Source organism: Amblyomma maculatum, chromosome 8 (genome assembly GCF_055883805.1).
Source record: "Amblyomma maculatum isolate TAMU_Amacu chromosome 8, ASM5588380v1, whole genome shotgun sequence".
In the NCBI taxonomy this organism is placed as follows: Eukaryota; Metazoa; Arthropoda; class Arachnida; order Ixodida; family Ixodidae; genus Amblyomma; species Amblyomma maculatum.
Window position 1 is genome coordinate 30,057,279 of NC_139351.1, and position 134,904 is coordinate 30,192,182.

Here is a 134,904-nt window from a genome sequence, read left to right on the forward strand (position 1 = left end):
GGCAAGGCTAGTGTTGGGGGAAGTGTTGGCGCCGCGAGCGCTGTAAAACGGGGGTGGAATTTCAATAGTCTCGGACCTCTGAAGTGCGGGCAGAGTGCAGGGGTTCTATTTATACCGGCCTTCAGAGTATTAAATTTGAACTTACATATTAAACAACAACCGAGAAAGAGTTTCTGATCAATATGTACTGTGATAGTCATCGCCATCGACATGCACCTGTGCGTTGTGCGACGAAGAAGAAGTACGCTGCAAGGTCCTGTTCTCACAGCTCTCCATCTGAACGTCAATAAACGCCCTATTACAAATATATATGTAAAGAGGTAGGGGCGCGCGCCCAAAAACTATGATTTATTTTCGACGTTTCGGCTGGGGCCCGGCCTTCGTCAAGGAATGCGAAAAGCAGCCAATGCTTTCCGCTTAAATACATGCGCTATCCAAGGCCATGTGACAAGTACTTACCCTGTAATGATAATCGAGCAAAATGCGCGAACAATCGCAGATAATGCATCGTCAAAGAGGTTACACCATTTCGTCATGGCGCGTGTGGCGCTCATGCAGTGCATTTTCGGCATGATATGCGGATACAAATAAATTGCACAAACAATGATCGTTAACATACACACAAGGTAATAATTAACGCGTATTTTGTCTTTTAAAATATTACCCAGAGAAATGTCACAAGTTATGTAGTCATATTACAAAAAACAAATATGCAATACACGTGCCGTAGTAGGTGTACAACGTACAGAAAAAATCATATTTGTAGGCTGACATGTTGAAAGCTCAAGTCACGTGTCCTGGAGCACTCTTTTGAATTAAAAGCGAAAACATGTAAAGACGTAAACACAGTCATCCACAATATTTTCCCTGGGTTTTCATTACGACCGGAAGTAACTGCATTGAATTTGTAGATTAAAAAGGATTCTCGAACCTCTCTTTCATGGTGAGATTTAAAACCAGATTCCAGTATTGTGGCTGTAATGTTATCAAAACATTGGCCCGGAATCTCGACATCTTTAGAAAGCGGTAGGTTAGGCAAGCTTCTAGCATGTGATCTTCGGTTATTGAATCGTAACCTGAAAGGCAGTTCAGTCTGTCCAACGTACTGGAGTTTGCACACAGAACACTGGAGCAAATAGATGACATACGTACTGTCGCAAGTGAAATTACCTTTTATTTTACACTGAAAGTCTGATGCAGTGCTTTTCACTACTGTAGTAGTGGCCATATGATCGCACACCTTACAACGTGGCTTTTGGCAGTGTTAGTCATTTTAGTGGAAGTTAGCAAGTCGCGCAAATTTCGCCACCTTCGGTATGGGACACGAGGTGCCTATGGGAAGATTTGGGTCAGGCGACTGCTCTCCATAAGAATATTGTGATCTTTCCGGAGAATGCCGTTAACATTTGGTGCTGACACACAGTGGGTTAGCACTGAAGTGGGGTTTGGTGATTGTCGAGCATGTTCATGTGAGCCAAGGACATCCTTGCGGTCCATTATATCGGCGCGTTTTAGTGCGTCGTCAATAATTTGCTTTGGATATCCTTGTCTTGTTGGGGCATCACGCAGTTTCCAGCAGTTGTCAACAAAGTTGGAATCTTTTGAACAAATTCTTTTAAAATGAAGTGCTTGGCTGTATGGGATACTGGTCCTACAGTGCCTTGCATGGCTTCTTTCGAAACGGAGGTATTGATTCCTGATGAGTTTAGTGACAGACAGTGTGGCGTCAATATATATATATATATATATATATATATATATATAAAATGAATCACCAAGAGTTTAAAAACATAACGGTGGATTTATTTCGACGTTTCGACCGGGATCCGGCCTTTTTCAAGACCGGACCTCAGTCGAAACGTGGAAATTAATCCCATATATATATATATATATATATATATATATATATATATATATATATATATATATATATATATATATATATATATATATATATATATATATAGACTTAAAGTAGTTGACACACGGTAGAAAAAACAACACTTTATTCCGACGTTTCGGCCGGGGTCCGGCCTTTGTCAAGGAATGTCTACATTCCTTGACAAAGGCCGGACCCCGGCCGAAACGTCGGAATAAAGTGTTGTTTTTTCTACCGTGTGTCAACTACTTTAAGTCTATACCCTACCGGACCCATTCGAGCTTCAACCCCCTCCCTATATATATATATATATATATATATATGTGGGTGTGTTCATATCAGAATGGTGATAGAGGCACCATTGGCCATTTTTTGTTTTCAATGAAAATTTTGTATTAGATGGGCAATTGTCTATACACATCTACACAAAGGAATGAACCTTAGTTTTTCAAGATAAGACGTTGTGTTCTCGTAGGTCTCTAAACTTGAAACTTTTTGAAATGGCAACAACGGCTTTTTCCACCTGTAGTGATATACAGTTTTTTTTTTCCAAGGCGTTCATGGTAAACGAGAGCGAGAAGACAGACACAGCAGAGAAGACACCACGATACAACTGCTCACTTCGCAACACAATTTTTCCCTCAGGAGTGGGTGTTTTCCTCCGCTTGGGCAGGGTGGGTCTCAGGTCTACGAGTCTTCCGTGTCTGGGAGACGTTACAGCAGATGACGGAGTTTCTTTTGAACACCGTGAGACCCACCATGCCGAAATTCGTCCCCAGAGTAGGACGAATTTTTCTCTATCTACGACGTTTCTGAGAAAGCTGCATAGCTTTTTCTTTGTAACCGTATGACTGAGCTTGGGTGGATGCCAATGAGCAATTACAGCCTTAGTACAATTGTGAAGTATGCAGGATTCATTTGTGATCCCTGATAACTGTATCGTCAGGTCAGCCGCACACAACGAGCGTGCAGGGTGAAAAGCGCGGTGTATTTGGTGCTCTTCGTATACATGTCTGTGGTGGCGCTCGTGTTACGCCCTGGTTGCCGGCTGAACTACTACGAGTACGAAGCAAACAAACTAACCGTTACAAAACTTGTTGATATGTTATAGATTGAACGTATTCAGGACGATCCGTTAATATGAGATTAAGGGTATTGGCGCAGTCATTGGTTACACGAGTTGGCTCCGATATATTTGTACGAATAAATAGAAGGCAATACCTAGAAATTCGTTAGCACCCTTGTTACACATAGCTGTCACATTGAAAAACTGATGGTAGGAAAATTGAAATCCGCAAAAGGGGAGAATGCTGGAATCAGGGGGCTGGTTTTTATTTCATTCAGCACATTGTTCAATTTGCTTAAAAAAGTCTGAATTGTTAGTAGGGGAGTTGTAGCAAGCACCAGTGAGAACTGACTGCAGCAAAGAGTAGAATAAGACCCATAATAGTTCTATGTTTGATGAAAGGTTAATGAATGTGCATGATAGTTCTTGTCTTGTTGCAATGAGTGCTCCCCTTGCCGCTACTGTCTTTGCGGAAAAGAAAATTTGGCAAGTCAGCGAGAACCTCACTGACAGATATGTTATATGTTCAGTCCCGTTTCGACCAAGATTGATAATTTGGTGGACGCTGAGAATACCACAGTTTATAAAGTGAAACTGCGGACGTTCGTGAAAATCGCTGATAGAGAGTGCGGTAATTGCGGTACATCTGTCGATCTGTTTGCTGAATGTCGCTGGTGGGATGATTGCTATCGAATCGTTTTTTACGGGTTGTGAAGCCCCGCCGAAACGGTAAAGTTTTGGGCCAAGGTTTTAAAAAGTAAGACGAATTTATCTGTGCTCTGGAGAACGATTGTTGCGTGATATACACGTTTCTCTAGAGCTTCACGATCTGCTGGTTAAGTTCAGCGGTTTATATTTTCAGGAAATATATTTCATAGTTAATGGCAGGAAGAGTTGCGCCGCGCGACTCGAGTGTTATCATGCGCTTCTTTAAATTTGATAAGGTTGTATCAGTTGTTTTGAGCGGAATCTTTATGTTCTGTAATTGTGAAGCAAGTTTAAATATCTCAGTTTTTAATTTCTGTAGTTCGAACAGTTGTCAACAGTGTCAGAATTGTTGAGCCCAGATCTCGGTAAACAAAAGAAATGAGCGGAAACAACCAGCAACAGTACTAGCGCAGTACTGCGGGCTCGGCAGCTCTATTATTACGTGCTAGAGCTTGTTACCAACCTGGACCCGTATTACGAGTTTGCGTCGTTATTGAAGTGTCGCTATCTCACGTGACCTTGAGTCATCTGACTGGTCGAAACGCCGCAACCGGGTGTTGCCACTATACTCCGTTTCATACATCAGGTGCAACGCAGCGAAAGCTGAGCAAGTAGTCCACAAGAAAAAAACAGGAGGCGTATCACTACGCGCTCGTTCTGTAGGCGAGTGGTTCCTGCCGAAACGGGCTCTATTCCGAGCATACACGTTTGCAATAACATGCTTCGCATGCTTAGACATCTTTACAGAGCGGATCTTATAGAAAAAATGCGGCACCAAAGAACCATTTTCTCAAAAAGAGATGCGCAGCGCGGATGGCACAGCCAGCGCCATCTGGTGGCACAGCTGGCAATGTTGCGGGGCAGCAAAACGCGGCACGAACAAAAACGACATAAAAAAACATACAAATTAGCCGAATCCGACCTTTTCTCCCTAAAAAAGGTGCTTTTTGTGAAGTTGATGGCAAATGTAAAATGTATTAAGCTTGCAGACAAAGCAACTATTATTTTCTCTCGTCAAGAGCAGGCACTATTTTTTATTGCGGATGCGGAGAGCGCAAACAAGAGCTGTAGCTTTGGTAGTGTTGCACTTGATGTATGAAACGGAGTATACGGAACCGGAAGAGATGGCAACATCATGTTCCACTGTTTCGACCAATCGGATGACTCGCTGTGGGGAGATAGCGACACTTTCGATAACGACGCAAACTCGGAATACGGGCCCTGGACAACGAAGACGAACGGATTAGATGACTGCGCTTTCGCACAGCTACCGAGGACACAAAACGGCGGCGCCAAATGCGACATTTATAGGTGACTCTGTCGTTGATGTTTGTTTCGATGAAGGTGGACATTCAAGCGCAGGTGGTCTGGTGACGAAGATATGATGTGTCGAAAAACTCTAAACACCATAAACACATCACAAGAACATGGTGGTTTGGCGATGTTTTATAGTGATTATATGGAGGGATTTCCGATAAGAGCATCTTGCAAGTTGGTTAGTCGACACAGTGTGGTGGATCCTATGTATTACCAATGACTGACAACGATCTCTTGTAGTGTTTTCACACTGATGAAATTTGGGTGCGGTTTAGCTTCGGTTAAACTTAATTTGAAGCGATAGCTCCGGCCGTGGCGCGCCTCTATATATACTCGACACTCTCTCACCACACTGCTGCTCACACGTTAAGCTACTGTCCACGTGAGAGAACCTTTGACCCTGACCTTTGGAGGCAACATCAGTTCAGTTCAGTCGTTCAGTCGTGTCCGACTCTTCGTGACCCTACGGACCATATCACGCCACGCTTCCCGGTCTCTTACTATCGTCCTAACATCACATAACTTCATCTTCAGCACCTCGCGGATGCCATCTAACCACCGCGTTCGCTGCCTACCCCTTCTCCAGTGACCCTCAACCTTTCCCAACATCAAATCTTTCTCCAGCGACTCCTCTCTTTTCATCAGATGACGAAGTAGCTGAGCTTTAACTTTAGAATTTGACCCTCCAATGAGCAGTCAGGGTTTATGGTCGACAATATCGACTGATTTGATCTTCTGGCAGTCCAAGGAACTCTCAGGAGTCTTCGCCAGCACCACAATTCAAACGCGTCAATTCTTCGGCGGTCAGCCGTTTTCACAGTCCAACTATCGCATCCATACACCACAACTGGAAAGACCATAGCACGAGTTATGTGGATCTTGTTTCTCAGTCTAATGTCTCTTCTCTTTACTAGGCGATCAAGGCTAGCCATGGCTCTCTTTCCTAGAAGCAGGCGTCTCCTAATTTCATGGCTGTAGTCTCCTTCCGAGGTAATCTTGGAGCCTAAGAAGAGAAAACCTGTCACAGCTTCCTCTTGTTGTCCCTTTGTAGGCAACATAGCTACCCAAAATAGTTGTGGCTTAAATTCCAACTTAACCTCGAAGCTGTTTGAAGAACATCGGAAGCACACGATGACCTTGGTTTTACCTCGCGTAGTGAAGCTATTGCTTCAAAAACCATACAAGTGGATTGGAAGCGGTCAGGTTTAGAATTTAACAGAGTATACTGTGGGTCCACTTGGTCGGAGAACGAAAAACGTAGCGTTAACACTGGACTTCTGTTATCAGTTTTTCAAGGTATGCGCATGCGTATTGTTGCTTGATGATGGGATGTTTTTTGGTCCCACGATTCAATTCACTTGTAAGTTGTAGCTTTGTCCTGTCCTATTCTCCATAGTCCTGTCTTAACGCTACGTTTTTCGTCAACTATATCGAATTTGATCTCGGGTCCTTTGGTTCATTCAGTAACCGGGCTTCTTAACCACTGAACCACAATTGCGGGCGCTTCCATCCTCTGTAACAAGGTATAACTAAGGGTAAACATCCGTAATGAATGGGGTGGCTCCCAGATGGCCGGAATCGCGACGCTGCGGGCATCCAAGCTGCCGCGGCCGCTCGAGACAGGTCTATGTCGCTGAGGCAAAACTCGCGAATTCTTTTGCTGCCATGTGAACTGTCGCCTCGAAAAAATTGTTGCAGGGGCTTCAGCGTTCACCCAAAGAGGTTTCAAGTCGGAACTCGTTGCGCCGTTTATCCGCAAAGTTCACTGAATCGATTGTATAAGAGCAACGAGCGCCGGACTGTCCAAGAGAACTCGACAGCTAAATCAATACTGCATCGTTACTAATGATTCTCGCATGTCACATAGAGACAGTATGGCACGCGCCTGAATACACGGAGGAAAGAATGCGTGTTTACGAATGGACTTGTCCTGTTTGCATGCGCGTCCCAGACATTGCACTGGCTGCAGAGAAGCACGCTGCAGAAAGCGGGCATAATAACTACTAAATCATGAAATGAAAACAACTATTGGGTCCACTGGCTGTGAAGAACGCGCGTGACGAATACGAGATGTATGCATGGTGATGCAAGAGGTTTATGCTAGCTCTACCCGCACTAAGGCATGGCGGACGTGAGCAGTTCAACAGTACGCTGTATTTGGCGAGTTGGAAGTAGTTCATTTTGTGGAATAGCGCGAGCGAGACAAAGGATAGAAGAAAGAGTAGACGACACGAAGGTTTATTTGAAAACACATATACTATATAAGTTGGAAATGCTCGAAACTAAAAAACAAAATAATCATCAAGCATTACGCTGCAAAGTCAGGCAGGCAAGGTTCATCTTTAAGATCATTGCAATCACGGCAGTGAAGCACGAGGTTAGAAGAAGGGGATTTTTTCACAAGGGAATTTTGTGCTCTTTCAGTCTGACAATGAGGCACCTGCCAGTTTGACCATAATATCTTTCCGCATGCCAAAGAAACCCTGTACACAACGCCCTTTTGCAGTCTGTGAGCTTATCTGCACGTGACACAGTGCAACGACGACCGTCTCTTCTGGATGAGGCTGGCTCTAGATTCTTAGGCACTGCAGCGCACACTTTTCCAACCATATGGTCGGCGGAAAACACAGTCTTCACACTGTGTCGCGCTGCGATCTTGTTTACACGATGCGAGACACCGTGTATATATGGTATGCATACGACCTTTTTTCGGGGCTCATCCTGATGCCCCCGAGGACCCAGTGCCGCCTTCAACTTCAGCTTGGCCTAGAGTCTTTCCACCAACCTTGCAAGGACGTTCCCAGGATATCCTGCTTCACGTAGCCTGGCCATCTGGCCGTGCGGACCCTCCTCCATCCGAAGGTGACATGACAATTCGAGGGATGTTGACAGGCAACTAATCGCTATCCTGTCCTTCACCAGCCTCGCATGTTGCAAACTGAAGGAGAGAAGGGTCTTCCCGGCCTTGGGTGCATGCATCCAATAGACGTGGCTGGAATCCAGCCTCAGCTCAAGGTATAAAATTCGTATGCCCCATTTATTGGCAACTCAAATGTGAAGTTAAGCCTTTGGGCACTTTGTCTAAATGTTTTAAGTACGTCAGGTGCCGTCCTAATGCTGCTCGGCTCTCTGATGAACACACGGTAGTCGTCGCCACACCTCAAAACAAAGTGAGCAGTTTACACGCACTGTACCAAGTAGCGCTGACTTTTCTACGGGTTTTTTCCTTTCGCACAGCCAACCAAATTTGTGCTCCTCATTGTCGGTTAACGGATGGGAAGCCAGCCTAAACCGACGTGGCATCCAAACCCGCTAACCGAAAGACGCTATCGTGTGTGACGTAAGCCTTCCTTATGATAACCTGGATCAAGTGAGTTGAGTTGTCAAACCAAGTTTTCTAATTAATTGTCACACACGGATACTTCGCTGATCGGCACCGCAGATGCATATGTTTAGAATCGGCAGTGTTTGCAAGCGAGTAACGCAACAACGTCCGCCCCGGAATTGGATCGTAATATCCGTTCCAGCACATGTGCCGGCGAGCTCGCCGTGGAACAGGCGCGCCGCTCACTGCTAGTGGCTCCCTGGTCGCCGCCGGAGTAAAATCACTGGAACTCCGAGAGTATTGCAAAGAGCGGGGTCGCGCGGAAACATTAAGGTGTTTCCAGAATTGCTGTGCCGCGGAAAGTGCATCGTTTGTAAGGCGGAAAAAACGCCGACAGCGCGGTTTGCGTTCATCGTGCTCGGCGTATCGATCGTTCTTGTACAGATCGTTCATATGCAGACAACTGCGCGGCGAAATGCCCCTTCAGTCCTGTAAATTCAGCTAACGGTGAACTGCAAAGAAGTAAGTCCAGAGTTGCATCCTCGAGGCGCTGCAGATGAAGTTATGTGATGTTAGGAAGATAGTGAGAGACCGGAAAGCGTGGCGTTACATGGTCCATAGGGTCTCGAAGAGTAGGACACGACTGAACGACTGAACTGAACTGAACTGAAGTCCAGAGTTGGCTGAACAGGATCCACTAGCAGTGAATGGAGCGTGTTAGCGTTTGAGAAAACAGAAGCGTTACAGACGATAGATTAAATTGGCAGAACAGGTGTTCATTCTATGCCTAACTGCTTAAAAACACCAATAGTAGCCTTATTCTGGCGTTTACGGGCAGTATACTTTTTGAGGTAAGAAAATATAAATAAATGAGAGTTTCGCTAGAAAATCACACTTTCCTTACATGTTTAAATGATACTTAAACGAAAATGCGTTTAGAAACTTCATCCCGCTTCTGCTTTCTCTTTGGTCACTGCGCAGACTTTACGATTTGTTCGATACGCAAGTGGTCCTGCTACCGTGAACATTACCAAGGGCTCTACCATACTTATACACGTGGAAATGTGTGTTGCACTCTGGCACATACAATACACAGAAAAGTATTGTGACTTGTAATATATAACGCTGAAAGTTACTAACATACAAAACAATGCATTTCCTAGAATGCACTGACACTCTGCGGACATACCGATTCAAAGAAAGCAAAGTTACAGTCTGGAGCCCACCAATGCCTGACCAGCACCGAATCAATCAATCAATCAATCAATCAATCAATCAATCAATCAATCAATCAATCAATCAATCAATCAATCAATCAATCAATCAATCAATCAATCAATCAATCAATCAATCAATCAATCAATCAATCAATCAATCAATCAATCAATCAATCAATCCAATAAATAAATAAATAAATAAATAAATAAATAAATAAATAAATAAATAAATAAATAAATCCATCAATCAATCAATCAAGAATTAATGTATCAGAAAACAGCTATTAAAAATATGAAGAGCAAGATAACTACGCGAGTTTTATAGACATTCGTTAGTGAAGCCCGACTGGCAAACGAGAATGTCACGAAAATACCAGCTTGTGCAACAGACGAAAACTTGGCCCGGCACTCAAGCCATACAGCGGGGTGCGTTTTAAAAGAAACTTTTCAAACCGACGTGATACGCCAAGAAATGTGTTCGTTTGCTCGCAATAAGCGCTCTGCCAGATTTTTTCGTACTTCTGCCCCGAATCGCGACACTTCGGCATCCTTTGCAGCTCTTATATACCATTTTAGGCATGTTTAAAGCCCATCGAGAGACATTAGTGTAAGCTGCTCGTGCGAGTGGACCATCTATGCTCCGGCACTATCAGAGGTCCAGTTGCAACACCGGAGTTCCAACTGCTACTACGGAGAGCTTGCCCGCAGGACTGTCTGATGTCTACGACACTTAATAGTACTTTCTTCACCTGCGTCGTATCATCACATTCTGTCACACAAACTCTGCTTACATTCATTTGCTTCTGCTGCGAACAAAAGGCTCTCTGCATTCAGGAGTTTACAGTGCTAGATTACTGTGCCGAGAAATGATACAGTTATATTGTAGCCACCTGTTTGCAAAATTATTAATGCACAGTGCGCTAGGGCAAACACTGTTTAGGGCATTTACTCGCTGCCCACCATAGTACAAGTGCGGCACCGAACAAGCCTGAGCTGTCCACTCGTCTGTGAACGTTCTACTCATTATTTCGGCTACCTTCTGTCGCAAACCATTGTTTACGAATTTGTGGGGCTATTTGCTGAAAGCCAACAAAATATTGCCCAGACGCCACGCATAACTAAGGCATACTATCGGTACGAATCTTTGCAGGTATGTAAAACCAGTGCCTTTGTGGCCTCTGGCATAACATTCATGCATCACACGAGTCATGCCAGCAGCTGCCCTCGTGTTCGCCTTGTAAAGTCGTTCCTGCATTACGCGCATTCTACTGCACACTGTTAAGCGGCAAATGCTTAAAAATGCATTTTGTTCCAAAAGTATACCGATTTCCAGGTATGTGGACGGTTATAAGATACCACCTCCCATAAGGATCCGGGGCAGAATAATGGCCTTGAAGTGTAAATAAAGAAGGTGGCCACCCATTATAGGCAACCAGCAATGGAGCTGGCTGAGACCTGTGGAGCCACCTGGCGGCTGACGGGAGCTAATACTGAGGCGGCGCAGAAGCTGACGCCGAGTATGTTGCGGCCACTACGTACCTTCTGCGATCGCGTTTTGTTATCCCAGTGAGTGTGATTTGCTCATTTAGTGACTTTAGTGGTCTCGGCGATGCTTCGACTACTACGGATGTGAACAAGAATAAAAATATACGTAGGGGCGGCGCGAAAGAGTGCCACAATTGCGAAGGAAACCTAAGCGTACCGCTTGCTGGGAGAACCTGGGGAGAATGATGAGAGAAGGGGATAGGGGCTGTGATAGAGTAATGTAACTGAAATTAGTTTTGTTATGGGGCCAATGGCGTACAGACGCCAAGGAGCTAAAATAAGGCGGTGCCCGGTTGAGCGCAGGAAACGATATAAACTTCTGACTCGGGGAGTCGGACGCTGGTTGGGACACTCTCCTCAGTACGCACTCCACGCTGTAAAATCTGGCGTGTACTGGTAAATGCTCTGCAAGATCGAGCGGCAATGTCCTGTATGTGCGTGGCGTGGACATTTGCCCAATGTAGTTTGTGAGCGCATACATGTGCGCGCGATGTTCGAGGGTATTGAGAATATTGTAGGACAATATTCTTAAAGGAAGGGGCAGTGTCACGAAATCAGCGCGCATTTTTACTAAGCCGCGTGGCGCGAAGCCGCGCGTTGCCGCATCTAAATTTCCACAAACTTCGAAAAAAACCTCCTTTCCCGCGTGAGAGAGCGCGTAGCTTTGAACGCGTCGCCGTCACCCTCTTTCTCATCCCCCGGCGATGAGGGCGATTCATCAGTCTGGAAAATTCCAGACGTCTCCAGAACATTCTATGGGACCTAGCCAATGACGACGCGCGGCTCGACGGGAGGAAAAGGGAGCGCTCTAACCAGCGAAGCTAAGTTTGTGTGCGCGCTAGCCTTAGCGCGCCTTAACAGACAGACGCGGCACGCCCTATTTATGGAGGCCGCGCCGCTTGTGCAGTCAGTCAGTCAGTCTGTCGGTCGGTCGGTCGGTCGGTCGGTCGGTCGGTCGGTCGGTCGGTCGGTCGGTCAGTCAGTCAGTCAGTCAGTGGTTGCGGCGTGTTTGCAAGTGCGACAGCTGGACTCCCGGGGATCACCCGCTGCTGGCAAGCCCACGGACCTGCGAAGGAGCGGCGCTCGTCTTGCATGGCGGCCACATCGTGACTCTCAAGGCGTCGGACTAGTGCCAGGTGAACAATTTGGTGCTTGTTTATGTGACCCTCTCGTGTTAGGTCTGTGTTGTAATGCCTTGGTGTTATTGAATACCTCTGTAGCTGCATGCTTAGCGCTTGCTTTTTTGCGAACCTCTCGTCTGTGCAATTTTAGTGTGTACTGTCTCCGACACTTACTCTGGCTTGAACCGGTGACAGCTGGGCACCAAACGGCCACCCCCTTCTGTCACTACAAGGTAGTTGAATTCCGGCTGAGTTTGCCACTCAAATCGAGGGCATCTCCTTTGCGACCGGAACAGCTACCCCCACTCACTCTAAGGGTTTCTGGGAGTGTGCGCACCATTAAGGGCGCATCGTTAATAAAATTTCTAATTATTAACGGGTGACAACCAGGCATTAAGAAATTCTGAGGCATCGAGAATATGCACCTCCACCAGAGCTGGCCTTTGATGTTTTTGGATGCTAAACATATAGACCTGGAAGAAAAGTGAAGTGATAGCGATGGTTAACGTCCAAGTGCATGTTGAGAAGGTGAGTCTAGGGAATTCTTTATGACTGGCCGCCTTTCAACTGATACAGCTGTACAGAACGTCCTACATATCAACATCCTTCCTTTCTGACAAGTGTAAATGTAAGACTACTGGATGGTATTTACGAGACAAAAATATTAATATCATTTATAATTTGCATAGAAGCAAAGCGTTCAGTCAGAGGGCATACAGTAACGACAGAAATGAATTTAAGAGGATTTTAATAGTTCCGAGTGCGAAATTCGAGAGCTTTACAGAAACTACACCATCATCGAACTTGAATTTGACCAAAGAACTAGATGACGTGGCCGCTGAAATGGTATCCCGCATATTTGTTCTATACTTGTACTTCGCAGTCCAGGAAGTGATGCAGCCAGGCACTTGAGCACAAGAAATAGCAAACTGGACGTACATGCTTATCGGTTATTACATCAGGGACTGAGGCCAGGCCTTACATCTGCTTTCATAGGGATCAGTGGGCGATTGCAGTTTCTTGATGGCTATAAAGGAATAAGCTACAAAAGCACGTCAAGGACTAAAGAGCAAATAATGCGAGTCAAGAAAATATTGTCGGCCAGTTGTTGAATCTTGCTTATTTCATTATGCAGGTTAGTAAACCGGTCAGTCTATTTGCTAAGAGGTGTAGTATTTATTTCCTGATACAAGTGCCGAGCCCAAAGTGTTTGACCGCTATTTGTACCGAATGATGTCATAGTGTACTGTCCTTATTACTCCTTGCCGGTGATATTGAAACCAATCCTGGACCTGACAAATTGGATGTCGTTCTGGCCGAATTGAAAAAGCTGTCTGATCGCCAGGCAGCACTAACCTCCGACATACAAGATATAAAAGGACGTATGCTTTCGATCGACCGAACGATATCCGATTTCAATACCCTCTTCACTGAACTCGAAGAACATTTCCAGGATCTGTCTTCAGTAAATCCGACGTTGAAATCATTCAGTGAACCGCTAACCAGACATCTCTTTTGGTTCATGACCTACAGCTTCGTCTTGACGATTCTGAAAATCGCTCACGCAGGAATAATTTAATTTTCTATGGTCTGCCTGACTCATCTCCCCGTGAAACATATGCCGAGTCTGAAAAGATTATCGCTGATCATTGCTTAGGATACCTAGGAATAGCCTGGGATCCTAAAGAAATAGAGCGCGCCTACCGGCTTGGCCGTCATAGCCCAAACCATCAATGCCCAAGCATTGTCAGATTCACATCATCAAAGACCAAAGAAACTATTCTATCTAAAGGGCCCAGATTTAAAGGAACGGACTTCAGTGCCGGCGAATATTATTGCCACCGCATCCAAAATATTCAAAAGCACTTGGTTGCATTCGCAAAAAAGAAAAAGAAAAAAAAAACCTGAAAAATTCTCGCTACACTATAAGATGCTTTATATCGTACCCAAGCGCTACTTCTTCGACGAAACAAAGAACACAGTGAAGGAAATACCATAGCAGATATCTTTTCGGCTCCGGCCTCCGCAATGTCCTCTATCAGCTTGTCATCCTAGACCCAACTCCTGAAGCAACCTTTGCCTTTCCGTGATTTTCACAAATATACGCAGCTTCTTTCCCAAACGAGTCCTTGTATCTAACCTTGTATCGCCATCTGGTAGCAATGTACTTGTATTAACAGAAACGTGCGCTCAAAGAGAATATCAGCGATTCTGAAGTACTGCATGATTTACCAAATTTTCGCATTTTCTGCAAAGACCGTGAGCGTTCTCGAAAAGGAGGTGTTTTAGTCGCCGTTAATCGATAACTATCTCTCTTGTCAACAGCACATCTCACCTTGAAATTATGTGGCTGATTTGCCACACTGCACAAATAACAACATTAATTGGCGTCTGCTATCGAACGCCACATAATAGCCCTAACTTCCCTATTGCGTTTAACCGTGTTTTGCTACAATTAACAGCTAAGTATCCCAGCGCATGAATCAGTCTTTCCGGTTACTTTAACTACCCATCGATAAACTGGCACCAACCTGATGTTACCGTTTCTCAACAGCCTCGATAATTTGTCAACGTATGTCTCAATTTTAATATTTCACAGCTAATAACTGAGCCAACACGTATCACAGAGGCTTCACAAAACATTCTTGATCTCATTCTATACTGGTCGACCCGACCCAGTAAACTTCACCTTTCATTCGCTTCAGGAGTGCGGTATTGTCAAACAATGTTCATTGCCTGGAAAACAAATGGCTATACTATGCAGCGCTCTAAAAGCCAATATTCTAGAGAACCACAGCTATACTCGATCTCTGTACTTCTTGGCAGCGCTACCACAGCTGCGATGAATATGATCAAACGTAGGAGGATAAAATCGGCATGCGGAAAACTGAGATACCGTACTTTAAATTTAGTGCGCTTGCGACAAAACGAAAATATTGATGCTGATGTTCCAGTGTGATTTTCGATCAGTGCTTTCGCCTGCGACGCTTATGCAGTGGGTACGATTTGACTGACACGCAAGGACAGCATGCAGGGTTGCTTGATAGGATAGGATAGGATAGGATAGGATGGAAAATACGTTAATTTCTCTAGGAAGGTCTTGTGCTAGTAGCAGAAAAGGTCCATCTTCCGTCTTCTCACAGGGTCGGTGCCCCTATTCCAGGGCTCCGCTGAGCTTCGCTGCTCGCTGGGCGTGCTGGATCAGACCTAGTTGGCAATCCAGATCGCCGCTGGAGAGCCGGCTGTCCCACTGTTCCGCACTCGGGTCTTTACGAAAGCTATCATTATTTCTACATTGCCACGTGATGTGGTATAACGAAGGTTTGCTACCACACCATGGGCAGGTGTCCCGATATTGCGACGGGTAAATCTTGCTTAGGATATGCAGGTTAGGGAATGTTCCTGTCTGTAGTCTTCGCCAGTACACTGCCTCTTGTTGTTTTAGATCTCGATGAGGCGGCGGATAGCGGATCTGAGTACGTAGGGCCGACTCGCTCGGGTAGATCGTCCGATTGGGAGGAAGCTCGGCTCGTGTACCCTCGAGCTACCTGGCCGGCGCGTTCGTTCCCCGCTATGTCGGTGTGTCCTGGTACCAAGTAGATGTTGCGTGTCACATTTGATGGGGTCGCGCTCTGGAGGAGCCTGAGCGCGGCGCAACCTATGCGGCCGTTCATATAGTTACGCCACGCTTCTCTCGAATATGTAAGAATGGTAAGGGACGTGTTTGCATATATATCCCACATTAAAAAAATCCCGTTGTTTTTAGCTGGTTTTAGTTGGTTTCAAATAGTCCCAGTTAGTAAGCAACTGGTCTTAGTTAGTTCCAGTTGGCTTCCAGCTGGAAGTTTGTTGATCCCAGTTGGTGATGAAATGGAACCAACTGGTCCCAATTAGCTCCCAAGTGGGAGTTAGCTGGTCCCAGCTGGCAATCAACTGGGAGTCAACGGGTCTCAGTAGGCAGTCAAGGAAAACAACGTGTTGCATTCGGCATTCAGCTGGATGGTTAGTTGCGTATTTTATTATTCGCTGCGCAAGCAGCGACCGTTATAATATTAGCAACAAATGAGTAGTTAAAATTATGTTAATTTTTTTCAGCTGCCGTAAGAAACCTAATGTGATATAAAGGGACAGAAGTGCGAGTGTCACGAAATCGGCGCACATTTTCATTAAGCCGCATCGTCGGTTCTACGACATTCGAGAAACGCCTCCCCCTCCGCAGGAGAGAGCGCGTAGCTTTGTACGCGTCGGCGGCACCCTCTTTCTCATCATCCAGCGATGACGGTGATTCATCAATCCGGAAGATTCCAGCCGTCTCCAGAATGTTCAACGGCATATGACCAATGACGACGCGCGGCTCGACGGGAGCAAAAGGGGACGCTTCAACAAGCGAAGCGAAGTGTGTGTGCGCGCTAGCTTTGGTGTGTCAACAGTCAGACGCGGCGCGCCTTATTTAAGGAGGGTGCGGCGCATTTGTGAGTCAGTTATTGCGGGGTGTTCGCAAGTGCTACACCTTGACTGCCGGGGACCACCCGCTGCTGGCAAGCCCCCAGACCTTCGAGGGAGAGGCGCTCGTCTTGCATGGCGGCCACATCGTGACTCTCGAGGCGTCGGACTGCTACAGGGCCCGGTGAACAATTTGGTGTTAGTTTATGTGACTCTCTTGCGTATTGGTTTGTATTGTAAGCCTCCGCGTTATTGAATACATCTTTAGTTGCATACTTGGCGTTGTTTTCTGTGAACCTCTTGTCTCTATATTTTAAGTGATCGCGTGTATTCTGTATCGTCTCTTGCTGTGTATAAAGTTTTTTTGTGTTTGTTATTCTGTCTCCGACCCTTACTCTGGCTTGAACCAGCGAAAGCTGGGCACCAAACGGCCACGCCCTTCTGTCACTACAAGGTAGTTGAATTTCGGCTGAGCTTGCCATGGCAAGTCGAGGGCATCTCCTTTGCGACCGGAACAGCTACCCCAAATCACTGTAAGGGTGTCTTGGAGTGTGCGCACCGCTAAGTGCGCATCGTTAATAATCCTTCTAATTATTAAAACGTGACAGCGAGACAGTTAGTTTTGTACGCAGTAAACCACACTGACAGCAACATGGCGGCGCGCAGTGCGTACGTGCACATGTACACATCGCGGCGAGTCGATTTGTTATTTGTGGTGCGTGAACGTTGTTTTTATTTGAAGAAACTCGAGTTAGCGCTTAATGTTCACAAACTATTGCTCTGAAGTCGAAATAGTTCATCAGGTGTTCTCTAGGCAAGAGGAAGACAACACTTCGAATGTCATCGCATGGCGAAGGATACCTATCAGCAAAGCGGCTCGAAGAGTGACCGGAATTGTGCGGCATATATTCAGGTACTTGTTTGTGTTCTTTATGTCTGTTGCATTCCGTAACCGGGAAAGGTTGTTTTATTTGTTAGTTAATTGTGTTCTGTAGTTAAACGGGAGCACACGGCCATATCAGCTACACAAGCGGAATCAAGATTTCTCTAAAAAGGTTGCAATCGCGTAGCTGTTTCCATGAGGTTTGAGACTCTTGTCCCTGCTTTCCGGAGCTCATCTCGAGAATAGTCTCCATGAAGATGAGCGCGGCCAAGAGCGGTGCGGTGATTCGTGCACCGTGGTATGCTTAACGCCGTTGCAGAGGCGTTATTCACTAATTTATTGGCTCGAGCTTGCCAAATCACGAATGCATTGGCTTGCGATTCATGTTTCCACGGCATCATCCCCAACTTTCGTCGCTCTACCGGGGCATTATTTTTGCTGCGCAGTTCAAATACCAATTCATTTGCTTTAGCCGGACATTAAATTTTCGTGCTATCCGTACGATGAGGTAAACGGCATGAACTGAAGCAAAATAATTCCCTGCCGAACTAGTCCTCGATCAAAAACTGCCCTAAATAAAGGTGAGTCAGTGATCAAACTGTTCACATGCTGTGCGTTGAACTTATAGGTGATGGTTAGGCTGCTCTAAAGTTCGGCTTTTTGTGCGTGTGATATGCTGGGAACTTGCATTTTCTAATTTAACTGTCCGCTTAACTAAATGATTGAGTTAAAGTTTTGGTGCGAATAACATATTTCTGCTCGTTTGATATTTCAACCGCGCACTACCGAAAGGCTGTTTGAAAGGTGTGGACAGAGTGGCGATGCTATTCATGATTCCAAAGCTTCGAATAAAATACAGGACTGAAGAAGTCACTGTTCTTGAAAGGTATACCCCGTCGATTCTGAAATAAATGCTTTTGTGTCTTCTATATTGCTGCCAGTGTGCATGCTATGTTCAATGTCACTGCCTGCATTTTTTGGCACCTTTTGACATGCGCCGCGCATTTGTCGTATACACACTGGCACAAGCCCAACTAGCAGGCCCTATAACTGGTCACAGCTGAGACCAGTTCAACTGGGTAACGGAATGATGCCCAGTTGGGACCAAGCTGGCAGATGGTCCCGACTTGAACCAGCTGCCACTGGTTTCAGTTAATCCCAAATGGGACCATCTGCCAAATGGTCCCAACTGGGAATTATTCCATAATCCAATTGAACTGGTCCCAGCTGGGACCAGCTAAGACCCGTTTTATGTTTTTTTTTTCATATGGGTAGGGAATCCAGGATTTCTCGCGATAGTGGTAACAACACCGAATGCGTTGATATTACAATCAGCGCGCTTTCAGATTCAGTGCAAGATTCAATTTAACTAGAACAAATAGTTTGACCTCTGCCACAGCAACTCCTCCTCGTGACTGCACATAAGAGGACGTACCGGGGTTCGTCAGTCTTCGCACGCAGAGCGGGCACAGTGACGCTGCTCAAACCGTTTGAGGCTAGACATACACTAGGTCCTGTCGCAGGCTGATGATGATCGCAATGTCAGCGGGCGAAACCGCTCTAGCATGCGCGATTCTTGTTCGTGTTTATCGTTTGGGAAGTGACGGCACACTTTGACGGCGGGCGCATCACTTAGAACAAATCTCGTGGCACTAATTTTGGTTTATTTTTTATACAGAGTGATGATTGTCCCGCAGAATCGGAGCCTAACAAGTGTTGGTTTTTTATATAAAAATGGCTGCTGTTCTAACAACAAGATGGCACCAGTAGATTGAATTCGCTGCTGAGCCAAAAGTGCAGAAGTGACAAATAGCTTAATATCCTGCATAGTGCTTTTTAGCGTGCGTAAACCTGTCTGCGCTATTGTAATACTTTCTTGCAGAAGTCGGCACACTCACCGTGAGTGCTCATATCGCCTCATTCACGCAGTGGTTGTGAGTGTGGGTGTGAGTGAGTGGCCGTGAGTGCGAATGAGTGGCTGGGAATGGGAGCGGTCATGAGGGTGAGTGTGAGTGAGTGGCCATGAATGGAACGGGCCATGAGTGTGACTGTGAGTGAGTGACCGTGAGCGGGACCGGGTGGGAGCGTGAGTGGCCGCGAATGGGAGCAGCCATGAGTGTGAGTGAGTGGATGCGAATGTGGATGGGCATGAGTGTCAGTGAGTGGACGCGAATGGGAGCAGCCATGAGTGCGAGTGAGTGGATGCGAATGTGTACGGGCATGAGTGTCAGTGTGAGTTACCATGAATGAGGGAGGGCATGAGTGGGAGTGTGAGTAAGTGGATCTTTACCAGAGTGACCGGGAGTGTGAGTGTGAGTGTGGATTAGTGGCGGTGAATGGCAGCGGGCATGAGTTCGAGTGCGAGCGAGTGGGGTTAAGAGTCACTGGTCGTGGGTGAGTGAGCCCCTCCTCATGGTGCCGACCTATGTAAATGAGAGGCCTGGTATTTTCTCCACTTCAAAGTTTAGTTACCCCCTAAATTCCTCCCTCAAACTCACCCAAACTGCCAAGTCAAGTTTAGTGCCAGTAGCCCGAAGGAATTTCAGCCTCCCCCACCATGCACACACAATGATGGCCGCACAACTCCTGCTTTCGTCGCGTGTGGTCATACCTATTACCCTGCTTCCTTCCATGTGCCGTATTTCATCTCTCTATTTTTTTTTCACTGCCCACCTGCACCTGCTTTTTACCCCAACCATCACCACAATACCATTGTACTTCCCTCCTGCTAAGCCCTCTTTCCCTCTTTGCCTCTGCGCCACCTGTTTCTTTTCCGCTCTTCGCCTTTAGAACCTGCACACATCGTTTACATTCGCACTCCTGATGACGGCTGGTCAAAACGTCGTGCCCAAAAAAATGTTTCTTTAAATGAAGCGTACACTTCGCTCTCTCTCTATATATAGATATATATACAACTTTTTCTCGATTTATTTTTTTTTTCTGGAGGTCGCCTGATATTAAAACAAAGTTGATTTGAGAATTCATTAACGTGACCTGTGTATTTCGATGGCTGACGCTTGAAGGGAGACCGCGAATCGATATCGCCAGCCAGAGTCGTCACTCACACTCCGCCTAGGTAAGTTATACCTAGGTCTCTGCGGATCACATACAATTAACATTAAAAGTGGCTGATACGGTCTAAAAGCATCTACGCGAAAAGGCTTGTCAGTGAAAAATAAGTTTAGTTGCATTTCCAGACAACTTCAGTTATTCTTCAAGAAGGTTGAGCGCATGACCTGCGCGCAAATATTTGCTGTCCGATTGATTTAAACCTTTATAAGAAAGCAGCCTTTAAATAGAGATGTTTCGAATTTTTCGTTTCCCCTTTGAAACTTTTGCTGCACACTTATAAATTTAGCACTTATGCCATTCTTTTCAGTGAAAAATAATCTTGATTAGAACGGTGGTTTAGAGAGGACATATACAGCCATGGGTTCAATATTATTTTTTCGTCAGTGGTGCAACAGCGGAGGAAAGAAATTTCAAAATAAAAATGAACTGTGTTTTAACGCAATGCCAGCATCCGCAAATCAAACCTTTCTTCTCCGAAGTAGCCACACTATTCCATGAAATTGTGTCCATGGTCACATCCATACACTGCACATAGCAACAACAGTAGCAACGGAATAATTCTTTACTAAAACTAATAATGATTTCCGCCAGTGCTTCCTAGCATTCGTAATCAAAATCATTTATTTCGTCCAAAACTAATTTTTCCAGAGGCCGAGTCAATAAAGACTCACTGCCCAACCTCCCGCGCGCTCAAAAAAGAGATCATCAAGGCACCTAGTCGACGTTCAGATACCTTTTCGTTTTCGAGCTCAAAATCGAGTTTGTTTTTTCGAAGCTGCATGCTCTAGCGATGTTTCCACCATAAAGAATGCAGAAAGCAACGAAGCGGTCATCATTCAAAGCACGCATTGAAAGGATTTTTAAGGGTACGGAAAAAAAAACGCAATTGAGACGGGCACTGGACAGACCGAATAACGTTTATCCCTCCTTCCCTCCCCCATCCTCGTAAACTGCCTCGCATTCACTGCAGCGTGCCACAAAAGAAGGTGGAAACCACGCCACGTTCCTAGGACTCAACAGGCGGGCCTGTTTTGCATTGATGGCCCTCGTTTTGTGGGTCTGCAAGCAAACACCCCTCACTTTGCTCATTTTTTCGTGAAGGACGAAATACAAGGGGGGGGGGGGGGGGCTCAAATGCAGGTCGGTGTCTACTTCATGCTGACGCCCTGTGCGACCGCACTGGTCGCCTACCTCTAAGGCCGGCACTGCCGATGGCCGCTACGGGTAACTAATTAGATTCCAAGAGGAGAAAGGTGTAGCAGGAGGAGGCAGAAAGAAAAGGTGGGGGGATTATTAGATTAAGTTCGCAGGTGGGAAGTGGATGCAGCCAGCACAGAACCGGGTAAATTGTATAAAATGTGGGCAAAGCTCGTCTGATGACGATGATGATGATTTATTGATTCCTGGCGTCTAATATTTTCAGCTTGGAAGCAAATAATTTTGTTCTTATTTCTTTATGTATCGTTGCTTCGTTTTGCTAGAATGTACCAAATGTGCATATTGCTTCTCTTACCTGTGGTGAGCGATATGTTAACGGACGCCTGCATTTTTTGTATATGTTTCCATATATAACCTACGATATATGACAGTATGATAGCAGAGGTATTTGTAGTCTTGTATTCGCACGTGAGCTGAGGAAAATATATCCGAAGGCCCTAATTTATTAGAAATTGCATATTTTCATCTTATCGTGGAGCTACTTTTCCTGGTTTTTAAATTACGCGCTTAATTCCTACTAACGCGAGATAGTGATGGGACGAAAGCGTAAAGAACTCGATACTGCCATTTGAATCTTTCTTTCTTTCTTTCTTTCTTTCTTTCTTTCTTTCTTTCTTTCTTTCTTTCTTTCTTTCTTTCTTTCTTTCTTTCTTTCTTTCTTTCTTTCTTTCTTTCTTTCTTTCTTTCTTTCTTTCTTTCTTTCTTTCTTTCTTTATTTGTTCCTTTCTATTACAGAAAGGAGTGAGCCCCTCCTCATGGAAATCATGGAATCTATCCTGCAGACTGCATAACAAGGTTTGTTTAAGTTCCTCCTGCACTAACTCAAGTTGCACAATAGTGCACTCCTATCCTGAATGCATCACATTGCAAAATAATTACGAAGGTAAATATCATGAATAGAAAAAAGGTTTGCTGCTAGCTCTACCGACTTTTCGCCTTTTACTCCTGGCATAATCAGATGTATATCGTCAATGCGACAGCAAAAACTTCATTGCTGCTGTCGGATGCACATTAGTATTGACTGCTGCTTCAAACGATAGTGCATGTCTCTTCTGAAGCTGCAATAAAAATGAGAAATAAAGCAACGTTTTCGCGGCCGAAAATTTATTGCAAGTGAATATTAGAACCTAATATAGAGCATTAAGTTCGTTTTGTGTTCCCGATTGCGCCAGAAAGCATAATCCAATGCATTAGTGCGCAAATTATTGGAAGCTAAATGCTCTAGAGGATTAGGTCAATTGAATTCATCTGTTTTCAACTCGATGCTGAAGGTCCCCAGGCGAACAAACTGTCTTATGGCAGCTTGAAGAGCTTGCACGGCTGGAGTGGGAAGAGTATAAATTGCACATTTTAGAGCAAACTTATAAACAAAGCGAGAATATAACATATCACAACAACGTCGTGCATCAATGTTGCAAGAAATAAGCATTCTGTCTATAAGTTCAAAATAAAGTAGAAAAACGGCAGCTCTGAGCACAAATTTTATTCATCTCAATTAGAATGTGACCACGGTTGTTCTATATAGGTTATTTATAGTGTTAAAAAATATTTCCGCAATTCTTTTTTATTCAGAGTCTGAAAATACATTGTATTCTTTTTATAACCATACAGAGGGATCGGGAGAGCGTATTGTAGTGATTGACAGAAACAATTGGTACATCGTCATGGCACAAGCCAGTTATAGCCGCAGGCGCTCGGGTCGCTTTTCTGTATGTTTACACTTGCAAAACTCTAAAAACGCATGAACTGAATTGTTTGTACAAAAGAAAGTATGCATTAGGCGAAATTCAAAATAAATGTTTGCTTTTATTATTTTAAACATGGAAACATTTTTTTGATGGTAGTAAGTCACATTAGCCGCGAAGAGTTTTTTTTTTTTCAACAACCAATGAATTTTGTCAACAGCTTTTGTAGCTTTCCTAATAACTCCCAGTGGCTACTAGACGTCACGATGAGCATTGCAATTTGGCCACTTGGACACAATTCTTAGAAATAATCATGAGATGTTTCTTTGCTAAAGTATAAATGACACTTTGTACACGGCACATAGGGCACCAAATGAGCTGGGCCAGTATATCCTGCCCACACTCTAAATCTTTTAATGAGATTGAACTGCGGCGACTGGGTTGGCTGCGTAAGAGGGCGCATTCAGCGCTCATGGCGGGAAGCTATGCGGCTGCCCAGCAACTGCCTACTCAGGTCCATCCGTCCGGGCGGCCACTCCCTGCGACTTGGTGAAGGCGAGAAAAATCTGCTCGAGTGTATTCTCGCCCACCAAGACATGCTCGACAGCGAACTCCTTGTCCAGTTCAGCCAGCTTGGTGAACAGTGTGCTCCACTGCATGCGTCGCTCGATGTGGTAGCAGAGCACGTTCTGCGGGGTGCAAGGCGTTGCAAAATACAAAGAAGCCATTCATCTTTTTACAATGACGAAGAAGAGTGGTGGAATGTAAGTTCACATGCTGGTATATTTTGGGGATGTAGCCTTTATCTAACGTGTCCTTAGAACTTTTTACGCAGCAGAAATACTTGAAGAAACCACCTTGTATGGACGCAAAAGTCACATATAAAGCTCGGGCTCTTTGCGAGAAAATAGATACCAAAATTCACAAAGAGTAGGTATCAAGGAGGGTTCATTTACGCAACTTATTAATAGACACCCAAGTACACTGTGGTGCATGCTTAGCTGGGCTACCGCGCACTATATGACCCATCCAAATGAGAATTAACCGCGCCACGAATCCAGAAGCCTCAAGGTATGAGATTAATATCAAGATACATCTCTTTAATTAGGGTTCCAGACGGTAGTACCGGCCATATTTGGAGCCCGTGTGTTTACTTCAATTAGGATACAGCATCAAAATATTACGTTCCGTGTAGCTGTATAGCGAGAGCGCATTCAATCCATTCAACGTTTGAATGTAATTTAACGCATAGTTTTCATATAATAGCGTGTTCTGCAGAGTGGCTTCTGACCTCTTGCGGCGAAAAGTCACTAGCTTCAGAAAGTGGGTTTTTGCTGACCTCTAGAACATATCATCATTATTAACAGCTGGACTATACCAAATGAAGGGAGAAGGTATTTCTCATAATTAAACCGGTCGTGTGCTAGCTGCTACATTGCCTTGCTAAGTAACTCAGGGGATGAACTGCAAAGAGTGATTGATGACCTTGACAGGCAAAGTAGAAAGGTAAGCTTGGAAGACAAAATGCAGAAGACTAAGGTAACGTTCAACAGCCTAGGGCAGGAACAGCAGTTTACGTTAGGTAGCGAAACACTGGAAGTAGTAGGCGATATTAACCGCAGATCCGAACCCTGAAATGGAAATAACAAGGAGAATAAGACTGGGATGGAACGCATTTGGCAAGCACTCCCAGATTATGACAAGCAGCTTACAGGCATCGCTCAAGAGGAAAGTACAGTTGCATCTTACTTGTACTTACCAGTGGGGCTAAAACGTGGAGGCTAAAAAAGAAGGTTCTACTTAAGTTGTGGGCAACGCAGAGGGCAATGGAAAAAAAAAATGGTAGGGTAACATTAAGAGATAGGAAGTGTGCAGAGTGGGTCAGAGAAATAACGCAAGTTACTGACATTCTAGTGGGAATCAAGAAGAAGAAATGGCCATGGCAGGACATGTAGTGCGAAGAGAGGATAACCGATGGTTGCTTAGGGTAACAAACTCGATTCCGAGGGAAGGAAAGCGTAGCAGGGGGCGGCAGAAAGTTACGTGGGCGGATGAGGTTAAGAAGGTAGCAAGGGCCAAGTGGATGCAGCTAGCACAGGACCGGGTTAATTGGCCGAATATGGGAGAGGCCTTCGCCCTGCAGTGGGTATAGTAAGGCTGATGATGTTGATGATGATGATGATGTGCTAGCTGCATCCACTATTACTCTTTGAACTTCTTAAAGGGACACTAAAGACACCCAAATATGCTATCAAAATCTAATAAACGGCATTTGGTGACACTGTCGCCGCATATCCAGCAACAAAAAATCGAATTATTGCTGAGATATTGCAATAAGAAGTTGAGGTTTTTTTTTTGTTCCCGCCGATCAAATCAAACTGTTTTCTCCTACTACTCAGTAGGGTAGGATGACGCACACTATGACGCAAGAGGAGACTCCGTGATTGCTGGCGCGCGGGGTGCGGAGAATACTTCGCAGGTGCGTGCCGAGTCATAATCTTCATTCGATACGCACTTAGGGTAGGCGCATCTGCTGCTCTGAGCTCGTATTTCACGCACCGCAGGCCCAAACCAAACTATCCGAGCACGCGCGAATTGCCTGAGCCGGGACATAGCTGAGAGACTAGCGGCATCTACCGACAAGCGAACGAAATGAGCATATTTTTATATTTGCCTTGCAAGATTTACGTTGTCTATTCATCTTTTCGCCGTCGTTTACGTGGGATAAAAGCATGTTATCATATTCGAGACAAAATCGACTACCGCATTCAAATGGTCAACGTAATTCGCATTTGTCAGCCTCCGGGATTCCTTGCGCGTCACGTGATTTGTAGTTGCGAGCCTCGGCCATTTCGGCTGTGGCGGCGATAACTGTATTCCTGTTCTTCCCCTTTACTACCTTATAACAGCTCTGTTTTCAGTAAAAGTGGCTTTTTTGTAACCAGGAACTGGCATTCTATCGATGCAAGCCCACTTCATTTTTCTCTTTAGTGTCCCTTTAACCTTATCCGCCAGCTATAGCTTTCTACCAGTCCCTGCTACATATTCTTTCACTTGGAATCCAATTTGTTACTCTTAGCGGCCATCGGTTATCCTCTCTTCGGATTACATGTTCTGCCCATGCCTATTTCGTCTTCTTGATTTGCACTAGGATGCCATTAACTTCAATTATATTTCTGACCAACTCTACACGCTTCCTATCTCTGAAGGTTGCACCTACGTTTTGCGTTCCATAGCTTCCTGCGTTGCCCCCAGCGTAAGTAGAACGCTTTTCGTTAGCCTCCATGTTTCAGCCCCATAGATGAGAACAGGTAAGATACAACTGTCATACAATTTCATCTTGAGCGATACAGGTAAGCTCACATTTTGTGGTTACTTTCGTACTGCACCCATCCTAATATTAATTTCCTACTTATTTGTCTTTAGTGGCCTGGATCTGCGGTTACTATCTGTCGTAAGTAGATACATTCACCTACCACCTCCCGTGCTTCGCTATACCTATTGTAAACTGCTGTTCCTTCCCGAGGCTGTTGTACATTACCTTAGACTACTACGCATTAATGTTTAGTCCTACCTTTTCCTGTCTAGTTTAGAACTTCTTTGCAATTCATCTCCTTATTCAGCAAAGTGATGCCATAAACGAATTCGCAGATGGTTCAGGTATTCTCCATTAGCTCTTAACCCTAACTGCTCCCATCCCAAGTCTGAATACTTCATCTGAGCAAGCTGTGACTTGTGACTTGTGAGCAGTAGTGATGAGGGCGTGTCTCATTGCCGAACATCTTAATTTACGGGAACTTTATTACGTTCTTTATGCAGGTGTATTGTTGCTGTGCAGTTACTATTATATCTTCCAGTGTTTTCGCCTGTTTTTCAACCTGATTTTGTAATGTTTGCATGAATGCCGAGGTAACGACTGAGTGAAATGCCTTTTTATAATCATTGAATGTTATCTACAGTGGCTGGTATATTCTGAGCATTTTTCTAACATTTGGTTGATAGTATGGATGTGATCGATAGTTGAGTATCATTTCTGAAAACCTGATTGATTCTTCGGTTGATGCAAATTTAGGTTGCCCCGAGTTTATTAGCGATGCTATTAGTAAATACCTTCTAACACAGCCTGCCAGAAAATTATTAGCGAGTCCTTCTCTGCTGAGGTCAGCGCCGTAGGCTGTAAACAGAAAGGTGTCGGAAAATTTTATAAGTGTTTAAAAACATCGAAGAGCAGTTTCCTCGACCGGCACAATGGGATGAGTTCCTGACTGGCAGTTCAGTGAATAGGCAATGTGTTTTGATCTCATGTGGCAATGACTATAGGGCACCCATTAAAAACAGCATGCCTGGTTAGAAGACGTCATGCGTGTTGGATTTCTTCGCTACCCGATTCGCGGAGGAGACAACATCGCCATCAGCATGGTCAAGTTTATTGGGACGAAAGAAGCGAATTTGTAAGTCATGACACCGCAGAAGAGGCAGTTCACACATGGCCTAAAAATCATTGCACGAAGTCGTCGGCAGTGTTGTACATTAGGATGCGGGATGGACACACAGAAAGAATAGCGCCGTAAAACGAAAAAGGAACAGAACATTCGCTTGATTGCCTTCCTTCACTGTGCAGATCTAACTCAACCTCACTTCAACGAACTCAGTAGTTACTTAGGGCATGACGTGTCTTTGTTCCGCCTTTGTTGTGCTGGTGGCGTACAAAATAATGCCGGATTCTACTTTATGGAAAGCAAATGCTCTGTCAACTAGCTCGTAAGAACCATTTTGCTGTTGCAGTACCGCGATAGTGCAGGTTAAGGCGGTCGACATCTGTACCCAAGAATGAGGGTCTGAATCCCGGCCGTGGCAGACACCTTTCGCCGAGAACGAAAAGCAAGGCGCCAGTGGGCGGTCGTGATGTCAGTGCATGTTAAAGAACCCTAGGTGGCCAAAATTTCCAGAGCCCTCTACTATGGCGTCCCTTATAGCCGGAGTCGCTTTAGGACGTGAAACCTCGTAAACCAAACCACTATTTATGTAAAGAGCTTTCTAGGCGTGCTGCGCATCAACTAAGAATCGCGACTTATGTTAATCGTCGTCCCTTTCCACTATGGCTGTTGTGTGCTGTGGAGTTATGCGACAGCGGAACCCTGAAGCTTGAGTGTGTCCAACAACGATGATACCCAAAGCATCTTCAATCTGTTCATATGAGTGGAATCCTTTATGCCAAAAGCAAAAAAAAATCTAAATTTAAGGCATCAAGCTTGACGAATTCCCCAGGCTTGTTGGAAACACTGCCTCAAATTTCATTATAATTACAATCTGCGAAGAACTATGCTGAACTATTGAAGTAATGAAGCGACGAAATAGTTTTTGCAGCCTGGTATGACTTCTATATTTCGACGTTGGCCGTAATAGCTTGCTGATGAACTAGATTGACGCTTTATGCGCCAGGAGGCGGTAAGGCAGTCGTCACCTATTCATTGCGTTAAGCGACATTCCCTTAACCTGGGTCAAACTCTTCAGAATCATTCACGGTCAAATATCACGAGCGGTTTCGCTTATCCGTCAGCAGCTACTGGAGCAGTTGCGCTCAAGTACGGTGACGTTGTCAGGAGCTCCTACACGACATTATAGTCCTGCTCCGCCATTAATGAAAAAAAAAAAAAACGTTTTATTTTGGATGACTGCTACGTTCTGGTGTGGACCTTTCGCGCACTCTTGAGAATCATCAGTTTTTTAGTTTTGTAATTCGTGTAGGGCTCCGGGCTACATGGCCCGGCACTATCATCGCACCGCTTTGCTTCCTGCTGATAAACGACAAGCCGACATGAACGCGACTCCTCAGCCACTCTTAGGACGTCGGCTGCCGAGCAAATTGAGACCTCTGCTCGCCGCTGTTCCCCAGCCTTGTGGCGCCACTCGTTTAATCGGCTTGTTAGCTCTGGTGTAATCTTTAATTGTGCGCTAGCGGTCGTGCTCAATCATGATAATGTGCCCCATGTAGAAGTGTTATCAGAGCATCGGGATGTAAGGAAGTCCCTCAACTGGCTTGTCAGTGTCTGCCCTTGAGCGACACCGATTTTATGACAGGTGGGATGGGGTTAAAAGGGATGCTGTCGCGGTACTGGACTGACAGCGGATTGTGCAATGAAACCAACACGTGAAGACCCGGCCGTCAGGTTGCCACGTTGGTAATTCTCCAGCCGGAAAACTTTAATTTTGACCGGACGTCGTAGGGTTCTGAATGGGTTGAGGAGTTCGACGACTAGTGTAAGCCACAGGTCTGAATGAAAAATCAGAACTTCAAGTTCGGATGCTGCTGTAGACTATGGGTAGGCAAGTCAGGAATGTTTCTGAAACGTTTGGTCTCTTGAAGTATCAAATAGATACCGAGCTGTCTACAGAAGGTTTCTTCCCCACTTCGCGGCAACAAAGAGCATCGTGTATAAAAGCGCTATGGTCTATATGAACAACCGCCACAACCACAAGGTAGGCTTTCCCGCTCTACAATCAGAGCAAGAAAGCTACTTTCTTAGGAATGCTTACTGGTTCAAAGACTAGGTTTGAGCAAGTAGCGACAAACTGAGTGCCGGGTTTGGCTAAGGTCGATTCGTGAGCGGAAGCTTATGTCCTTCTGCCGATTTCATTGAAGTGCCTTTGCAGTTAGAGTCGTCCTGCACGAAATTAACAGCGACAGAAAGTCAACTCGTTCCCTTAAAGGGGAATTTTAACGCAGAAGTGGTCTTGAAGTAGCACGTCCCAAAACACACTCTATGTGGCGGATTATGTGCATAGTATTCTCTTCCGGCTGCAGGTAAGTGAGGACCTTGATGTGAAATTTGTTGATGCTCTGTTTGAAAAAAAAAAAAAGAAACTGAAAACAATGTACCCTCAATTGTACTCTGGTCTTGGCACAATGTCCTGCGAATATATCCCTCGGCTGAAGGCTGGGCTTAACTTTCCGCCATAAGCACACCTTGTAGTGTTTCCATTTTATTAAGGGGACCTGTGAAAGCCGACCCGCTCAAAATGGAATGAGGAGTAATCAGAAAATTTGAAAAGCCAACCCAGTAGAGTGGGGCATCGTGTCAGTGTCAAGCCGTTAGGCACAGTGCGAAATGTCGTGGGGGGGGGGGACGAAAGCTCTCGAGGGTGCTGTGGCAGGCTAGTTGGTGTAACATTGGTAAAAATGAGGAACAGCGCAAAAACAGGACGAAGAGAGGGACGAACAACACAGGTCCTGTGGTACAGGCACTGTGTTGTTTGGTCCTCTCTTCATTTTGTTTTTGAGCTGTTCTCCCTTTTTATATGCAAAAACACTCTATCGCTAGGTCTATACAGGTCTATGAAGATGTGCGTTGCCATCAGGTAAACGAGTCGGCAGAAGGTGCGAACTCGGGCTACAGCCTTTCAGTCAGAAGTGATATTCCTAGGCCATGCAGGAACATTCGTGCGACTTGGTTATGAAGCGGGGCTTTGTATCTACCTCGTTTCAGCCAACTTGAACATCATATATTACAGTCCTCCTCGCAAGCATGCCTCTGTGAAGTGGTAGTTGGCAGGTGACATGACCGGGCTCTCAATGAGGCATAACTGACTTGGCCCACACTCGAAATTTCGGTGGCCCAACCCCAATATAAGGTTAGGAAATTTTAAATGTAGATGGATAGTCAAGATTTCGATGCGTTCGCACAATACTGTGTTGGGCTAGCAGAGTCAAACCGTGTCTCATTTTTGTTCCCCCCCCCCCCCCCCCGAATCCTCGCACGGATTTCTAAAGCACCGCCATATCGCTTTACAGCTATTTGCAGGTGTTCGCCAAGGCTTTGAAGCGATCGCTAATCGGGTTGAGAGCTCCCAGAAAAACAGCAGTACGTGTGTACAGTGCAGCTAACCGTGCAAAGAGAGAGACAGAGAGAGGGAGGGAAATGGTATTCTTGAAGGGAAATAACAAAGGACTGGGGATGCGAAAGAGAGCGATAATCTATGCTAAACAATAGCACATTATGTTCGCCTTTCTCATTATTTCATTGTCTTGAAATATCAAGCAACTGCTGCTGGAAAACCCTCACGTTACTTTTTACACTATACATGTTCCACAGTCCATCAATGAAAAATTGAAACTGTGAATCTCGCTATGTACGTAAGTACTCTTATGCATAGTACAGTAACTGTTATGTCTCAGTCCACCAGAAATCATCACTGCCGAAGCTTTTGCATTCTCCTTATTGACGGCGCTAGTGAGTGCCATGGTTCTATTTGCGTCATCGAAATAATTAAAATTTTTACAACTATCGCAGTTCACGATAACTCAAAACTGGATTTGTGAGGGCCTTTTAAATTCTCATAAAGTCACTGTGATGCTGGAGGGGTGGCACGAGCACTACGCTTTGCGAGGATAGGAGGAAGAAACTTCACATGCCTCATGGGAACTCGTTGCTTTGTTCGAGAAAGTCTCCATACGAAGGGGCTACAGGAACCGCGTGGGGCGGTTAATTCCTTAGGAATCCTGGAGTGCCCTTTCTACAAATTTTCTATACAATAATTTCAGATATCTGCAGCGTTATTTTAATTCATTCCGTTGTTGACATCGCTCGATCCCGGCCGCTGCCTCATTTTTTTGCGTTTATTTCTCTTTGTTTTGTTTTCTACTGCCTCAGTTCTGTTCCTCCATCCGGCCCTGCGGCACTTCTAAAAAGGAAAAGCTGAGACACCTCTTCCCTCCGCACAGCACATTCCCTCAGTCCACAGATGCAGTGTGGCCCTCTTCCCTTGCCTCGCTTTTCCTTTCATGCGGCTAATGTTGGCCTTGTTGTAATTAGTGCTCCTACTATAACTTCTCCCATCATTTTATGGCATACCCTTTATGCCGTCGGCACCATATCTCGCAGTCGGTTCACCTGGCCTGTTATGCCATTGACCACTGAGTCTTCCCAGATGTTTTCAAGCTGTCGGTAAGCGACCTTTATGCGCCACGTCTTGCTTGTGCTCCTTCTACGTGTTGCTTTCAATCATGTTTACATAATATATGCAAAAAACGTGCGGAAGCAGCATGCAGGGGTTATCGGAGAGGCAGCGCTTTTAGACGACAATGCGGAATGCTGCGATTGGCAACATCAGGCCAGCGACGAAAAGTGCATGCGGCGTCTGTGGAATGTCAACGCGAACGATTCAACAATGGTGAGCCGCGAATGCGAGACCAGCGCGGCGAAGGTGCACGGCGCTTTCTTTTTGTCTATGTCTATTAGCAGAGCAGTGTATTTTCCTCTATGAAAGCTAAACATTCTGAGAACCGGTCTTGTTGGATTACCGGAAAGAATAAAAGACTCCATCGAGCGCATCCCCGCATGTGCCGACACCGCGGCTCGAGGTAGGCTTTAAGCCCCTTGGCATACTCTTTTCGCACCCTTCTATACACACCTACTCTTCTCCTCCTCCCCCCCCCCCCCCCCCCCTCTGTCAGTAATAAATAAAGAAAGTTGACCTCGGTTGCCAGCTCCCATCCTCCGAAAAAAATCCTGGCTAGTTGCTTGTCATGACGCATTGTTATACCGTGTTATATATAGTGCGCGCCACCCTGATGTAGTCACCGATTTCACTGAAGCTCCTGCACGGTGTTTTAGATGCCAACAGTTTGGGCATGCGGCCAAAGTTTGCGCAAAGGATTGACGCTGTGCGCGGTGCGGTGGCGACCACGATTTTAAAGCCTGCAAGGCAGATTTCGCTTGTGCCAGCTGCGATGGTGATCATCCAGCGATCTTCGGTGGCTGCCACTTCCGTGTGAGTGCTTACACCATCGAATACCTTTCATTGCTGGTCTCAAAACACAACCGACTGAGAAGCCTGTGCCAGGCATTGAAGCGTTCCCAGTGATAGCGGCGGATGTTGCCGCGTAGACCAGCAGTGTCCCTAAGAGACACTGAGTCCAGCAACATGCCAAGGTCCACTGCGTGCGAGTCGGCTATTCGACCTCCAGTAAAAAGTGACTAAGTTGCTGAGCGACCGGATCATAGCCAGACTCGACCGCAGGGAGGAATTTCTTTCATGCCTCACAAGCGACAAGAAAACAAGCTACTGTGGCCAAGAGTGTGTCCCCGTCAGCTTCTTTTGTCAACGTTGGAAATGAGTACGTTGCGTTAAATAAGGAGCTCATAAATTAAAGTGTGTTCAACCTTCTCCATGTTTTTTGTTTGGGCCCTGCGTTCACATGTTCCAGAGATGCCGCCTAGTAACCTCAAGAACTTCCTACAGCTGGCGCATTCAATGCAGTCCATGATTGTTGCCTTCGCAGCCAACATTCTTTCGACCTATAAGGCTGGTGTTCAACAGCGTTGCCAGATTGGGCTATTTACAGCCAAATTGGGCTACTTAAAATATTTTCTGGCTGCTTTTTAGATGATTTGGCGTTGTGGCTATTTTTAGGCTATATGCTCCCTGAAAAAATTAATGGTAAAATAACGTGTTTTAGGAAGTGCGCTACGTTTGGTTAGTAGTTTTTTGAGCTTTTTCATGTTTTGCTTGCAATTTTTTTTTGTCGCGGCTGGCGTTGGCTAGAGATTCTGTGTAGGGCGCTTTTAGCCATAGCTGGTCTGCTGGCCTCCGTTACCTCCATGCTGACTTGCTTGAAAGCAGCGGGCAGCGTTCATAAGGTTGAACACTGTTCAACCTCATGGACCTAAAATCCAGCAAAAAGTGGAGTTCATATCGCAATGCAACTGCTCTGGGATTTTAGGCCGGGCAGCGGAACTGAAACCCTTCTAGAAAGAGACTTGTGTTCCAGTATTGGCCCTGTACGAAGATGGTCTGCCAAGCGGAAGATATTTGACTGGATATGTCGCCCAATAAAACTGCAGCATAACCGTACTGAAAAACTAAAAGTTCTACAGGGCAATAACCTCATAAAATCTCATTCAATCACATAGAGTCTCATAAGGTGCACATCATTATCATAAAATATCGTACATAATTTATGATAACGTACAAGACACTATGAGAGCTTATGCAATTATATGCGACTTGTACGTGATTTCTTATGTGAATTGAGTGAGATTGTGTGAGAAAATGTGAGGTTATTGCCCCTTACAGATTTTTCAGTAGGGAACTGCAATAAAACTGCAGCATAAGGTCATTTCCTGCAGGCAGTGCCGTGCTTTACATACGAAGGGAAATTTCACATGTTTCTTTAAACGTTATCGATCTTTGCACGGATGACATTGAGGTAGCGGTAGTGAGAATACCGCTGAGCTTTCGAACTCTTTCTGTTGCATCCGTGTACGTGTCCCCGTGAAAGAAGGCAGCAATTGATTTGTTTCTGCAGCAGCTCTGTGATCAATGCCTAGCTACTCGAATCATCTGCGGTGATTTGAACGCCCATCATTCTGTGTGGGGTGACAGGAGCACAGATTCCCGTGGACGCATGTCTCGTAGACTTTATTGACGGTTTGGACCAGTGTGTTGCAAATGACGGAAGCCCCACTTTCTCCCGCCCTCCAGCCTCAGAGAGAGCTATTTACCAGCGTGAAGTGGTCAACAGCACCTGACCGCATGGGAAGTGATAAGTACCCAATTTTTGTGTTTGCTGCTGACTTTCCTATGGGCGGTCATGAAATCAGCCATGTCGTCAACTGGGACAAGTACAAAGAGTACCAGAGCGTGTTTTTGGTGATGTTAATGATAAAATTATTTCTAAAAATGGTAGCAGTTACGGCGGTCAAGTTACCCTTTTATGTTCCGGCCCCGGGTTTAAAATTCAGGAACCTTAGCACAGCGATAAGGGCGGAGCGACAAGCCACGCGGAAGAAGGGCGACAGAGACTTGAAGTAGGCCAACAATAGGCTGAATTCTGCCATTCGGTGGCGCACGAACAAGCTCTACAGCTTGCAATAGGCCTCATTTTGTGCTAGGTTGACTGTATTCTCACCGATGATGAGAATATGGCCAGTAATTGCCAGCCTTGCTAGAGAGCCTCGCCCTGTGCAGCCTTTTGAAGCTCTTGCAATGCGGAAAGAAAAACCCATTCCGTGATTGGCAGAGAAGTTTGCAGATGCGATTGTATCTGCAAATGCTGGAAATTACCACCAGGTTTAGATGGTATCACCAACAAAATGCTACAGAACCTGCCCCTGGAACTCATTAAGGGGCTCCTAAACTTTATGAATCATGTTTAGGAGACTGGCGATATTCCTCCGTCATGGAAGGTGGCATGTGTAGTTCAAGTGCTGAAGCCTGGCGAGGGTATTGTCACGCGTTTTTGCAGAATATCGACGGAAGAATAATCTTCGGTGGATCGGTGGGGAAGGAACACGAGCAAGGGCAGAATGACGTTTGCACGCTTCGCCGTGGTTCTGCTTCGACCGACTACTGTAAATAACCCCCCGTGCGTACTAAGCACGTAAAATATTTGGTGAGAGGTGCGAGGTTGTGACCACACCTACAGACGAAGCGATAGACTAGCTGGCTTACCACCAATGCCATCGCACGTGGCTGAGGACGGCACAACCAAGCACCCAGGACCATCCACGGCGAACAACTGGCCCCACTATCGAGAACCCCAGACAATCTCTGGACAATCTGAGGAGGACGTTGACGATGTGGCTGAAACACTACGAAAGAGTGAGTAAGTACAATGGCTGGAACGCTGCTACTAAGCTGGCTAACGTGGTATTCCTCCTTGCCTCTACTGTCTTCGACTGGCTCGATAATCATCAGGATTCGTTAAGTACATGGGCTATCTTGACAAGCGAGACGAAGAAAACTTTTGGGGACTAACCTGCAAAAAGAAGCGAGCCGAACAGATATTGCTTCACCGGGCGCAAGTACAAAGAGAAACTTGCACTGCATACATCGAAGCCATGTTAAAGCTAGGCAAGCTGGTCAATCCCACTATGCTTGAAGAAGACAAAGTCGGCCACCTCCTGAAAGGAATAACGGAAGACGTTTATAATTTTTTTATTAGCAAACAAAACCTGAGCACCCCCGCTGATGTTATGAAGCATTGTAGAACATTTGAGGCTCTCAAGCTGCGCCCTCGAATTACACCTGAATTCGAAAGACTGGCCAATGTCACCTCTGTAGCCAGTTTTGAAGCCTGCCCTTCAGTTTCGAGGGCTGATATGATAAGAGAGATTGTGTGCGAGGAGTTCTCAACATCAAGGGACACCCTCTGTGGTGAAGAACATGGGCGGCACAGTTGTGCACCCAGGCAAATTTCGCCGCCCTGTCCACTCCTTGGATTCAACCTAGCGGTGCTTCTTATATGGACGATCGGAACAGCTCTACCCAACGTTATGACCACCAGCCGACGGAAAGGAGGCCCGCCTACTCTAGAAACGATGTTCGTCAGCAGCGAGAGCCTGGCTACAACCAACGTCGCGAATTTGTTAGTGAGGACTCTTATGCTTATCGCTCGCGCCCTCAACCTGTGTGCTATAGGTGTGGCATTGTGGGTCATATCGCTAGATATTGCCGCCTCCGTTTTCCAACTGTCCAAGACTACCGACCCCTAGCGAACAGTCACCGACGACTGCACACTGAAGAGCAGCTATCCCCAACTATGTCCGCTTGGGACACATACGATTTGACATATTTTCGGAATTCATCCCCTGCATCTGATCGTAGTGTGACGCCGCGCACTCCAGTGCCAGTGAAGGTCACCTTCCCCTCGACTTCCCCTCCGCCTCCGGGAAACTAGGGCGCGGTCGATGAAGATGAGGCCGCCGGCGAGTCGATGACGTCCATACCGTGTTTATGTTAAAGAACAAATTGGAAGTGTTTATTGATGGTGTGAAACCAATGGCTCTTGTGGACACTGGTGCTACAGTATGTGTTACGAGTTGGGAGTTTTAAGAACCGTTTAGGTAGGAAAGTAATGTTCAATGGTGACCGTGCAGTGTTATTCCGTGTTGTGGGTGGTGAACCTTTAGTTTCACTTGGCGTGTGTGCTTCAGATGCTGTTATCGGTGGCCTCAAGTTTAGAGCAGAATTTGCAGCGCTGCCTCGCTCAACGCATGATGTGACTCTTCGGACTGATTTTCTGTAAGAGTGTGGTGCAACTTTAGACTGTGGTACGGGACAGATTGCTTTGAATCCTTCACTACTTTCGGCTCTTGTGGATGACCCGACGCATGATATTGGAGCATTTGCGGTGGAAGACGACACAATTGTGCCAGTTTTATCTGCAGCACTCGTGCAGGATTGCTCTATTCGCAACCAGTGCGAATCCTTTGAAGCTATAGTAGAATCTACGAGACTCACCTTCTCAAAAAAGTGTATCCTTGCGGCTCGTTGCATTGTTCCCATGATTACTGGACGCTTTGAGTTGTGGACAGTAAACCACTCTGAAGAGCCAACTGTGTTGCCTCGGGGCCTAAAACTCGCCCGTTTCGAGGAAGGCGTGTCAGGTTCCGTCGCGGCGTTAAACAGCTCTGGTGTGGAGACCCAAGTTACGGCTATGATCAATAAGTCTCTTTCTACAACCGAGCGCCGCATTATAGTGGAACTACTTCTGAAACACGTGACAGTGTTCGACTTTGCCAAGAACGACACAACACCACTGCCTACCAGTTGCATTCATAACACGATGAAAACCGGGTCCGCACCTCCAATACCTCAAAAGCCCTATCGACTCTTAGCAACTGAACGCAAGGTAATTGATGAGTAAGTTTAAGACATGCTAAAGCGCGGCATTATTCGAGAGTCTTCTAGTCCTTGGGCAGATCCAGTTATCCTTGTTAGAAAGAAAGATGGCACATGGAGATTTTATGTTGGCTACCGCCACTTGACGCAACTGACAGTCTGCACTCAGCTTGCTTCCTACTGCTCTCGTATTAACTTGAGATCCGGCTACTGGCAAATCCCCATGCATACTGCTAATAAAGAAGAAAACGGTATTCGGAACACTAGACGGACTTTATGTATTTAACGTTATGCGTTTTGGATTATGTAATGCGGCTGCCACATTCGAGCAGTTTATGGATACAATCCTGCGGGGACTAAAGTGGAAAATTTGTTTAAGTTATTTGGACGACGTAGTAATGTTTGTCAAAACATTTAGTGAGCACCACAGCCGTCTCAATATAGTGTTTGATTGCATGGAACGAGCTGGTCTTCTACTGAATGCAAATAAATGTCATTTTGGGGATCGTGAAACAATTGTTCTCGGTCACTCAGTTGATAAAGAAGGTGTTCGACCACATCCCAAGAAAATTGAAGCTGTCAAAAGTTTTACAGTGCCCCAATCAGTGAAAGAGCTGCAGAGATTTTTAGGGCTATGCTCGTACTTTCGACGCTTTATACCAAGGTTTGCAGACATCACTTAACCACTCATGTGTCTACTGCATGAAGATGCCCCATACAATTGGACCAGCGAATGTGACTCAGCTTTCCGTCATCTGAAATTTCTTTTGACCTCGGGACCCATCCTCCGCCACTTTTGCCCCTCAGCACCAATTGAAGTACACACTAACGCAGGTTGTATCGGTATCGGCGCTGTACTTATACAGCGCAAAGGAAGCGATCAGCACGTGATAACGTATGCCAGCCGCTTGTTGAGTAAATGCGAAAGAAATCACATGGTTACAGAGCGAGAATGTCTCGCCGGTATTTTCGCAGTACAGCACTTTCGCTCCTAACTGTACATGAATGCTTTCACCGTCGTGACTGACCGCCATTCCCTTTGCTGGCTCGTGAGTCTTCGTGACCTCTGTTGACGGCTGGCTCAATGGGCTTTGCGCCTATAAGAGTTTAATTTTACTGTGGTGCATACAATCGGTCATAAATACTCAGACGCTGATTGCCTTTCGCGTTTGCCACTTCAAACGGCTGCTGACGATGCAGACAATTTCGATAAAATACTTGGCTTCACTTACACAGGCCTTCCCAGATCTTCGAGTTTTCCGAACTGAGAGACGCAAAGACCAGAAATTAATCTATTTGTTTGATGCGGCCCAAACGTTTACAAAGAACACTTTTTGCTTTCGCGAGGGATTGCTTTACAAGAAAAATGTCGCCTCTGAGGAGCACGCATGCTTCGTGTCGTGTCGGAAAGCTTACGCGTCACAGTTCTTGAAATGATGCACGAAGACGCCATGTCTGGACACTTGGGAGGGGTCCGAACACTTAATGCACACAGCCGCGATTTTACGGTCCGAAGATGCGTTAAAATATCTCGCGTTATGTACCGAGATGTGTGCAGTGGCAGTGCGTTAAGCTGCCGACTTTAATCCCACCGGGAAAAATGCGGCCAATCACATCTCCAACAGCACCATTCGAGCAAGTTGACATAGGCTTTCTTGGAAGTTTCCCACGGCTTTCTAAAGGAAGCCGGTGAATTCTTGTGTGCGTAAATTATTTGGCCCACTATTGTGAGACAGCCGCAATATCATCTGCTACTGCGCCTGTAATGTTTCATTTCCTACTTCGATTCGTCAGTCTTTGCCACGGCCCTCCTGCAGTCCTCATTAGTGAATGTGGATGCCAATTCACAGCTGACGTTGTCGAAGAACTCCGCCACAGCGCCAGCAGTTTTCGCTACTCGACACATTATCATCCGCAAACGAACGGTGTAGTAGAACGCACAAATCGGACGCTCACCACCATGCTATCTATGTACGTCGCTGCAGATAGCAAGGACAGGGATGGCGTCCTCCCGTTCATTACTTCATTACAAGGAACAATAATTTCAGAGATATCATTACTGAGTGCGCGGTAGAAGTAGGCGGTAGGATAGTTAGAGAGGATACCGGTAAGCTGTCTAAGGAGACGAAAGATTTGATTAAGAAACGGCAGAGTATGAAAGCTTCCAATCCAACAGACCAGATCGAATTGGCCGAGATATCAAAGCTAATCAATAAGCGCAAGGTGGCCGATATAAGGAAGTATAACATGGAGAAAATTGAGCATGCTGTAAAGAACGGGGGAAGCCTTAAAGCGGTAAAGAAGAAATTGGGCATAGGCAAAAACCAGATGTATGCGATAAGGGACAAGGCGGGCAACGTCATCACTAATATGGACAAGATAGTCAAAGTAGCCGAGGAGTTCTATACAGATCTCTACAGTAGCCAAAGTAGTCAGGACCGTAATGAGATTGGCGGTGGGGAAAAACAGTCAGATGTTCCACCAGTGACGAAGGACGAGGTCAAGAAAGCACTAGAAACTATGAAAAGGGGGAAATCAGCTGGAGAGGATCAGATAACTACAGATTTGCTGAAGGACGGGGGGTATATCGTGCTAGAAAAACTGGCCACCCTGTATACGCAGTGCCTGGTGTCATCGACGGTACCGGAAGCATGGAAGAATGCAAACATTATCCTCATTCACAAGAAAGGGGACTCTAAGGACCTTAAAAATTACAGACCAATCAGCTTACTGTCTGTTACGTATAAGGTATTTACTAAGGTAATCGCTAATAGAATCAGGACAACCTTAGACTGCAATCAAGCAAAGGATCAAGCAGGGTTTCGGAAACGGTACTCTACTATCGATCATATCCATACCATCAATCAGGTGATAGAAAAATGCGCGGAATATAACCAGCCCTTATACATAGCATTCATTGATTACGAAAAAGCATTTGACTCAGTTGAAACCTCGGCGGTGATGCACGCATTGCGAAATCAGGGGGTAGACGAGCCATACGTGAAAGTGCTGGAAGATATATATAGTGGCTGCACAGCAACCATAGTTCTGCATAAAGAAAGTAACAAAATTCCCATAAAGAAAGGTGTTAGGCAAGGAGACACAATCTCCCCAGTACTATTCACAGCTTGTTTAGAGGAAGTATTCAGAGACTTGGAATGGGAGCAGTTAGGGATAAGGCTAGATGGAGAATACCTCAGTAATCTGCGATTTGCTGATGACATTGCCTTGCTAAGCAACTCGGGAGATGAACTGCAAATAATGATTGATGACCTAGACAGGAAAAGTAGAAAGGTAGGCTTGAAAATCAATATGCAGAAGACTAAGGTAATGTTCAACAGCCTCGGGAAGGAACAGGAGTTTACATTAGGTAGCGAAATACTGGAAGTAGTAGGCGAATATATCTACTTAGGACAGGTAGTAACCGCAGATCCGGACCATGAAAAGGAAATAACAAGAAGAATAAGATTGGGATGGAGCGCATTTGGCAAGCACTCGCAGATTATGACTAGCAGCTTACCGGTATCGCTCAAGAGGAAAGCATACAACAGTTGCATCTTGCCTGCACTCACCTATGGGGCTGAAACGTGGAGGCTAACCAAGAGAGTTCTACTTAAGTTGAGGACAACCCAGAGGGCTATGGAACGAAAAATGGTAGGGGTAACATTAAGAGATAGAAAGCGTGCAGAGTGGGTCAGAGAAATAACTCAAGTTAACGACATTCTAGTGGAAATTAAGAAGAAGAAATGGACATGGGCAGGACATTTAGTGCGAAGAGAGGATAACCGATGGTCGCTGAGGGTAACAAACTGGATTCCAAGGGAAGGAAAGCGTAGCAGGGGGCGGCAGAAAGTTAGGTGGGCGGATGAGATTAAGAAGTTCGCAGGGGTCAAGTGGATGCAGCTAGCACAGAACCGGGTTAAGTGGAGAGATATGGGAGAGGCCTTCGCCCTGCAGTGGGTATAATCAGGCTGATGATGATGATGACAACACAGCGCAACATGAGACACGGCTACAGCCCCACCTGCTCTATGCTCGCTCACCTCGATGTGGCCTCGACAACCATACTGCCGTTTTGAAGCGAAAGCTTCACTACGAGGGTTGGAACCAAGCTTTGTGTGAGCCGTATGCTGCAAAAGCCATATTCTGCGTATGCGCAAAACCGAGTGACGTCACGCGCAGCACAGGTGGCCGCCGTCGCCACAGCCGTCGCCGCCGCCGACTGCGTCGCCTGATCTTTCGCCGCAGCCGCGCGCTACTGCGCATATGCGTCGCCGTGCCTTTTCGCCACCATTTGACCTTATGAAGCGGAAATATTCACCACGAGGGTCGGAGCCGAGCTTCGCGTATGCCGTAACCATACAGCCAAGGCCAGCTGCGCAGCCCCCTCGCTAGGCTCAGCCGGCGTTGCCTAGCAACGCTTAAGAAATGTGCGACTCCTCCTTCTCTTGGATTCTCAGCCGAGCGCTTTACTGCTGTGCCACACTGCGTTTTTTTTTCTTTATTGCATAGAAGTTCAAGCAATTTAACCAGGTCACATTCCACAACCTGTCAATGCACAGCTACACCAGCATCGAGCCCTCACTTTGGTCCCACATCAAAATTCCGGGAGTCATATACATGCATCTAGTAAATGTAACCAGGCAGGAGGTCGATCTGCAGCAGCATACACCCCCCGAACCATAGCACATTGTTCTCTGAAGAGAGACTTCGATGAACGTGGTAGCTCTGCGTGGTGATCTGTCATGCGGCTCTTCCACGGGCTAAAAAGTCCCATGAGCACAAAAAGGTGACATGGCGCTTTCTGAAGCTTCCATTCTAGGCAAAATCTGATAGTATAGGGCGTAATATCAATGTCCTTTTTGGGAGTCCATTGAAGAATGTCCCCCCCCCAAAAAAAAAAAAAATTAACACTGCATCACTGCAATGCACAAAGCAGTGATCTATAGTTTCTGGCTGCTGACACAGGCGACAGTCTACTGATCCCGGCACAAACTTCCCTTTTGCACGAAGACACCTTTTGACAAGTAACGTCAATGTATGAAGTTTAAAAAAGAAAGTTCTTTGTGGCTGATTGTATGCACATTCGTTGAACCCGCTGTAATACACGATTGTTGAAAGAGGGGAGCTAAGGCTGCCTATACATCGGTACGGGAAATAGTGTCTAAATAAAAACTTTTATCATCGGTCTTCTGGATAGACTGTATAGGTATTCCAAGGAAAACCATACAGTGACGAAATTGAATGTTTTGGCAACTTTCTTAAGAAATCCGCACAAAGGATCCTCACTCCTATGACTAGTGGGCGCAAACAAAGTAGGCAAATGGGTACTTAATCATCTAATAAACACAACTAAGAGAAAGTGATGGCTTGCTGTTTTTAAAAAAGAAAAACCTTGAAACAAGCTGATGAACAAACAAGTGCTGCAGGCCAGCTTCACCAGCCCCCAGTGGGAGAAAGAAATTATCTCGACGCATAGGCTCCCATTGAGAGCGCCACACAAAAGTAGCAAAATTTCTGTGCATGGACTGTACTTTGGTTCTTGCACAATGTAGCACCTGCAATGCATAGATAAGCTTCGAAATCAGGAACACATTGCAAACTTGTGCTCGTCCAAATAGAGATCACTCCCTACCAATCCATGCATGGGTTTGTCGCCTAACGGATGAGATTTGAGAATCCCAGTGAGGCCCACTATTGTGATATTGGTGCAAAGGAACCCCCAAATACTGTAAGTCTTCTGAGTCCCACCTGATGCCGGCAAAAAATTTAGGCTTTGTACCTCAGTGACCTAACCAGAACCCCTTTGATTTATTAGGTTAAGAGACGCCCCCGAACTATAACAAAAACCCTCAGTTTCACGCAAAACCTCGGTCACACACTTTTTATCAGTACAGAAAAGGGCAACGTCATCAGCATGAGCCAGAATCTTAATTTCACATTGCGATATAGTGAGAAGCCATGAACCGCTTTGTTTCTTATCATACTACGACATAGGGTCTCAGAATATAACGCGAATAACAAAGGCGATAGAGGACAAACCCTGTTGAACTGATTATTTAAGCGGAATAGGTTTGGTAAAGTTTTGATTAACAAGTAGTGGCCGCTTTATAACATAGTTCAATGACTTTAAGCAAGACATCGTCAATTTTTGCCCTCTCAGACACAGGAAACAAATAATCATGATGCAAATTATCAAAAGCTTTTTGCAGATCAATCTGAATTAGGGCCACTTGATTGACCTCATCTGACACGATTTCTATACAGAACGTACAATATGAATATGGTTTTGAATACTACGGCCTTTGATTCCACGCGCTTGGTATGGGCCTAATAAGTCTAATGCCACAAGCTGAAGACGAGAAGAACCTTCGCAAATATTTTATAATCCATTTTGCATAAAGGTATGGGACGGTACTCTTCAACAGTTTTCAACCGACATGCGTCTGTGGTTTGCGGGATTAGTATGGTGTGGCCAGTGTAGAATGTGGGAGGCAAAAAGCCGTTGTCATAAGCTGTACTGAAAACATCCAATAAGGCAGTTGCTAAGGTAGGCATAAACGTTTTATAGAATTCACTGCTTAGACTATCCGGGCCAGGATACTTCTGGACCTGCAGCGAACAAATGGCCGACTTGACCTCATGTAAAGTAATGGATCCTGCAATGGTTGTCCGGTGCTCATCCTCAAGACGAGAAAAATCTTCTTTTATATGACTGAAATCAAACCCTCTGTTCCAGTTATTACTACCACTAAAGAGCCACACATAATAGTTGAAGAAGGCACCCAGAATACCAGGCGTGTTGGTGTACCGTATCGCTTCGTACGAATTTCTAAAAGCACGGCGGGATGGTTGTTGATTAGTGAACCTTCGTGTTCGCGACCTAATCAAGGCAGCTTGATATTTTCCTGCACTAAACTGTTGTAACTACGCTTTAGTATTGTTTACATCATCAAGATACGACCCCGGAGAAATTCTTTCCAACTCATATAGTTCGTTCAAGGTGCCCTTCAGTTCACGAATGTGAAGGCGCTTCAAGAATGTGATCCTTGATGATGCTTAAATTGCAAGATTCTTAGCCTCCTGCTTAAAAAAGCCTACTTTTGAAATACTGATCGATCGACACGAGCCCACGTGTCTTTGAGGCATGCAACGATGCAACTACAGACTGCTGAAAAATTCCACCCGAAACAAGGCAATTATTAGCTTCCATATCTCACACTGCAGTTGGAGTGGACGTCTAGTATGTTTTGCTATCTGAACAGGTACCATGCAGTGGCCACTAAGATATATCGGTCTCACCTAGTATCCATGAGCAGTAGGTAATGTGCCAGCCGTAACGTAGATCCTGTCAAGTCGGGCATTCGAAGACAATTGGAAGTGTATACTATCGCTTTTTAGTTGGCCAATGTCAACAAGGTTATGCTCACAAACTAAGGCAGTGAGAACAGCAGCACTGGGGTCATAACATCCGCTATATACTGATCGATCCTCATCGTTACATACACAATTGAAATCTCCCAGCAAAAAAATTTCGCGATCTGTGCGCGTGATATTTGCCAATATCAAGAAAAACACTTTCCTTTCTTGCTGCTTAACAGGCGCATAGACACAAACAATTCGCCACTGCTGGCCCGAAATGGTGCGGTTACAACATAGGAGCCGCCCCTTATCATCAATACAATATGGCAAGTCATTCATGTCTAGTGTATTGCGCAGAAACAGCATGCACCTTCCGGACAATCCTTTCGAATGGCTGACGATAATATTATATCGAGATAAAAACATCTCATGAGCATATCCTCATCCGTAGCCAATATAGTTTCCTGAATTGCAGCTACATTTACACAACCGCTTTCAAACAGTTGCTTTAACTGGCACTGGCGCCGTCCATTCCGCAAGCCTCTAACGTTAAGGGTAGCAATTTCAAAAGCTGTGATCCCCGCCATTTCTTCTGCGTACATTATTCAACTCCATCCGCCGAAGCGGGGAGAGTCGCCAGAAAATTGGCGACTTTTTGAGCTTAACTGCCCGTTTTTTTTTAAACCAATCTTCCTCTTGCATCCTCCTCTGATACCTTGCTTGGATCTTTGCTGACACCAAGCTCCTCCTCCACGGGACACTTTAACGGCGCGCTGCTGTGCATGGAGACCTCTGATGTTGCTAAGGCTTCAACCCATGATGCCGGAAGCATTCGTTACTCACAGCTCGAAGATCAGTCACCAGCTCCTTGCAGACATCGGTACTTGACCTCAGACTCGGCGCACTACACTCCAGCGACACACCATCGACAGAGCAGCGTGGACGCACATTCGCTTTCTCGGCAAGCCCCAGGGGCAGATCTCGAGATGCACTTACAGCATGACGCGGCTTTTAACTAGCTCAAGATTTGAAGCACCATGCTCAAACTGGCCAGAGGCCCAAGGCTTGGGGTCGGCAAGTTCACTAGGTGGCGGCTTGATGGCTGTGGATAATTAATGGTCACTGCTTCATACGGAACCGCGGTGTTGAACTCTCCAGAAGGGTGCACAATATCCGAAATGTCCATGATGTGCTCTGAAACTCCATCATCTTCTTTAGACCAGGAGCCCTGATGCTACCTATTGGCATAGGTCAAGACACAGGCATCCAATGTATGACCGAAACGACGACACTGGGTGCATCGAGGCGTACGGCACTGCCGCCGGACATGTCCGACTCCACTGCACTGAAGACACGGCGGAGGTCTGCCCGGAATGATTACCAACGCCTGAATCCCAAACACATTCAGGGTCTGAGGAATGCTGGAAGATGAAACACAATCTTTCAGCAATAGAGAGACTTGCCTGTTTGCTGTCTCCATGTGTTCCATCCTTGGACAACACCACGTTTCTCGCTCCATGGTCTGAACAGTGCCATACGGCTTCAAAGTTTCTACAATCCGGCGATGTTCCACGTGGCGTGGGAGCCAAAGCAGCTTCAACTTAATATTTCTCGTTTACGGATCAAATAGCATTTCAGCCCTTTTACGCGTAGCTAAGCCAAGTCCACAAGTTACTGTTTTGAAACGCTATTCTCACAAGTCACCATCAAAACCTGGCTCATTTGATATTGTCCAATGCAGACGATATTCTGAAGGTCCCTAACACGGGCAAGGACATCCCTGAAGTCAGGCGCTCGGTACGGACGGCCATTTAAGTCGCCATGCAAAAATACAGTGTTGAGCTCTACATTACCGGACGGCTGACGAGGCAGCGCAATGTTGTAGGTGTCCACGGTGTCTTCAGAAGACGAAAAACCTCGGCCAACGGCCGAAGTGCTGTTTCCAGCAGAGCGCATTGTGAAACGTGGCCGTTCCAAACGAACGCCATTGAACGTGTCCCTACGCTCCGGGTAGCGAAACACTCTTCATACTTCCGCTTGTCTACCGTGAGGATGATAGCGGTGTTACGCGACTGACAGATGCTGCGATTGGCGCGCAATTTGAAAGTACCAAAGACTAAAATAGTAAAATAGTTAAGTCACTGACGTCAAGGATGTGACTTCACCTATCTACCATCAGCTATGAGGACAAAGCGAGAACGAGTGTGCTTTAATGCCGCCGGGCGGCGCTTCTTGCCTTCCGAGAGTGACAGATGCTGCGCCTTTCCTTTCCTGGAAACGAATTATAGAACGCCGGTGGGCCTTCCGGGGTGGTGCAGTGGTAAGACGCCCGTCTACTGTGCCGGAGTTCCGAACCCGCCCACGGCGGATGCGTTTCGATGGAGGCGAAACGAAGTGACGTCCGTGTGCAGTGCGATGTCAGCGCACGTTAAAGATCCCCAGGTGGTCGAAATTATTCCGTAGTCCTCCACTACGGCTCCTCTTTCCACTTTCACTCCCACCTTCCTCCCTTCCCTTACGGCGTGGTTCAGGTGTCCACAGAGCAAGTGTGACAGATACTGCGCCTTTCCCTTGCTGTGAACCAATTATTATTATTATTATTATTATATGAACGCCGGTGAACGTAGACGCGCTTGACATAAGCCAAGGTGAGTTTAGCTACGCCTGGGGTCGTGAAACGCTCTTCATAATTCCACTTGTTTACTGTGAGGATGATAGCGGGATTCCGCAAGTGACAGATACAGCTGCGATTGGTGCGAAATGTGAAAGTTCGAAAAACTAAAATCAGTTAAGCTGAGCCCCGCCAGGGTGGTGTAGTGGTAAGATATCCGACTACTGTGCCGGAGTACCCGGGCTCGAACCCGATCGTGGCGGCTGCGTTTCGATGGAGTCGAAACGAAGAGGCGTCCGTGTGCAGTGCGACGTTATTTCACGGTAAAGATCCCTAGGTGGTCAAAATTACTCCGTAGCCTTTCACTACGGTTCCCTTTCTCTCTATCCACCTTCACTCCCACCTTCCTCCCTTCACTTATGGCGGTTCAAGTGCCCACAACTATAAGTGTGACAGATACTGCTCCTTTTCCTTCCTGGGAACCAATTAATATTATTATTATTAGGCTGCTGCCAAGGATGAGATATCACCCATCTGCCGTCAGCTATGAGGACCAAGTGAGAATGAGTAAATCCCCTCAATAGGGGCTTTAAGAACGAGGGCACTCCAACGCCGCCGGGCGGCGCTTCTTGCCTTCCGCAGTGACAGAAGCTGCGCCTTTCCTTTCCTGTAAACGATTTATAGAATGCCGGTGAACTTAGCCACACTCAACATGGACGCCAAGGAGAGTTTAGCTGCTGGAGAACGGTGCAGAAGACCGGAGAAAACTTCTGATCCTGAGGTAGGCACTGCTTTTCGCTACGTTTATCCAGCCATAGCAGAGATAAGCCACCCTTTAATTTTTTTTTATTCATGACGAACCTTCTCTCGGTACCACACTCTGCAGAGCTGAAGAAATTCGCCAGCTGGCCAGAGTTTGAATTTTACCTTCGCATGAACGTTCTAAGAACCGCTACGACGCCCGAAACCAACAAGTTGCTTATGTGCCTGACGACTATTTGTGGTTGTGGACACCCCTACGTAAGCGTGCTCTTTGTCAGAAACTGCTGTCACGATAAACTGAACCGTTTCTTGTGCTAGAGCGCATAAGAAACCTGAAATACGTTATAGCACGCATAACTGCAAATTTTCGATGGTCACATCAGTTTCAGGTGGTGCATGTAGCCAGTCTCAAGCGATTTTATTCCAGAGGTTCTATGTAACTCACTCTACAGGCTTCGGCTGCGAGAAGGGGAATGTCACGCGTTTTCGCAGAACACCGACGGAAGAGGAAGAATGGTCGGGTGGATCGTTAGAGAAAGAAGAAGAGGAAGGGCAGGAGGACGTTTGTACGCTTCGCAGCGGTCCTGCTTTGACCGACCCCTGTAAATACCCGCCCCCCCCCCCCGCCCCTATGCTTACTAAGCACGTAACAATATTACGGACCTTGTCCCGTATCGCCCCGTGTCCCTGACCGCACAGCTAAGGTGATGGATAAGCTGGCAAATGAACGCTTATCGTGGTGGCTTGACACCAAAGCACTGCCAGCATGTATGAGGACTAAGTGCCCAAGATAGCGTCTTAGATTTGGCGAGTCACATTGAACACCAGAGTTTTCGGCCTTTCAATCTTAGCCAATTTTCTTGATGTTGGAAAAGCTTATGGCAGAGTGTTTCAGAGCTTCATTTTGAACAGGCTGCATAGCGTGGGTGGCAGTGGCCGTACAGTTCGAGTACGGTTAGGGAATGCAGTAAGCACCGAAAGGGCTGTATCACGAAGAGTGCCACAAGGAGGTGTTCTTTCCCCCACGTTCTTTAACGTCGTAATTGCTGGCCTTTCCGATTCATTGCGAAGAAATTGCATGTGCCATATATATGCTGACATTTGTATTTGGATTACTGGCAACCAACACAAACGATTAGCCCTGATAGCAAGACAGGCTCTACTTACTGTACAGCTTACCTTCAAGGTGCGAGATTGTCTCTATCAGTGGAAAATCCGGTTTTGTTGTTTCCAGGAGTAGGAAGACGTCATGCGCCGTTAAAGATAGACCTTGGTAACTCTTCCATTCGCCAATTCAATCATACGCGTTTTCTGGGTGTCATTATTGACTCACATCTACAGTGGTGAAAAGCTGTCGACGCGATTGTCTCATCTCGCGTCTCAATGTGATCCGTAGAACCGCAAGTAAGCAATAGGGAAATTCGTCTTCAAAGGTCCAACTTCATGAAGCGCTGGTGATCTGTCGCATAATGTACCAATCACCTTTAGTTTCCCCTTCGGCATCACAGCTTGAACGTCTCAAAGCTGTCCATAGAAAGAGCCTACGAAGAGCCATTCGAGTTCCTCAGGTGGCAGCGAACAACGCAGTACTGCGTGAGTCACTATCGGAAGCTCTTACCCTTGTCGCTTCTCAGATACTACTAATGCAACTTGGCCGCATCGGAAATACGGCAGCTGGGCAATCCCTTCTTCAGCGGATAGCCAAGTGATCTGGGTCGAGAGCCTACTTGAAAATACTCTCACCTCTCTAGGCATTAATATTCGAAGGCAAAGAAAACGGTTGAAACCACCCCGGTCATTTCCGGCCTTTGACTGTAAGGTCACCATTGCTCCTGTGAGCGCAAAGCGTAGTTCTCCATCAGCGGCAAAGCGTTCAATCGTACTTGAACATTTGGAAAGAGTATGTCCGCCATTTTCACATTTTCACTGATGGTTCTGTAGACAAAGTCAGAAAATCTAGCTCAGCGGCTTTTTACATTTCTTCTATGGACTATGCTTGGGGCACACACTTCACTGAAGTCATATCCTCCACAACGGCCGAAAGTGTTGCTATTGAGGCGGCTTTATGGAAGCTATGGTCTTGTTCTGCTCAACGTGTTGTCATCATAAGATTCAAATCCACCTTTCAAAGGCTAGAGCGCGGGTTCCCTACTCATGCCTTGTCTATAAGCTCTCTACGCTTGGTGCAGAATCTGCACAGCAGGGGCTTTGCATTTTCTGGGTGCTCTCACAAATAAGTGTCAGATGCAGAGGCAACGAGGTGGCAGACAGTCTCGCCCATGAAGAGCTGTCAGGTACTTCCTCAAAAAAAGTTCCTGAAGATAAAAAGGACCCTTCAGAGAAACGGTATTCAACAATTTTAGTATCCTGTGGAGTGCGCCCCATAAGCGATATGTGAACAAGGGTCTGTGAAGATATCAGGCCACTCTACTACATCGAATTCATACTGGCTATGCTCGTACTCCTGCCTGGATGCATAAGACGGGCATGAAATAGTCTCCGGTATGTTTTATATGTGGTGTGTGCGGGGATATTGACGGTTATATTATGGGCTGTCCAGAGTCGAACGTGGAAAGATGTGCGATGCTCGCTTCCTTCAAGAAGACAGGAGCCTTTCGTAATGCACTTCAATACATTGTCTACCCGAGTAGAGATAATACATGCAGAAGGGAGGCCTCACGCCTTCTTTTACAATTTCTGCATGATACTGATCTTGACTCTAGATGATGACATCTGGAATGGACGGTGTTTTACTGCGAGTGAATGTGTGCATAGATGGTGACATCTGGAGTGAACTATGTTATACTCTAATTGAATGCGTGCACAGATGGTGACTGCTGTAAGGGAATATGCACTATTATGTGACTGTGCGCATAGTGGGGCAGATTTCACAGATATTAGGACTTTTTTTTAACCCATAAGTGACGCTACGGTGGAGCAACTGCCGGCAGAATTTGCAAGACTAATCCCACCTGTAGCATACAACTCTCAACCTGATAATGCGGCACACGTAGATGGCTTATCACCGCATGCGCATATATAAGGAAGCTAGAAATAAAATTGGAACAAATTTTCCCTCATTCGTCATCTGGTTTGCCTTTTTCTGCCGCCGAAATAGCCGCCACATTAAGCCTTAAAAAGTATTTCACAAAATTTGTCAACTGGTTATTGACGAACTGCTGATTCAGGGAAGAGTAAAGCAGCTCATTGTCCGTACAAGTGTATGCAATGCGACGTTTAAAAATAACAGCATCGTTATCTTGGTGAAACCGCGACACATTTCCTGGACGGCAAGCACACAACACAGGCGGCACATGCGACTTGCGAGAGGCCATGTTCACCAAAGACTGTGCATGACCACATCGCAGGACGCCTCCGCATAGAGGAGGGAGTGCGGTATTTCCGTATTTATTTTCGGTTGACCGAAAAGCTATATAAAAGTCAAGAATGTGCGTCCTAACTGAGTTTTAAATTTCTGAGTTGATAGTTTGAAAAATGGTCCGAGAAAAATGGTCAAGTACTTAAATGACTATTTGCTGCTTGCTGAGATGCTGATTAGATCTAAGTGGACTACTTTCTACGTAGGTGCAAACAGCTTGTGAGACGAAGTGCAGATGTCTAAATGAAGTGTGCCCGCGGGCCTTGTTCGTATCAGCCATGACAACATCATACCAAACAATTTATGAATAAATGCAGCCTTGTCTAATGACGGCTAGACAGAGGGCAAGACTAGACTAGATGCACAGTGAACTACGACTAAATAACTCTTAACACAAGTTGGAATATCAGCACAAATTGTTCAAAAATGTCATGGCACAATTTAAAGAACCGCTATTTTCGAACGATGAGTTTTACACCATTTGATTGCATGGTGATTGAGAAGTTATTTCTCAGGTTCTCGTAATCTTCAATCACTAAGATGGCTTCCAGCTTTATGCATGTCTATTTCCTTTCATCTTCATGGAAACAGTTTATTAACGTCTTGCACTGACCTCTGAGCAAACCTAATTAATAAGCCAAAATTTTTTAACAATAATAAGCACGGAAAGGACCAAATTCTGCACGATAGCATTCAATAGCGTGATAATCTGATAATGAGGCCTGTGCCAAACTGCTTGTGAATTTTGTTTCCTACCATGAACCATATTAGAACTTCGGTAGAGAGTCGGGTCGGCATGAATTTCATCTATTTGCTCCCTCGTGTTCCGAGATAATTCTCTTTCTTTGTAACCGTAGTACCGGAAGTTGTTTAAATTTAACTGAATGGGCAAGTATAAGTTTGTATCAACGTATAGGTACGTACTATCAGTGGTGTTTTTCTCTGCCCTCTCTAACGGGGAAACCTGGCAGCTTTGGCAGTGCTTCTTTATGCAAGACCTGCTAACAACCTCTTCAGCAGGATTGATTTTTGCGTGAATTGCGCACATCTTTACGTCCTTTCTCACATGACCTGCTTTCTTCTGTCTGATTCTGCCTCTAATATGTACAAATATAATCCTCAAAATCTCGTACAGGTTACCTCATGTGTCTCAATGAGCTTGATGTCAGGGAAGAGCCGCCCCACAGCCTGCGCGAATTGAGAGGCGTCCGCAGCAGCGGTATGCTTCAACATGAACTCGAGCCTGTAGCCACGACCGAACTTCTCCCTGAAGTGCTGTAGCGTGCCCAGACACTTCATCTGTCCGTCAACCATGATTGTCAGGCGGTCGCAGGAGTACTCGCATTCTTCCATGCTGTATGTAAGCAAAAATGTCACAGTAAATTCCGGACTAGGTGAAAGAATAACTCGACATAAGCTCAAGTCCGGTCTCCAAGGTTAATTAGAATAACTAAACAATTTCTTTTTTAACGATCAGAAATACAAAAATATACACACCTATGGTCCCATCATAGCAAATGCTGCAAAAACTATTGCATCAGGCAGCCGTAAGAAGTGATCACAACTACGCAGTATACATTCAAAGGAAAACCTTAACAAAAAGCCGTCAAAATTGTCGAATAAAGTGTGAAAATAACCTGAATGCAATATCGGTAGTCAAGAATCTTGTTAGAATGAAAGCAACTTTGAAATAACCTTTAACCTCAGAAAAGATAACAATCTATGAAACAAGAAATACAGAAGGGAATGTTTGAATTTTATTTGTTTAACAGTCTTCACCAATCTGAGATTGACAGTTTATTCATTTTACAACTTAATTACTATTTCTTTTGCTTTTCGGAACGAGTGATGTCATTTCAGCGTTTATATAAGAATTATAGCAATTAATTTTGCCCTCGTGATGCAGACATAAACACCTCACCACTTCCGTTGAGATGATGAAACCTGAAACGAAGCAGTATCAGGAAAGAAGAAAATAATGAATAATTAACCAGACAAAAAAAGCGATTATGCTTTCAGTGAACGTCGTTTGGCTAATTTGTGTGCACATGCATTAACTAGCCCAACTGCATGTTCTACTGAATCAAGAAAGAAGGTCTAAAGTAAATTCTACAGCGGTCGCAGTCGAATACTTCGCGGTGATCTATGTATTAGAAAACATAACGCGTCAATTCAATGTAGAATACACCAAATGCATTTGTTGTCTCTACTCCATTGAGTGCGTAGAGGCTTATAACATTCATTCAAATGTTTATTTGTAGGTACATAGAAATACATTGAATTTCTAGGTGATTTTGACTTTTATGGTCTGCCGCACTTAGCCGAGGCCCATCTCATGGTCGCGTTGCTTGGAACCGGACGGGGAAAGAAACCCATTGCTAGCGAAACCAATCATTTGGAATGACAATTTTGCAATGACTTATAAATATTGCAATGACTTGAAAATACTGAGTAAAAAAACAAAAATAAAATAACCTTTCACGTTCTTATGCTGTTAAAATTTAGCCTTTTGATTTCTTGAATAGAGCGCGGCATATTTATTCTGCAGTAATTGTATTGCACCTTATTTTGTTGCGGCTTTCTTGCTCTTGTAAACCCGGTGGAACCTTCAAGAACGCGATGGGCTTGCGTACGGGAAGATGGCGGTTCAGCGGTGTCTTCGTTGTATCGTCACATGTATCGTCACGTCTTCGCCTTGCCATTTGGAAGCGGCACACAGCATGGACGTAGTTTCTTATGTATCAGACGTAGGCGCACGTCGTTGTGTTGGTTGTGGTAAAGCTCCTCGGACGGTGCTGCGCCAGCTCTTCTCTGGAGAGGCGTTCCGTCGCGGAAAGTGACGGCAGGCACTGTTCGAACGGGGCCTAAATGATGTCGCTTTGTAATTTTTACCCAGAAGGTAAGCAAGTGAGCATTTAAATTCCTCTCTGGGCACGCGTTACATTCTTCACAGCCTTCCTCCGTTAGCTTCACTGCTCATTTCGCTTACTGCGTCGCCTAACTCCATTAATTCGTTCGAGGAGATGTTACTGACGAGTTGGCGTGCGGACCATAGTTTTACATGATTTACGTCGCTACATTAAAAGAATATGCTCAAAAGAAGTGTTTTTATGAATGACGCTGCCGATACGGCAGTGACGTCTCGCGCCTCTGCGAGCCCAGCAGCATGCTATGAAATCCTCGTTAATGTTCCACAGTTCTTGTTTTTGTTACGTTTCATAAAACATTGATAGAATAAACTTGCTCCTCTGGCACTTCGCAGCACTTATTATAGTGCTCGAATAAAACTTTAAATTCTGCACACGAGTTCTAAGTGATTTGCTAACATTAATCAGTAATAGACGTGTTCGTTAGTGTTTCTTCAAATGCCCACCTTTTTATTGCGCTTACTCATGAGCTTTCAAAGGTGATTATTACCGGCTTAATAATGGCCTCAGATGTTATGCAGTGTGGCACGCATTTCTTTCAATTGTTTCTAATGCATCTTGCAGCTTCCAGTACGAGCCACCGTTATGCCACCAGAACCATCCCCAACCTCGAAAGAAAGCACCAGCTGCTTCAATAGCGCAACCAGAAGATTCCGCAGTCCGTACAACAAAGCACTTACCCTGGAACCTGACTTTAGCCCAAAAAGCGCTATAGATAATTTAAAAACTTTTTCATGTGAACATAAGTCAGGACACCGCCGCTCTGGTTCAGTGTGTTTTCCCTTGAAAACAGATTTCTCCCTAAATAGTTCATCTAGTAAGAAGCAAGGAGCTTCGTGTTTGGCACCCGGGCATGCATGCACTATAATGCTTGATGAGAAGTAAGTACCGTCTGTTGCAGAAGTTTGCGGCCCAACGCGCCGGGCAGAGGAGCAGTATCGCTCCCGAGAGGCGGCGCTGCGCCCGCCGGCGCTGCCTGGTGACGTAGCTATAAAGAGTGAGGAGGCTTGTTCTCTTCCCCTCATACCGCGGTTTATATCGCACATCTTAGCTCTCAGCCGCGGGATGAGGGGAAGAGAACAGGCCTCCTCACTCTTTATAGCTACGTCACCAGGCAGCGCCGGCGGGCGCAGCGCCGCCTCTCGGGAGCGATACTGCTCCTCTGCCCGGCGCGTCGGGCCGCAAACTTCTGCAACGGACGGTACATCCAGAAAATCTTTGGAGCACACCGCCCGATAGGTTCGAAGACTTTGTGGATTACTGTGGCTTGCAAGGCTACCATCTTTGTGATAAGGCCCTGGTGTTCATGGCTAGAGGCATTGGAACGTCATGGGAACAGCTCATTGCTTATGTTTGTACGTGTGAATGCCTTTGTAAGGTTTTTATTGAGACTTGTGTCTCGAGACAATATCGATCATGCCCTTTCTATGCTGTAGTCCTGATGAAAGAATAGAACCTGCTTGGCAGTGTGAAGCGGTGACGTATATGATGAAATGTTTTCCTTCTTCACACGATTTAGGCTTCATTGGTTTGCGAAGCAGAGGAAGCCCGAAATTTATTACATGGATGCTCATGCGAAGGCAGCACACAGGCACAAAAAAAAGGCTAAGTACTTCAGTCTATTCAGATGTCCGACGTTTTAATGCGGTGGTTAGTGAAGGGTTGTTTTGTGGCATGCATATATTTCAGTTGCGTAATATTTCGGTTTATGAGAATCTTACTGCCTTCGCATGTGTGCAAGCTGACTGCATTTGCAAACAAATCATTCCACCAAATACCAATTGTTGTCGAGGCTCCCGTGCGCTTGTTTCCATGCTGGCTCTATTTCACTTGTATTTCCTGATTCTGTGGGCACATAGCTGTGCACAATTTAACTTGTAAATAACTATACACACGAAAAAATATGTGTTGACAGTACATACTTTGTTATGTGTATTTTTCATCTGCAAGCTGGGCCGTACTGCTGATGTGACATACTACTTTGTGTTATTATTGGAGATGTATATTCCATCTTGTTTTAAGGCTTTTTGTTCGATTTACTGCACCATATTGCTGCTTGATCACGTGCGGAAGCTGGCATTAAACTGCTGTTGCTTCTCCGATACTAAATTCTGCCTTTGTGTTTTTCGTGGTGTGCAAGCACTATGGCGCGTTTGTCACTCATCAGGCCAGTGGATGACTGAAAATGAAGCTGGATGTAATTAGCGGTGTAAAGCTGCATGCTTTTACATGGCTCGCACGGAAAGGCAAGGCCAACGACAACGGAGACTGAACGATGCTTGGACAGGCCGGCGAAGAATAGACCCTTTTCAACAACGAGTTTTTTTTAAATTGGCTGTCAAAGTTTCTGCCAAACGGAAGTTCCACAGTAGTTACGGGGCCAATTTTTTTATTTTTGCTGAATTGGCCGAGCATCGTTCAGTCTACCTCGTCGCTGGACGTGTCTTTCATGTCTGCGAGAAAAACGATTCGAAATTCGCGCCTAACATATGTCACTATGACGCCATTCTGTTGTTGGTCTGCTATTAGCACTAGTACTTAGAACAGTGCTCAGGATGGCGTGGCGGGCAAATAAACTAGTGCCTCACTCTGTCGGTCCTCATGGGGCGCTATCCAAGTTTCGCTACCGTGAGATCTACCTTGACCTAGCGGCAGTGACATTCCGGTGCGTGATCGTGGTTTTAAGGCGAAAGCCTTCAATGCCTCATTGTTGTCAACAGAAGCTGTCGACAGAGGGTGTCGCAATATCTAGAGCGTAGCATAAAAATAGATAAACCTTGACTCCCCCGGGAATCAAGCCTCCATCCCTTGGATCCCCAGCCAAGCGCTTTAACCAACTGCGCCATGCCTCGGACTATGAAACGCTCATCTTAAGTCCCCTTGTCTACCGTGAGGATAGTGGGATTCCGCGAGCTGCAGATACTGTGCCTTTCTTTTCCTGTAAATGAATTATAGAACGCCGGTGAACTTTGGTGCTTTCAATGAAATGATGGTTGTGTTCGGCGCGCGATGTACCGTCACGACACGGCACGTCATGACGTTAGCAGGCGACTCATGCATATACGCCCCATCGGCGTCCAACCCAGGCGTCTGCGCGGCGCCTTTCATTTGGCACGTCATCGAACCCCGCACCACCCAGCAAACAGAAGCAGACCTAGATATCTTGGAGGCGTTAGTACATCAGGCATCAGCAACATTTCAAATCGATTTACAGGAGAGAGCAATGTGATTTGAGTCAGAACCTGTGCAAACACTGAAGATTCTGCTTACTCCCTGTTACCCCCATCGCATGAGTCTTCGCATGAGTCTTCCTATTTAATAAACGACTTTTTATTCAACTTAACATTTAGAAGGAAAAAAGACACAATATCTCTTACAATTCTCCGTGGACACGTGTAGCGCGCCGTAAATGAAATAATAATTGGTCCACAGGAAGAGAAAGGCGCAGTATCTGTCATACTTGCCCTGTGGACACCTGAACCGCGCCGTAAGGGAAGAGAGAAGGTGGGAGTGAAAGTGGAAATAGGGAAAGGGGAGCCGTAGTGGAAAGCCACGGAGTAAATTCGACCACCTGGGGATCTTTAACGTGCGCTGACATCGCACGGGGCGGGGGGAGGGAGGTGGTGAAGGGTGGCTGTTCCTGCCTCTGCGGGGCTGGGATTGGTCGGTCTGCCCCTCTTGCGGCTGGGGCTACCGGCCGCCGCATTTTGTCTATTGTAGGCCGTCATTACACCCGCCACCGTTTAGGTGGTGGACGACGGCTGTTGCGGCGCGCGTCTTTCTTTCCCTCTTCTTTTCCTTCTCTACTTTCTCTCTTCTGTCCGCATGAGGCAGCGGAGGTGTCTCAGCAACAGAGCCAGTAGCAGGCCTGTGCATTTCCTTTTCCTTCTTCCTACAGCCACAACATTAACAACATCGCACAGCTCACGGAAGCCACTTTGTTTCGCCTCCATCGAAACTCAGCCGCCGTGGTCGGGATCGAACCCGGGAACTCTGGCACAGTTGTCGGGCGTCTTACCACTGCACCAGCACGGCGGGGCGAGGAAGATGGGAGTCAAAGAAGAGACGGAGATACAGGTGCCGTATTGGAGGGCTATGATCCACCACGATACAATGGCTTCCGCCTCATCGCACTTTAGTAGGGTGCTTCGATGCCTTTCGCAAAGCGGAGGCGAAAGGCATCGAGGTACCCTACACTTTAGTAGAGTCACTGGAAAAATTTCAGAGTGCCGCATTCGTGTTCCCCGCGCCGCCGCTCGCCTACTGGCTGATGTGCGTCACGTGACTTCGCGTCGCCATATCCCTTCCAAGCGCGTGCGCGGAATACGCGTGTTGCGCGGGAGTTCCTCTTTTTCCGATTGTTTCTCGCAGTGTACACTTGAGCAACTCTGCTGTACCTCTCGTTCGGCACCAGGCCTGAGTCTGGAAATGCGTTTTCTCTGTGCCTGAATGAGAAGTGTGATCTGCATTAGTGGTAGGTGTGGCTTCACAGAACCAACTAGGAAAAATTCGTGCCATCGAGAAATACCTTCTTGTGCAAAATACGCTGGTTCATTGGTTTGAAACTTTGTTCGTTTAGCCGCAAAAGAAGCGCACGAAATATTGAACGTGAACATGGTTCGCCTATGGCAACATGTGTTTACCTTCCAACGCCGTGGGCCGCGCGTGCGAAGCAATACGCAGCGTCCATTTTACTTCAGGAATTTTACAAAAAAACTACCCTCACACTGAATTAAATATTCAGCCAGCCGGCATCAGATACATCCATATTCAGTTCTCCGAAATCACACACACTCTGTCCGTGCATGCATGCGTTCGGGCGCTTGTTCGTGTGCGGATTGATGACCGCCAGCAGCCCTTCTTTTTTTAATTTTATTGTTAATGTAAATGTACACGAAACTCTATGCACAGATTTATTAGTTATTTATTTCTAGTTGTACGTTAAAGAAACCCGTGTGTTAGAAATTTCAGGACCCCTCCACTACGGTGTCTCATGTACGAGTCGCTTCGGGATGTTAAACGCCATAAACTAAACCAACCAATTTGGCAAATGTGTGTCAAGCCATCAATGTGCGATGTCATTTTAATTTTTGACGGCAGTTAATGAGCGACGTTCTAGCTAATTGGCGGCACGAGGCGCATGGCGATGAAACAACATAAAGATATATTTCACAATGAAAAGTACAACATTCACAACCGTGCTGTGATAGCGATGATATAGTAAGCCATGTTTTGTTTTTTTCAGGGTGAAAATGAGCGCGACCAGCGCGTTACTTTTCCTTCACTTAATGACGGCGCCGTAAAAAAATTAAGTTCACGCAAAATGCTTCAACAAAGCCTGCTTGGCGTTCTTGGTGCAGCCACCGAGATAGTAAATTATATGTTAGTTTGTTTATGCTGTCTCGGCGAGCCTGCTGCTTCACTTTGTGTTGCTTATACAAAGCGATTCATCGTGTCAGAGCGTAATAAACTTTGCACCTCACCTTCCGTGTCTTTACCGCGTCTGGCACAGCGGAGCCGGCGGACGACATTCTCAACGACGTAACAATATACGCGCACGTTCCTGCGATCTTCGCAGACATGTTATTCCACACTTGATCACTTTATAATGTTGTAACACCACTTCATTGCGCGTAGAACACGAGTTGATCCAAATGGCCGGCGATTTACAAGAGCAGGCGTTTTGAAGTGTTCGCCGGTTCACCAACACACTTCATTTTTTTCCCATAGATTGCGGACTAAAGTAATAAATTTAATGGCCACATAATCACTGGTGGTACTGTTCTGAATAGACGTACCAAAATAATTCCGTTTTGCTAGCTTTATAACATGTTAGTAGTCTACGAATGCTGTCACTCGCCGTTCAGACGGCGGCTTGGTCCGGCGGTCTGGAAGGACGATGTCACCCGTGGCCATCTTTGCGGTACTCTGAAAGTTTTCCAGTGGCTCTACACTTTAGTGATCCAAAGCGCCCTCTAGAATTTTATGGCGAAAGCCTTTAATGGCTCATGCTGTCGTGGACAGTGTGTCCCGCTTTTGCGGCGTTCTGATTGGCCGTGGCGGGATGTGTCCCTGCCATCTGCAATGCCACACTTGAACGCCTGCGAAGGAACGCCACGCGACAGGAGCGATGGTGTACCGTCCAAGCGCACACATGTTGGGGAAAATGTGACAGATACTGCACCTTTACTTTCCTGTAAGCCAATTATAATTATATGTAGCACTGCAACGAACGCCGATAAACGGTAAACAATGAGGCAAACGATAGGACAGGAAGAATAGGCTTTCGCCATTCTCCTTTTAAGAGACATCTAAGAGACCCTTTATTTTTTTTTATTATTGACAGTCCAAAATTATATTTGTGTGCAGACAATGAAAATGCTAGAATTCTGATAGCGATAACCGAAAACTGAACTCATCATATGCACATAAGCTTTTGCCATGAAAAAAAAAAGCAATGTCCCAGCCTTCAGTGGGCGGATTTTGGGTGGTAAGAGCAATGAAAACTATTCAAACCGACACAATACGTGGTCATCTAATATCAAGTTCTACAAAGCTGGAGTACGAGCCGCAGTTTTGGACCGGGTGGCATCAGAATCTCCCTTCTAAACACCATCAGCTGTGATCAGATATTAGCTACTTTCGTGAATAATTTCTTCGGATTATGACAAACTCACTATGCAGTGTTGTTCGAAAACTGGAATTCGCGATGTTGCAACGAAGAGAGCGAGAATTGTTTACACTAAGTTATCCTTAATAGTGCAAGTGAAATGAGGGGCCTCTCTGTATATATTTCTAGGTTATTCGCCTCAGTTGCCCACAGAGCACATCGAGCACCTGTTCGGCGAGGTGCATCCTCGTGCCTAACACGATCGGTGCTTGTATGAGTATCACCGCATCCATAGTCTCCCTTCTCCAGTCATCTACCGATAGTAAGGAACGTGGTAAGGAATCTATATGCATGCTCTTCAGCTTTTGGCAGTAGATGTTTTACCTCCTTTAAAACACTTTATTGCATAATTTGCGCCTCGCGTGTTCTGAGAGTTGTAATTATGGCCGTAACTCAGTTCGCGCTGTAAAACTGAACAGCTGGTGAGGTACTTTAAGACCTGGGCCCGCTTGCACAAAACAATCTTAAGACTGTTTTAGCTAAGTCCAGACTTAACTGGAGTCTAAAGAATAGGCCACTAGCATGGCCGCTTAAGACTGGAGTCAAGACTGGGCTTCAGTCCTGACTTGAATAAGTCGCTTGTATGATTACGACTCTAGTGTTGTCTTGGTTAAGACACAAAGACGCCAGGTGTCTAAGTAGAGAACTTAGGGAAATACAGGGATGCGCTGGCACTGTCCCCGCTGTAAGATGTACACATTCCGTCAATTTTGCGTTGTGTAAAATCCGTGCTATTGTTTTTTGCGGCTTAAGATTGTGTTACGAGGAAAAATGCCCCAAGTGGTTGCTGAGGCCGTTCTGGGAAGCCACTCTGGTAAACATGAACCCGAAGCGTTCGACGTTCGGAACACGAGCTGTCTTAAATAAGCTTGGCCTTTCTAAAGACACCATTTAAGTCTGGACTTAGCTCGGACTTTATCGTGCAAGCCGGCCCTGGAAAGTGCCGTACAGAAACGAGATTTCGTACTGCGTTCAGGTGTGATTAAGGTTAGAGCTGCGAAACACTAACTTCTGACCAAAGGGTGAACGCAGTAACTGCCAAGAGAACCTCCCACTTTTACTCATCTTGCATTAGACTTTATGATAAGCCACCTTCGCAGATTTCGCACAAATCAGACCAATATATTACTGTCATTGGCATTATGCGCAGTCGATTAGGTATGTTAAAGCACAAAGTTCCTTCAGAATATTTGCTATAAGCCTAGTCTGGAATCAGCATCTGATACTTACATTTATTACAATTTCTTATACCCTCTCAACAGCCTTGCCCCTATTGTCACTTCTACGTTACCTTACAGCTACAGCCGGTCAATCATTTACCAAGGAGCCATCCGTTATCAGATCTGCAAATTAGCTGCAGTTCCTAGGAAAATTACGTGCTGCTTTGTAGCCCGTAAACATGCACCTGAACTATAATAAACCATTCGCTGTGGCGTTAATATAGGCATTGTCCTTCCTTTTTGCTTAGTTTGCGTTCCACTGACATGCTATTTTCGATACCTTCGAAGGTCGTGCTGTTAGTAAGCGCCAACAGCGGCAGCGGCTCATTGCAGCGTCTCTCATGTTCATAATATGGAACGTACTCGGTTTTAAGAAGCTCTCACATGCACTACTAACTTGTGCGAGGTAAGCAGGAAAGAAGCTGGAGAACGTTTCTTGATCGCTGCTACGGCCCAGAAGATCTTGTAGCGAGACACTACATCCACGCCGGCGTATGGTTCGTCCAGGAACACGAGTGGCTGTAAGCCCAGCAGCGCTGCGCCAATGCACAGCTTCCGCCGGTTGCCTCCGCTGCGAAACAGGTCGCGCGAGCAAGGTCTAGTTCATGTACCCAGTGACGTTGGCGTATCATGGTTATGTCAGCTGTCATGGACGCCCTTTTCTTCACTGCGGTACTTGGTTCTATATTAGCCTTAATACGCAGCACACATTTTCATTTGTACAAGGACCAAATCTTACACCAGGAGCAATGCAAGGGACCTTTGATAGGTGAAAAACTGCGCAAAATTGTGTCTCTCTCTAATGATTATATTTCTTATCAGTTTTGCACATTGGTAGGAAAAGAAAGATGCCGACCAATCCAGTAATTTTTTGCAAAGAAATGATCGTTAGCCAGACCGTCGATTCACGTTTAATGCGAAAAACATCTAAGTCTCAGGCAATGAAGACGTTTGTGAGTTTGTGACCACATAATCTTTTTTCCATCATGTCGAGCCAAACACGGTGGTTAACAAGGTAATAATGTACTACGTTTTCAATATCACACTATGCTCGCTTACTATACATTTCAAATAATGGACCGTTTCGCAGCTAGCTTTGCTTGCCAGCTGTTTGCCTCCGAGGTGACATATAAACATGAGACCACATGAAGAGTAATGAGAGAATGAATTCAGGAAGAATATTCCTGAAATCAAGCTTATTTCAGAATCGCTGTGAAAGCCACTCAGAAATTTTTCAGGCAAATGAATTGTGCACGCGGTCATACTATCTCTGACTAATCAGCCATCATTTTCTTGCCTCTCAATCTATATTTCGCACAATTACATGAAAATTGGTTATAATAATGTTCACATTTTACGCAGCATTTGTAACAAATAAATCTTCATCAGCCTGATTACACCCACTGCAGGGCGAAGGCCTCTCCCATATTTCTCCAATTGACCCGGTTCTGTGCTAGCTGCATCCACTTGAACCCTGCGAACTTCTTAACCTCATTAGCCCACCTAGCTTTCTGCCGCCCCCTGCTACGCTTTTCTTCCTTTGGAATCCAGAACACATAAATAGTTTAGCTTAGAGTCAATTAACGCTTATTATAATGCTCATTTTAGTAAACTGAATCCAGCGTTTCAGAACTGAGTAGAAAAATGGCTTGGTTTGCCTAATAGAATTGAAATTCTAAACGCATCTCAGTCTTTGGCGAATCTCATAGTCAAGGGCAGATGATATGAGAAGTGGACGCAATATAGCATATTTTGTTGTTAATATTGTTGTGATACGCAGTCTTGAGATAGCGGAGACGTTGTGCTGGTGTCGTGGGGGGACCAACTAGAAAGATCAAGCTATAGGCTATCTTTTCTATTTTCCTACGTGTGTATGTTCCTGGTGATGATCTTCTGTGGATACCTCTGACTGCTTCTCCGCAATATTGTGGTGAAGGATCTGCTTAGGTTCCAGTACCTCAAACTGGATCTCCGCAGGGGCTGAAAGCTTGGTTTAGCTATATGCCGTCCGACGCGCACCTTTATCTAAACAACCAGAGTCCACCGCCTTCAGGGCGCCGCCTAGTAATGCGGGCATCTTTCGTGGCAAAGATAATGTCGAACATCCAAGGTTGGCTCGCTATGTATGAGTGTGTCCGCAGCATAACCGATGGTACGCGAAAGTAAGGCGCGAGTCTGGTTTGAGGCGCATGAGCTGTATGTTACAGTGCAATGTATGTGCAAAAGAGAAGCTCCGAGATCTATTAGGCAACCCACCCCATAGGGCGGAAGCTCAGCGCTAAAAAAGGCAGAATCCCAAGCAAAGTCACTGACCGAATTATATCTGTCAAATGTGCACAGTGTCGTAGTCCTAAATATATATATATATTACGGTCTTGCTCACGTTCTACGTGACGCTGGCGGTAACACAGGATGTTCCACGTCCACCGCTATGATTGAGGATGGCGCTGGTGAACACTCTCAGGGTTCGTATTCATATAAAATTATTAGCAAAGTAGCAGGTGGGACAGCGGCCGATGTAGCTCAGCTGGGAGAGCACGGGACGCGATGTTCGGAGGTCGTGGGTTCGATTCCCACCATCGGCGCGTTGTTTTTTATTCTACTTTGTGTTTAACTATCTTCCTGCTAAACAGATTGCATTCCTAATTTATGTGATTATCGAAGTAAAAATTAAAAAAAGAAGACATAAAGTAAAATCCCCAATGTATATATATATATATATATATATATATATATATATATATATATATATATATATATATATATATATATTGTGTAAAGATGAACATGTACGTGTAAAGGTGAAGAAGAAGATTTCGTGCGCTGTCTCCAGGGACATCGCTATAGGTGGGTGCGCTGGACCTGCCTGTACGCGGACTGTTGCTGCCCTGCTTCTAGATCGAGTCCCAGTGCCCCTAATAAACCTCTATCCTACATTTGGTAGAGTGGCGCGTTAGAAACGTCGGTCCTGGAGCTCCGTAGCCGCACTCTGCCTACACCTACATTGCCAGAAGACGTCCAGCATCAAGGCATGCAGGCGGGTCAAACTGTCATCAGTGGCGGCTCCCTTCGTCAGCGCGACCAGGCTATCTTCAGCGGGACCAATGAGCACGATGTCGAAGACAGGTTCATTTCTTATGAACGGGGGAGCTTCTACAATAAATGAAATGACGAAACTAAATTGACCAACGTAATATTTTATCTCAACGGTGTGGCAAACTTGTGGTACCGCTACCATGAAAGCGACATCCGTACGTGGGCTGTATTTAAAAAATGCCCACCGGTCTTTGGTCGCCCGGTTTTCAGGAAATTGCTTGCCGAGCAGCGCTTGCGTGAACGGCCGCAGCGGTTCGGCGAAAACTTTACAAATTATCTCGAAGACCTTGTGCAAACTTGTGGACGCCAACGTGTCAGAGGCTGCGAAGATCAAACACATCTTGCAGGATATTGACGATTGAAGCCTTCCAAATGTCAGCGCGCGACTGGCGTACCGTGAATGAAGTTTTGACGAACAGCTAGAGCTTCGTGGACTGCGCAAGCAGGGGTTGTTAACATGCAAGCCCCAAGTACAGGTTCAATCGCTTGTTGGGCTGACGCCAGCAGCCGATAACCCATCGTTGCTGCAGCAAAGTAAAACATTTGTTTGTGAAGAGATGGCGCGTCAGCTTTCCTTGCTTCCTAGCCCTCAAGAGCAGCGACAACACGGCAGACTATCTCGGACCAGGTTGCTGAGGCATTTCCATTTCTCCATCTGCCATCAGTTGTCGCTACTGATCCTCTGACTTGCGTGGACGCCATTCCAAGACCTGTCGCCGCTCCTATCACCTATGACGATGTCATCACAAGGTCTGTCGCTAGCCAGTTCTTTAACTTACGCTGACATCATTGCACTAACTAGGCCACCAACATACGCTCTACCGTAAGTGCATGTGCAATAGCCAGCACCCTATTTTCGACCGGCTCCAAGACCACGCAATTCCTGGTGCACGACAGATAACCGACCAATTTGCTACACTTGCGGGCTGGCTGGGCATATTTCCCGTTCTTGCCGAAGCCGCCTCCCTTGTGTCAGCACCACCCACCTAAGGTTCTGGGAACTGGTCTTCGACGCTTCAGTTTTCCGCGCCTACTGAGCCTTCAGCGGCTAGGCCGTCATTTCTCACCAGACCGCTCAGCCATCTCCGACCGCCGTTCACCATCGCAGCGACGTCACCGAACGCTTCAAGTGAGGAAAACTAGAGGTCCTGAGGCGAGAACTGCGACCCCGTCGAACTTTCCAAGTCCTCATCTATCGCCAGTCAACCTTATTGAAGTTTTCGTCGAGGGTGTTTATGTCATGGCCCTAATTGACACAGGTGTTGGGCTTTGGTAATGGACGCAAGACTTTGTATGTCTTTAAAACAGGTGAAGGCGCCAGTTGCAGGACTTTTGTTGCGAACGGCCAGCGCTCAGCAAATCAAGCCTTTAGCAGCGTTTACCACTCGAGTAGTTATCCAGAACTGTCTTCATACAACTAGGTTGGTCGTGCTGCCAAGTTGCTTACACGCTGTAATTTCAGGCTGGAATTTCCCGTCGCATCATGCCGCTTTACTTGATTGTGCTCGCGCTGAAGTCGGATTTACTGCGCTGCACGAGCCCGTGTCAGACAACGCTCCTTCTAGACTGTGCACTAAGGCCCTCGTCGCCGAAAACATGGACATATCTTCCTCTTTTCGGCTTGTAAAGGGATCAAATTGTCCTCTTCACGTCAGCACATAGATTTCTGCATCGAAAGTGCATTCCTTTGCCGCATGTTGTACTTGCCATTTCCGCTGGCTCCTCTGCGCTCTGGGTCTCCAACCCGCTTAAGTACCCCACTGCTTTGCGCCACGGTGAATGTCGCGAGAGCCTATAATCCATCGCATCTCTTCTCCGTGAAGAAACTGACAACGCGTCTTGCCTCTCCATGGCTGCGCTCAGCCTTCCACTTTCTGTACCAGCTCCCTCTTCCACAGACGTGTTCCGCCTCTCCATCGACGAGTATTCCTGCGCTTCAGCGAGCACAACATCTTGCCGTCCTTCAACAGTTAAGCAGTTCATTCGACTCCCATAAAATTATCTGGGCCAAAGTTAAACTGTCACTTATTGGATCTACACTGGAGACCACGCACCATTGCGACAGCGGCCCTACTATGTCTCTGCAATAGAGGGCCAGGCTTTTGAAGAGCTAGTAAGCCAATGCTCCAAAATGGCGTCATATCAGCCTTCAAACAGCCCTTGTGCTTCGTCTGTTGTGCTCGTTAAAAAGAAAGATGATTCCATCCGCTTCTGTGTAAATTACCGCCGACCTAATAAGATTAAAGAAATACTTCTATCCTCTTCCGCGCACTGACGACGCTTTAGACTGTTTGCAAAGGGATGAATTCTTTTCCTCCCTACATTTACGTTCCGGGTATCGGCAGTTCCTGACGGAAACGGCCGAGCGCTCTAAAAGCGCTTTTGTAACTCAGGATGTTCTGTACGAATTGCTGTTATGCCTTTCCGCCTTTGAAATGCTCCTGCGACATTTGAGGGAATGATGGACACAATTTTGAGAGTCCCAGTACCTCTTATAACCTCCCCCCCCCCCCCCATAAATATTATATATATATATATGCATATACATATACATTGTACATATATACGTTCAAGAAAGTCAGACCTGGTGAAGTAAAAAATGTATTGACGTTGAGGCCGCGGGGCGAGCCTTCGTCGGAAGAATCTAGGTTACTGATAGTGTCCTATATTTATACACTCACAATGTTGTGATGTCTCCTTAGTACCTGTGACGTTAGGGAGAGAGGCTATGCATGAGAGGGTTAAAAGCAACTTAGTTTTTTGTTTCGAGACAGGATCGTTTGTTGAATAAAGTAACGACTCGTGGTCAAATGCGTCTGCGTATTATGTTAAAACAGCGCTAGAAACACGGACAGATAGAATCGCCCTGAACTGACAATAGATTTTAATCATTAAGCATGTCTTTATATAATGTTGTGTTCGAAGTGCTGTGTCGTCGTCCGTTCTGTGACTGGAGCAGTGCGCGGTAATGGACAGGCCTCGGCACCCCTCTTCGCGCGTCGCCGGGAGAACTCGCCGCCGGCCTGCGCCCAGGGGGACGCCCCCACAGCGGACGCGCTCACTCTCCTATAATTCTGGGAAGCAGTCCCAACCCCATTCTCCGGCCTCCGATCTGGTCTACCGCAATGTCACTAAACATCAGAATGCTGACGCGCTAAGCCGCCTGCCACTGAACGAAACAGTTCACGAACCGCCTCCGCCCAGAGACGTTCTTATGTTCGAAGCACTGCCAGAACCTCCGCTTACAAGAGGCACAGTTTCCGCATCTACGCAGAAGTGAGCAACGCTTCGACAAGTTTACACAGCTGTTAAACAAGATAACGTGCACAAGCTCAAAGGGGACGACTTCGACGCTTAACGCAGGCGAACTACGGAGTTGAGCATCCACCACGACTGCATCCTATTTGGATCTCGAGTTGTGATTCCGCGAGAGCTACGCGCACAAGCTATGTGTCTCATCCACGCCAGACACAGGGGCATCGTTGCCATGAAAACGTGCGCCAGAAGGTACATGTGGTGGCCTAACATAGATCGTGACATTGAAACGACAGTCCGAAATTACAAGCCTTGCCAAAGCAGCCGGCGCAATCCGCCGAAAGCTCCTTTCCCAGAATGGGAAAAGCCGCACACACCTTGGCACACCCTGCACATTGATTTTGCTGGCCCAATTGAAGGCTGCACTTTCCGTGTGCTCGTAGATGCCTACACAAAATGGCTTGAGATAAGAGAAATGCGACAGACGACTTCGGCAGCAGTCATTGACAACCTCCGATCACTGTTCGCAACGTTCGGCATTCCCCACAAGGCAGGGTCGTACAACGGAACACCATTTGTGTCTGTGGAGATTCTCAATTTTTATCGCGACAACGGGATCTCATCAGTCACAACTGTCGCCTACCACCCAGCGATAAACAGACAAGTCGAGCGCTAAGTGGCCGAGCTGAAACGTGCCTTTGAGAGAGACCAGACAGGGTCGCTGCAGCGCCGCCTTTCACGTTTTCTTTTCAAGCAGCACACGACAGTTCAAAACACGACAGGACAGACCCCAGCTAAAATGATGCTCAAGACCAAAATGAGAACGCAGCTCACAGCTATTATCCCCGAGCCAGAAACAGAGAAGACCCGTGAAGAAAAACCAATTCCGCGCCGCGGGACACTTGTTGAGGGGCAGCGCGTCCGCGCCCGCCAGTTTCTCAGGAAACCACGCTGGGACGAAGCTACTGTTGTGAGACGCATAGGCCTGCGCTCTTGGCTCGTCAACATACATAGAACAGTGACACGCCGATACCTCAACCAGCTGCGTGAATTTACGGTGCCTTCTGAGGGCGGACCGGCAGCAGCGACGACATCAGAACCATCCTCCCACACAGCATGGCATCACTGCTCAGAAGAAAAGACTGCACCCAAGGTAGACCTACAAAGCACAGCGGGCAACATCCAGCCTACAAGTGGTTCTTCCCTGTGTGCACAGAGCCAGCGCGCCTCCACGCGTCCTCGCCGACCCACTGCACGCTATCAGGCAACTTTTTAAGGGGGAACTTCTTGTTGGGCGAGTTGGTGCATTGCTTTAAAGGAACCAAGATGCGCTATAAAAAGACAGCCACAGGAAAAAGCCAAGGGGACAGACAGAGCGCATCTTGGTTCCTTTTTAAGGGGGAAGGAAGTGTTGTGTTCGAAGTGCTGTGTCTTCGTTCGTTCTGTGACTGGCGCAGTGCGCGGTAATGGACAGGCCCGGCACCGCTCTTTGCGCGTCACCGGGAGAACTCGCCGCCTGCCTGCGCCCAGCGGGACGCCCCGCACGGCGGGCACCCTCACCATGGGAAGCAAGTCCCATACCAATTCTCCGGCCTCCGTTCCCTCCGTCCTTCGGCCGGCCAGTTCGGCTTTGGCCTCGACTGACGCTGGTCGCAGCCTCTTGTCGTTCAATAAACAAAGGTAACAGTTTAACAGTAGCGCGTACGTCTTTCTATATTGACGACGCGCGAGCACGACATATACATGAGAGCGATATAAACTAAAAAACCAGATCCGTCGCATGATATTGTATGTCACTTCTCTCTTCCAAAAAAGTGTTTTCCTTGGCATGAAGTTTTAGGGATGCGCTGCTTACACGTTTCTTTACCATCTTATATGTTTAATGCCTCCATAATTTCTCTTACTGTTTGGTCGCGGTTTCGGCCTAGTCTGTTGGAAGCACGGTTTACAGTTGCAATCCTGGCAACGGTCAACAAGAATCCTGTCCCTTTTCTGGCCTAAATTGTTCTTGTGTTCACGGATCCAAGACAAGGGGGGTTCCATAATATTATGAATACATCAGATTACAATAGCGCGGGCCTTAGAAAACTGAATGCCAACGCGTTTTATAAACGCCTAGATTCTGATCCGACATGAAATACAAATCGGAAGTCATTGACACCCTAGATTGACTGTTGAAGGCCGGCAAAATTACAGATAAAATAGTGAACTCACTGATCCCCCTCCGTCCAATTGCCGGCAGATTTTACTTATTACCAAAAATTCATAAGGAGAACAACCCAGGTTGTTGGAACTGTCACTGAAAACTTCTCGTGTTATGTTGACTCCCTCATTAACAAACTTCTTGCCAAGTTCTCTTCTTTCATAGAGGGTACCACTAATTTCCTAGCTGATATCAATTATCTTAATATTCCACCTGGCTCGCTTCTTGTTACCTTCGGTGTCACTTCAGTCTGTACAATAACCGCATAGCGATGGTATTCAGCACGTAATGAACGCTTACGCTGAGCACTGGCCTCATAGACCTGTTAATAGTACGATATTAGGTACTCTCTTGAGGCTCGTTCTTGAACTTAACGATTTCGAATTTAATGATACCAACTACGGTCAAAGGGTGTAGGTAAAAACGTCCCCAGAAAAAAGGTCCCCGGAAAAACGTCCCCGGACGAAACGGCCCCTGAAGAAGCAGCAACTAGGAAAAAAAACGTCCGCAAGGCAAAAACTGCAACTAAGAATGATTTCTTCGGGAACGCACATGAAAAAAAAGTGCACATTTTATGCCATTCTTTCCTTGCTTTGAGTTAAATGTAATCATCATTTGGAACTTGTGTCCTCTGGGCGCCCGATGTGTACAAGAACTGCGTAAAAAACATGGTGAAAGATCCATCTGGCTCTTTGCACGCCACATGGTTCCTACCTTCGCAGCTCATTAAGTAATCATTAAGGCAGGTCTAATCAGCTTGGTAATACTGCCAACTGAGAACAGTACAAGCGGATCGGCGCATGGTAGTCTCAGGGAACCGCCCAAAGCAAGGTACGTCGCTAGAATAACCTCTTAGACCTTCTGGTGACGACATTCAACCGTTCCTCTGATGCTGGTGTAAAATGGTGATAAGAGTGATGATGGTGTAAGCAGGGCGAGGATTAACCGGTCGTGTACATGCCCGTCCAAAGCATCGCTCCAAGCTTTTGGTCTGGTAAAGCCTGTGGTAAGCTCGCCTTTTCCCCGCGATAAAGCGAAGACGAGGCACTTGCACCATATAACCGCTGGCATCATTTTCGCTTCTTTTTTATTTGTTATGATTGCCCGCATCAGTTAGATTTTCGTGGTATCCTCCAAGCTGACCAATGAAACCGATGTAATAAAGTTGACATACAGTAGTCATCATTGCAGCTCGCCACGGGGAAATTCAGGACTTCAGCCCCCGTTCGGGGACATTTTTTCCTACTTCGCAAACAGGGATATGTTTTTCGGGGACGTTTCTTCCAGGGACATTTTTTCCTGGGACATTTACTCCGAGGACATTTTTTTCGGGTATGTTTTTACCGGGTCCCATGTTCAGGTTAGCGGTACTTGAATGGGTACCAAAATAGGTCCTAATTATGCCGATGTCTTCATGGGGTGCCTTGAAACAGAGGTCCTTGATATTCGACCGTTAAAAGTGTTCTCTTTCAGACACTTTATTGATGATATTTTTATAATCTGGCCGCACGGCGAGCAGCAACGTCTTGCATTTATTGCAGGTTTCAATAAATTTCATCCATAAATCTCTTTCACGCACTCGTGAAATGTGTGAATTTTTCACACGTGAACATTAGGTCCGTGATTCGCAGCTGTTGCCAATCAATAACTGCCCTATTTATGACCGCATGTCTCTCAGTTGTACATTGGTGCAAAGCAATTGATAAAATTCGAGCAGACTTGTACAACAAGCTTTCCACAGGAAGAGCACCATACGCTAGGCCTGACAAAACTGAAGGAGAACAGGCGACACATTCGTCAAACTAGAGCGAAATCACCACGCACACTATCCCAGCGCTGCCAACCAGCTGTCGCGCCTCGGTTCTGGGTGTCAAGGCTCGATCCGTTCTCTGGCCACGGCGGACAGGAAGATTCTGCCATGTCTCCGCCGGGCAAGAAGCAGTGCAGTCGACGGACACTCACGACGGTCTCTCTCGACAAGCGGCAGGGCTCATTATTTTATTTTATAAGTTCGGGAACCGTTGCCACTGAGATTGTCCAATCCGGAGGCAGCAGTTGGCGACAGCCCAAGAGGTCTAATAGCGAGCGCGCTGGTCTCCCGAATCGAGAGGGGCAGAGGAGGGGACGCCGCTAAGACGCAGGCGGCGGGCGGAGGCGTCATGGAAGACGTAGAGGCGTCTCTGCAATGCACCGATGTATTGCGGCACAGCACCGGTGCATGTCAAGAGGCGTCAGGCGCTCGCCGGCACTCGCTCGACTTTTGTCGACCACTAGAGAACCGTGCGAACCTCCACTGGAAGCCCTATCATAACGAGGTCAAGAAGATGCTGGCGGGTAACATTATTCAGACTTCCTGCTGTGCCTGGTCGCGCCTTGTTTTAGCAAAAAGAAAGGCCAAGTTTGAAGATCGTGTTTAGATTACCGCCACCTTATTCACATCCGAAAAACAAGGTTATCCCGTTACGTGAATTGACGATGCCCTAGACTTCATACATGGTGCCGCCGCTCTCCTCCATGGCTTCAAATGGATGACTTGTTCTTGCTAGTTTAATGCTGTCATCGTTTTCTGTCCCACGTTCGCACGCTACCTTCACCGATCTTCTACCATCCCCGGCCGCCTTCCACCGCACCGTCTTCATATGAATGCCAGGAAATGCAGCCTCAGCAGACGCCATACCAAAGCCCGGTATCATTTGGTCGGTTCAACTGACATGCTGCCTGACACTCATAAAAGTTGAACCGTGTGCGAGCTACTTATCCCCTATATCCAAGTAATGTGCGAAGTTTTCTCGGCCTGTGCTAGTTCTGCACTTCAGTTGGAACTTCTCTGATATCGCTGCTCCCCTTAACCCCTTTTTGAAGAAAATACTCATTTAATTGGCGGCGCTGACTGACACGTACCTTAAAAAGGCTTGTTTCCGCCCCCACTGCTCCATCTTTCCTAGCGCACTTCGCACCTTATGCTTCTACCAAACTGCGTACCGACGTCAGTGGCTCTGATATTGGCGCTATCCTTACCCAGTACCACCGTCAAAATTCCTGTGTAATTGTCAATGCCAGCCACCTGCTATCTTCCTCTAAGTGCAACTATACTATTAGAAGAGGGAATGTCTCGAACTTGTTTGAGCTTTGACTAAATTCCGCCTCCTGATATGTTTGAGAGGTCCTTCTGAGGGGTGGCGGGCCATGATGCCTTGTGTTGGCTTTCCTCACTTAACGACCCTACCTTCCGCTTAGGTCGCTGACATTGCGCTAGAAAGAACATACATTTACTGTTTTCAGCAAGTCAGGCCGTTTACATCACGAAGCGGACTGCTTCTACCACCATCGCATCGATCCTGATTAATTGCCTGCCCGCTCTGCCGACGACAAAGTTTTGTCCATCCGGAACTTTCGCCATATCTATACCAAAAAGAGTTGTGATCCTTCCTTGTGACCCATTATTGACCAGCTGCGTAACCACTACTCCAATCCCTCATCAGTATGTTTGTGCTGCGTCACGGTTGCCATTCTTCCGACATATGTGCCCAGATTGTGCGGACCTTACTTTTGTCGTTCCTGGTCATCTATGTACTGCGGTCCTTGCCCAACTTCATGACACTCATTCATTGGGGCACAGTGTGCGACTCTGAAGACCTCTGGTGCTGCATAATTACTCACAAACACAACACACGCACAAGAGATTACAGTAAGATGTTCATTCACACCGATGATGCGCTCACTACCAACTGGCTGTCATTGGTGACACGAAGAAAAAAACATGACAAAAAGACGTAAGAGTACAATAAGGAGAAGAAAACACAAAATTGAGGAAAACTGCGAAGAAAAAATTTCAAGGAACAATAAAACGAAAATAATGCCAAATGACGTCTATCTTCTTGTCATATTGTCCAAAAGAAGCAGTATCATTTCCTCCCCTCATGAATTCACCTTCATGACCCAAAATGATCTTAAATGCTTCAATAATCTTCTTTTCAGCGTCTGTAGCCCAAGCCAGTACCTAGGCGGGTCAAGAAGGGGAAGGCGTGAATGTTCCGTCTGTGGCGCACAGCAGGAAGTGATACTGCTTTGTGTGGACAATATGACAAGTAGACACAATTTGCCATATTGTTACGATGAAATAAGAAGGGGTGTTTATTTACAGTGCTGATGTAGCGGAACAAGATGAAGCCTACTAGCGCCCAGAAACCAACGCTTCTTCCTCCTCTTCTGCCACACCATCACAATCCTTCATCGTCGTCATTAGCGTGACATTTCCCCCCTACTCAGACGAAGCCCTCTGGGCGTGTTCGTCAGTGGTGCGAGGCTGACACGGCTTCAAGCGGGCAACATGACATAGTTCGGTTTTGGCAGACCGGCGACTCGATGCTGTCATGCGGGCTATTGCATAAGTTAAATCATTAATGCGTTTGACGACCACATATGGGCCGTCATAGTGGGCCAAGAGGTTTTGATGTAGGCCACGGCGCCGAATTGGACGCCATAGCCAGACTGAATCACCTACAGAGCGTACGTGACCCGCCGGTTACTGGCATAGTATCGCACTTTAGAACGTTCTTGTGAAGCACCAGACCGTAATCGGGCGATTCTCCGAGCTTCGTCGGCGAGACAGAGGGTCTCAGCCAGGCAGGAGTCTTCACGGCTTGTGAAGGGCAGGATTGCGTCCACATACATGGCTAGCATGTTGATAAGCGTTCTGTTGACGCGCTCAGTCAAGCCATTTGTCTGAGGATGGTATGGCGTCGAGTGTCGGAAAGTTACGGCGCATAAGCGCATGAGCTTTTCAACAACATCAGCGGTGAATTGTCGGCCCCGGTCAATGATGACAATTCGTGGCGGCCCGTGTCGTAAGATGACTGAATGCAGCACGAACAGCGACACCTGATGCGCCGTAGAAGATGGAAGAGCGGCGGTTTCACAGTAACGTGTGAGATAGTCCACGCAGATTACAATCCAGCGATTTCCATCCACGGACTTCGAAAACGGACCTACGAGGTCAATGCCTACTTGATCAAACGGAGCTGTCGGGGTCTTCACAGGATGCAGCAAGCCAGACGGAGTTGCAGTTGGACGTTTGTGGCATTGACATTGCTTGCAACTGGCAACGTATTGTTCAATCGTCGAGCGCATTCTCGGTCAGTAAAATCTTTCTTGAGCACGGTGGAGTGTTCGAACCGATCCCAAATACCCAGAAGTTGGATCATCATGCATAACACGCAATACGTCCGTGCACAACGTCTTGGGAACTACGAGTAGGTTTCGCTGGCCGACAGGCGAATAACTCGTTTTCCATATATATAGGAGGCCATCACGCACACAAAAACGGCTTGTAGGTACGCTGGCTTGGGCAAAGAGAGGCGGCAGACTGCTATCATTTTGCTGTTTCGTTTTGAAAACATTCGTGGCGGGGAACGCTGGCTCGAGGGTCGATATATAATTGTCGAAATCGTCGCTTTCAGGTCCAGTCGTGGCCATTGGCATCCTAGAAAGACAATCTGCGTCTTCATGACGCCTCCCGCTTTTGTACACCACGGCAAAATCATATTCCTGTAACCGAAGGGCCCAGCGTGCGAGGCGACCACATGGGTCTCGAAGGTTCCGCAGCCACCAGAGTGAATGATGGTCAGTTACGATAGTAAACGAACGTCCGTACAAATATGAACGGAAACGCTGCACAGCGAAAACTACAGCCAGGCATTCCTGTTCGGTGACTGCGTAGTTTCGCTCCGGCTTGCTCAGGGTACAACTTGCGTGCTCGATAACATGCTCTCGTGCATCGTGCCGTTGGACAAGGACTGCACCGAGACCGATTCCACTAGCGGCCGTGTGTACTTCTGTCATTGCAGTAGGATCGAAGTGACTAAGGATGGGTTTCGATATTAAAAGAAACTTCAGTTGACGGAATGACGCGTCGCAGTCTGGTGTCCAGTCAAAAGTAGAGTTTTTGTGGAGAAGGCACGTCAATGGGTAAGCAACGTCAGCAAAGCGATGTATAAAGCGTCTAAAATACGAACACAACCCTAGAAAACTACGCAACTCCTTCACTGTCTGCGGGGGTTTAAAAGACTCAACAGCGGCGGCTTTCTGGGGATCCGGCATTACACCATCACCATTGACAAGGTGTCCTAGTAGCAGCGCTTGGCGCTCTCCAAAGCGACACTTTTTCGAGTTCAGAATTAGGGCGGCGTTGTGCAGACAATTCAAGACACGTACTAGACGGTCATTGTGTTCTTGGAAGGATTTCCCAAATATGACGACATCGTCCAGATAGCAAATACAAATGTCCCATTTTAAGCCGCGCAAAACTGTGTCATAAAGTGTTCAAATGTGGCTGGCGCATTACACAGCCCGAATGGCATAACATTAAATTCATAAAGGCCATCTGGCGTTACGAAGGCTGTTTTTTTCTTATCCACAGTGTCAATTGGAATTTGCCAGTAGCCAGATCTGAGATCAAGACAATAAAAATAGGACGCACCAGAGAGGCAGTCGAGGGCATCGCCTATGCTAGGATGAGGATCGACGTCCTTTTTCGTAACAGACTTTAGACGCCGATAATCGACGCAGAATCGCCACGAACCGTCTTTCTTGCGTACAAGAATAACAGGGGCAGCCCAGGGACTCCTGTATCACCTTCTTCCGTAGCATGTCCTCCACTTGCTCATGAATGACTTTGCGCTTAGATGGGGACACACGATATGGCTTTTGACGAATGGGATGAGCCGAACCAGTGTCGATGCTATGATGGGTCCGATGTGCATGGCGAGAGGTTGGTCCATCTGTTTGAGAAAAGTCAAACATAGGCGAAAAAGGTAGAAGAATATCTACAAGAGTAGGGCGTTGAGGTGAGCTGAGATCGGCGCTGATCATGCGGAAGATCAAGTTTCATCAGCAGGAAGAGGTACGGTGGCACTCGTAGCATCTGTGACCAAAGCAACGACGTGGGGCGCATCGGGTCCACAGAGGCAAGCTTCAATCCCGTTGGTAAAACTGCGGGCTCGGACGATGGATTGATTGTCCATAACGAGGCACTACCGTAATGCACGGAGATCATACAGTGAGGGATAATTACATTTTTCTTCAGGCATGCTGAGTGAACTGGGTGCACCACGGCCTGGAATGAAACCTGCTCAAGAAGTGGAACGGACACGGGGACGAACATGGCAGAAAAGGGTGGAACTACTGTGTCTTCGGTAATACTAAAAACTGTTTCTTCATCACGGCCACTTTCAAAAAGAGTCGGCAGATGCGAGTCATCAAAATGAACCTCTTGACTTCGGCAGTCCACGGTAGCGCCACAAAACTTCAAGAAGTCCATTCCTAAAATGATGTCATGCGTAAAGTGGGGTAAGACTGCGAATTCGGCTTGAAAAATTGCACCACCCACAGACACTTGCGCACTACACACACCCAGTGGTCGCAACGCCTCTCCACTCACACCAGAAAACGTTGAAGCACGGTCATATTCAAACATCACTTTGCGTCCCAACAAGCGCTTAAACTGATTACTCATCACAGACACAGTCGCACCCCTATCTATCAAAGCTAATGTACACACACCATCAATGAACACACGAATTTTGTTTTTGAGCATTGCAGTTGGAGGGATGTAAGCACACAGCACATTTCCAGCGGCCTCACCCCCATCGGTCGCGCTGGTTGTTTTCCTGATGGGGCGACATGGAGCGCCGCCGCGGTGATGGAGAACGACGCGCACGGAAGGCGGGTGGAGGAGTACACTTCGCTCAGATGCTGGGGAATGGTCGCGGAGATTCCCGTTCTGGATGTTGTCGAAGTACCCACGGGGAGTGTTGGATTGCTGGAAAACGGGGCTGTATTGCCGATTGCTGGGTACTGCTGGAGGCAGCGGGCGGTTATAGCGTGGCGGGAACCTACTGCGGCAGTACCTGGCGATGTGACCTTCGACGCCGCAGCGGTAGCATATCGGTGGGGAAGGTATGAAATGCTGTTATGGATAAGAGCCAGGCACAGCAGGGCGCATCGTAGGTCTGGCTGAATGCTCACACTGCACAGGAATCCTTGTAGATCGAATAGAAGAACTAGGTGCACTTGAGGTGACGTCATACCTTGGGGCTTCAAGCATCGACGCAGTCGGGTTGGCAAAATGCATTGGCGGGTAGTCAATAGAAGCTGCAATTTCAGGAGCTTGGGAGAAAGGCTGCACTTGAATCGCTTGTGGTGGTGAAGCCGGCCGTCTAGAGGCCCTCTGGACAGAAACCTCAGCAGATTCATGCAGGGGAAGCGTGTTGATCTGTAGAAGTTCTTCACGCACGATTTGCCGGATAGTTGACGGAAGATCTAGTTGGGCATGGTAATCAAGACTGGCCACGGTAGGCACGTTGGCCCAAATTTCGGCGCAATACAACGTGTTTTAAAAGCTTGAAACGCGCGGATGTGTCTAATGACATCGGAGACAGTATCAAGGTTGTCTTTGGCGATTAAGAAGTTGTACACGTCCGCCGCGATACCCTTCAAAATGTGACCGACCCTGTCTTCCTAGGGCATGTTGAAATTGACACATTTGCATGACTTGAGGATCTCTTCTGTGTAAGTTGTACAAGTTTAATCGGGCAATTGAGCTCTTTGAGCAAGCGTCTGCTCAGCCCGCTTTTTTGCTGGGAACAGAGTCGCCAAAACGCAGTTTTAACTCGGTGGCGAACCGTTCCCAAGTCGTCAAGTTATCCTCGTTATTCGTGACAATATTTTCGTGTTATTGTTCCTTCAGATTTTTTCTTCGCAGTTTTCTTCAATTTTGTTTTTTTTTTTCTCGTTATTGTACCCTTACTTCTTTTTTGTCATGTTTTCTTCTTCGTTGGTAGTGAGCGCATCATCGGTGTGAACGTCTGGCTGTAATCTCTAGTGTGTGTGCGTTGTGTTTGTGAGTAACTATGCAGCGCCAGAGGTCTTCCGAGTCACCTAACCAACTAACCCGCACGCAGTACTACAGTGTGCGGCGACGATCCTTCTGGCCTGATCTATCCGCTCTGTCCGCCGCTGTTCCGAAACTTATGAGCTGTGTCAATACCTGATGCCATCCTCGCTGGAGCCTATTTGGCACCTGCAACAAATCCCAGCTCCGACCAAAGCAGTTTTCGTTTGCTGATCTCGACTTGCTTAGGATTTTTTCCGACGTCTATTTCAAACAAACAAAATTCGATTGTGGCGACCAATTGCATCACCCGGCATGATAAAAGAAATATTGCCACCACATGCGCTTTCATCATCAGCCGAACTATACCCACTGCAAGGCGAAAGCCTCTACCATTTCCCTCCAATTGACCAGGTCCTATGCTGGTTGCATTCGCTTGACCCCTGCGAGTTTCTTAATCTCATCCACCCACCTAATTTTCTGCCGCTCCCTGCTACGCTTACCTTTCCTTGGAATCCTATTGGTTACTTTTAGAGACTATCGGTTATCCTCTTTTCGAACTACATCTCTGGCCATGTCTATTTCTCTTAATTCGACTAGAATATCAGTAACTTGAGTTATTTCTCTGACCCACTCTGCACGCTTCCTATCTCTTAATGCTACACCTACTATTTTCTGTTCTCTGGCCGGCTGCCTTGTCCCCAACTTAAGTAGAACCCTTTTCGTTAACCTCCATGTTTCAGCTCCATAGATAAGTACCGGTGGATGTAACTGTTATATATTTTCCTCTTTAGCGATACCGGTAAGCTGCTAGTCATAATTTTTGAGTACCTTCCAAATGCACTCCATCCCAGTTTTATTTTCTTATTCTCCTCGTTATTTCTCTTCTGTGGTCCGGATCTGCGGCCACTACCTGTCAAAGGTGGACATATTCGCCTACAACTTCCAGCGCATCGTTACCTATTTCAAGCTGCTATTCCTTTCCTAGTCTGTTCAGTATTAGCTTAATCATCTGCATATTATCATAGCTTCTTCTTCTTCTGCATGGCGTCATCCTTTTTCACAGTGCTCCTCGTCAACTGTTTCGCAGCCGCTGCTTCAATTCTCGAGTTATTCATGATTTTACTGGTGACAAGTTCATAAAGACCTACCATTCACAAAGAAACATTCTTAATGAGCGTCTTAACCACTCACTGACCGACGGGCCGTCAATGTATGTCTACGACTATCATCATCATGACTGGAACAAGTCTGTACTTTTCGTAGTATTCGCTTAGAAGTTCTCACGCCATCATACAGCCGGGTACTCTCCCTTCTATCTTTCGCCCGCCGTCCTTTATTTTCCTTCGAAGTCTTACTGCTTCTTGACGATTGCTCGAGCATTCCCACTTCTGATGCCATCATCCGCACTGAAGCCGCCCGCAGTATTGCTTGAGACCGGCTTGGCGTGTCACATCGCTGTCAAAAGTGGTGTTACGATCTTCACCACCATGAAGCCGCAATCTGCTCTCCTGGCTCCTGACCCGACATGTGGGCATGTCCGAGAAATCTCTAATTTGCTACGTGGGCCTTAACAGTGCCCTGCGGCAACCTCCGACTTGACCTACGAGATCTTGCCTCTGCACTCCGTCTACATGCATTATCCCTCACCCAAAAGTCGTGCGCCGTTTAGAGACGACGAAGACGTTGAGCTGGTTTGGTGTGGTGACCAACGATGACGCTGTAGCTAGGCTGGGTTTTACCTGGGAGGGTTTACCTTATGGTGGACTGTTGCGGCTACGTCTGAGACCTTCCCCGTAACTGTGCTTTGTGGATGTATTGCGGATGTATTCTGCTTCCACGATTTCGCGCAGCATTTGCTCTTATGACTGAAATGTTCTGCTGCATGTTTTTAAATCGGTGCACATTTGCATTCTTCGTATAAAACATTATGCTTCGAGCCCGGTCGCGTTTTAAAACCTTCAATAAACTTTGTTGTTTAATCCCTCCTTGTGTTGTCTATGTACAGCGTTTGTTGCAGTGTCCGCTGTAATGAATACATACCAAGTCGCCTATTTTGGTCCTTAGTTCAGGAATGTAACTGCCTAATGACCAGTCAGCTAAGCGCAATTTCATACAAAAGGTTGTAGAGTTTTGATTTTTGATTATAATATGAAACCAATTTATGTAGGAAAATACGCGTGAGTGGAGATTCTTTCTGGCCGTTTTTAACTAATGGATATGCGTGGAATATACTAGAGTAAAGTAACAAATGGCATTAGGATATACGTGTGCAAAATGCTTTTTGCAGGTCCAGAGGAGGATCATGATATGGCCAGCATGTGTTGATTAGTGCTAAAAACGTATTTCGAGACCTGAGCTATATGCACGAACAGAAGTCGTTCAAAGCTATGGCCGCATTCCATTAAGAAGCCGACGACAATTCAGTGGCATCTTTTATCCCTTGCTTGCGTGCTTTCCACGCCGCGATAGTAAATTGTGCGGGGAATGCGGAGAATAAGATAGGCATGTATCTACACGTTAAACTCCTTGTGCTCCTGCCTCACACTTGCTAACCTGTACGCTGCGCATTTCTTCCGGGCGGGCTCCTGCAGGTCTATGACGGACAGAATTCCGTCTACCGTAGGCTTGAGGTTGGCTTCTGTGATGCCTCGTAGCCGGCCGATGAGGTTGAGGTACTCGCGGGCAGTGAAATTCTCAAGCAGCCCTCCTGTCTGGCTGCAGTAGCCGACTTGAGACTGCCACTGCAAATTAATTTATAAAAACAGAGGATACACAGTGACATTATTAAGTGTAAGTGGCGTGAAAAAGATGCGTTTTTGAGTTCAGTTTTATCATGTTGGCTGAGCAATCATGACGACTTCTCTTTTGCATGTAAAAGAGATGCATAAATGAGAGAAAAACTGACAAAACTCAGTGCCGCACTAGCTGGAGACGCGACCTAGCTTCAAACGCTTAGAAAGTTGTACCGCCGCCTTATTCACAAAAGTTTTTGGGCAAGCCAGTAGGCCCACGCCCTTTCTACCCAAAGCAGGCTTAGGCGCATCGCACTTTAACGAAGCATAAATAAGAAACAAATCTTTTTGCTACTATTACGAAGCCCTTCATGCATTGAATCCTGAATCAATAAAATTTTTAACTTTTTAATTATGGCTACACATTATTTTAGTACTCAGTACCCGTACTTCTTGCACTAATATCGAGAATCAATATAGAATATTTAAGCCAACTCATCCATGCTGTGCGCTCAACCATCTTTGGTTTCTTTTTTTTAATCGTGGCAAAATGTGTTACTATGACGAAATGAATAACATTATCGAAGCTTGTTTGTCTCGAAAAAAAAAAAAAAAGCTTCTTGGCTCGTGGCTGCAATCTTTTGTTTGCAGGCCCTAGAAATACCTACTCAAAGCAACAAATATATAAAAAGGATATCTCGAATAATAAGTGCCAAACATTTTGTATTTATACAAAGCCCTGCGCTTTCACGTTTAGCAGTTTTAAGTATATGTGTGCTATTTGTGTTTTCATATAATACAAAATAAAGTAAAAAAGATGAAAATTTGAAACATTTCTCAAATTCATACCCCTGAATTCAGCAACTTCCCTACGTTTTCAAAAGGCGAAGAAGCGTATAAAATTATTCCAGAGATGAAACAGCGCAAGGTGTCCCCGTAAAACTTGTAAATTTGAGAATATTACCTTTTTTAGTCATACTCCGCCGTAAATTGGGTAATGAATTGTACCTTGTAAAAATATAAAAGATACCGACTTACATGGTACCAGTCGGTGCCATTTATTTGTGAATCTTTAGTCGGGGTATACTTTTCGTTTTAAGCAAGAAAATAATTTTGCAAGTTGAACATTTGCATGCAACGACGACGTCGCTAACTATATGCGCTTCACTGCGCCACGCTTCCCTCCGGCTGCTAATATATAGGGAACCAGCACAACACCCCTTGAATATAATTGTGAGCTAGGCCTTTCAGTTTAGGCAAAAGAGGAATCTGCTAAAGCGCAATGATACAAAAGATGACAATAAAGCAGCAGCATGGCATAATGATACCTCGCAAGGTAACTTGAGATGCGGATCAAGACCGCTGAAGAGACTGCTCTCAGCCGGCGATGAAGGCTGTCAAAATAAGATGCTGCTTCCTGCCCGACCAGACAGTACTATTGCTCAAAGAAAATAGTATCATCGGCCGCAAAGCGCAGACTGAGCAGTCAGAGTCAAAACCGCCTTCACGACTCACCCTGTGATCACTTGCGAATTCTGTGGGTTCAACCTGTTGTGCGTTTATTAGATTTATGAACATTGCTTTACACTCATAGGGAATAACTGGCAGTCTAAACGACTCCTTGAATATTTGGTAGCAGCGTTGTACTGAGCCCGTCTTCTCACAACCCTAACAGCCACTTTGTCGTACGCTCGCTTCCATTCCCTTAAGAAAATAACCAACATGTAGTGTAGAATTGAAAGTCTAATATCTCCACAGTGGCGCATTATATCTAGTTTTCCTTTTACTGCGACAAACCTGACTCGTTGAAATAATAAGAGTTCTCGCTGGGCCATACACGATTACTGCGAAAACACTTATCCGGAGGATCAGAAGCTAGCAAAGGTGTTGAAATTTTTCTACAGCGTGTCCACAAACTGGCCGAATCCCGCGCGGCCACGGTGTCCTTTGTCTGGACTCCAAAACTACACCGCTATCCGAGTATTCGAGACAGTACGCTGCTCCCACTATGACTCGCAGGCAATAGGCAAATGCCGTGGTTGTGCTTTCGCTCGATACAACTACGTGCAAATAGTGTTAAATCTCCGGCATGTTGCTCCACCGTGCGTTATGCGCTCACTCCATTGAAGCCAAAATTCCGCACAGCTATTTTCATCCAGCATTTTCTGTGAGTACGCTCTGGTATCAAAATGTAGGCGAGACCCCCCCCCCCCCCCCCCCCCCCTCCCGCTCTCTAAATTTTGCAAAATCTCACCTTACGGATGTTTCCGCTCAGGATCGCTGTCTCGGTCATGGCATCACCAGAAGACCTGCTTTCGAGACCAGCGAGCATCTGAAAAAGAGTCGTCTTGCCGGCCCCATTCACTCCTAGAAGCCCAAAGCATTCGGAAGGTCGCAGTGCCATATACAATCCCTTGACAGCATTTATATTTCCGAAACGCTTGTGGAGATTCCAGGCTAGCATTGTGTGGGCGCTTATGTCCCTGGAGTCCCGCAGGGAGCAAACCATCTTCTTTTCTTCTTCAATGTCTTCGTCTCCCAAAGCTTCCTCTAAGGAGGACGTGTTTACATGGTGCAGATAGCCTGAGGTAATGAAGCACATAATGCCCAGGAAAATTAGGCCTACCACAAGAAGGGCCAGGATCTCGTAGCCGAGGCCGTCGTGACTCAAGGCAAAAAGCACGGTTGAGTTGCAGTCAGACTCTTGGGTGAGTACTGCTTCTCCTGCGCCAATGGAGATATTCATGAGGCGTTTAGTCCAGTTTCTGTCAGCCTCTAGTGTCATACTGCACTGAAGGACGGACATGTACTGTGTTTTCAAGGTTTACCAAATTGACGAGAACTAGGAGTAGGTTTCCCTGTCAATACGGATATAGCTGTTAATATAGATAAATTCTATTCGCTGCGAGATCGACCTAGAGGTGGCGCCACCGTCACTCCGGTAGTGTGGATCGGCAGCCGGCGGCGCTCGCAGAAACGCACGCTGCGTAGGTCTGCTTCCGAGTTTACGGCGGGTTTGTTGGCGATGAAAACGTGTCTTCTGCAGTATTTCTGCAATATTGCAGAAAAAGATACAAGGATTTTGCCAATGCAGCAGCAGAAGAGCGGATTTTAGGAAAACAAAGCACGCAACCACCAGACTTCCAGATTTACTTTGCACGTTTCTTGCGCTGTACCGCGCTCACGCGCCTAATGCTTGGGCCTGCCTAATGACAGTTTTGTTTTCTTATCGACTTTTAAACAGTTTGCGCGTGTCTCATGCCAGTGAGACCGGCGAATTCAGTGTCAAGTCCACGCAGATACCTGCAATACTTTAGACTAAATCGAGAAAGCCTGGTTCATTTATCGTGCTTGACTCGAGGATTAAGCAGGTTAAATGTAGCACTGGCAACGCACTGCATGGCGAGTTGCTTTAGACTGAGTGCACATCAACTCTGGCCCAGACAACCACGCACAAGTATTCCCCAAAAATGAGATCACGCCGACACTCTACAGGAAACCTTGCCGCACAGGAAAGCTGATTGTTCACGTGTACAGCGCTGAGTGGATTGAATTTGGCGAGATGCTTTTTGCGGCCACTGTCATAGAATGTGATTGTGTATTACTGCATGCGCCACTAACTGTAAATGATTTCCTGAAACCGAGGAAAGTATAAGGGATTTCGGATGTGTGTGATGTTAATATATAACGGTAAATTAGTAGTGCATTATTTTGTTTTGCAATGCTAATAAATTTCACCGTGTGAGAGAACTTTTACACACTTGACAGAATTTACAATAATCAGCGATTAATTTTCAGTAACGTTAAAGTGCAAGCTACGAATTACTCGCTGCGAAGACATCGCTATAAACTGCGCATAGGCACTGTCATGTTCTGGGAAGCAATTTTACAGGCTGAAAATTTCTTTATCACTAATTACTTGGCAGGGACTAAATCTTATGCGAAGTAAAATATTAGGGTTGCTTCCAAAACAGATGCCGGATATAAAACTATTCCGAAAGAAATGGAGGTCATCTTATCATGCGACTATAAAGATGTATTTATTCCCGAACTAAACACTGATATTTAGGCCCGCATGAAGCTGTTTTACTCCCCTTGTCAGAAACGACGAGTTTGCTCGGAAGACAGCACTTGGACGAAAAGGGATTATAATGTATATAATAGCCTACCAATAAAGTACATTAATCTAGGTGTATTATGTAATATTTAGGGTAACAATTAGGTGCAGGGAATATGTTTCTCAAACATTAGAGCATTTCTCTAAAGCAAAATGTGCTCACTAAAACTTTTACGGATGCACAGAAGCCTTCAACAACAACAACAACAAAAAAAAAAGAAATGCATATTGGCCCGGGTAACGCATGAAAGCGGCATCGGCTATGACGGATGATTGCAGAGGCTGGTTTTGGTGTCGTTTTTTTTTTCATTATTAACACCACATTTACCACGTGGGAGTGTTTATTGTGCAGTCAAATCCCACAGCAGAGGAGCGCCTTTCGAAACGGTTGTGATTGAATCCCCCGTTCTCGAAACCAGCAGTCGAGCGCCCTTACCATTGAGACACCGCGACAGAGGTTTAAAAGCAAAACAAAAAAAAAGTACTCGCACAACTTAATCATGAATACAGAAGGCATAGTAGGCATAGAGTGGTCTGTTCAAACTGCATTATGCTATATGAAGCAGTCTGCGGGGGCATATGTTTCAGTAGCTGCGGTATTCCAAACAGAAACGGGAATACTGTATGCGATTTTTGAGCGTTTGCATTAACTTTTACTGACGGCAGCGACCTGTTTTGCTTTGACACGGAGTAACGACAGTACCACTTCGTTTGGGACATTGCATGTCACAGGATCTCAAGCGCCGAAGACCGCGATGGATTATGTCCTTACCCAAGCATGACATGCTCGATATGGACAACTTTTTTTTTTTAATGAAGCGTGGGGTTATAGACTGTTCATATTTATTTTGCAAGAGGCATATAGGTAAGCAAAAGCTCACAGGAACCGCGAAACAAACAAAAACACTCTTGTACACGCCGCATGCGCGCGCGTAAATCACTGCGGGCTGGCACGCGACGCTAAAACGCATCCACACTGAGTAGGTTTCGCCGCTGAGCCGCAAGGTGGCGACTCTGCTCGATCTGGAGGCCAATAGCAGTAATGAAAGGGTGGCAGGCATCGTCATTAGCCTAATAAGCGGTATAAACTGAAGGTTTATACCGCTACATGCCTACGCAACTACATGTACTACATGTAGTCAATATGACCAGGCATTTGAAAGTGTTTATGAAGATCTGGAGTCGGCAATGCGGAAAGGAAATACGCAGTATACTGCACTATGGGAGACTTCAGTGCCAAAGTAGGGAAAAAGCAGGCAGGATACCAGGCAGTGGGTGACTGTGTGACTATGACATTGGTTTTAGGAATATCAGGGGGAGTTACTAGTTGAGTTGGCAGAGCAAAATAACTTAACAATCATGAATACTTTCTTCAGCAAACGGAAGAACCGGAAGGGAACATGGAAAAGTCCTAACGGGGAGACTAAAAATGAAATTGACTTCTCACAGCCCTAACAGCCACTTTGTTCGCTATTTACCTCCACCACGAAGTGACCATAATAGTCGTACACTCGATTCCTTTCCCTTTAGAAAATAACCAACCCGCAGTGTAGAATTGAAAGCCTAAAACCTCCACACTGGCGTATTATATCAAGTTTTCCTTGTACTGTGAGAAACCTGACTCGTTGAGATAATAAAAAAAGAAATAAAGAGATATAAAAGCTGATCAATAAGCGCGAAATGACTGACATAAGGAAGTATAACATAGAGAAAATTAAGCATGCTGCAAAGTACGGGGGAAGCCTTAAAGCGGTGAAGGAGAAATTGCGTATAGGCAAAATTTAGATGTAAGCCCCAAGGGAAAAGGCGGGCAACGTCATCACGAATGTGGACAAGATAGCCAAAGTAGCCGATGAGTTCTCTATTGTTCTCTACAGTAGCCAAAGTAGTGAGGACAGTAATGAGATTGACATTTATATTTCTATAATAGAAATTTCTATAAATAAAGGTGTTAGGCAAGGAGACGCAATCTCTCCAGTACTATTCAAAGCTTGCTTATAAGAAGTATTCAGAAACTTGGAATGGAAGCAGTTAGAGATAAGGGTAGATGGAGACCTCAGTAATCTGCGATTTGCTGATGACATTGCCTTGCTAAGTAACTGAGAGGATGACTGAAAATAATGATTAATGACTTAGACTTCAGAGAAATCATTACTGAATGTGCGGTAGAAGTAGGCGGTAGGATAATTAGAGAGGATACCGATAAGCTGTCTAATAAGACGAACGATTTGATTAAGAAACGCCAGAGTATGAAGGCTTCAAATCCAACAGATCAGATCGAATTGGCTGAGATATCAAAGATGATCATTGAGCGCAAGGTGGCCGATATAAGATAGTATAACATGGAGAAAATTGAGCATGCTGTGAAGAACGGGGGAAGCCTTAAAGCGGTGAAGAAGAAATTGGGCATAGGCAAAAATCAGATTTATGCGATAAGGGACAAAGCAGGACACGTCATCACGAATATGGAAAGGATAGTCAAAGTAGCCGAGGAGTTCTATACAGATGTCTACCGTAGCCAAAGTAGTCAGGACCGTAATGAGATTGGCGGTAGAGAAAAACAGTCAGACATTCCACCAGTGACGAAGGACGAGGTCAAGAAAGCACTAGAAACTATGAAAAGGGGGAAATCAGCTGGAGAGGATCAGATAACTACAGATTTGTTAAGGACGGGGGGGGGGGGGATATCTTGCTAGAAAAACTGGCCACCCTGTATACGCAGTGCCTGGTGTCATCGGCGGTACCGGAATCATGAAAAAATGCAAACATTATCCTCATTCATAAGAAAGGGGACTCTAAGGACCTTAAAAATTACAGACCAATCAGCTTACTGTCTGTTACGTATAAGGTATTTACTAAAGTAATCGCTAATAGAATCAGGACAACCTTAGACTGCAATCAAGCAAAGGATCAAGGAGGGTTTCGGAATCAGTACTCTACTATCGATCATATCCATACCATCAAACAGGTGATAGAAAAATGCTCGGAATATAAGCAGCCCTTATACATAGCATTCATTGATTACGAAAAAGCATTTGACTCAGTTGAAACCTCGGCGGTGATGCAGGCATTGGGAAATCAGGGGGTAGACGAGCCGCACGTGAAAGGGCTGGAAGATATATATATAGTGGCTGCACAGCAACCATATTTCTGCATAAAGAAAGTAACAAAATTCCCATTAAGAGAGGTGTCAGGCAAGGAGACACCATCTCCCCAGGACTATTCACAGCTTGTTTAGAGGAAGTATTCAGAGACTTGGAATGGGAGCAGTTAGGGATAAGGGTAGATGGAGAATACCTCAGTAATTTGCGATTTGCTGATGACATTGCCTTGCTAAGCAACTCGGGGGATAAATTGCAAATATTGATTGATGACTAGACAGGAAAAGTAGAAAGGTAGGCTTGAGAATCATTATGCAGAAGACTAAGGTAATGTTCAACAGCCTCGGGAAGGAACAGCAGTTTACATTGGGTAGCGAAGTACTGGGAGTAGTAGGCGAATATGTCTACTTAGGGCAGGTAGTAACCGCAGATCCGGACCATGAAAAGGAAATAACAAGAAGAATAAGATTGGGATGGAGCGCATTTGGCAAGCACTCGCAGATCATGACTAGCAACTTACCGGTATCGCTCAAGAGGTAAGTATACAACAGTTGCATCTTACCTGTACTCACCTATGGGGCTGAAACCTGGAGGCTAACCAAGAGAGTTCTACTTAAGTTGAGGACAACCCAGAGGTCTATGGAACGAAAAATGGTAGGGGTAACATTAAGAAATGAATGGGCCTTAGCCATCCTTGCTAAGAACAAAGTTAGCGGAATTGATGGCATTCCAGCTGAGTTGCTTTAAAACCTCAACCATGACGCTGTTAACATTCTGCATACATTATGTCAGAAGATTTGGACAACCCTGCAGTGGCCACAGGATTGGAGGAGGTCAGTTTACATCCCCATCCCAAAGAAAGGCGGTGCCAAAGATTGTTCCAACTACCGCACGATCGCGCTTATTTCGCATGCTAGCAAGGTGATGTTGAAAATCCTCCAAGGTAGGCTGCAGCAGTATGTGGATCTGGAGCTTCCGGATATGCAAGCTGGGTTTCGCAAGGGCAGAGGAACTAGAGACCAAATTGCCAACCTTGGCTGGATCATGATAAAAGCAAGAGAGTTCCAGAAACCAATTTACTTCTGCTTTATTGATTATGCAAAAGCATTTGACTGCGTAGATCACAGCAGATTGTGGCAAGCTCTCCAAGAGATGGGAGTTCCAATTCACCTCATCTATCTCCTCAGGAACCTGTATGAAGGGCAAGAGGCCACAGTCAGAACTGGTGTCACTACATATCTAGAACGTGAGTCGAAAAACCACAGAGGTGTACATCTCGAGAAACAACTTTTAATATAACCATAAACAACGATAAAAACAAAAAGAAATAGGTTACAGGGCACCAATTAGCATGCACACATCAGGCAACACCACACGCAGGTAGATTTAAGGATCGCGACAATATGGTCCTAATTGGTCTTTAGAGTCCTTCATGAAAATAACGAATCGATGAGTAGGCAAATGTTCAAATCGGTACTTAGCGGCGATTCAGATGAGGGGTGTCGCTCGAGTTGTCCTCGCTGGGGCCTCCGGAGCGTAGCCGAAGGGGCGTCTCGACGATCCGGATCGCGGCCGAGATACGTCGGCCTAGGAGGGCAGCCTCGATGCGTCTTTCTCACTCCAGGTCCAAAACTCGTCTCTCTTCCCTGCCTCCGGGGCAGCCGCACAGAGCAGGCGTCGTCGCATGCATACCGTTCTCCTCTCCCGCCGGGAGCATTGCGCCCATGTATCTTCCCGGCCGTGGGATCCGTGAGTTGGCGTGACCTTGAGGTTCCCGAAACCGCGCGGTTACGACGTCTGGTCTTCTGTCTAAACGATTATTGCTTCCGCGCAGACGCGCGCACTTTACGCCGTCTGCCTCGCTCCGTCCCCGTGTTATACGCCTGCTTCGCCTTTTGAGGGCCGGTTGTTTCTTCGTTTCCGTTCTTGTTAATTCTTTGCTTTTCTTTCTGAGGCGGCGTCTTGCACTCACACGTGACAACTGGGCATGGTCTTACTGATTGGTTTCCGATCGAGAAAGGCGTGAGGCAAGGCTGCATACTGTCGCCCTGCCTATTTAACCTATATGCAGAGTGCATCATGAGGAAGGCGGGTCTGGACGAGTCTTCAGTTGGAGTGAAGATTGCTGGAAAACGTATCAACAACCTTAGATATGCGGACGATACCACTTTAATGGCAGAAAGTGAAGTGGAACTCAAGTGACTTCTGATGCGCGTACAAGAAGAGAGTGAGAAGTTTGGGCTTAAACTGAACATTAAAAAGACGAAGATCATGGCGTCTTGCCCTATCAAGTCCTGGAGCATCAATGGACAAAAAGTGGAAGCTGTGACAGATTTTCTCTTCTTGGGCTCCAAGATTACCTCGGAAGGAGACTGCAGCCATGAAATTAGGAGACGCCTGCTTCTGGGAAAGAGAGAAATGGTTAGCCTTGACCGCCTAGTAAAGAGCAGAGACATTAGTCTGCCAACCAAGATCCGTATAACTCGTGCTATGGTCTTTCCAGTTGTGATGTATGGATGAGAGAGTTGGACTGTGAAAAAGGCTGACCGCCGAAGAATTGACGCATTTGAATTGTGGTGCTGGCGAAGACTCTTGAGAGTTCCTTGGACTGCCAGAAGATCAAATCAGTCGATATTGTCGACCATAAACCCTGACTGTTCATTGGAGGGTCAAATTCTAAAGTTAAAGCTCAGCTACTTTGGTCATCTGATGAGAAGAGAGGAGTCGCTGGAGAAAGATTTGATGTTGGGAAAGGTTGAGGGTCGCCGGAGAAGGGGTAGGCAGCGAACGCGATGGTTAGATGGCATCCTCGAGGCACTGCAGGTGAAGTTATGTGATGTTAGGAAGATGGTGAGAGACCGAAAAGCGTGGCGTGACATGGTCCATAGGGTCACGAAGAGTCGGACACGACTGAACGACTGAACTGAACTGAACATTGAGATATAGGAAGCGTGCAGAGTGGGTCAGAGAAATAACACAAGTTACCGACATTCTAGTGGAAATTAAGAAGAAGAAATGTACATGGGCAGGACATTTGGCAAGAACTCGCAGGTTATCACTAGTAGCTTAACGGTATCGCTCAAGAGGAATGTATACAACAGTTGCATCTTACCTGTACTCACCTATGGGGCTGAAACGCGGAGGCTAACAAAGACGGTTCTACTTAGGTTGAGGAGAACGCAGAGGTGTATGGAACGAAAAATGGTAGCGGGAGCGTTAAAAGATAGAAAGCGTGCGGAGTGGGTCAGAGAAATAACTCAAGTCACTGATATTCTAATGGAAATCAAGAAGAATAAATGGGCATGGGCAGGACATGTAGCGCGAAGAAAGGATAACCGTTGGTCGCGTAGGGCAACAAACTGGATTCAAACTGGAGGTTGTAAAGGCAGGTGGGCGGATGGGGTAAGAAGTTCGCAGGGGTCAAGTGAATTCAGCTAGGACATGACCGGGTTAATTGGAGGAATATGGGAGAGTCCTTCGTCCTGCAGTGGGTATAGTCAGGCTGATGATGTGTGTCAGCATTAAACGCTCAATCTACTGCGGTGTTCGTTCGAATTTTGTAGAACGAGGGCTAGACAGTGTCGTTAGGCATTTCCTGCCTTTACTTTTTGATCTTTCAGGAAAATGGTATAAAATCGCCCGTACTTGTTCCCTGGAGATATAAAATTGTTCATATTGACGTTTTTCTTTATGCATCGCCCTAATTTGAAAAATTGCGCCTCTGCACTTTGAGGCAAGAGAGGAGTGAGTTTATATTTTCTCTGACGTTATAGAATTTACGTGGCCCTACGGGATGAACATAGAGCAAAAAAAAAAAATCAGCGCGATAATAAGTGTAAGGGAAAGACTTAGTGTGCACTTTCTCGTCCCGTCGTGTTTTGTGCGCTACTATTTCCATTTTAAGAATGCCTCAGGTAGACTTCTGCCGTTTACCAAGTGACGTTGGGGGGGGGGGGTGTTTTGGCTTAATTTTTCGGTAACGTATCGTTATCATGTAATGTCTCAAAGCGATCACTCGCAGAGTCGAAGTCGAATTTGTCCACCACCCGGCTTGAAGTTAATTAGCATAACTGAGCTTACGACTATCATGTTTAATATCTGAAAGATTGGTTTCATCTCAGCAACTCACGCGGAATGAGAACAGCATATGCTTCCTCATCCGTTACAGGCTTTGTGCAATATTTGAATTCATATCCGTCAGATAGTATCAACACAAGTGTAATTACTGCTTGCGATGTATCCATATTCACAAATGTGGCGCAACAAACACAAACACAAGAGAGGATACACCACACACGCGCACACTAACAACTGTAATCAGAATCTGAAAACACTTCCTCTTCACCACTCCTCCTCTTCTTCTCATCTTCCTCTTCTTTGTCAAGGGGATAGTGGCACTTTCTTCCTCGCAGACCATAAACATCGTCCAAACATGGCAGTCACCAATCTCATCTTCCTCTTCTTCTCTCTTCTCCCTCTTCTTTGCCAAGGGGATAGTGGCACTTTCTTCCTCGCATACCATAAACATCGTCCAAACATCCACCACCAACTAGCCCCTCAAGCCGTTATTTTGCTATGTATTCAGTTTGTCATATCACATGTTCACTTTGATAAGGCGTTTCCTAGTCACGATGTCAGACAATACTGTGACCGCATACGCAACAGCACTGAAGCAATTATGCAATGGTTTTCTTAATGCAGAACTGAAGAGTTACTTCTGAAATACGTCAGCTGAAAGTGCCGTTTTCGTTTGGCTTGTAGGGGTTAACATCCCAAAGCGACACAGGGTCTGAAATACGCCGTAGTGGAGGCTCGCGATTTTTTGCCCCCCCCCCCCCCCCCCCCGGGGTTCTTCAGTAGTCACTAACAGTGCCCATTATACGGGCTCCTTGCTTTTCGCCTCCATTTAAAAGCAGCCCCCACGGCTCGGATCTCTAAATGGTGGTTTCGGTGCAGATTGCTGAAAAGACTCTCAGCGTACGAAGTAGAACACCACTCGGTTATTTAGTGTAGGGAAGAATTTCTTTTGCTTGTTTTTTGTCCCTTAGGCATTGAACTTGTGCATGAATATTCGCCACTTCGAAAAAAAAAAGTAATATGATCCGTATCGTTGAAGAACGTTTAAAGCCTACCAAACTCAGTAGTTTATGGCAGTGCCATAATTTCAGTCCTTCAGAAATGTGTACACTTTAGCTAAAGTAGAAGCCGAAACACACTTCTAGTCAATAGCGAGGTACTTTAGGAGCTTTGCATTGAAAACTTCGAAATTTTTCTTTGATAGGTAAGACTGATACTGCAACATTTCCTCACCGTTTTTCAATCGACACACATTGTGCAGCATAAGCGTTATTCAGTGGAAATCTTCGCTGCCTATTAATGGGGTCCGCGCTCCTGCAAAATAAAACAAAAATACCAATATAGAAAGTGGTCGTCGTCCTACAATTCCGAAAAGAGTAAACAATTGTCAGATCGTTCTTTCCCCCCAACAGTTATTTGGTCGCAGTCTAGGCTGCCCGCAATCTGATGCGGTGGACTGACAATGTCTTCTATTATCAGTACAACGTATTCTCCGACAACTCGACCAAGCCGATCGGAGACAGCGAATTAAGCATGCAGACGGTGCAGTAGCCATGAAGTAAAATACATATCTAGTGGGGACCGCCGCCTACAGGATTCCCCTCCCCCGTTCCTAATAGACAGAAGCCGGGCACCGCCTGTCCTTGCTCATAATTAGAGGAGGCTCTAATTGAAACCAGGCAGAAGACAGGAGTATCGCCGGCGAGACAGACGTGAAAGCGGCCGTGTTTATCGAATACGGTCAGCGAACTCTCTTTACTGTGCCACATCTGGGGAAATGATTGTTTGTGCGTTTATTGCCGTGTTGCTGCTCGTTCCGATTGCTTCCGGAGCGTGTCTTCAGAATTCTGGCGAAAGGTAGAAGAAAAGGGGACTTTTGTGGCGCCAAGGGAGTCAGGAATCGAACTCAGGACTCTATTGAGGACGACCATTACCCAATTGCTGCTCAGAGTTCGGCTCTGGGCATGTGGCACGGCCTTTGCATTGTTGTTCTTTCTGCTATTTTGTATTTAGTATATTCTTTAGATTAATTTATGATTCGGGTATCGCTATATTTATACAAGTTAAATTAATACTACTCCACATATATTCTGGGGTCATTCTTGAATGCAACGAAGCAACAATATCGCAGCGTGGATAAACTATTCGTCGCACGACATCCTTCATTACTGTATTGTCGTTTTTCGAACCCCATTTCCTACACTGGAAGCTTAATTGCGAAACATGAAGCTTTGCTACCTCAGCATTGGCTATAGACGACAAGACCATCTGTGTTTTCTATAATTCTACCGATATATACCACCACTGGTTATCAGTGCCGCACTCTATTGCCGCCGAAGGGGGCGCCGGGGCGCGAGCGGCAGCCTACGCACTCCACTTGGACTCCGCAACTTTCTTGACGCGCGAGCGGCAGCCTACGCACTCCACTTGGACTCCGCAACTTTCTTGACCTAACCTCGGACAGTGCAACTCCAGCGTATTATTCGCGATGCTACTGAATCCTTAACGTCGTCAGGATCCCAGTGACACCATTTCGAAGTACGTACAGCGATTTGGGATCATTTACGGACGATGTTCCCCGCGACCACGCCGAATGCTCTGCTAGGCTATGAGACTGCCTCGCACCTACACGCCGCAGCTGTTTCGGATGCTGAGCAAGCCCGCACGCCGCCTACCACCATACAGGCGCACAGCTAACCTGAGGAATTTACAGCTAAAGAATGGCAAACTAAGGAGAATAAGCTGTGGGATTAGAACTGTGACGGGGACTCCCGTACCCAAAGATCCCGGCGGTAAGAATGGAACGCCAGCATCCTAAACGACCCCCGAGGCTCCGCTTGATGATGCAGAGATTTCCGCAGACGCGCTTCAACGCCTCACTAATGTAGGCGTTCACTTGCTAAAATTCGGTAGATTCTAAGCAGCCCCACCTGCTCTAGAAAGGAATTATTACTCTCCAAGACACCTACGTTTCAACTTCTCGAGGCGATCTGCACGGCATCCAGATTCACCCGGGGCCCTAACCGCCATTAAGACCTTATCCAAGTCACGCCAAACGTAGAACGCATCGCGTGCGTCCTACATCTTGAAGCGCTTGTCATCGACAAACATTCGTACGAAATATCAGTGTATTGCGCACAAAACAACAGAACAGGAAGAGAGCTTATTTCTGAATGCCTCCACTATGGCGTTTCTGTTAACATAAGTTGCGTTGGGATGTTTAAGACAAAGAAATCAAACCTTTTTTATTGCCGCGATACCTTCATAAACTGTATTTGTTGTTTTTTAACCGCCGCCAGCATGCGGCCTTATCCCGCCTATTCAGCCGCATGTACATATATCCTCACGTATGCTCTATTACATTACGGGGTATTAAGCTCGGATCACTGCAGGAATGAATTAAAAGCCACCCGCCGCCGCTGAAGCAGATGCGGAGTGAACAGTGAGCAGGTCGCGCCCCTTGCGGTGGCGGAGAGCGTAACTCAAGTATAAAATTACGGTCGATTTGGATAGTTATTCAAATCCGAAGTAGGTGCATAGCATTGCTTAACCGTTGTACTTGAGCACGCCAAGCATGGCGAACCTGCGCCGCAGTGCCTGACGGCCCGGCTTCATTCGTAGCGACGCGATGGTGGTGGTGACAAACTTTATTAAGATGAGCCTTAGCTGTGACATCCTAGGGATGGAATGGCTCTTGGGTGCGTGTCGTGGCCGGAAGGTGACGTTTCCCGGCGACTTCCAAAGCCCAGTCCACCAGCTGCCGTTGGGCAACCGGCTCAGAACTGGACACCGCAGCCTCCCATCGCTCGAGGTTTGTGAGTTGCCATTCGGCAGGTGGAAGATGCTCAGGGCAAGAATAAAGAATGTGAGCAAAATCCGCTTTTGGAGCACCACAGAGGGTGCATTCTGGCGTGAACAGTCCCGGCTGAACAAGGGCGAGGCAGGCAGGGGAGAGGAAAGTGCGGGATTGTAGCTGGCACCACGTCACCTGCTGCAATTTAGTGAGAGACTTGTGTGGAGGTGGATAGGCAAGACGTTGTTCGCGGTATTGCACAGTGATCTCGTGGTATGTGACCATACGATCTCGAGCGTCACCCCAGGCGTCGGCGGCTCCTGCTCGGCTGACGAAACCTCGAGCAAAAGAATGAGCCGCCTCGTTACCTGGGTGGCCGGCATGGGCTGGGACCCAGAGAAGCTGAATAGGTCGGATAGGAACGGGAGATTGGCTGAGAAGCCGGAACGCGGGTTCGGAAACACGTCCTTTCGCAAAGTTTCGGATGGCTGTCTTCGAATCAGTAAAAATGAGGGTGGCCGATGTAGTAGAGATTGCTAAGGCTACAGCCGCCTCCTCCGCTTCCGCGGAAGTGGAAGCGATGACAGTACCTGCGGTAAGAAGGGTGGAGGAGTTTGACACTACAGCTAGGGCGAAGGCGGGAGAAGATGTGTAAGAGGCAGCATCGACGTAGACGGTCTCCGGCTCTGTGCCATAGTGTTTGTGTAGGGCGGCAGCCCGAGCAGCACGACGAGCCACGTGATGCTCGGGGCGCATGTTCTTGGGTAGGGGGTGAATGGTAAGGAGATCTCGTGTGTGGCGTGGGAGGGAGAAGGTTTGGGCGTAATATCCAGGGGGACGTAGACCGATAGCGTCAAGAATGTGACGGCCGGCTAAGGTGGAGGAGAGCCGATCAAGTTGGGCAGACCGATGAGCCTCGATGAGTTCGGCGAGGGTATTGTGTACGCCCATCTAAGAAGACGTTCATTCGACGTGTGGCGGGGAAGGTTGAGGGCCGTCTTGTATGCCTGGCGGATAAGGCAGTTGACCTTGTTCTCCTCTACTCGAGAGAGGAAGATGTATGGTAATGAATAGACTACCCGACTAAGAACGAAAGCCTGGATCAGGCGACGGAGGTTGTGTTCCCGCATGCCACTGTGTTTATTAGCGATTCGTCTAATCAGGCGGACTGTTCGTTGAACGGTAACACTGAGCTTGGTGATCGTGGCAGTGTTCTTGCCATTGTTCTGAAGAATCATCCCCAGGATGCGAACTCTCTCCACCTCCGGGATTCGGACGGCGCGAATAGTGACCTCGATTCTAGGTGGGGGAGCTTTGTCGATTCTCGCTCTAGGCGGGTGAAGGACCAAAATTTCAGATTTGGTGGGTGAGCATGCAAGACCGACCCTCTGAGCATGAGAGGTCACCACATCTGCGCCAGCCTGCAGTCTCTCTTGAATGGTTTCCACATTACCCGTGGAGGTCCACAGGGTGATGTCAGCATATAGAGAGTGTGATAGGCCGGGAATGGCTGACAGAGCCTTTGTCATTGGGATGAGAGTAATATTAAACAGAAGCGGAGAGAGCACAGATCCCTGAGACGTGCCTCGGTTACCAAGGGTAAAGACAGGGGAGCAGAGGGAGCCAAATGTGATTTCAGCTGTGCGCTGGCAAAGAAAGGCTGAGATGTATTGATGAATACGATGGCCGACATGTAGGGATGACAGAGCGTCCAAAATGGCCGAATGGTGTACATTGTCGAATGCTTTTTCCAGGTCGAGGGCAAGCACCGCGCGCGTGCGTTTCCTGTTGCGGGGGTGAATGATGTCTTCTGAGATCTGCAGCATGATATCTTGAGTGGAGAGGTGGGGTCGGAATCCTATCATTGTGGGGGGAAAGAGGAGTTTATCATCGATGTGTTACTGGAGACGAGCAAGGATTACGTTCTCGAAGAGCTTCCCGAGGCAAGACGTAAGGGAAATAGGGCGCAGATTTTTGATATCAAGAGGCTTGCCTTGCTTGGGGATGAAAGTTATGCAGGCATGAGTCCACTGTGAGTGGAGGGTTCCCGTTCACCAGCACTGATTGAACAGGTCCGCAACAGCCTCTACAGACGAGCCGTCCAGATTGCGGAGCATCTTATTAGTGACTTTGTCAGCGCCGGGGGCTGAGGTGGTTCGGAGTTTGTGCATGGCCGCGCGAACTTCTGCTGGGGAGATATCCGCGTCGAGCTCCGGGTTGGGGCTCCCCGAATACGGGGGAAGAGGCGTGGGAGGGGTTGTGGTTAGATATTGATCTTTAAGGGCTTGGATAAGCGCGTCGTCTGAGAGGGGGAGTTGATGCAAGATGCGTGTGATATTCCTGTGTTGAGTAGCCTTGGAGTGACCCGGGTCGAGGAGATGCCTCAGTAGGGACCAAGTGTTTTTGAGGCCTAAATTGCCACTCATGCGGTCGCAAAGTTGTCTCCATTGTTGATGGGCTAGGTCGCGTGCATGCGCTTCGATCTCGCACACAAGGTTAGAGATACGTCGTTTAAGATGTCTATTGTGCTTTTGACATAGCCAGCGCCGCTGAAGGCTGGCGTGTGCTTCCCACGTATGGAGAAGGCGGCTATCAGCACCCGACGTGTCCTCAGGCTCGGGAATGGTAGTGGTAGCGCGGGCGACATCGCGGGTGAGGGTGTCGGTCCATTCAGAGAGGTCTGTGATGTTGTCCGGGGCCAGCCTCCGTATCTGGCGGCGGAGGAGTTCACCCCTTGAACTCCTCGTCGTTTTAGCGGGGTAATTGAAGAAATATTGAGCTCTGTGGAAATTATATAATGGTCACTGCCAAGTGAACGGTTTGTGTTGACCCATCGGCTGTCATGGATGTGTTTGCTAAGTTTGAGGTCTCGGCTGGTGTTGTGTTGAGCACTTGACCCGATCCGCGTGGGGAACATGGTGTCATTAAGCAGGGAGAGGCCTTCGTCCTGAATGAATGACCATAGGGAGGTGCCTTTACGACAGTTTTTGCGGTACCCCCAGCTGATGTGGTTGGCGTTGAAGTCACCCATTATAAGCAGTGAGTTGTTCGAGCTTATCGATATCGCCTTGCGGAGAGCAGCAAGAAGAGGGGCAGGAGGACATTTGGGAGGGCTGTAGAGATTTAGGATGAAAAGACTGAGTGATTTGCGTGTGCGGGGGAGGAGCTCCAGCAAGAGACCGTCCACGTCGTCTATCTCTAACGGGTGCTCTATCGCAGTTAGATTGCGATGGACTAGTGTGGCGACCCTGGTCTGTGGTGGAGTAGCTGGTTCGTATGTAGTGTAATTACGGAGCTTGACTGACGTTAGCGTTTCCTGAAGCGCAATGACACTGGGGGTGTCGCAGCTGGAAAGGGTCTGTAAGTGAAACTGCAGGTTGTCTCGTTTTGAACGACACCCCCTGCAGTTCCACTGCCATGCCTTAATGGTTTGGGGTGTCGCAGCCATTTTGGACAATGACGGAGAGCGCGGAAGATGTAACGGGTGACGTATGACCTCTGGGGGGAGGCTCGAGAAATTGCGCTTGGATTTGCGCGACAGACGCCTTTTGATTGCTCTGGCGTGTTTCGAGCGCCGCCACGCGGTCAGAAATGTTCTTCATCCACGTTTGAGTTTCAGTGCGGAATGTGTTAAGTGTCGCCATCATGCGTTTCTCAAAATCTTGCATGAATGACGTGACCTGATGTACAAGGTTGTCAGTGACTGGCTGGGAAAGGGAATTAGCATCATCAGCGGGCTTCCGCTTAGCGGGGAGCCCACGTGCTGGTGACGTGGCGCGTGAGGAGGAGGTGGAGGGGTAAGACAGAGGAGGAATGGGGCATGTTTGGATTTGTCGGGGGTTGCACCACTGGGGGCAATGGCGCTGGGGAGCGTTCACGCCTTAGGAGGATTTGGAGCTGCTCTTTAAGAGCAGCGATTTCGCGACCTTGGAATGATAATTTGGCTCTCAGCTCCGCGTTTTCTTTCTCGAGCGAGGAAGTCTGCAGCCGCCAGCTCACCTGGTTTTTAGATGAGTCCTGGACCTTTTGGCCTGGAAGCGGCGGGAAGGCCACGGAACGGCTCCGACTGCGGTCAGTTCTTGAGCGGGAGGAAGAGCGTCGGCGGCTTCGCGACTCCCTGATACTTTTGGGTGGTGGATTTGGGGGTAGACCTGCTGGAGGCGTTGTTCCAGTATTGGAGACAGGCGTCGTGTTGCCGGAGCGCTCAAAACGCACTTTGCACGTGCGCGTTCCTGTGAAGTGCGCTCCGTTGCAGATGATACACTTGGGAGTGCAATCCGGCGTTTCTTTGATGGGTGAGACGCACCACAGCGTGGGCAAAGGCCGGTGCGTTCCTTGGGGCACACATCAGCACAATGGCCTGGCTTGCGGCAGTTGGTGAACGCTTCAACTTTCGCCTTTAAAGGGTAACATGCGTAGAGGGTGCCGTAAAAGACAAGCTGTTTTGGAACCTCCATAGTGTCGATGAAGGTAACCAATATGGACTTGGTGCGTCCTAGTTGGCGAGCGTCGGCGATCGTAAAATACCGGCTAGCGTTCAGCGCCACAAGGTCGGAGAAGATTTCTTCTTGGGTCTGGTTATACACTGCGTTGTAAAGTATCCCCCTGACAGCGTTGTCAGGGGCAGCGACGTATATTTTCACCGGGTACTGTTGGTCGTGAAATCGCAGTTCTTGAATCTGGACATAGCGCTTCATTCGGGCTTCTGAAGGCGTACTTACGGTGAATGAGTTGTTGTAAGGGTTAAGCCGTAGCTTGTCCTGAGCCCGAGCATCTGCATAGTCAATCTCTGTGCCAGTGCAGAGAAAGTGGAGAAGAGCACCGCCATTCACCAGACGCAGGTCGAGGCGACCACCCGGGCGGAACACGATCTTGAAATCTGAAGTTGGTAGACGAGGAAGGGGAGCATGCTTCTTGATTTTGTTTGTAGCAGATACGCCTTGCAACGACTGGGCCGGCTTGCCTGGACCTGCCTGGGAATTGGACTCTGCTGATGCGTCATTTGATGACTGCTTCATGGTGGGGTAGAGTTTGTTGCGGGCCCGGATGGCGCGGGTCCACCGTGGATCATTTTCAAATTCTTGAGAAGAAATTTGCTCGCCTTCGACGGCGTACTCCATCTATGATGACGTAGGCTCGAAGACGCACGAGGCGATGAGCAGCCGGCGGCGTTAAGCCTAACCGGTGGCGCGTTCCCACGCCTGGCGGGACAGGAAAAGCTTCTTAAGTCGGTCCCAATGAGCGGAAATGTCTGAACAATGGTTCGTAGAGGTGCACGACACCTTCGCTGACAGTGTCGGATGGAGTCCAGGTCAGTTCCGCTGCGCGGCGAAGCGAGTTTATAAAGTGCCTCCCTCTCGCGTGCCGGCACGTGCGGAGTCCTAGCGACGTCGCATATATGGCAGGCTAGTCCCCGCCGCAAGCGGTGGTGACCCACCTGCCCCAGCTAAAGTCCTTTAGTCCCAGCCCCCTCTGCGCGCCTTAACTGGCGCTCGCCTTCAAGCGCGTTGCCCTCTCACTTTCTCCGTATAACCCCCCCCCCCCCACACACACACACTTTTCGCCTCAAGTACCCGCCGGGGTGGTGCAGTGGTAAGACGCCCGACTACTGTGCCGGAGTACCCGGGTTCGAACCCGACCTCGGCGGCTGCGTTTCGATGGAGGCGAAATGAAGAGGCGTCGGTGTGCTGTGCGATGTCAGCGCACGTTAAGGATCCCCAGGTGGTCGAAATTACTCCGTAGCCCTCCACTACGGCTCCTCTTTCTCGCTTTCCACTTTCACTCCCACCTTCCTCCCTTCCCTTACGGCGCGGTTCAGGTGTCCACAGCAGACAAGTGAGACAGTTACTGCGCCTTTCCCTTCCTGTGAACCAATTCTCCCTCTCTCTCTCTCTTTAACTTGCACTGACATCGCACAGAACACGGACGCCTTGCCTTTCGCCTCCATCGAAAAGCTGCCGCCGAGGCCGGGATTCGATCCCGCGTCCTTGGGAACTGTAGTCGAGCACCGTAACCACTGCGCCACCCCGGCGGGGCTGTCTTGTTCGAGTGGTATTTGATACACTGTGCAAAAATACTTCTTCATCGTAAAAGTATCTTGAGATTAGAGAGGAAAATAGCCATCAAGTGAATAAAACTATTCTAAAACCTATATATGCGGAGGCAAAGTTGTAAGAAAAGCCCCAGACAAGAGATAATTAAGTAGTCGCGTCCAATGTCTAAATTCGAAGCTCAAGCGCGCTCTGTTTTGTTTTATTTCGTATGTTTCTGTGCTCTTGCGTGAGACGTTTCACGCTAGGCGATGAAGACAAGTTTTATATCGTTTGGAAACTACTTCGTCGTCTCGAAATTCACACTAGACGAAGCAGTGCACGGTGAATGTTTAAAAAGAACATTGTAGACTTCTCAGCGTATCAAATACACGCCGATTGTTGTATATCGAAAATTGCGCTTTTTAGTAACGTCAGCCCTGGCATGCTCACCTACTGCCGCATGAAGTAGAAAACCTCCCGCTCCTTTGTTCTTGCTCTTCGACGACAAGTCCATCAGCTTGCAGTAGAATGTCCGAACGTCTTGGAGCCAAATCTTGCTAAGGCAGGAAACAAGGGCGTACGGTGGGATTGGGATGAACAAGTAGTGGGCCTTTCGAGGGTCCAGATACAGTGATGCGAGGTGGTGTGCCCCTAGCGATAGCAAACCTGCATGACCAACAAGACGTCTTACCCGGCGTGCTGATTTTATAAGTCTCTGACACATTTGAAACAGTAGACGGCAAAAATTCAAATAGCACTGCAAAACCTGCAGTGCAGAAATGCGAAAGCCTGCGCGTTGCTGCTGCAAGCGGTACACCGCGCGCCCCAATTGTCACACAAAACCAGCGTTCCATTGAACGCATCAAAGTTGACCGGCATTGTCTAATTGGTTTATAGGAAGGGAAAGGCGCAGTATCTGTCACACACCTTTACGGTAGAAAATGAGAATTATGATGTGCATAACAAGATCCCGGGGCACGCACTTCTAAAACCTGCTGGTTCCAATATGACTCACTGAGAACGTGAGAAGGCCGACAGACTAAAAGGATTCGGTTGGTCTATGTTTGCACGTGCTACGATTTGTAGCTTATTTCTTGTTACCAAGATATGGTACGTGTTACAAGTACTGCATTGTTCTCGTGTGAATGTGCAGAGATTTCACGGTGTGTTCGCCATGTTTGTGTGGGGAAGTATTTGGGAGCACACCCGTCGAACGAGCTTGTTTCATCGCGTCCGCTCTGGAGGAGCTGGTTTGGCGCATTTGTATTTGCGCCAAGTGGTTAACCGTTTTATGTTTTTTCGTGGCACAAAGGACCCATTTTACGAACTGTGTGTCAGGTTAGATTGAACAGAGTGCTACCAAATTGTGTTGTAAGTTCGGTGAGCATGCAAGGGAGGATTTTCGGAATCCTTAAATAAGTGTACATGTCAAGTCGTGTATTGCAAGTCCGTTTTTCGTTTGAATATTTATCAACTGTGACGCGAAAGAAACTTTACAAGGACTTGTGCGATGTCTTTCTCCCGATCCCATTGTACAGATCGTTGTACTGTGCAGGTCCATGGAAGTCAGTTCTTAAACGAATAAAACAGATGGCTGTACCAGGGGGAACAAAAACTTTCTTTTTCAAATTCCATAGCAATACACTAGAAGTTAAGACTTATTTAGAAATGAAAGGTTATTTTTTTTTTGTATCTTGAGAAATCACTGTTTTATATGCCGCAAACCGAAAATTATCGAACACGTTTTCTTAGACTGTTGGCAAGCCTTATTCTTCTGGGGAATTCTACAAAGAACAAATAAAAAAGACCTACCCGTGGATGCATCCGAAATTCGATTTTTACAAATTGAAGATGACGATGGGCTAACGTTGGACATGATCATGTTATTGGGCCTGTACAGTATCTGGCGATCCAGAATGGCTTTCAGGCGTGCAGACGTTGATGCGAGGAAAATACGGCAGTATTTTCGCGAAGCCGTTGCGAGTGTTATTGATGTTTTCAAGACAAAAGACGAAGTGCCTGAGTGGCTTCCGAGAATGGAAGTGCTGCTGCAAATGACTGATTTGTAATGAATCACGCTTCCCAAATTGCGTGGTTTTAGCCCATGTTGTGTATTTGTCGCGTAATATACCCTATCTGTGTGTGTGTGTGTGTGTGTGTGTGTGTGTGTGTGTGTGTGTGTGTGTGTGTGTGTGTGTGTGTGTGTGTGTGTGTGTGTGTGTGGAGTAATGTTCTTTTTGTGTAAAATCTGGTAATAAACTAGGCAATAAATAAAAAAAAAATCCCGGGCTGTGGCACAGCGGTAAAGCGCTCGGCTGGGGATTCGAGAGATGGAGGTTCGATTTCCGGTGGAGAGAGTTTTTATTGTTGTGATGACATCTTCAGGATGATTGACAAGTGCAATCCGGCGGTTTCCCGCGGAATATCACGAAGTGGGACACTTTTCGTGGATTCATGGAAGGAGACGCTGGTGAGTCATGAGTTATGAAAGGTTTTAACCTTAAATTACAGCGGGAAGTTTTCGGCTTCGCGCATTGATAGGCGAATCCAGGTACAGTTTTATGTAAGCCGCAGTGATGTCTCAAAAACATTCGTTTGAACACTGCTTAAAAAGAGCGCTACCGTATCGCTAAAAGGAAGCCCTAGATCGCATGACACACTTTTTGGCGCTTCATGTTTTTCCCCTGCGTCAGTATCTCAGAGGTCTATGCCTTACGAGGTAGAAGTACGCATACCACCGTCAGGTCGAGCTTTCCTTCGAACGAGCGAGTCTCCCCCGTCTACGGTACGAGCTCTCAGGGCTCTATGTGTGGCAACCGCCTTAAGGTCAGTATCTCCCCAAAAGTGGAGGGCAGGATTTCCCTTTATTGCGCTAAACACCTACCATGATCGGTGGATTATGCTGCATTCATATTGTAATATTATTTTTATTGAGTGATTACACTGCTTTAAATTACGAAATAGTTTAACGTTATTGTCGAATTGCGCTCTATGGACTTGTGATCTATTTAAAGTGTAAAATGCAGCGCTGTAAGGTCACGTAAATTCTGTAACAACTTTTGATGTAGACTATTGCGAGTGGACACTGCATTTGGTTCACACTCTAAATTTTGCAATTTGGTGTCCAAGAAGAAAATTTTTATTTCACGTGCACTTTTGCCCTATGTAATCTTGACTTTCGCTTTCTGTAAGTTAGAAGATCAGATGCTTTTCTCTTATATATCAAAGAATTCCGACACATTAAGCAAATAAATAGCCATAATATAGTAAATTTAGTTCACGTTAGCAACTTTTGAGCATTTTCAAGCACCCGCATCGTTTCACGCAGACATCGTTTCACATGACCTGGGTACATCACCTAGACGCAACGCGCAGCAATTACTGTTTTTGCCTTTTTTGTTGTATACAAATCCTTGAATGATTTTTACAGGGCGCAGCTGTTTAGGTAATTGCAATAATATTTGTGACAATATATTGACAGCACTGAGTTTTTTTTTTTTTTTTTGCAAGGAAATGGTCAAGCGTGGAGGAATTTCGAACGCGACAACTCGGCGGCAAACAGTGTTTCGAAACGAATTGGTCCCTGTTTAAAAGCGAGAAGGTTCCAGCTGGGAAGAAACCATATCCCAGGATGGCAGAGTATTCCCTGCAGTTAACTAGGCATGCGCTTACCGTCCGACCTATCAAAATTCACCAACACAAAGCAACGAAATCAAACATCAAGTAAGTTCAGCTTTTCCTTTTTCGCAGCTGAAGGGCGAAGCACGGCACGTGTCATGCCTTTATGTAGTGCGCAAGGCCGTATTAGAAACCAAACTTCTTTCAGGAACGTATGACTATAATTCCACAAAGATATGTTTTGATTGTTTACTAAAGTTCAATGTTACCGGCGCGTCCTTATCGCTTTCTTGACAGCAAAACATGCTCCAAGATTTGCCTCGATTATTACTAGCCGTGACCGACTACTTGCAGATTGTTCCAAATCACACGGGCTAATTCGGAGGCTTTACATCGACTTTTCGTTGCTTGTTTTCAAATAAGGGCTCCCAACAGCAAATATTCTGTTTGGTGATGGCTATCGGAGACAATATCCACAATCTCCGCAGCCAATTGGTACAATTGTTTCTGGAGAAAGTGCATCAATAAACAGTCTATTATGAAGCCATTTCCTTGTCTTGCTAACTAACGTGACGTTTTTTCACGTTCATTTTATTGTCAGCACGTGGTGTTTATTGAAAGTGGTGCTATTCATGTTTGGGACATCCACTTCGAGCCGTGACAGCAGCACAAAAAGCGCCATCACGGTCGCTCTGTGAACAACACGTCGAGCCAGCCCGGGAGGTCAAGTAGTAATGTCCGAAAAAGGCCTACAAGCAGACTACAATCCCGAAAGGGAGCCTCAACATCGACAGAGACAAAGCATCTATTTGGTCATTCAGCAGCCAAGACTGCCGTCCATTTTCAGCGGCACACCGGGAGAACATGCAGAAGAATATATTGATCAGTGCGGAGGAGCTGCAGACTTTAACAGTTAAAAACACGATTTGATTATGCAGAACATCTTATTCCTTAGTGACGGAGGTCATAGGTAACATAAAAATCACTCTACGACAGGAATAGAAAAAAAAAACGAACCGTTGAAGGCGTTCACGTGCACTGTGGAGAAAAAATAGCCGGCAACTCTTGATATCTGCTTCCATCGAATGATTGTGCTCAGCTGAACTAGTAGGGGAAGGTACATTTTGAAGCCTAAGCGTTACTACGCCATGTATTCAAAGGTCATTCCTCTCAGTGATGAATGGAGCAGACAATGGACCATTGTCTGCTCCATTGTCTCCAGGAAACCTGGCGACCCATTGCTCTCGTTGTAAAACGGAAGAAGATTAACAGGACTTGAGGGGTACCCGTTGTGTATCAAGGTTCACCGAAACCAAGGGGCTGGCAGGCGCAAAAGATAGATTTAAAAGTGAGATTATTGAAGCATTCAAGATGATTTCGGGGAAAGAAGGAGAATGCGTGAGTGTTCCGTCAGTGGCGCTCTACAGCAGAGGTGATACTTCTCCGTTTGGACAATGTGACAAGACCTTTGGACAATGTGACAAGAGGTTAGACCTAATTTGTCATTATTTTCGTTTTATTTTCATTTAATAGTTTCATTCTAAATCTCTTTGCATTTCTTCTGAATCTTTTTTTTTTACTCCTTCATATTGGGGCCCCACGTTTTTTGTGATGCATTCTTCTTCGTACCACAAAACAGGCAGTTGGTAGCGAGCGTATCATCCGTGTTAACGTCTTGGTTTAATTCTCTTGTGTGTGTATTGTGTTTGTGTATAACCATGCAGCGCCAGAGGTCATCAGAGTCGTATAGCCAACTAGCCCGCTCGCAAGTACTACTGGCTAAAAAAAAAACAGTTCTTCGCAGGTGTCAGTAGTACAAAAATACTTGTATCGCCGACGCAGATTGCAAACGTAACCCAATCATCGATGCCAACAGTGTCATTCAAACATATTGTTACAATGATGGTTTGACGTCGAAGCGCTGAACTGGTCATTAGGGCAGGTAGCTCAGCTGGTCAACGGCAGCGCGTCCGCTCCGTCAAGCGGTTGGTTTGAGGCTGATATGGTGTGGCAAGTTGAAAATGCGACGCACACAAACGGAAAAGCTCTTCCACAACATCTGCCATAAACTAGCGACCTCGGTCACTGATGATCACTCGCGGAGGTCCATGGCGGAGGATGACAGAACGGAGCAGAGCAAGAACAGGGACATGTGGTGAGTGGTGACTGAAGGAAGAGCGGCCGTTTTGCAGTAGCGGGTGAGATAGTCGACACAAACCACGATCCAACGATTTCCGTCGAAAAACTTCGGGAAGGGACCCATAAGGTCCATTCCGACATTCTGAAATGCACTAGACGGTGGAGTCACAGGATGCAGCAGGCCCTGTGGCGAGGACGTAGGACGTTTGTGTCGTTGGCACTCAGTGCAACTCGCCACATATCGCTCAGTCATCTGGCGCATTTTCCGCCAATAAAACCGGTCGCGGCCACGGTGGAGCGTTCGTGCAGAGCCAAGGTGACCGGAAGTGGGGTCATCATGCATGGCACGCAGAATGCACGAGCGGTGGCTCTCGGGAACCAAAAGTAGAAAACTCGTGCCGATGCTGGAGTAAGCTTTTTTGTACAGAAGGCCATCATGGAGACAGAATGGGCTGGGAGCTGTGGAACCGCTCGCCACTGCAAGCAGTTGCTTGAGGCTTATGCCGGTTTGTTGCGCAGTCCCAAGAGCCAAGGCGTCGGGAAACTCAGGCACGACGGGGGCTATGTGGTGATCGAAGTCAGCAGTTACATTCGGTCGTAGGAATCGGAACACGTCAGAGGCAGTCTGCATCAGCGTGTTTGCGGACACTCTTGTACGAAACAGTGAAGTCGTACTCCTGCAGACGAAGGGCCCAGCGTGCCATACGACCAGATGGATCACGAAGGTTGACAAGCCAACACAGGGCATGATGGGCCGTCACAACAGTGAACTGGCGTCCGTATAGGTAGCACCGAAACCGCTGAACCCCGAAAACTAAAGCGAGGCTTTCCTGCTCCGTAACAGTGTAGTTACGCTCAGGTTTACTGAAGGAACGGCTTGCATAATTATATTACATGCTCGCGGGTTGCCGAACGTTGCACAAGTACAGCGCCTACACCAATGCCACTTGCATCAGTGTGGACTTCCGTCGGAGTGGAGGGGTTGAAGTGCCGTAGTATGGGATGTGACGTAAGCAGAAACGTTAGCTGCTGGAAAGACGCGTCACAATCTGAAGTCCAGTCGAAAGGGACGTCCTTTTGTACAAGGTACGTAAGAGGGTAGGCGACGTCAGCAAATCTTGGAATGAATCGTCGAAAGTAAGAGCACAGCCCCAAAAAACTGCGGAGCTCCTTTTGAGTCTGTGGTCGTTGGAATGCTACAATTGATGCAGTCTTCTGTGGATCTGGCCGAACTCCATCGCGGTTGACGAGATGTCCAAGTAACAGCGCTTGACGTTCGCCAAAACGGCACTTTTAAGAATTCAGAGCAAGGCCAGCCTTCTGCAGGCAATCTAAAACAAAAGCGAGTCGCGTGTTATGCTCAGCAAACGTCCGGCCAAAAAACACAACGTCGTCTAAATAGCACATGCAGATTTCCCACTTGAGGCCGCGAAGTATTGTGTCCATAATTTTTTGAAATGTGGCCGGTGCATTACATAGGCCGAAGGGCATCACATTAAATTCAAATAGGCCGTCGGCGTAACAAATGCAGTTTTTCCTTGTCAGCGGGGTCCATCGGAATCTGCCAATACCTCGATCGCAAACCCCCCGAAGAGAAATAAGACGCGGAGAAAACGCAATCTATGGTATCGTCGATGCGCGGGAGAGGATACACATCATTTTTAGTGATGGAGCTGAGGCGACGCTAGTCGTTGCAGAACCTCCATGTTCTGTCTTTTTTCTTTACTAATATCACGGGAGCAGCCCAAGGACTGGAGGACGCCTGTATTGCACCCTTGTTCAGCTTGTCTTGGACTTGCTCGGTGATGAGCTTGCGCTCTGATGGCGACACATGGTACGGTTTTTGAGGAATCGGATGGGCAGATCCCGTGTAAATCCTATGACGTGCGTGAGACAGGAAAACGTTGTGAGCCATCGGACTGCGCGAAATCGAAAACGGAGACCTGCTCAGACAATAGCTTCGTCAAGGTTTGGCGTTGCGATGCGTTCAACGATGCGCAGATCATTAGAACAAACTGCTGGTCAGCGGGCAAGTGGGAAGCGGAGTTTTCGGGGAAAGGAGTAACGAGAGCTACATAATTCGGGATAGCTGCGCTACATGCAGCTAGTTTCAAGCCCGCTGGAAAAAAACCAGTACCGGTGAGCAATTTACTGTCCACAGTCTGGTATGTCGCATAAACCAAACAATGTGGCATTAAGACATTTTTCTTTACGCATTGTGAATGAAGAGGGGCCGCAGTAGCCTCAATAAATAGTCAATGGCACGGGAACAGGATACCTTGACGCACACTGCATAATGCTGCGGTACGACGACGTCATCACACACATACAAAATGCCTTCATAATTTGACGACTCTTCCAAAAGTTCACGAGGAAGAGAACTACTAACACTTAGCGCTCTCGTCCGGCAATCAACTGTGGCGCCGCACATACGCAGGAAGTCAATTCCCAAGATTACGTCGTGTGTAAACGAGGCAATACTGCGAACTCCGCCAGAAATACTGTACCCACCAAAGAAACTTTCACGCTGCACACCCCAACCGGATACAATATCTCTCCACTTACTCCATAAAAAATTAGCAGTTTTGTCCCAAATAAACGTTAATTTGTTCTTCAAAAGGTTCTTAAAATCTAAATTCACGACCGAGCAATTAGCACCAGTATCTACCAAAGCCATTGAAGATAAACCATCAACAATCACATTAACCTTGTTCTTTAACATGTACACAGATGGAGGAATACTAGGCTGCAGAGCACATTGTGCAGCGACCTGGCCTCCATTGCCGCGCTGGCTAGTTTTCCTGCAAGGGCTTCGGAGGCCGGCGCCGTGGTGATGGAGAACGGCGCATCCGAAACGAAGGAAGTGGTGTCAGGCCACGGTCGGACGCGGGAGAATGAGTTCGCAATCCGTCGCTTTGCAAACGGCTCCTCCGGGTAGGATGATCTGGCCGATAATTGTCGGTGTAGGACTGGACGGCGCGTCGGTTCGATGCAGTCGAAGTATTCCTGAGTGGACCGCGCCAATTGCTGTAGCGGGAAATGTGACCCGCGACACCACACCGGTGGCACACAGGAATAGGCGATCAAAAAGGGGCGTGTCAGCTGGTTCCTGCATGGTAGGCCGCGACGAATATCCAGATGGTGGTTCCGGGACGATGTAGCAGTCCGGCGGTCGGCGCAATGTACGATTGGTGTAAGAGCGAGGATCTCAACTTTGAAGGTTAGGGAGTCGTTGGTAACTCTCGTCGGGCCTTGGTCGGTGACATTCGCGGACATCGGCGGGTACGTACCTCCATAGGTTGGAAGAGCATATACGTCAGCTGCGAAGCCATTGGCCCGGGCAAGCTGCTCACGTCGTGACATCTCATCGCGAACAATTTAGTGGATGGCGCACAGGAGGCTCTGAGATGGCGATTCTTCAATACTAGCCACTGTAGTCACATTTGCGAGCCGTCGCAATTTCGGTGTTATGCGGCTATCTTTAGGGTCTCGAATGTCCAGCAGTGTCAAATAACGTCAGAGACCGAACCCAAGTTGTCCTTGGCAATGAGGAAGTGGTAGACGTCTTCCGCAATGCCCTTGAGCAGATGGCCTACTTTATCGTCCTCGATGGTCTTGCACAACTTGAGCATGGCCTCGATGTAGGTGGCTCAAGTTTTCCCTGCTGCTTGGGCCCTCTGAGCAAGTGTCTGCTCGGCTTGTTTCTTCTTTGTAGCTAGATCGCTGAAACATTCCTTGATTGCTTCGACAAAACTGTCCCAAGTTGTCCGGGAGTCCTCGTGGTTCTCGTACCACATCAAAGGCGGTTTGCGTCAAAAAGACAACATTCGCTAGTGTAGCCACCGAATCCCAGCGGTTACAGCGGCTCACACGTTCATATTGAGTGAGCCAATCTTCCTCTGCTTGGCTGGCAAAGGAACGAGGCTCACGAAACTGTAGCGTCGCATTCGTGGTGGTCGGCAGCACATCACCAGAGGGGGGAAGAGGGTCCCGTGTGGATGTTTGGGGCTGCTCGGTAGTCTTCTGCCTTCTCAATGAAAAGGGCGGGAGACCAGTGAGGCGACGGCCCCGACGAATTTCCAGCGGTTCAGGATGCGTCTTGAGCATAGTCGTACTTACGACAAGGGTTTGGCGTCGGAGCGCTGAACAACAGGTCGTTAGGGCAGGGAGCTCAGCTGGTCAACGGCAGCACGTCCGGCCCGAGAGACTTTTCCAACGTCTTTCTCCTTGACTTGGGCTGTCAGCTTATTCTTCTTCAGGACTGTTATAATATGTTTAATAAGAAATGTCCCATAATGCTACCTTGGGGAACCCCAAGTTGTACGTTTGATTTATACGAAAAAAAAACCGCTTACATAAATATAGTGAAAGTGTTTTGAATGATATTCTTCATTAAGACAAAGTGTATTACCACGAAGACCATAAAATGCTAATTTTTCAAAAAGTGTACTTGAGTTCAAAAGTCAAAGACCCATGGTGAAATTTATAAAGATACCTAGTACAAAGTTGTTCATTTCCATATTTCTTAATATGTATTCCTCCTGGTCCAAGACAGCGAGTTGTGTGGAGTGAAATTTCCGGAATCCATACTGAGCATCAATAATGAAGGCGTGTTTTTCAAAGTAGGATTGAAAAGGCACCAAAAGGCACTTCCTGGCCCTGCGGGGCTGGGACGGTAGGCGAGGACTAACCAGCCACCGTATTTTTATCTGTTGTAGGCCGTCATTGCACCCTCCACCGCTTAGGGGGTGGACGACGGCTGTTGTTGCTGCGCGCGTCTTTCTCTCCCTCTTCTTTTTATTTGTTCTCTATTTCATCCTCTGCACGCACGGGGCAGCGGAGGTGGCTCAGCTACAGAGCCAGTAGCAGGCCCGTGCATTGTGTATTTCTTTCTTCCTACAGCCACAACAACGACAACAACAGAATTAACTTTTTAAGTCCCTTAGATAATACCAGTAAAATGGAAACCTGACGATAATTATTAGCGTCTTTCGATCCCCTTTTTTGAATATAGACTTTACTTTTGCTAACTGCACATCTTTAAAAAAGGTACCAGAGGTGATACCTCGATTTACTATGTAAGCAAAAACTGGAGAGATAATGTCCAGAACAACTTGGCCGGTTTGTTTGGATTCCCTCCTCGCTGCACGCACCTGAATGTTTCACCTGCATAAATATCGTGTAGACTTCGTTAGCGTTTGAAGAAGCAAGAAATAAACTACTAGATGACATCGTGCTAATTAAATAGTCACTGTTATGTCTTAGAGAAAGCGCTGGAAAATTTGTAGAATGGTCATTAAAGGAATCAGCTAAATCTTTACCGTGTACTATTTCTACGTTTACGGTAAGCTACTTAAGAGAAGCTTGTGTCGGTCATCAGCCAATGAGTTTTGTTAAGCCTTCTCCCCGTAAGCTTGGTGTCGTCTTTAACTGCACTTTACGAGTTTTCAAGATAATACGCCTTACATTTCCTAATTTCCTAATTTTTTGTTTTGGAGAGTTTCGATATTTCTTGAACTCTCGGAGAAATGTAGGATCCCGAGTCTTTAAAAAACTACTAAATACATCGTTCTTGACTTTAGTTTTTGCCAACAGCTACTGGCTTGCCAAGTGTCCCTAATATTTTAGAACACCGAAATAATTTGAAAAGTGCTTGGTGTACAACTGGGTGAACATTTGTAGTAGTTACAGACACGAAGCTTTGGTGCCAGAAGTTGCGAACCCGTCAGACCAGTCAACGACTGCCATAATATTGCAGAATCTTCTTAGCTGGGAGGGCGGAACTGGTTCGTGGGTGATTTCACAGGGCGATAGCTTATGTACACCTGGAAGCTTAGCGCAGAGAAATATGGGTACGTGATCACTGAGGCCATATGAAAAGACTCCAGCCTTAGCTTGACTAAGATTATAGCTGGCAGTGAAATGGTCAAGCAAAGTAAAAGATGTTGGAGTAACTTGAGTTGGTGAACTCAAGTTACTGTGCATATTGTGCATAGAGCATATATCTAACATTACCTTAAACTCATTTACTATAGTAGAAGATATAAGCATGTTAATATTGAAATCTCCGCCACAGATAAGTCCAAAGTTGTCGTCATTAGTGAGCCTAAGCAAGGCTTCAGAGAGTTCGAAGAATGTCTTCCGGTTACTTTCTGGTGGCCGGTAAAGTGTAGCAAAATCAAGCTTGTTAGAAAATATTGGCATCACTTCGCGAATGCCGAGTTGACTGTGTAAAGGATGGGACCAGTTAAGAACCAGCATCAGATTTTACTAGCATGGAAACACCTCTTCTTCGACCATATTTACGATTAAGGTTACAGACCGTGTAATCAGGCATGTTGAAAGAATCATGTTCATTTTCATACCAAGTTTCACTTAACAATAATCGAGTTCTCTCAATAATCTCTAGGCTGCTGGGTTTCCTTTCTAATTCCTATGCGGACGATACCACAATTTTCGTAACCGGCAGCACTGCGGCCGATGGCACTTCAGGACTTGAACGTATGGGGCAAAGCAAATCACCTAAAATAAATACTACGAAAACAAAAGGGGTGTTATACACGCCTAAAGGGAAGGAATTATCATATGACATAACATACGCTTAGGAACAGAGGCAGTTGAAATTGTTCGCTCTATCAAAGTACTCGGAGTAATACTTTCAAGGCACCTTACACGGTACGACCACACAGATAATGTGCAATCTAAGGTTTCATCTGCCGTTGGCACCATTGCCAGACTGAGATTCATGCTGCAGCCTAAAATAACTCTTGCTATATAACACGCTAGTGCTGTCGCTATTGCAATACTGTAGTTTAGTCTTGTGTACCACAGGGATAACCAACCTATCTAAATTACCTTTATTGCAGAAAACAGCATTACGGTGTGTTGCTGGCGTGCCTTATTACCATCCATCCAAAGAACTTTTTCGGAAGTATAATGTTCTGTCAGTGTTCTCCTTCTTTTTTACAGGACCATATTAACTTATAAATATTTATACAAATCAAATGACAGTTTTGTTATAGCTCTTGCAAAGTTAAAAAAAAAAATATCCGAGAGCGACAAACGCGATATAAAGAAAAATATACTCTTCCAATACCATGTACTACTTTTTCTTACACTCAGTCGGTATGCTACACTGTACCGAGACTATTGAATAAATTACAAGCTGCTGAATTTGATCCTGTTAAGGAAAGTAATCGCCAAACTAACCTTTTTTGCCGTGAGCACCTGTAATTATCCAAATATTGTTTCAGGCTTCCTTACCTTGTATTGTTTTGCTTTAGAACTGTGAACTGAAGGGTGTTTCCTGTTTCTATTTTTTTTCTTTGTGTTGAATTGAGTGTCTTATTTTGTTATGCACAAAAGTTATGTTCCATAAAATTTTATGCATAGATTTGCTGTACAGGTTGTAGACCGACTAGCCTACTCTCTATTGCCCTGTCAATTATTGTAAGGGGGCAGGGCCCCGTCTAGCTGTTTCCACAGCTTTTAGTCCTGGCTCCTCCTTTCCCTGCAGGAAAGAAAATAAACCTGACTTGACTAGACTTGACAGTCTGCACATTAGCATGGAAAACTTTGATACAGTTTGCAGAATCGGATTCAATGAAGTGATTAATGCTGTTAGGGTTTATATACTTCCCTCGATCTATAAATATGACAAAATAAGACTCACCGACGCCAACATTGTTAAGATCGCTCAAAGACCGAATACGCCAAGCTGTATCCCCAATTGCTCGGCGAACATGGATGCGACCGTTTCTATGCCAGACATACTGGAAATAATTTACTTTAGTCCATTTATTTAGCCCACACCTCCTTTTCGGGAAACATATACCCTTCGCATTTATCTTCCCTTCAAAGTATTCAAAATCATACTGTACGCATTATTGCTTATACTCACCGCACTGAAATTGCCTTTCATCTGCTTCAATCCTACAACACTTTTTCGGTGCCCAAAATAATCGACTACAGTCTATGTAATCTAATTTATAAATCACTTAAAGTGTTACTTTCAACTTCCTTTGTCAATAATGACGAAAGACTGCATAGCAGCGACACACGTTTCGCCAAAAGCAATAATTTCGTACTGCCCGAACCAAACACTAAGTACGAAAAAAAAAACAGTAGCTATAGATCTGCCGATGTCACTCATCGGAACTCATTACCAGTATTCCTAAAAAATCATTAAATATTTATGGCTTCGAATGCGCTCTTTGTCAGCTTTTAATATCACCCTAAAACAGTTTGCAAGGTACATTGTTCTTATGTTATTTTATATTTGACTTTATAAATTATTCTTGTGCTTTTTGTGTGTGATTTAGTGTGCTACCGCTTTCATTCAGACAAAAATTATTGATATTGTAACAGAAGCCAGTGAAACTGGTTCAGCAGGTTTACTTACAACTAAGTAAAAGCACCGGCAAGATAAGGCACGGAACCGACTGGCGGGCGAGCATTGAGAGCGAAGAAGACGAGCGCGTGCCAGTCTACCAAGCTCGCCACATGGAGGCGCCAGTAAGATAACATTGCGGCATTGCCCCTCCCGGTGGAAAAGGCATCGTCCCGATGCCGAGTGGCGAGGTCGAGGATAACCGTGGTCGGCGGGGATGCCGCGTTCACATAAAGCAGTTAAAGGAAGCAAAAAAAAAAAAAAAAAACACCATACAGCTTGACCTAGCGGGAGTAGAAGTGCTTCATCCTGGCGACAGGTACGACTTCCGATTGTGCTTGCCGTCGGAATGAGCGAACAGTTCCTTGCGGGATCACTTCGTAGGTGAAATCGCTGAGTTTGTGTTGTACTTCGTACGGGCCGACGTAGCGGCGCGGAAGCTTCTCGGAGCGACCTCGCTGGAGAACAGTTGTCCACACCCAAACCTGCTCGCCAGGGTTGTAAATTACCCCCCTGTGACGAAGGTTATAACGTCGAGCATCTTTAACTTGCCGTGTCCGGACTCTCAGTCTAGCCAGCTGGCGAGCGGCGTCGGCACGCTGCACGAATTGGTCGGCACCGGCAATCGATGGAAAGGCAACATCTGGCAGCAGCATTGCGTCCAGCATGGTGACAGCCTCGCGACCGCACACCAAGTGAAACGGTGTAAAGCGGGTCGTTTCTTGTACTGCGGTGTTATACGCAAATGTTTCATACGGTAGTATCTGGGCCCAGTTTTTATGGTGTTCGTCGACATACATAGAAAGCATATCGACGATGGTCTTATTGAGTCGCTCAGTAAGGCCGTTCGTCTTAGGGTGGTAAGCTGTTGTTCTGCTATTACAAGTGCCACTGAGCCGCATCACTTCCTGGGTTAGAGCTGAAGTAAATGCCGTGCCTCTGTCAGTTAAAACGATCGCAGGGGCACCATGAAAAAGGGCTAGATTAACGATGAAAAAGTTCGCAAAATCAGTAGACGTGCCGCTGGGAAGAGCTTTCGTCTCACAATAGCGGGTTAGATAATCTGTGGCGACTATAATGTACCGGTTACCCATTGATGACGCAGCAAATGGGCCGAGCAAGTCCATACCGACTTGGTGAAAAGGAACTCGCGGAGGAACAATAGGCTGCAGCAGGCCGGCCGGCTTGACAGGTGGTATCTCCGACGTTGGCAATCACGGCACGTCCTAACATAGCGCTGAACCACAGCGGCAAGCAAGTATCGGGCGTGGCGGAGTCGGTCGAACGAAACATCGATCCGAGGCAATGGGTAGACGTCCTTTTTCGTAATTTTGTTAAGCCTCCTATAATCGACGCAGAATCTGAGAGTTCCGTCCTTTTTAGCGACCAGCACAACTGGTGAGGCCCATGGGCTTGTGGACGGCTGGATCACATCATCGCGGAGCATTTCATCGACCTGCGCCCGAATAGCCTTTCGTTCTTTCGCCGATACTCGGTAGGGGTGTTGGCGGATAGGGCGCTCGGTGGGATCCACTATAATTCGATGTTTGGCTACTGACGTCTGTTTCACTTTAGAAGTGACGGCAAAGCAGTCACGGTAAGTGTCCATGCAGACTTGCTTGAAGGCGGCGTTTCTGAGTAAGAGACGAAGCAGGATTCACGTCAGTTTGAACAGTATGTCCAGTGCTCTCGGGAGGATTTTCGTTGGCCAGCGAAAGGGCGCAATGGGCGGATGGCGCACTGACTTCATCAAAACGATAGCTGTACCTAGCGGTAAATGGCGGTATTCGGTACTAAAGCTCGTTAAAAGCTGTTCAGTTCGTTTATTTCTCAAGGCAAAGACCCCCCGAGCGACGCAGATTTGTAGGCTTAACAATAAATTCATGTTCGTTTCCGCGAGGCTTTGAAAGGCGGGGGTTTGTCGCACTGCACTGTAACAAACAAGTTGGTGCGTGGAGGTAGAGTGACATGGTCGTCGCACACTCGGAAAACTGGCCTGTCTGTGTAGTCGTCGCTGTGCTGTGTGTACTCGTCGGAAATTGCGCGGTGAATGGAAAAAGTCACCATGAAGTCACGGAGGTCGATGATTGCGTCGTTTTCTCTAAGAGAATCAAGGCTGAGAATCAGGTCCTTGGAACACTCTGTTAGCACAACGAAGCAACACAAGAAAGTTACGTGGTGAATCTCGACGCGAGCGGCGCACACTCCGAGCTGCGTTACCACTTGCCCTCCGGCTGTCCTTATCGGGGCTCCGTGCCAAGGAGTCAGGACTTTTCGCAGAATGGCAGCAAGGCCATGACTCATAACGCAAAAATCAGCGCCGGTATCTACAAGGGCAGTCGTGTTGTGGTTATCAACGACGATAGGTATCTCGGCGGAATGTAGCTCACCGTCGACAAAGTGCGATGTGTCAGGGATCGTCGGGCTGACGGGTCGTTCGTTGCGTCGAATTGCGGCGTCGAAGGTAAGCTTGTGTGATCGTCGGGAGATCGTCGGACTCGTTGGTCGTGTGGTGCGTCGATTGGGGGCGTCGCAGGAAAGCTTCGGCGATCGTCGAAAAGTGGTCGGACTGTTGGTTGGAGCGAAGGGTCGGATGTCGGTCTGTGTGATGGAATCGGTGAACGGAGGATGTTGGTCGTAGTATCCATTGACGGCGGCCCTACCCCCGAGGGGCGTCGTCTTCAGTTTTCCCGGTGCGGACTTAGCGACTGTCTGAAGGAAGAACGGCGGCTGGTGGAAAATGTCTCGGCGATGGTGACCTGGACTGGCGTCGCTGGAGGGACGCAGGTGGGACGTGGTCGCTGAGGTATTGGTCAATGTCCCGAGGTCGTTCGCCATAGCGTGGCCGAGGGGCATCCGGGGAAAATCCACGCAAACCCATCCGACGGTATGGGCAGTGGTTTGGTTTGGTAAAACTTTAGAACGTGACCGGCTTCGCCGCAGTGAAAGCACAAATGTAGATTGTTCGGCGTGCGCCACGTGTGTGCTTTGCGAACGGGTGGTCGAGCTTCAGGCACACCAGTCGAAACTGGATATTGAGGTGGAGGACGAGCGGGAGGAGCAGGGTTGCATGGTGCTGATGGTTCAGGAGCAGGGGTACGCAACACGACGCTATACGTCATGATCTGTGGCGCAGGCGGCCGGCACTGCTTGGCGGAGTTCTTCGCGCACAACATCCGAGATGCCCCCAACACGTGGACGTTCGAGAGAGGGCAGCTTTTGCAGCTTTTGCAGCTCTTCACGCACGATGCTTCGAATAAGTTCGCGAAGGGCTTCCCTGTCGTTTCCAGCCATTGGCAAGCGGAAGACTAAGGCAGCGATGTTCGAAGAGCGATCAAAATGTACAAATCGCTGATTCAAGGCACGCTCGATGCTTGTTGCTTCTTTCGTAAAATCAGCCACAGTACGTGGAGGGTCATGTACAAGGCCAGCGAACAGCTGCTTCTTGACGCCTTGCATAAGGTAGCGCACCTTCTTTACCTCCGACATAGACGGATCCGCCCGGTTGAAAAAGGCGGGTCATTTATTCTACAAACATGGCGACGCTTTCATTAGGCCGCTGTGCTCGGGACTGTAGAGTGAGTTCGGCCATCTCTTTTCTTGCATCGTTGCCGAATGTTCCGAGCAGCTGCCGCCGGAAATCCTGCCTGGTGGAAATGGCAGCCTCATGGTTTTCGAACCACATCTTGGCGGCATCCTCTAGTGCGCAGTAAGTATTCTGCAATTTCCGCTCCTCGTCCCACGCATTAAACACAGCGACCCGCTCGCAGCTGATCAGCCAGTCCTCAACTTCTTCGAACTGTCGCCATGGAACGGCGTGGGCATACGCGGAGTATGGCAGATCAGCTGCTGGGCACTGACGGGAAGCTGAATGGTCTGGATTGCCGCTGTAGTCATCGTAGTTCGCGGTGGCGAAACAAGAGGACCACACTCGGGAACTAAGCCTCTCAAGCGACGGCTCGCCTTGTGCACAGGTGTGGTGTCCACGGTGTGTCGATGGGCGTAGGGGGCAGCCAGAGGCTCTTCGTACATGGGATATACCCAGAAGCTCCGCCCAAAATTTCACAGAAGCCAGTGAAACTGGTTCAGCAGGGTTACTCACAACTAAGTAAAAGCACCGGCAAGATAAGCCACGGAACCGACTGGCGGGCGAGCACCGAGAGCGAAAAAGGCGAGCGCGTGCCAATTTACCAAGCTCGCCACATGGCGGCGCTAGTAAGATAACATTGCAGCAATATAATTCCCCAACCTCTCCAATCACAACCTCTCTCACCCCAGCCCATTAATGCTAGATAATGTACACTTTTTGCAGCTGCTCGCTACATACTTCATTTCGATTGTCTTTGTAGGAGGCCCCGTTAACGGTCCTTGACTTCGGGACCTCCTTCATATTGTATTTTTTAACACATTTGCTGCTACAATAACTGAAACATCAAACCTAAAAAAAGTGAGGAAAGGTGAATTATTGGTCACCTAGAGGAAAGTCATTAGGGCGAGGGAAATGGATACTGGTATACAGAACCTTTCGGGATGATGTTTAGGGACTAGAGAGCACTACTCGCCCACATGGTCTGGATATGAGTGTCGCAGGTGTAGCCTTCATGCGCAGCCTACACGTAGCCTAGCGGATACTCCACTGTTTGTACTTAATGCTATTGCTGCACTGCCACCCATATGTACTTTTATTTCATGGCTTTGGCGACGCGGTTGAAATTCTCACCTCTTTGTAACTTGTAACAATGAGCAAGGTAAAACGTTTAAAGAATAAAATGGCAGTTTGGTCTTGGTAACACATGTCAGCAAAAATAGCGCAGGGAAAGAACAAGGACAAGCAAGGACACACACGAGCGCTATGTGTGGCCTTGCTTGTCCTTGTTCTGTACCTGCGCTATTTTTGTTGACATGTTTAAAGAATAAAACTCATTGTGCTTTCATTCCTGCGTAAGACATTTTCAACAGCACAAGAGGCGCCTGTACACATGGACTTCGCCGGACGGTCTGTACAAGGATCAGATTGATTATATTCTTTGCCGGCAGAGATGGAGAAGCGCTACACAGGGAGTAAAAACAAGGCCTGGGGCCGATTGTCGCACCGATCATCAGCTTCTTGTTGCCAAAATTAAGCTTCGATTGAGCAAAACGCAGAAAACTAGAAGGCCTTTCAGGTATGATCTGAACAAATTTCATTAGGATATGCCGTGGAAGTGAGGAATCGATTTCAAGAATTAGATCTAGAAGACAGAGAGCCCGAAGAGATGTGGACTGATATTCGTGATATAATACAAGAAGTTGCTACTAAGGTAGTTCCAAAGCAAAAGAAATGCATGAAAGCAAACTGGTTATCTGAAGAGGCTTTGCAAATAGCTGAGGAAAGGAGGATGGCAAAAGTTATGGGGGAAAGAGAAAAATACAAGGTTCTCAATGAGGATTTTCAGAAAATAGCAACAGAGAAAAGAATGCCTTCGTGTACATACAGTGCCAAGCAGTGCCAAGGAACACAAGACCTATGTATAAGAAAATCAAAGATACCAAAGGAAGCTTCTGTGCTAAGCTGGGCGTGTTAAAGGACAAACGAGGCAAGGACCTCACTGAAGCCTCAGAAATAAAGAAGAGGTGGCAGGAATACACAGAAGAACTGTACAAGAAGGACCCGAATGTGCAAACCCAACATAAGACGGTTGTGATTACTGATCTCGAGCCGGGCATCCTGAAGAGTGAAGTGGAATGGGCCTTAGCCAGCCTTGCTAAGAACAAAGCTAGCGGAACTGATGGCATTCTAGCTGAGGTGCTTCAAAACCTCAACCATGACGCTGTTAACATTCTGCATACAATTTGTCAGAAGATTTTGACAACCCTGCAGTGGCCACAGGATTCGAGGAGGTCAGTTTACATCCCCATTCCAAAGAAAGGCAGTGCCAAAGATTTTTCCAACTACCGCATGATCGCGCTTATTTCGCATGCTAGCAAGGTGATGTTGAAAATCCTCCAAGGAAGGCTGCAGCAGTATGTGGATCGGCAGCTTCCGGACGTGCAAGCTGGGTTTAACAAGGGCAGAGGAACTAGAGACCAAATTGCCAACCTTCGCTGGATCATGGAAAAAGCAAGAAAGTTCCAGAAACCCATCTACTTCTGCTTTATTGATTATGCGAAAGCGTTTGACTGCGTAGATCACAGCAGATTGTGGAAGCTCTCCAAGAGATGGGAGTTCCAATTCACGTCATCTGTCTCCTCAGGAACCTGTATGAAGGACAAGAGGCCACAGTCAGAACTGGGCATGGTCTTACTGATCGGTTTCCGATTGAGAAAGGAGTGAGGCAAGGCTGCATACTGTCGCCCTGTCTATTTAACCTATATGCAGAGTGCATCATGAGAAATGTCGGTCTGGACGAGTCCTCAGCTGGAGTGAAGATTGCTGGAAAACGTATCAACAACCTTAGATATGTGGATGATACCACTTTAATAGCAGAAAGTGAAGTGGAACTCAAGAGACTTCTGATGCGCGTACAAGAAAAGAGTGAGAAGTTTGGGCTTAAACTGAACATTAAAAAGACAAAGATCATGGCGTCTTGCCCTATCAAGTCCTGGAGCATCAATGGACAAGAAGTGGAAGCTATGACAGATTTTTTCTTCTTGGGCTCCAAGATTACCTCGGAAGGAGACTCAGCCATGAAATTAGGAGACGCCTGCTTCTGGGAAAGAGAGCAATGGTTAGCCTTGACCGCCTAGTAGAGAGCAGAGACATTAGTCTGCCAACCAAGATCCGTATAACTCGTGCGATGGTCTTTCCAGTTGTGTTGTACGGATGCGAGAGTTGAACTGTGAAAAAGGCTGACCGCCGAAGAATTGACGCGTTTAAATTGTGGTGCTGGCGAAGACTCTTGAGAGTTCCTTGGACTGCCAGAAGATCAAATCAGTCGATATTGTCGACCATAAACCCTGACTGCTCATTGGAAGGTCAAGGTCTAAAGTTAAAGCACAGCTACTTTGGTCATCTGATGAGAAGAGAGGAGTCGCTGGAGAAAGATTTGATGTTGAGAAAGGTTGAGGGTCGCCGGAGAAGGGGTAGGCAGCGAACGCGATGGTTAGATGGCATCCTCGAGGCACTGCAGATGACGTTATGTGATGTTAGGAAGATAGTGAGAGACCGGAAAGCGTGGCGTGACATGGTCCATAGGGTCACGAAGATTCGGACATGACTGAACGACTGAACTGAAGACACAATACAAAAACATAAGCGTGCGATTTTCATCCAGAGCTACAAATGTTGGTGAAAGGATTTCTCCTTTATGTAAGTTTGGTTCTTATTGATATCACCTGCAAGAGAGGGGTCACTATGGTTACTTGAGGTATAAAAATACTTTGCAGCTGCTACCTCTTCATTTGCTGCGAGATAAAAATTTAAGGCAGACCATTTAAACTAGTGGAGTGAATTAATACGGTGGAGCAGAGCTTATACTGCGCTTGGTTTAACCAAGTTGCCTATATTGAATCAATACGCCATAATCCAGTATTGCAAAATTCTACATCCGCAAATAAACGGCAGTGCATCCACAGAAGTAAATCTAAGCAATAATTTAGAGCATCAGTGTATGCTGCCTTCTTAGGTGCCGTCTCATGCGCTTCACTTGATTACATTGTGCTAAATGCTGCATCCTTAGAATGCTCTCGATTAGTATATTATGCATTGAATATTACAGCATTTCGACAGCACTGGTGCCAAGTCAAGAAAGTGTAACTCCGCCAAGCTATTATGATGACACGACAACAACGAAACCAGGGGTCGCACTGAATGAATAAGCAAGCTAAAGCTGTTCGGGAATTATAATAAATTTAATAGGAGTTTTAGATGGGCTAGATGGTTTTCAGAATCCGACGGCATTGTTACCACTAACATACCTTGTCCTTCCCTTTCTTCTGTGTACGCGTTTTGATAACGCTAGAAAATGCCATAGGATTGTTTTATATATATGAGCCTGAACCTTTGAAGACAACACATACAGGAGCAAGTTTGGAGGGTAACAAAAGCCGCAATAAAAGACACGTGTCTAGAGGGTAACAGCGTAGTCTTGTGAAGCCTTCTCAAAGAATGAAACAGATGTTTAACGAAAATCCCGGAAATAGTTACGAGAGGTGCGGTTAGTCAAGTTAGCGGTAGCGGTCACTTGGGTGGGATCCGAAGCGTGCACTTACGCTAAACGAAAGAGGCCGGGGCAGATAAGGCCATAAACACATATCATTATAAAAAATACCAAAAATAGGCAAAACGCTGCAGTGGTACAAAAGCCACTCGCTACTCAAGAGCAGTCCGGCGTGTCCTGTGCGTTACCGACAGGCTTCAGAGGCTTGAAAAAGGATGCGTTCGAACTAAGAAAGAGCAAATTACTATTTTATGTTATAAAGCTAAAAGTAAATGTTGCCGTCGATAACACAAAAGCAAGAATGCACAGTTCGTGCAGTGGATGGAGGTACCTTAGCCGGCAGGAAATCGAGAGGCAAAATGAGAGCGTGCTGGCAGGTGAAAGGCGCGCTCAGCCCATCACGAGGGGGCGACATGCCGGGGGTTAGAGAGCAAAGCACCGGGATGAATTGTGGTTTGTCGAATTTCTAAACAGGAATACGAGGCGTCGGAAGCGCCACAGAATTCGCGCGCAACGACGTACGCTGATTGTGAGCGCACAGTAGACTATAACGATCAAAAGGGATCATCCTGTAGGCATGTTCGTCGACAACAGCTAGAAATGGCTAATTGGCCCCAACGCCCGCTACTATCAGCAAGGATGGAAACAAACGTTCCCTTGAGTTCGGAAAACCTTGTGAAGCCATGCGGTCCGGCTATCCTTATGCTACACTGCCTTGGTTAGCATGGTGCAGGGAAGGGCACTGGCTCGCAAAGTTCAGGCAGACATTTGCTTTCGTCATCGTATGAAAGCAGTGTAAACGCGTTCCGCCCTGTGCGCATAATAAAGGCGCATAAAGTTGCGACTTCTCTTACGCTGAAGCCGGACGTTGCAACAGCATTCTTTTGAGGTGCGTTGCAAAAATGTATTTCTCAAGGGTAACTGAGATGGCTTATGTGAAGTCCAGTAACGTCAAGGTCAGCTTCAAATGTGTTCGTAGGTCAGGTTTCTCTGCCTCACGCAGGAGTTTGAAGAAGTTGACTATTTTAATGCTTCTATGTCTTGTCATGCTTTCTAGTCGAGTTTCCAAATTTGTGGAACTGTTATAAGTGCTTCTGGACTGTGCGTAAGGAATAGATGGCTGTATGAAAGAGAAAGAGCCTGGCTTTGTTAGAGAAGCTTGTGTCATGCTTTCTGAATATGTGGCTCTTCTCGGCGCTGTTCTTGCGGTTTGTGGGAAGGGAGAAAAAATCTCTCCAGAACAGACTTTTCGGTTTTCTTTGTAAACCAGAACATGCAACCAAAGGCTTCTGGGTCCTCTCATCTCAAGGAACACCAAGGAAGGCCGGCCTTTCTGTAAATTCATCACGCGATATCCCTATGGACAAAGGATGTAGTTTCCTGCCCTCAATGTATTGCTTCTTCAGCGAGAAGTGTGTTACCTTTCTTCCCCGTCATGTGGAATCACTGGCACGGCTGCAGCGGAGGGAAGGGATGAAGGGGTTGCTTGAATCCTGCCTACCTGTATTCCCTTCTTTGTATTTTGTTTCCTTTTGATCTATACTCAACATCACTGTTTGCGTCACGATTTCTTAAGTACTTGTATTTCTTTTGTCTTACTGCCCTTCCTTCTCTCTCAAGAACAATAAATTATAAAAATGAAATTAAAGTTAAAGCAATATAGGTCATTTCATCGGGGAGAGCATCACCATCCATTTATAGCAACGGGCTTTTCCAGAATGGTCTTTTACCACCAGTCTTCATGTGAGTCGCGATGGTTAGATGGCATTCTCGAGGCACTGCAGATGAAGTTATCTGATGTTAGCAAGATAGTGGGAGACCGGAAAGCGTGGCGTGATATGGTCCATAGGGTCACGAAGAGTCGGACACGACTGAACGACTGAACTGAACTGAAGTTCATGTGAGTGCGTGTGTTTGTGCGAGTGCTTCTCGAAGCATGGCGCTTGGAGGCGATCAGGCCTGTTTTCATGCTAATATTATAAAAAGCTTCGAAATCTGCCTGTCTGCTACTTCTACTGGCCGCTTCACTAAAGGCGCATAGAAAATTTCCACAACTGTATGCGTTGCTACTTCGGGACGGCGGTCACATACTCACCTCCAATAAACATGCACCCATACAACACAATCTCCGCTAACTCTGCTGAATGCGCCACTTCTGCAATCAAATAGGCCAAACCAATGACAGCAGGACCGGCGGATAGAAATGCCACGTAGTAATATCCTGCAAATAGAGAAAACAAAATTACGATAGACTTTGGCGAATAAAGTGGTGAAACGTGAAAGTCTGAGTGCCGCATTCTGCAACGCGACTGCTGCGAATGTGGCGGTGAATGATGCTAAATCAATTTCAGGTTCCGATGTTGCCTCTGTACTAACGCCTCCTAGGCATCTGGGTTTGCACTTGTTTGCTTTGCGGTGCGGCGTTCGAGGAAGCGGCAAATGAAAGGGCGCACGGACGCCTGGATCGTACGTCCGGTGGGGTCAGCTTTGTATATGCATTATTCGCCTTGTGACGTCATGAACTGTTGTGACGATAAATCGCGCGCCACTTGTCGAATAATAATAATTGGTTCACAGGAAGGGAAAGGGCTACTTGTCGAACACAACCAGCATTTCGTTGAACGTATTAAAGTTCACCGGCGTTCTATAATTCGTCTGCAGGAGAGGAAAGGCGCAGTATTTGCCACTCGCGCATTCTCGCTATCGTTCTCACAGTAGACAGGGGCAATTATGAAGAGCGTTTCACGATCCGGGGCATGGCGCAGTGGTAAATCCCTGGGTTGGGGATCCAGGGGATGGAGGTTCCATTCCCCAGTGGGAGACAAGGTTTAGTAATTTACTTTTAGAAGTATTCGAACCGCCGCAAAAGCGTGACATTTTTGCTGACGACAAAGATGAGCCAATAAAGGCTTTCGCCTTCAAACCTTTAAAATCTTCTTAGCCTTAATGCACTTTCCAGCTAGGTTTACTTATTATATAAAGACAACAAAGTGATGAACAATGGCGCTGCAGTAACTGATTACGTAACATGCAGTAAGGCTGCAATAAAACACTTGCCTATGAGCCTTTGGGTAGTACCAAAGAAAACATTTTTTTATTTTAATGAGAAACTACGGAAATAACCTGGTTTCAATTTCTGTAATCTGCATAGAAAATTTCAACATAACCTAGTCGCGTTTTAGAATCGTTGGATCAGAAATGAAACCATCGTTATAGAGTGAAATTTGAATTTGTCAAACAAATCATCGTTCGCAATCTTAAATCCAGTTGCCGTTTTAAATGGAAGCCTCAAAAAGCGAATTGCATCGTTTTACACTATTCTCCGAACATATAGCCGCATTCGCTCAGAACACCCCGTCCTTCTTCGTGCATCTTTCACACTTACGTGAGCTAACCGTGATTTCGAGGCGCGGGAATAGGTTATACTGGCTGCAGTCAACGTGGAAGGGTTAAGGCAGCGTTCTCTACAAAATTAGGCACTCGTGTGGTCGTTTTTCTGAGGTCATAACCACGAACATACCTCTAATATGTGGCGATCGGCAGCTGACAATGCCTGCCAATGAGTAGTTGGCGGCCTGCGTGACATCATTAGACCCCATGACATAAAAAAGTGGCCAGCACTACTAACATTTGTACCTATGTTGAACTGGACTGGCGGAATCAAGATTGAACGCGGTACCCTTCAATCTCTGGTCAAACATGCCACCCTTAGGCCACGAAAGCAAGTTCCTAAAGCTTAGGGAAAGTGTTCATATATATCAATGCAGAATGATCTTTTGTATATATAATACCTGCCGGCTGTGTATTAATAATTATGTAGTTTACAAACAAGTCATGCAAAACCCGACCGCTTTCCATGTTCTTTCCGGTCTCCATGCCCATAAACATTAGCTACGACAATCTGGTCATTGTACACTCTCAATCGTAGGAAAGGCAGCCGTTGTCGTTTTGACACAAAAGTTTAGGAGAAATAATTCGCAGATTTTTATACGTACTGTCGCTTGCATAGACATTATGTGCAGCGCACGAGCTACATGTGATCCATCATATTCATCAGCCGCATACCTACTGCAGGGCACGCGCCCTGTCCGACCAATTAACCTGATCTTGAGCTAGCTGCATCGACTTGAACCTGCAAACCTCCTAACTTCCCACATAATTGTCTGCAGCACCTGCTGCGCTTTTCTTGCCCTTAAATCCAATTCGCTACCCTCAGCGACTATATGATATCCTCTCTTCGCTTTACATGTCCTACCTATCTCCCATTTATTTATGTAACCTAAATAAGAAAGATAGTTCTAATAGGCTAACACCCATGAAGTTTATCATGTAGAATCCTAACAAGAAGCAGACAGAATATGCAAAAATTGACACAAGTTGTAAAGTACCATGAACATTTCACTGAGAACATGCAGTTGTTCTTACCACGAAAATTAAAGCAGGGAGCCTCACGTTTCCTTTGCATTCTCTATGCACGCACTGGGCAACCAGTCCCGCACAAAATGTTTAAATGAAACATTAGAATGAGTCGCGATGGCAAGCACACTCACCGGGTTCGGACATCGGGAAGCGGGCCGTTGCATATTGTGTCAAGCACCAAGCGCCCACAAAGAACGCATAATGAAGCATATTGAAGACGATGTGGGCGAACACGAACACCGCGCCTGAGATGCCTGTCATGAGCTGCATGTCACGGCCACCACTCAGGCGCTCAGATACCGGAAGAGCGGCGAATGTGGCAAAACCCATGCAGTAAGACAGTGCAGGTGAAAACGCCCAGTAGAGCGATGCTAGCGCAGGCAGGTCGACATCCAGCATCTCGGACCGTTCTTTTTCGGATTCCTCCTGGAGATATATCAGCGTGGGCGTCAGGTGGGCAACCCGCTGGGCCGTCGATGTCCGTAGCTGTGCGGTGTTGAGCAGATTGAACATAATCGAAAGTGCGATGCCACTCGTTGGGTTGGGTAGCAGTGTTATCCTGCAACACGAAATGCCCGTTTAGGCTACATCTTCAAAACAGGAACTGTCGTTACATCACATATCAAGTTTTGTCGGAAAAAATTGCAGCTAGTTGCAAAAAATAGAAGTATTAAGCATTTGACCGTAAAGTGGCTTACAGCTGAATATAATTTGCGCCCCTGAGAGTTTGTTTTCGTTGCCAATGGAACTGACCAAATTGCCGGCACCTACCAGCTAGCCCAATTTATGCTTTCTAAGCGCCACACGTTCCGGGGGCAGAGTGCCTGGCCATATCACTTGCCCAGTTTCATATGAGAGAGGCTAACTCTCTTCATTCTTTTATCGCATTCACGATATCAAAGACAACGCCAAAGGTTTTTTTTTTATGAATGCGGCGTACGTCACGCCATAGGAAATTTGATTCCATGATCACTGTTTTCGCTTACTTAGGTAGCAATACCCGATATCCTCAATTAACTATCCGGATGGCCAAATTGGGTCTGAAAGCTGCAATAATGGCGACAATGGCTGCGCCTCGTTTCTGGAGGTTGCAACTGTTATGTTTCCTTCCGGAATACTCTGCCTGTCATTAAGGCGCTGTAGGGAATCAGCACAATGTGACTTTAGAGGTAATTCCGAACAAGTGCAAACAAGAGTTTCTTTCTGCCGGAAATATATATTTATTTTTTTTATTGCCTTAATACATACAAGTAGTATTGGATAGTTTGGTTTATCAGGTTTATTCTCGTAGCAATTTTCAAGATGCGAGGCTTGCCATTATGGCACGCCTGGCCACGGCCGGTCTCCAGGGAGAGCGCGTTTCTCTCTTCTCTTACGGCCTCTCCAATGGGGTCTGTTTCCACCGCCCGCCGCGCCTCGGTGGGGTCGCCACCGCCCCACTGCTGCTCCTCCGCTACAGCCGTTCACGCGCAAGGGAAACGCGCGTTCGCTCTTCGCTCTGCCCGCATCGGTTGCACCGGCAGGTCCTGATATTTCACCCCATATGGCTTATAGGAAGAAGCCGTAATTAGCGTCTGATTTATCGTGTATGAGCAATAAAATAGTCAATAATGCGCATGCGCGCGAGAGCGCGCGCTCCTTCGTCAGTGCTGTCGCGCACGGTCGAATGAAGTTTCGGGTGCACTTACATCAACACTTTTTGCCCCTAAATTTTTCACAAAACTATATGTACCATTTTATGCACTGTGCCTTTGAAAGCTGTAAGCATGTAGAGCGCGACCTGACGCTAGTGCATGGCAAACTGTTCGGTGGATATTCTGTCAACCGCTGCCGTTTTCGTTTAGAGCAAAAGAGGCCCTGACGAAAATTCATAGCACGTCTCAGATTCAGAGTAAGGAACAAAAATTTACGCATACAGTTAAAATTTCAGTTGTCTAGTGAAGTGGGCTGTTCTAGCTTCGTTTAAAAAAAATCAGTAGGTTGAAAGACAGCAGATGTATACGTAGTCTCGCGACTGACGCACACGTAGACAGTCGTAGTCAGTTTAATACAGGGATAAAAAACATTTAATCAAGGAAATGGGCACAAACAGATATGCATAATTGAAAAGAGCGGCAAGCAAATAAAAAAAAATGTCCTTCAAAGTTAACACATTGCACTCATTCATCAAAACAGTACATGCAGCTAGAAAATTAAAGTCTCAAAATCTTTCTGGACGGTTTGTGCACATAAGGAGCTGGCCTTTCGTTCCTGTCTGTCACTTTCTTAGCATAATTGACAAGAAGGATTCTGAGAAATTTCTCACATATTAAAGAAGCGGACCTTATAGCATGGCTATTGTCAATGCCTTCCGGGCAACTCAGCAAAGGTGAGTTCTCAAGTTCTGGCTGGATTAAGATTTGAAGGACTTCAAGGACATTTGTGTGTGGTAGGTGCACGACAGCTTTTTCAAAAAAAGACACAACCTTGTCCAAGAGGGCTACAAACTCTGCTTTTGGATAATGTAGTCCGCTAGAATCTTGTCCTCGCAGAATAGTGTACATGGGGCTGCTTCTTTCGCTGGTTTCAAGAAGGATAGCACAAGCGTCACACCCGAAGTCACTGATTAACTTCACAATGTATCCAGCGACGTAAGCTAAACCAGAATACGTGACAGTGGGTAATGGGATGGCAGGAGATACCATCACTTCTTTCAATTCCTCAGTTACTGATTGCGGCAGAGCTGAAATGATTTCGTCGGTGTCGACACTAGATGCCTTGATTTGGCTCCCAGATGAAACTTCCATCTTGACAATGTGGTCAAGTGCCGCTGTTACGGCTCTCGCATCTAGCATGTCGTTCCCTCCGCACATTTGCCTTAGTTTTCCGAAGAGAGCCTCAATATTATGCCATGATAGGATCTGCCCCACTATGCGCAGAAGCAGATCCTATCATGGCATAATATTTGAAAAAATTTTATTCGCGATTCGTTATTACGGACAACTCGTTTTAAGGACTACCCGAGAACAAAACTGTCCATATTAATGAGGCACTACTGTAATAAATTTTTTTGTTCTCCTCCATTTCGGCCCAGCTATCGCTCAAAATATTACAGTAGTGTTCAATTTCAGTTTTGGTCAAATGTTATTTCGGTGTTCCTAACGTTCTTTTTTTTTTTTAACGCCTAATAGAGCTATAAATAAACGTTAGCATAACCTTTCTATAAATATTTTAACAACATATATCTAATATATGTGCAGCATTATACTAGCGTTCTTGAAAATGATAAAACAACCCTGCACGAGCATGTAGCCTACGTACCATTGGTGACGGTACACAGCTACGCAATACAGCGCGACATACAACTCCTATAGTCACCTCTGAATAAATAGCACAGAGAAAAGTTTTTATATCCATTATTGAGGAGTGTCCCTTGAGTAACAGTGCCGAATGTGTAATAAGCAAAGCATTCTACCAAAATAATGGGACAGCGATTGCTCTCTAAGGCAGGCATTACTGCACAGATAGTTACAAGGAATTATTAGTTCAAAAACATACTAGAAAAAGAAAGAAAATATTGCTAGGAATTAGTGCTTGAAATAGATTTCCTGTTCTTTTTTTTTTCATGAAATAGTTATGATATCATGCAAACATTTCATTAAACCAACGTTTATTTGCAAAATTAAAATAATGTTTATAATACAACATAAAACATTTGCTGGTCTATAAATTGTAGCAAAATTGATAACAAAACTTAAAAGCGTTTTATGTCATGTAAGCATTGTGCAACTTACATTACATTTTTATAAAATTATTTTCATCTTCGGTGCTACATCAATGGTTTCTCATCTAGTGCTGAAAGACGGTTTTGCTATTGTCGCTGTTATG

The 134,904-nt window shown here is 46.5% G+C and overlaps 1 protein-coding gene and 1 pseudogene across 1 annotated transcript; both read right to left on the bottom strand.

The window, feature by feature from the left end:
- Positions 1–23,697: 23,697 nt before the first annotated feature.
- On the bottom strand, positions 23,698–103,422 carry LOC146180834 (ATP-binding cassette sub-family A member 17-like). The gene is made up of 6 exons (XM_084575664.1): positions 102,609–103,422; positions 85,469–85,938; positions 83,036–83,223; positions 63,433–63,606; positions 53,359–53,572; positions 23,698–24,168 (listed from the first exon to the last, which is right to left on the bottom strand). Exons 1-6 carry the CDS (start codon positions 103,420–103,422, stop codon positions 23,986–23,988), a joined length of 2,043 nt encoding a protein of 680 aa, XP_084431790.1. The 3' UTR covers positions 23,698–23,985.
- LOC146180835 (uncharacterized) lies at positions 46,482–47,422 on the bottom strand (annotated as a pseudogene).
- Positions 103,423–134,904: the final 31,482 nt, after the last annotated feature.

What these genes read in the sequence shown, in the direction of transcription:
- LOC146180834 (XM_084575664.1), bottom strand. Translation starts at nt 103,422, where the DNA reads ATGGAGTACGCCGTCGAAGGCGAGCAAATTTCTTCTCAAGAATTTGAA. An exon ending in AAGAAATGCGCAGCGTACAG is followed by an intron (nt 63,607 to 83,035) that starts GTTAGCAAGTGT and finishes CCTGTTTCGCAG; the next exon opens with CGGAGGCAACCGGCGGAAGC. An exon ending in AGCTCATTGAGACACATGAG is followed by an intron (nt 24,169 to 53,358) that starts GTAACCTGTACG and finishes TGCACCCCGCAG; the next exon opens with AACGTGCTCTGCTACCACAT.